General features: G+C 48.5%; 4 protein-coding genes across 6 annotated transcripts; 3 read left to right on the forward strand and 1 right to left on the reverse strand.

Moving 5' to 3' along the window:
• Positions 1–2,745: 2,745 nt before the first annotated feature.
• On the forward strand, positions 2,746–33,640 carry LOC308677959 (large neutral amino acids transporter small subunit 2-like; the record flags this gene model as incomplete). The annotated part of the gene is made up of 11 exons (XM_081344687.1): positions 2,746–2,863; positions 8,454–8,658; positions 9,854–10,005; positions 23,713–23,838; positions 24,872–25,025; positions 25,125–25,248; positions 25,333–25,436; positions 28,422–28,518; positions 29,161–29,310; positions 31,213–31,390; positions 33,023–33,640. The coding sequence occupies 11 exons, from the start codon at positions 2,746–2,748 to the stop codon at positions 33,148–33,150; spliced, it is 1,536 nt and encodes a 511-aa protein (XP_081200813.1). The 3' UTR covers positions 33,151–33,640.
• A 7,676-nt stretch (positions 33,641–41,316) lies between these two features.
• LOC308677952 (CCAAT/enhancer-binding protein epsilon-like) lies at positions 41,317–48,534 on the forward strand (the record flags this gene model as incomplete). The annotated part of the gene is made up of 2 exons (XM_081344676.1): positions 41,317–41,742; positions 48,232–48,534. The coding sequence occupies 2 exons, from the start codon at positions 41,317–41,319 to the stop codon at positions 48,532–48,534; spliced, it is 729 nt and encodes a 242-aa protein (XP_081200802.1).
• A 15,882-nt stretch (positions 48,535–64,416) lies between these two features.
• On the reverse strand, positions 64,417–67,343 carry LOC308678442 (uncharacterized protein C14orf119 homolog). The gene is made up of 2 exons (XM_081345643.1): positions 67,280–67,343; positions 64,417–64,928 (listed from the first exon to the last, which is right to left on the reverse strand). Exon 2 carries the CDS (start codon positions 64,925–64,927, stop codon positions 64,580–64,582), a length of 348 nt encoding a protein of 115 aa, XP_081201769.1. The 5' UTR covers position 64,928; positions 67,280–67,343; the 3' UTR covers positions 64,417–64,579.
• A 465-nt stretch (positions 67,344–67,808) lies between these two features.
• LOC308677931 (apoptotic chromatin condensation inducer in the nucleus-like) lies at positions 67,809–121,662 on the forward strand. 3 transcript variants are annotated; one of them, XM_081344643.1, is made up of 18 exons: positions 67,809–67,969; positions 78,477–78,542; positions 81,719–81,830; positions 83,202–83,287; positions 87,853–89,097; positions 93,406–93,654; positions 93,821–93,921; positions 97,847–97,988; positions 104,884–104,929; positions 109,425–109,570; positions 109,676–109,831; positions 111,722–111,887; positions 112,006–112,151; positions 113,836–113,943; positions 115,527–115,634; positions 116,756–117,074; positions 119,711–119,811; positions 120,982–121,662. In XM_081344643.1, the coding sequence occupies exons 1-18, from the start codon at positions 67,832–67,834 to the stop codon at positions 121,282–121,284; spliced, it is 3,738 nt and encodes a 1,245-aa protein (XP_081200769.1). In that variant the 5' UTR covers positions 67,809–67,831; the 3' UTR covers positions 121,285–121,662. The 3 variants fall into 3 exon arrangements, with proteins under 3 accessions (XP_081200769.1, XP_081200770.1, XP_081200771.1); XM_081344644.1 differs by having other exon boundaries at positions 109,428–109,570; XM_081344645.1 differs by lacking the exon at positions 93,406–93,654.
• Positions 121,663–141,075: the final 19,413 nt, after the last annotated feature.

The following is a 141,075-nucleotide window of genomic DNA, read 5'->3' on the forward strand; positions in this document are numbered from 1 at the left end:
AACCAGGGAGAATATTCCCAGCTCTCGTCCTGGGGAAAGGCGGGGAGGGGAGGGGAGGGGAGGGGAGGGGGAAAAAAAGCGTCGGTTAACCCGGGGAACTCCCCGCCACAAGAGGCAGCGCGGCAATATTAGAAGAAAGAGGGGCAGCTTGGCTCCGATCAGCCCTATTCAGCGATGGGGATAGTTGCAGAAGATTGTGGGGGCTATTTTTTTTTGGGGGGGGTTGTTTCCTCCTTATGCTGGAACCCCCACCCTTTTGCCCTGAGCAGGTTAACCCGAGGAACTCCCCGCCACAAGAGCCAGCGGGGCAGGATTGGGAGCGGAGAAGGGAGCCTTGGGCTCCCATCGGCCCTACGCAGCGTTGCGGATCGTTGCAGGAGGCTGTGGGGGGTGGGGTGGGGGTGACCGTTGTGTGTGTGTGTGTGTGTTTCTCCTTAAGCAAGTTAACCCGAGGAACTCCCCGCCACAAGAGCCAGCGGGGCAGGATTGGAGCAAAGGGGGGGGGGGGTTGCCTTGAGCTCGGATCAGCCCTGAGCAGCGACGCGGATCGTTGCAGGAGGCTGTGGGTGGTGGTGGGTGACCTCTGTGTGTGTGTGTGTGTGTGTGTGTGTGTGTTTCTCCTTAAGCTTAACCTCCTTAAGCAAGTTAACCCGAGGAACTCCCCGCCACAAGAGCCAGCGGGGCAGGATTGGAGCAAAGAGGGGGGGGATTGCCTTGGGCTCTGATCAGCCCTGAGCAGCGACGCGGATCGTTGCAGGAGGCTGTGGGTGGTGTGTGTGTGTGTGTTTTTCTCCTTAAGCTTAACCTCCTTAAGCAAGTTAACCCGAGGAACTCCCCGCCACAAGAGCCAGCGGGGCAGGATTGGAGCAAAGAGGGGGGGGGGGGGGTTGCCTTGAGCTCGGATCAGCCCTGAGCAGCGACGCGGATCGTTGCAGGAGGCTGTGGGTGGTGGTGGGTGACCTCTGTGTGTGTGTGTGTTTCTCCTTAAGCTTAACCTCCTTAAGCAAGTTAACCCGAGGAACTCCCCGCCACAAGAGCCAGCGGGGCAGGATTGGAGCAAAGAGGGGGGGGATTGCCTTGGGCTCTGATCAGCCCTGAGCAGCGACGCGGATCGTTGCAGGAGGCTGTGGGTGGTGTGTGTGTGTGTGTTTTTCTCCTTAAGCTTAACCTCCTTAAGCAAGTTAACCCGAGGAACTCCCCGCCACAAGAGCCAGCGGGGCAGGATTGGAGCAGGATTGGAGCAAAGAGGGGGGGGGTTGCCTTGAGCTCGGATCAGCCCTGAGCAGCGACGCGGATCGTTGCAGGAGGCTGTGGGGGGTGGGGGTGACCGGTGTGTGTGTGTGTGTGTGTGTGTATTTCTCCTTAAGCAAGTTAACCCGAGGAACTCCCCGCCACAAGAGCCAGCGGGGCAGGATTGGAGCAAAGAGGGGGGGGGGTTGCCTTGAGCTCGGATCAGCCCTGAGCAGCGACGCGGATCGTTGCAGGAGGCTGTGGGTGGTGGTGGGTGACCTCTGTGTGTGTGTGTGTTTCTCCTTAAGCTTAACCTCCTTAAGCAAGTTAACCCGAGGAACTCCCCGCCACAAGAGCCAGCGGGGCAGGATTGGAGCAAAGGGGGGGGGGGGTTGCCTTGGGCTCGGATCAGCCCTGAGCAGCGACGCGGATCTTGACAGCAGGTGGGAGGGGGACTCCACGCACACGCACACACACACACACACACGCACGCACACGCACACACGCGCGTGTTTTCCTCCCTCCTCCTCCTCCTCCCCCCTCCCAGCCCGGGTCCAGTCCTGCCAGCCATCCTGCACGGGGAGGAGGGCCAAGAGAAGCTCATCTGAACTGGGGCCGGGGCCGGAGGTAAGCCGAGAGGGAGGAGCGAGGCTCGGACACCGCCCTGGCCGGCGGCAGCCGGTTCTGACAGCGGAGCTCAGCCCGGGGAGAAAAACATCGCAAGGCAGGCGAGCCGAGAAAGCAGAGCGAGTCCGGCGTCAGCAAGAGAGACCCTCCGGCCCAAACCGGCGCAAGGAAGCCTCGCAGCAAACCCTTGGCCGAGCCTGAACGGGGGATTTGAACCCAGAGCCAGCCGGGCACAGCTTCCTTGGAAAAAAAAAACCGCGCGCCCTTTCAAGCTTTCCTCCGGAGATCGCGGCGTAAAAATAAACCCGGGCGGTGGGGAGTCGGGGAAAAAACAACAACGACAACAACAACGACAACAACTTGAGTCGACTAACCCGGAGGGTCGCCCCCGGGACGTCTCGCACGTGGGAACGGGTGCGCTTCGCTTCCCACCCGGTGTCGAAAGAAAGCTTGAGCTCTCGACGCAACCGAACCAGCCTCCAGTGCCGGAGCAGAGATTGATTTGTGTGGTTTTTTTTGTGTGTGTGTGTTTTTGTGTTTTTGGCTTTGAAAGTTGACACGGAGCCCGGACCGGACCCCCCCCCCCCGCTTGGATTCGGGAAGAAAGCAAAAAAAAAACAACCCACAAAAAACCCCCCAAACCCCACCGGCCCAGTTTCGGATGCTGAAATTGCCAGCAGCCTACAAACTTTGTTCCCAACTGGAGTAAGGTGTGTGTGGGGGGGGAGTTCTCTGAGTCTGAGCTTTGAACTGAGTCCTGCCCACAGGATCGATCTGGGAACCCCCCCCCCCCGAATCCTAGGAAGATCCTCCTGCTGAATCCAGAATTCTCGGGGACCCCCCCCTGCTGAGACCCCCCCTCAACTAGCTCACCTGGCTTAAGACAGGATGGAGGATGGAGCCCGTCGCCGAGGGGCCCCCGAGAAGACCCCCCCCAAAACGGAAGGAGGTGGCGTGGCGCTCAAGAAGGAAATTGGTTTGATGAGCGCCTGTGGCATTATTGTGGGTGAGTGAGGGTCTCGGGATGGGGGTGGGGGTGTGCGTTGGGGCACATTATTTCCTGATCTTAGCCTGGCAGGTTCAAATGTGACCATTTTCCTTCTTCTTCTTCTTCTTCTTCTTCTTCACCTTTGGCTTTCGTGGGTTTTGGGGATCGAATATGATCAATTTTTCTTCCCGATGTTCAGCTTTCTTGGGGTTTTTTTGGATTTGGCATCTGGGATCAAATATTTTATTTTTTATTTTATTTTTTTTATTTTAATCCCATTTATATCCCGCCCTTCTCCGAAGACTCAGGGCGGCTTACAATCTTAAGAAGCACAAATCAATGTGCTTAGCAATAGCCTTCATTCTGTGTATAGGCCTGCTTATTAGGGCTTTCACACACACCCCCAAGCGGCATTATTACAAAGTCAGCTTATTGCCCCCAACAATCTGGGTCCCCGTTTTAATTCTTTATGCTCAGCTTTCTTGAGGTTTGTTTGTTTGTTTTTATTTGGAAAAGGCTGGTGAAATCTGCAGCTCTGCTTTTCTTTATCCCTTCTTCCCACTTTTGGCCCAGCATCAATCTGTCCAAAGGCAGCTTTCTTCCTTCCAATGAGTGAGAGAGAGGGAGGGAGAGAGGGAGAGGGAGAGAGAAAGGGAGGGACAGAGAGAGAGGGAGAGAGAGGGGGAGAGAGGGAGGGAGGGAGAGAGAGAGAAAGAGAGAGGGAGGGAGAGAGGGAGAGGGAGGGAGGGAGAGAGAGGGAGGGAGGGAGAGAGAGAGAAGGGAGGGAGGGAGAGGGAGAGGGAGAGAGGGAAAGGGAGGGAGGGAGAGAGAGGGAGGGAGGAAGAGAGAGAGGGAGGGAGGGAGAGGGAGGGAGGGAAGAAGAGAGAGAGAGGGAGGGAGGGAGGAAGAGAGAGGGGGGGAGAGAGAGAGAAGGGAGAGAGGGAAAGGGAGGGAGGGAGAGAGGGAGGGAGGAAGAGAGAGAGGGAGAGAGAGAGAAGGGAGGGAGAGAGAAAGAGAAACAGATGGAGAGAGAGAGGGAGGGAGAGAGGGAGGGAGGGAGGAAGAGAGAGAGAGGAAAAGGAAGGGAGAGAGAGAGAAGGGAGGGAGAGAGAGAGAAAGAGAAACGGAGAGAGAGGGAGAGGGAGGGAGGGAAGGACAGAGGGAGAGGGAGGGAGAGAGAGAGGGAGGGAGGAAGAGAGAGAGAGAGAGAGGGAGAGAGAGAGGGAGGGAGGGAAGAAGGAAGAGAGTGAGAGAGAGAGGGAGAGACCTGGATTTCTGGCCTACAACCCAACCACCTCTCTCTAGGTGCTTTAATTAGGGATCCACTTAATTGGGGCTTAGTGGGAGCCGTATCCTAGAACAGGATTGGCATTTTCGTGGGCCCAGAGAGTCGCTTGGCAAGACCGCAGTCCCAACCCGGAAGAAGCCCGTCGCAAGGACAAACAAGCAAGCAAACAGCTGCGAGCTTGTAGGAAGGATCGCATATCCCAGCTTGACGAAATTTCTCCGAAAATGCAGCCGCCCCATGCTGAATGCCGCTCTTTTCTCCCTGCCGGATAGACCACAACATGATGCAATCCCTCTCCAGCCTCACAAAGTGGTGCGTTTTAACACAACAGGGCAGGAAAATATGCCGCAAGGAAGCTTAGGAAAACAAGTACGGTCCAGCTTACGAAAGTCCATTGAGTGACCCTTCCAAGTGAGCCACGGCGCTGGGGAAAAAAAAGGGGACCGATGGCCCGTTTTTCGCACCGACGACCGTGGCAGCCTCCCCGGGGTCACGGCATCAAAAATCCAGACGCTCGGCCACCGGTTCGCCTTTACGAGGGTGGCGTCGGCGTGCCGGGCCTCCCGCGATCCGTTTTTGCGACCGGCAAAGTCAACGGGGAAGGCAGATTCGCTTAGCCACTGTGTGACGGGCTTAACAACGGCAATGATTCGCTTAGCGACCCCAGCCAGGAAAGTCGTACAAGGGGGCGAGAATCCCCGAACGAATTTCTCGCTTAGCGACCTAGGTTTGGGGGCTCGGTTAAGTGGAGGACCGCCTGTACACAGCTCAGGGATCAGGAGGGGAGGCAGGCCAGCCTCCAAGGGCGGGAATATCGGATCCCCTTCCCGCCCATCTGCCTAGCCTTCTCCGGAGTTTGCTTTCCACCCCGATGCAACTGGAATGCCCGGCCTTTTCTCGTCTGTTTGTTCCAACGTCTCTTTCCAGATGGCCCCGTTTCTACCAGGTGCCAGGAGACCATTAAACAAACACGGCCAGGCAGAAGTGACGGTGGTGGAGAGTGATCATTGAAGCACCTTGGCTGCCCTGATCCACTCCAGCTTCGCCAAGGCTACCCTTGGCCTTCAACCCCACCTCAAAAAAAATAAAAATAAAAAAATAAAAATAAATGCTCTCCGCTTCCCACGGGCCCTTTCCCTCCCCCGCCCCCCCCCAGCGTCCCAAAGATGACAGTGGCTGCCTTCCAGATGTTCTCCTGCCTGATGTTCAGAGTAATACGCTCCCTTGAATGTCTTGCTTCTGGAAAGTTGGATTGACCGGAAATTGGGCAGATCCCAAAACTGTTCTCAGCTTCCCTTGTTCTAAATCTTCCCCCTCCAAGAGGCATTGAAGAGAATAACAGAGTGGGAAGGGACCTTGGAGGTCTTCTAGTCCAACCCCCTCTGCTCAAGCAGGAGACTCTATTCCAGGGGTCTTCAATTTCTGACTTGGGGACTTCAACTCCCAGAAATCCTCAGCCGGGCACTCCTGGCTGAGGAATTCTGGGAGTTGAAGTCCCCAACTCGTAAAAGGGCCATGTTTGAAGACACCCCCCCCCCCCGCTCTATACCATTTCAGACAAATGGCTGTCCAGTCTCTTCTTAAAAACCTCCAGTGTTGGGGCATTCACAGCTTCTGGAGGCAGGTTGTTCCACTGATGAACTGTTCTAACTGCCAGGAAATTTCTCCTTAGTTCTAGGTTGCTTCTCTCCTTGGTTAGTTTCCATCCGTTGCTTCTTGTCCTGCCTTCGGGTGTGTTGGAGAATAGGTTGAAACCCGCCCCCCCCCCCCGTCTTCTTTGTGGCAGCCCCTGAAATATTGGAACTCTGCTATTGTTTGTCTGGAATGGGTTAGGATCTGCTGCCCCGAGCAAGGGGTCAGACTAGATGACCTGCAAGGTCCCTTCCAACTCTATTATTTTATGTTCCTAGCAGAAAAAGGACACCAGGTAGAGTAGTGTGGGAAGACGGAAAGAGAGAGAGAGAGAAGGAGGGAGGGAGGGAGGGAGGGAGGGAGGGAGGAGAGAGAGAGAGAGAGAGAGAGAGAGAGAGAGAAAGAAAGAAAGAAAGAAAGAAAGAAAGAAAGAAAGAAAGAAAGAAAGAAAGAAAGAAAGAAAGAAAGAAAGAAAGAAAGAAAGAACAGCTCAAAATTCCCCCTCGTCAGTGAAAATGCTTTATATTGCTTAAAAGTGTGGCACGTGTCAAGGGCACTTTAATTTTTCCCAGAAGCCCTTGATCAAAAAGCAAAGATAACTGGCAGCTTTCCGTAAACATTTTCCGCTTAGCCTTCAAATCTCCCGGGAACTCTAGAGAGTTTTGCAGGAAAAAAAAAAAAATCCTTGCTCTAAATATTCTTTCAGTTGCCCAGGAGATGCCGTCTCGGAATATCAAAACAGGCATACCCCCTTCTTGAAAACCAAGTCATAAGTCACCTCTGTTGCTAAACCTGCAGCCTTAATCTTCCCAGATGCAAGGATTGATAAGACGCCAAGGGCTTGGTACATATTTGCATTGGGGAATCGCGTAGGGAAAAAAACCCAACAACAGGCAATTGTTCGTTCTTCTTATTTGCTTAGTTCTTCCTTCCCCCCCCCCCCCCTTAAAACTGACCTGATTCGATTTCAAATGCAGCGGGAAGTCTGGAACTCACCAGATTGAGATCTTTGAACAGCCTCAGGGGGTGCGGGGGGGGGGGGAACTGATCTGTTTAAGAAGAGAGTGGATTTTAAATTCGGTCACTTTGGTGAGCCTGGCTTAAAAAATAAATTTAAAAAAATCCCCTTGTTTCCCTGCCAGAGAAACTTCATTCAGCATGTTTACTTAGCAATAAATCCTTACTGTTTTCAAGGTTATTCCTTAGTAAACTTTGAAAAGCCTGACAAGTGTAAAGTAAGTACCCTTTACATCTAAGTCAATGTACTCCTGTAAACTTGTTCTGTGTCTACAATAGTGTAAGCAACCTCTCATTTCTACTCTTTACAATATAACCCATAATTTGTACAACTGTGCGTAGGTTTGTGGACGATTATCATCTTTGGGACACATAAAATAATTTACCAAGTGTGTTTTAAGATTACACAACCAACCGCCTTGGCAAGTATCCCTTCTAAGCAGTGTCGTAATGAAAGCAGGAATATTTCTGGGTTTTAACACCAAGCCAGGCAACACAATTTTATCAGGACAAAAGCTTCTGTGACCTTAAACGTCATCTCTAATGAAGTTTTTGTCTTTACGGGGAATAACTTTCTTTTGAGTCACTTTCTTTGAGTCACCGTCTTCAGAATGAAAGGGTTACAGGTATCCCACCAATAATCTAAAGCTGCGTTTCTCAACTTTGGCAACTTTAAGATGGATGGGGAATTGACGTCCACACCTCTGAAACTAAATAAGGCTGAGAAACGTAATCTAGACCAACCCTTCTCCAGAGCAGGAATAACAGAATAATAGAGTTGGAAGGGACCTTGGAGGTCATCTAGTCCAACCCTCTGCTCAGGCTGGAAGCCCTCTTCCATTCCAGATAAATGGTTGTCCAGTCTCTTCTTAAAAACCTCCCATTGTTGGAGCACCCACAACCTCTGAAGGCAAGGAACTAATTGTTGTTGTTAGTTGTGAAGTCGTGTCTGACCCATTGCGACCCCATGGACAATGTTCCTCCAGGCCTTCCTGTCCTCTACCATCTTCTGGAGTCCATTTAGGCTCACACCTACTGCTTCAGTGACTCCATCCAGCCACCTCGTTCTCTGTCGTCCCCTTCTTCTCTTGCCCTCAATCTTTCCCAGCATGAGGCTCTTCTCCAGTGAGTCCTTCCTTCTCATCAGGTGGCCAAAGTATTTCAGTTTCCATTTCAGGATCTGGCCTTCTAAAGAGCAGTCAGGGTGGATCTCCTCTAGGACTGACCGGTTTGATCGCCTTGCAGTCCAAGGGACTCGCAGGAGTCTTCTCCAGCACCAGAGTTCAAAGGCTTCAATTCTTTGGCGCTCAGCCTTTCTTATGGTCCAACTTTCACAGCCATACATTGCAACTGGGAAGACCATGGCCTTGACTATACGCACTTTTGTTGGCAGGGTGATGTCTCTGCTTTTTAGTGTGCTGTCTAGGTTTGCCATGGCTCTCCTCCCAAGGAGCAAGCGTCTTTTAATTTCTTGGCTGCAGTCCCCGTCTGCGGTGATCTTGGAGCCCAGGAAAATAAAATCTGTTCTGCGGTGATCTTGGAGCCCAGGAAAATAAAATCTGTAGGAACTCTCTTTACTTTCACAAAAACCTTAGCCTTTGAGGACCTGCACCAAAGTTTCTTGTGTGTTGCCATTGTCCTCCGTTGTGATGTCCTGTTGTCCCCCTACAGGTAACATCATCGGATCCGGAATTTTTGTATCGCCAAAAGGAGTGTTGGAGAATGCAGGCTCTGTAGGGCTGGCGTTAATCGTCTGGATCGTCACGGGACTCATCACAGCCGTGGGTGCCCTCTGCTATGCAGAATTGGGGGTCACCATCCCGAAATCCGGAGGAGACTACTCCTATGTCAAGGACATCTTTGGAGGACTGGCTGGGTAAGAGAGAATAAGGAACCGGGGTTTGTCAGATAGCGGTTGGGGGTTAGAGAAGCGAGTCGGATGAGAAGGGAAAAAAGGGCAGGTTTAGCAAGGCGGGCATCTTGCAATGGTGGGCATCCAGAAATGTTAAGGGTGAAGTGCTAATACCACTTTATAATGCCTTGGTAAGGCCACACTTGGAATACGGCATCCAGTTTTGGTCGCCACGATATAAAAAAGATGTTGAGACTCTGGAAAGAGGCCAGAGAAGAGCAACAAAGATAATCAGGGGACTGGAGGATAAAATATAGGAAGAACGGTTGCAGGAATTGGGCATGTCTCATTTAACGAAGAGAAGGAATAGGGGTGATATAAGGGCAGGGCTCCGATATCTCGGGGCCTGCGACAAAGAAGAGGGCGGTCAATCTGTTCTCCAGAGCCCCTGAAGGCAGGTCAAGAAGCAACAGATGGAAACCAATCAAGGAGAGAAGCAACCTAGAAATAAGGAGAAATTTCCTGACAGTGAGAACAATTAATCAGTGGAACAACTTGCCTCCAGAAGCTGTGGATGCTCCAAATGAAAGTTTTTAAGAAGAGATTGGACAGCTGTTTGTCTGAAATGGCATAGGTTTCCTGCCTAAGTAGGGGGTTGGACTAGATGACCTCCAAGGTCCCTTCCAACTTCTATTCTATTCTATTCTATTCTATTCTATTCTATTCTATTCTATTCTATTCTATTCTATTCTATTCTATTCTATTCTATTCTATTCTATTCTATTCTATTCTATTCTATTCTATTCCATCTATTCTATTCTATTCTATTCTATTCTATTCTATTCTATTCTATTCTATTCTATTCCATTCCATTCCATTCCATTCCATTCCATTCCATTCCATTCCATTCCATTCCATATTTTCTATTCCTATCCTATCCTATCCTATCCTATCCTATCCTATCCTATCCTATCCTATCCTATCCTATCCTATCCTATCCTATCCTATTCTTTGGTTTTGTTATTTCCCCATTTACCGGGTGACAGTTAGAAAGAAGATCAAGAAACAGTCACTTCAGTCTACTGGGAGATATATTGGTCCGGAAAGGAACTCTCGTTCAATTGCCAGAATTCTTGCTGTTTTTCTCAATAGATCTTGCTTGCAAAAGGTAAGGATCACGAAACCTTGATGTGCCTCTAAAACCTCCGTTTCTCCCAAGGTTCCTCAGACTGTGGATCGCGGTGCTGGTGATCTACCCTACGAATCAGGCGGTGATCGCTCTGACTTTTGCCAACTATGTCCTTCAACCCATCTTTCCCACCTGTCTGCCTCCAGAAACCGGCTTGCGACTCCTTGCAGGGGTCTGCCTTTGTAAGTAGCGAGCAAATCTGACAGCGATAGTGTGACGCCGATCGCACACTGTGTGTCTTTTAAATGTTGCAAGGCTGCTTTGAGAGAGGCGCGTGTTTGAAAGGGAGAGAACGAGACTGTGGCTTGGAGCAAAGAAAAGTAGAATTCCTTGAAGAACGCTTGTTTGTGGCCTAGCTGATTGTGGGAACCAAACCATTGTCACTTGTGTGTTGGGTGAGTGGCTCAGCCGAGGATAATTTGTTGAACACACCTTAAACAAACCTGGGTTCAACAAAGCACTGATAAGCACCATCTACGAACCAGGTGAAGCTTTACGGTCCAGATCTGAGTCATGAGTCACCCTAAAGGGGTAAAACCCCAACCAGATCTGGGTTGCAAAGCCTGGAGTGACCACCAGGTGGCACCCAAGAGTTAGGATTTTCTGCTGTCCCCCTTTTGGTCGTCAGGAGTTTTGCAGCCCCTATATGCCTAAATTAATGTATTGCGTGGTGGTTCAGACACCAGACTGCGATGCCGTTTTCAGCTAATTGGGCTTTTTTCAAAAATCCCTGGCTTAAAATTCCATGGGAAACGAACTGTAAAGAGGATTTAATCCCCTCGTCTCACGCTCAGTCTGGTGAATAATCGCTCTCCCCCTCCTCCTCCAGGGGTTGACAGGATCAGAGGCAGTGAATTTAGCTCTAGGATGTGCAAATCTTTAAATATGCACCATTTCCCGTTTTCTCTCTAGGGTGAATAAACCTACAGTTAACTTGCAATATGCCTCAATAGTTATAATTAAGATTATTAGAACTGTAGTTTAAGGCATGGGTCTTCCAACTTGGCCCTTTTATGACTTGTGGACTTCAACTCCCAGAATTCCTTAGCCAGCGTGACTGGCTGAGGAATTCTGGGAGTTGAAGTCCACAAGTCATAAAAGGGCCAAGTTGGAAGAGCCCTGGTTTAAGGAATAATTTAAAGCCGATATTCTCAGCAGCGTTAATACCCTTTAAGACACTGGTCTGCAGCTTAAAGGGGTTGCAAAGAAAGGCTCTGGTGCTTTACGAATATAGATAGACCTCAAATTACAATAGTGACCGTTCAAAGTGACAGCGGCACTGAAAAATGTGACTGATGACCGTTTTTCACACTTAAGACCTTTGCAGCGTCCCCAGGGTCACATGGACAAAATTCGGATGCTCGGCAACAGATTCCTGTTTATGACAGTTGCAGTGTCCTGGGGTCACTGATCCCCTTTTGCGACCTTCTGACCAGCCAAGTCAATGGGGAAAGCCGGATTCACTTAACGTCCGCGTTCCTAGCTTAACAACGGCCATGATTCGCTTAGCAAGAGAGGCCCTAAAACGGGGCAAAAACTCGCTGAACGAATCTCTCACTTAGCAACAGAAATGCGGTCGTAAGTTGAGGACTACCTGTAGAGCAGAATTATTCCCACCCACCCCACTGTTTTTTTTGTCTTTCCCTACGAATAAAATCAAAGCTTTGCATTTGAGCTTGTTCCTTTGTAAAGATGAAGTCCGATCAAAGCCGGGCAGATCAAACAGGTCTGGCAGGCGACAATCAGCACTAACCACAACTGCGCTCAGCTATTTTGTCTTTGAAGAGCAAACTTGCTTACACAAAACTTGTGGGAAAGTCACTTTGTCTTCGTGCCGGGGCTGGGGGGGTGGGGGTGGGGCTGCTTTAGGACTTGTGAAAATTGCTGATTGGCATTTTTTTTTTAACTTGGCTCTTCCAACTTGCGGAGTGACCTTGAGTTCAGTGACATTTCCACCTCACCCCCCCCCCCGCCCCAGGGTCTACCTTGTAGGGCTGTCGTGAGAGTCAAAGGGCTAACCGACATCCATCTCAAAGAGATGGGGGGGAAAAAACCCCAGAATAATATGCCTGTGGCTGGCTTGGTTTCAAAGAGAGAAAAGTTAGAGGTGGATGGTTTCTCAGCTGTGCTGGTAGCTCATGCAGAAGTGTAGTCCTTGAGATATGTCCGTTTGTTTAACAACTGTTTGAAGTTACGACGGTGCTGGGGGGAAAAGTGACGTATGACCCTGTCTTGTATGTATGCCCGATTCTCGCATTTATGGCTATTGCGGTGTCCTTAAGCTCATGATCATGAGAGAATAGTATATTTATTTATTTATTTATTTATTTATTTCGATTTATATACCGCCCTTTTCCTGAGGGACTCAGGGCGGTTTACAGGGAAAATTAAAACAATACAATAAATACAAGTTAAAATAAAATAAAATTAAATAGCCCCAAAATAATTAAAAATAGTATAGTATAGTATAGTATAGTATAGTATAGTATAGTATAGTATAGTATAGTATAGTATAGTATAGTATAGTATAGTATAGTATAGTATAGTATAGTATAGTATAGTATAGTGCAGAGCAGAGCAGAGCAGAGCAGAGCAGAACAGAACAGAACAGAACAGAATAGAATAGAATAGAATAGATGGAATGGAATCAAATGGAATGGAACAGAACAGAACAGAATAGAATATATGGAATGGAATTGAATGAAATGGAATGGACTAGAATAGAATAGAATGAATGGAATGAAATAGAATAGAATAGAATAGAATAGAATGGAATGGAATGGAATGGAATGGAATGGAATGGAATGGAATAGAATTAGAATTAGAATTAGAATTAGAATTAGAATTAGAATTAGGATAGGATAGGATAGGACAGGACATGGCGACCATTGTAAATACGTGCCAGTTGCCAAAAGCCCAAATTTTGATCACGTGACCATGGGGATGCTGCGACGGTCGTACGTGTGAAAAAAGGTCATAAGTCCCTTTTTCCAGTTTTTTTTTGTAACTTTGGTCACTAAAGGAATGGTCGTAAGTTGAGGACTGCCAGTATTCCCAACGAACTTTGGGTCTATCCTTAGTTCTCATTGCTGCTTTGAAGGCAGGAACAGAAGGAAGAGAGAGAAAGAGTGGGGAGGATGAGAACTATAATCCCTCACACACAAAGACACAGGCAAAACAGCTTTGCCTCCAGAGGTTGTGGGTGCTCCATCACTGGCGGCTTTTGAGAAGAGACTGGACAGCTATTTGTCTGAAATGGTATAGGGTCTCCTGCTTGAGCAGGGGCTGGACTAGAAGACCTCCCAGGTCCCTTCGAAATTCTATTCTGTTCTGTTCTGTTCTACTCTACTCTACTCTACTCTACTCTACTCTACTCTACTCTACTCTATTCTATTCTATTCTATTCTATTCTATTCTATTCTATTCTATTCTATTCTATTCTATTCTATTCTATTCTATTCTATTCTATATTTAATTATTCTATTCCATATTTTCTATTCTATTCTATTCTATTCTATTCTATTCTATTCTATTCTATTCTATTCTATTCTATTCTATTCTATTCTATTCTATTCTATTCTATTCTATTCTATTCTATTCTATTCTATTCTATTCTATTCTATATTTAATTATTCTATTCCATATTTTCTATTCTATTCTATTCTATTCTATTCTATTCTATTCTATTCTATTCTATTCTATTCTATTCTATTCTATTCTATTCTATTCTATTCTATTCTATTCTATTCTATTCTATTCTATTCCACTCCACTCCAATCCCTATCCCTATCCCTATCCCTATCCCTATCCCTATCCCTATCCCTATCCCTATCCCTATCCCTATCCCTATCCCTATCCCTATCCCACTCTACTCTATACTCTTATTCCTATTCCTATTCCTATTCCCATCCCATCATTCTGTCCTATTCTATCCTATTCCTATCCTTTCCTATAAAAAAACCCTCTTTTGCAGTCAAGGGGGGGGGGAATTCTCAGCCCCTGAACCGACAAAGTATTTAGAAGAGGGGAGATTAAAATATCCTGCCAGAGGCTACGTTAGGACATTGTAGGCTGGGAAGATCGGGCACAAACTGGTTTGGCTCATTATTATTATTATTATTTTTACTATCCAGCTCCACAGCAGGGAAAGAGGGAGGTGCGGGGGGGGGGCAGCGGCCGGATAAGAGCGGGAAGCTGAGATTGGCTTGGGCTGGGATGCTTGCCCCGAATCAGCAAAACTTTATTAATCAGGTCAAAGCCAGTTACTCAGTGCTGAATCAGCAAATGGGTGGAGGGAGGTCAGAGACCAGACAAATGCTTATGAAAACAAGGAGGGGGAGGGGGAGGAGGAGGAGGAGGAGGAGGAAGGGAAGAGGAGGAGGAGGAAGAGAGGAAGAGGAGGAGGAGGAGGAGGAGAAGGCAGAAATCTATATTCCCCTCCCCAAATCTCACTGCAAGAAGGAACTGCTCACAACCGACCAGCCCAGCGGGTTGGGCTGGGCTGGTGCCCAAATCTCCCGATTGCAGAGTTGGAAAGAAAAATAAAATAAACCACAATAAGCGGCTTAAACAGGACAGATAGGAGGCGACCCAGAAGGGGGAGATTAGGAAGAGAGATAAAACTGGGGGGGGGCGGGGGTGTGTGAGAGAGAAATATGAATGGGGAGCAGGAATTTAGGAGAAGTGCAAAGCTTGGGGAAAAAGCTAGAAGCAGTCATTCTCACCCTGGGTCGTTTAAGATGGGTTGGACTTCAACTCCCAGAATTCCTGAGCCAGCCCTGCTGAGGGAAAAGGGAGAGGTTTCCATGCTGAGCCCTGCCAGCTCAGGAATTCTGGGAGTTGAAGTGCACGAGTCATAAAAGAGCCAAGGTTGCCTACCCCTGCTATAAGGTATAAAGGGGGAGGGGTGGGTTGGACCAGAAGACCTCCAAGGTTTTTCCCGATTCTGTCATTCCGCTACAGCAGGGGTCATCAAACTTGGTAACTTTTAAGACTCGTGGACTTCAACTCCCAGAATTCCTCAGCCAGCCTTGTGTATCTCAACCTTGGCAACTTTTAAGACTCGTGGAGTTCAATTCCCAGAATTCCTCAGCCAGCCTTGTGTATCTCAACGTTGGCGACTCTAAGATGAGTGGACTTCAACTCCCAGAATTCCTCAGCCAGCCTCGTGTATCTCAACCCTGATGACTTTAAGATGAGTGGACTTCAACTCCCAGAATTCCTCAGCCAGCCTCGTGTATCTCAACCTTGGCGACTTTAAGATGAGTGGACTTCAACTCCCAGAATTCCCCAGCCAGCCTTGTGTAGCTCAAAGTTGGTTGGAGAATTCTGGGAGTTGAAGTCCACAAAAGTCTTAAAAGTTGCCGAGTTTGAAGACCTCCGTGCTACAGGGCTGTAGTTGGGCTGTTTCTCTCAACGTGGTGCCCTCTCGCGGTCCGATGGCTTTCAAGTCCCATAATCCTTGACGGCCGAGGAGGATGGGAGCAGAGCGCAAGGCAATCAGGAACAGGGTGCCCAGATTGGGCAACTTCAAGCTAGCAGGCTGACATCAGCCGGTTGTCCCCAAAAACCTCCTGGAGCTGTTTTTCATCCCGCTTATCTGGCGTGCCTTGTTGGTTTCTGCTCCGTATCTCCGCACCGCTCACTTCCAAGGCTGTGTTTTCCTGGTACCAGCCCTAGCTTGGTAGCCACAAGCTTCGAGGTGTGCCCTCGGAGTGACATTTTGGGTGGTGACCGGGATGAACTCAAGGCTGGGTCTATTTTGAGGCCAGGAGGTGACACCCCAGCCTGGATCGCTCTCCGGGACAGGCTGTGCTAGAAGATTTTGGTGCCCCACCTTCTCCTCCGACGTCGGATCCAGCGTTTGGTTCCAGCCTTGTGACTTTGCCAAGGTTTACTGAGAAATAAGATCTCCTTTCTAGGAGATCAGCCTGTTCTCTCTTTTTTTTTTTTCTTTTGAGAAGAACCCACTGGAGCCTTGCTGGGATCTGGAGAAGGTTTTTTAATTTATTTATTTATTCTTAGTTCAAAAAAACTGCTAGACTCTAACCAGCTAGCAAACTTATTCCTGGATCTTCCTGGGGTTTCGTTGCAAACCATCTGTCTGCCAATCTATTTCCGGATTCGCCCAGCTCAGTCTTGATCCTAGAGGGGCTTAAATCCACTGGCAAGATCTGTTCATTCAAAAAAAAAAATCCCTCCCTTCCCAGGTTTCCCGATCTCCGAAAGGAGATTGTAATCTACTCCTTGGATCTCCACCCACGTCACGCTGTGTCCGGGATGGCGTAACTCAAAACCTGCTCGAGTCTCACCTGTTCCCCTGCCCCCTCCGTGTTTTTGCCCCTGGAGGAGTTTCTCAATCTTCGCAACTTTTAGACAGGTAGACTTTAACTCCCAGAATTCCTCAGCCGGCCTTGTGTTTCTCAGCGTTGGGGACTTTCTGTTGGGTGGACTTCAACTCTCAGAATTCCCCAGCCTTGTGTATCTCAACCTTGGTGACTTTAAGATGAGTGGACTTCAACTCCCAGAATTCCCCAGCCAGCTTTGTGTTTTTCAATTGGGGGGGCTTTCCAATGGGTGGACTTCAACTCCCAGAATTCCCCAGCCTTGTGTATCTCAACCTTGGCAACTTTAAGATGAGTGGACTTCAACTCCCAGAATTCCTCAGCCAGCCTTGTGTAGCTCAAGGTGGGTTGGAGAATTCTGGGAGATGAAGTCCAGACATTGGAAAGTGGCCGAGGTTGAGAAACGCTACAAACCAGAGCACTCAGTGCCCTCTTAGCATGCTCCATATCTGTTTCCTCTCGGCTGATATACAGGTAGTCCTCGAGTTACGATCGTTCATTTAATGACCGTTCGAAATTGCAAGGACCCCGAAAAAAGCGACTTGGGACCATTTTTCATGCTTACGGCCTGCTTGAGCAGGGGGTTGGACTAGATGACCTCCACGGTCCCTTCCAGCTCCGTTGTGCTACAGTACGTTCTAATCTGATGTATTTTGCTTCCAGCCTGTTTTTTTGGTTTTTTTGTTAAGCTTTGCATTTCCTGTTTTGAACCTTGCTCATTTGGGCAGGATTGCACAAAAAGTTCTGTTTCCTCTTCATCTGCAAACTTGGCAGAAGCCCCCCCCCTTATGCCCGCCCAGTTGGTTCACACACACACACACACACACACACACACACACACACAGACACACAAACACACCCCATGCAAGGAGGGGAAAATGCACGAGGGAGAGAGATTTAAATTTAAATTTGAAATGCAAAGCCTGGAAGCCTCTAAAGAGTCCCCGAGGAGCTTCAGACGATACTTTTCAGACACAGGCTAATAAATCTTGCAAAGATTCGCTTGCAGGTTGAACCCCTTAGACATTTACCAGAAGGCGAAATGAGTGCATAGTCAATCATTGTTTTAATGTGTGAGCAGGGTTAATCCACCGTGTTCAGTCACGACTGGGTTAAACCAGTTTCTGCCGGATATGCTGTGGTGTTAGGCTTCCAAACACACTAGAATAGAATAGAGTAGAGCTGGAAGGGACCTTAGAGGTCTTCTAGTCCAGCCCCCCACTCAAGCAGGAGGACCCATACCATCTCAGACAAGTGACTGTCCAGTCTCTTCTTAAAAACCTCCAGTGATGGAGCGCCCACGATTTCTGGTGGCAAGCTGTTCCACTGGCTGATTGTCCTCACTGTCAGGAAGCTTCTCCTTAATTCCAGGTTGCTTCTCTCTTTGGTCAGTTTCCAACCATTGTTTGTCGTCCTTCCCTCTGTTGCTTTGGAAAATAATTTGACACCCACTTCTTTGTAGCAGCTCCTCAAATACTGGGAAGACCGCTATCATGTCCCCCCAATTTCTTCTTTTCTTTAGGCTAGCCAAACCCAAATCCTTCAGCCATTCTTCATATGTTTTAATCTGCAGGCCTTGGATCATTTTGGTTGCTCTTCTCTGAACCGTAAATGGTGGTTTGTCAGCCGCCCGGATTCCCAGAGATCTTTAATGGGAACTGAGCAAACCCTCATTATTGCTGTCAACAGCTTAGATCCGAAGAGATGCTTGACTTAGTAACAACCATGCTTGGACTTACAACAGCATTGGAAAAAGTTATTTATGGCTGTTTTCCAATGACCATTTCATCTTCTTCTTCTTCTTCTTCTTCTTCTTCTTCTTCTTCTTCTTCTTCTTCTTCTTCTTCTTCTTCTTCTTCTTCTTCTTCTTCTTCTTCTTCCTATTACGATTACGATTACTATTACTATTACTATTACTACGATTACTACTACTACTATTATTATTATTATCATCATCATCCCCATGATCACGTGATCCAAATTCAGATGCTCGGAAACTGTCATGTACTTATGACGGTTGCAGTGATCCCCTTTTGCGACCTTCTCACAAGCAAAGTCGATGGGGGAAGCCAGATTCCACCTAACGACCATGTTACTAATTTAACAACTGCGGAGAGGCAACTAGCGACCGTGCCAAGAAAGGTCGTAAAATGGGGGAAGCCAGATTCATTTAACAACCGTGACACTCACTTTAAAATGCTGCAGGGATTCCCTTAACAACTGTGTCATAAAAGGGGACAAAAAACACACTTAACAACTGAGCTCAATTTTGGTCATAAGCCGGGGACCTGCCTACATCGCTTTCCCAAAGCTTCACGCTTTTAAATATGGACATCAACCTGAGGCAGGAATGAATGGTTTGGTCTTAGACACTTGAAAAAAAAAATAGCAATTTTCTTTTTTTCCGGCGAAACAATATCATATGAGGTGGCTGCGTCAGATGCGGCCTTCTGTTTCCTCCTCAGGAATTGTTTCGTTTTGCAATATTGTGCTAAGAGGACACAGTATTTAGGAGCTCCTGCTTTAAAAAGTAAATATTTTTTTTTATGAGTGCCTTTAGAGAAGATAAATAAACACGAAAGGCACAAGAGAAGGAGATAAAAGGAGACGCAGATACAACTGTTCATTTAGTAACTGCTCAACGTTACAGCGTCACTGAAAAAATTGACTTAAGACCGTTTTTCTTTCTTTTCTTTTTTTTTTAAAAAAAATACGCTTATTGATTTTTAACACAATCACCTTAATATTTGGTAAATGGCATGTTGTCTGGGTTAGTATTTACAAAACAATCGATAACAATTTCTATAATTTTATAGCTTTTGCTTGATTTTTCTCTTCTTCCAATAATGTTCTCTTTTGCCAACCTTAAATTAATGCATTTCTTATAACAACAACAATAACAATAACAATAATAAAGTTGGAAGGGACCTTGGAGGTCATCTAGCTCAACCCCCTGCTCAGGCAGAAAATCCTATACCATTTCAGACAAATGGCTGTGCAGTTTCTTTTTTTAAAAACTTCCAGTGTTGGAGCATTCAGAGCTTCTGGAGGCAGGGTGTTCCACTGGTTAATTGTTCTCACTGCCAGGAAGTTTCTCCTTCATTCTAGGTTGCTTCTCTCCTTGCTTAGTTTCCATCCTTGCTATCATGTCCCCCCTCGTCCATCTCTTCATTAAACTAGACATACCCAATTCCAGCAACTGTTCCTCATATGTTTTGGCCTCCAGACCTCTAATCTTTAAGTCTTTTTTCTCATAAGACCGTTTTTCATACTCACAACCGTTGCGGCCTCTCCAAGATCATGGGATTGAAATTTGGATGCTCGGCAGCTGACTCACACTTATGACGGCTGCAGTGTCTCCCGTGATCAGTGTTTGTGACCTCCTGACCAGCAAAGTTAATGGAAGAGACGGATTCACTTCACAGCTGTGTTACTACTGTGTTTTCCCGAAAATAAGACCCGGTCTTATTTTCAGGGTAGGCCTTACCTCACCTCCAGCAACGACAGCCTCACCTAGCCGGTCCACTTCTTCTGGGGCCGAAGTTGTGCAGCTGCACTCAGGCCTGAGTTTTATAGTCAGGCCTTTCCAGAAGGCCTAAGCAGCCGAGTACCGAGCTATGGATTCAATCCTTAGCTTGGTGCTCAGCTGAAGATCTCTTACAGAACCGAGCCACAGCTTGGTTCTTGGCTGCAGAGGCCTTCTGGAAAGGCCCGTGACTGAGAAATGCAGGCCTGGATGTAAAAGAGGCCTCAGAAGAAGAAGTGGGCCGGTGAGGGGAGGCCTGGCTGTGAGGTAAGTGGGTGCGGGGCACATAGGGCAGATCCACACCCCCACCCCTGCCCTAGCTTGATTTTTGAGTATGCACCTTGCCCCAAAACTAGGGCTCATTTTCGGGGAGGGCTTATATTAGGCCCAACCCCCCCCCCAAAAAAAATCAAGCTAGGGCTTATTTTTGAGGTTACTGTTGGGGAAACAGGATAACTTAATGACTGTAGTGATTCATTTAACAACTGTCGTAAAATGGGGCAAAGCTCATTTAACAACTGTCTTGCTAAGCAATGGAAACTGCGGCCTCAGTCGTGGCCGTAAACCGAGGACTACTTATATTTATGTATAAACAAGTGTCTTAGAGGCTACAGTTTTCAAGTATATCGGAATATCATTGACTGCGAAGATACCACCACGACGGAGCCCAACATTTCTGTTGCTAAGCGAGACGCTTGTTTAGTGAATTTCACCCCAGTTTTACAACCTCCCTCGCAGCCGGCATTAGGTGAATCGCTGCCATTGTTAATTGAGTGACAGGGTTCTTAAAGTGAACCTGGCTTGCCCACTGACTTTGCTTGTCCGAAGGCTGCAAAAGCGGATCCTGTGATGCTGCAAGCGTCATAAATATGAATCGGTTTCCAAGTGTCAGAGTTTCGATCACGTGGTCGAGGGGGATTCTGCGACGGCCATAAGTGTGAAAAACGGTCATAAGTCACTTTTCTCAGTGATGTTGCAACGTCAAACGGTCACAGAATAGAATAGAATAAAAGAATAGGATAGGATAAGATAGAATAGAATAGAATAGAATAGAATAGAATAGAATAGAATAGAATAGAATAGAATAGAAGAATAGGATAGGATAGGATAGAATAAAATAGAATAGAATAGATAGAATAGAATAGAATAGAATAGAATAGAATAGAATAGAATAGAATAGAATAGAAGAATAGGATAGGATAGAATAGAATAGGATAGGATAGGATAGGATAGGATAGGATAGGATAGAATAGAATAGAATAGAATAGAATAGAATAGAATAATAGAATAGAATAGAATAGAATAGAATAGAATAGAATAGAATAGAATAGAATAATAGAATAAAATAGAATAGAATAGAATAGAATAATTAAAATAGAATAGAATAGAAAAGGAAAGAATAGAATAATTAAAGTAGAATTGAATAGAAAAGAATAGAACAGAATAATTATAATAGAATAGAGTAGAATAATAGAACAGAATAGAATAGGAGGGATCTTGGAGGTCTTCTAGTCCAGCCCCCTGCTGCTAGGTGCTTCATATTGATTTAAAAGCCTGAAATTTGCTACTATGAAAAATCGTTAACAAACTACTGCTTAGGAAGCGATGTCACCACTTGATGATGTCATGGCTTCTCCTAACGCTAAGACCGTCCAAAGGTGTGGATTGCAATTCCTATTTTTCTTTAGCCTGTCGTGACCTGGGACAGTTGCAAAATCAAGGAACTGAGAAGCTTATTGATTTATTAGACTTGGAGAACTGCCCATCATATAAACACAATTCTGGGCAGCTTTTTTTTATTTATTTTTTTTAATAAAGCCCAACATCGCAAAAACAAGAGAGGCGGAAGCAAAAAACTTGGCACCACAACTCATCTTCATTGCTTTGTGTCTCCGCCTTTGTCATATCCCAGCACTTGGAAAAAGTCCAGAATATCTCCATGTTTCTCAATCACTTGAAGAGGGGGTGGACTTCAACTCCCAGAATCCCCCAGCCAGCCTAGCTGGCTAGGAGATTCTGGGAGTTGAAGTCCACCCCTCTTCAAGTGCTTAAGATTGCGAAACACTGACCTGTCTGGAAGACAGATTGTCATATTGTGGGAACCCCCAGGTAATCCTCGACGTACGACCACAGAGAAGCCCAAAATTTTATGTCACTAAGCGAGACAGTTGGGAAGCGAGTTTTGCCCCATTGCACGACCTTTTCTTGCCACGGTTGTTAAGCGAAACATTGCATTGTTAAGTTAGCAACCAGGGTGTTCAGCTAATCCGGCTCTTCCCTTTGACGTTGCCTGTCTGAAGGTCGCAAAAGGGGGGCCCGCGTAACCCCGGGGGGGGGGAAACGCTGCGACCGTCATAAAGACGAGTCAGCGTCCGAATTTTGATCACGGGACCACCAGGAGGCTGCGGAAAAACAACCGGGAGCCATTTTCCCCCAGTGCTCCTTGCAACTTCAAACGGTCCCTAGAGGAAAGGAAAGTCAGATTGCCAGGTTGCGTTTGGGCAGCCTAAAACTGGGCTGAGCTTCCCAGCGCCAAACGAGGGTGTGTTGCCCACCCAAAGTGTCGGCACCACATTCAGCTATGCGGAAGCTCATCCTGGATTTGGCCTCGGGCTAATCTCTCCGTTTCCCCTGCATGGTCGGAGGGTGAGAAGAAGGAACAAGCCACGGTTTTCTTCCTTGTTCCCCAGCGGCGCAAGAGGTTTGAGTTTCTGTTGATCCGTCTCAGATGGACTCTGTTTACGCACAAACACCCAGAGGTCAGCCTGTCTGCAGACGGGATGTTTTCCACGCGGGTGGCCTCGGGCCAAATAGGTCACCGCCTTCTCTGCTCCTGGTTTTCGTTCCGTGGACAACGTCCAGCCTTGTGTCTTTCCATTCCCTGTCCCAGGAGGATGAGATTTAACCTTGAGTTACAGCCTTAACGGGAGGTCGCTGAACTCAAGGAGAGAAGCAACCTAGAACGAAGGAGAAATTTCCTAACAGTGAGCACGATTAACCCGTGGAACTACTTGCCACCAGAAGTTGTGGCTGCTCCATCACTGGAGATTTTCAAGAAGAGACTGGGCAGCCGTTCGTCTGAAGTGGTAGGGCTTCCCGTTTGAGCAGAGGGCTGGACTAGAAGGCCTCCAAGGTCCCTTCCACCTCTGCTATTCTGGATTCTGTATCAATTAATCAGTGGAGCAACCTGCCTCCAGAAGTTGTGAATGCTCCACCACTGGAGGCTTTTAAGAAGAGACTGGACAGCCATTTTGTCTGAAATGGTATAGGCCAGGGCTAGGCTCTTTTATGACTCGTGGACTTCAACTCCCAGAATTCCTCAGCTAGCCATGCTGAGGGGAAAGGCAGAGGTTTCCAAGCTGAGCTACGCTGGCTCAGGAATTCTGGGAGTTGAAGTCCACGAGTCATAAAAGAGCCAAGGTTGCCTACCCCTGGTATAGGGTGTTCTTCTTGAGCAGGGGGCTGGACTAGAAGACCTCCAAGGCCCCTTCCAACTCTGTTATTCTGTGTCAATTAATCAGTGGAACAACCTGCCTCGAGAAGTTGTGGGTGCTCCAACACTGGGAGCTTTTAAGAAGAGATTGGACAGACGTGTTTCTGAAATGGCCTAGAGCAGGGGTGTCAAACTCACAACGTCATATCGTGACTTTTTTCCCCCATTGCCGGCAGTGGGGTGGGCGCAATTTCTCCATGACGCCTCCGGCCCGCGGACCAGGAGTTGAACACCCCTGGCCTAGAGTCTCCTGCTTGAGCAGGGGGTTGGACTAGAAGACCTCCAGGGCCCCTTCCAACTCTGTTATTCTGGATTGCAAAATCGGCAGAAAACCTGGCACCGAGCATGTGTGTGTGGGTGTGTGTGTCTGCGAGAGCTGCCATCTCCGTTTTCACCCAGGCCCAATGGTCCTGACCTGGTTTTACTCATGAGTAGGAAAGAGTTTTGGAGGAAAAGCATTGAGCTGGGTTGGGAGAAGGCGAGCTCGGTGGTGCCAGCTTCTATCGTCTTGCTTGCTTCTCCGCAGTGCTGCTGACGTGGGTGAACTGTGCCAGCGTGCGCTGGGCGACGCGAGTCCAGGACATCTTCACTGCCGGGAAGCTGCTGGCTCTGGGCTTGATCATTATCATGGGAATCGTGCAAATTTGCAAAGGTGAGAGGCCCCTTCGGATCCAACCGAGTGCATTATTGTTTCAGAAGGTGTGGGTGCTCCGGCGCCAGAGGTCTTTAAGAAGACGTCAGGCGGCTGTTTCTCTTGTAACGGTGTAGAACAGAGATCTCCAGCCTTGGTGACGTTACTCTTTACGACTTGTGGACTTCAACTCCCAGAATTCCTCAGCCAGGCATGGCCGGCTGAGGAATTCTGGGAGTTGAAGTCCACAAGTCATAAAGTTGGGGGGGGTATCTCCAACTTTGGCCACTTTAGGACTTGTGGACTTCAACTCCCAGAATTCCTCAGCCAGGCATGGCCAGCTGAAGAATTCTGGGAGTTGAAGTCCACAAGTCATAAAGTGGGGGGGGTTTCTAACCTCGGCCACTTTATGACTTGTGGACATCAACTCCCAGAATTCCTCAACTGGCATGGTCAGCTGAGGAATTCTGGGAGTTGAAGTCCACAAGTCATAAAGTAGGGGGGGGGATCTCCAACCTCGGCCACTTTAGGACTTGTGGACTTCAACTCCCAGAATTCCTCAACTGGCATGGCCGGCTGAGGAATTCTGGGAGTTGAAGTCCACAAGTCATAAAGTAGGGGGGGGTCACCAACCTCGGCCACTTTAGGACTTGTGGACTTCAACTCCCAGAATTCCTCTGCTGGACATGCCGGCGGAGGAATTCTGGGAGCTGAAGTCCACAAGTCCTAAAGTGGCCGAGGTTGGAGATCCCTGATAGAGGGTCTCCTGCTTGAGCGTGGGGCGAGGGTGGGGGGTGGGGTTGGACTAGAAGGCCTCCAGGGCCCCTTCCAACTCTGTTATTCTGTATTTCTCCTGCTGCATTGGTAAGGGAGAGGTTGCCAAGGTGTAAGTAGAGGAACACGGACACCCTTTGGAGATGGTTTGATTTACAAGGTGGTTTCCTGCCCAGAGGCAAGGAGGAGAGTGGGAGATTGGTTGGGAAGGGGGATAAAGAGAAGAGACCCCCCCCCCAGGATGGCAGTGGATTACTTCTGTCTTGTGTCCTTGATGTAGGTGAATACTTTTGGCTGGAACCCAAGAATGCCTTCGAGTTCTTTCAAACGCCAAATGTGGGGCTGGTTGCTCTGGCCTTCCTACAAGGCTCGTTTGCCTACGGGGGCTGGAACTTCCTCAACTACGTCACCGAAGAGTTGGTGGACCCTTACAAGTGAGTGAGGGCCTCTCCTGGTGGCGTGGGAGGTGGCAAAGGCCCATCTTGGTCTTCGCTCTACCTTCTACCCACCTCAATTCTTTCCGTCCTGCACAGAAACCTGCCTCGAGCTATTTTTATCTCCATCCCCCTGGTTACCTTTGTCTACGTCTTCGCCAACGTGGCCTACGTCACTGCCATGTCTCCCCAGGAGCTTCTGGCCTCCAACGCCGTTGCGGTGGTGAGTCTCCATAAATGATGTTCAGATTCCTCTTTGGTTGCCAGCGAATTGACCCCTAACATCTTCTCGTTCCTTACTCCAAAGACATTTGGGGAGAAACTCTTAGGAGTGATGGCGTGGATCATGCCCATCTCTGTTGCCCTCTCCACCTTCGGAGGCGTCAACGGCTCTCTTTTTACTTCCTCCAGGTGAGTAGGCCTGACTTCCAACCAACAGGGTGGACTTGCCAACCTTGGTCATGGTCCCATCTTTGGAGATCCCCAAGGATCAAACGATAACGCCCTAAAAAACCAGCGCGAGGGTCACTCATTTGCATGTTCGCTTAACAGCCACAATCAAAAGGATTGTAAAGTTGGGATCTGGTCACGGGATGACCTGCTTAATGACGGCACTGCTTTCTGAGCAAAATTTCAGCCCCAATTGTGGTTACGGATTGGGTGAAACCAGGCCTAATAGCAGCAACCGTGAGAGGGATCTTGGAGTGTTAGTGGACAATCAATGAAATATTTATTTATTTATTTATTTATTTATTAATTTAATTTGTATACCGCCCTTCTCCCTAGGGACTCAGGGCGGTGAACAGGGCAATACATAAAAACTAGATACAAAAATTAAAATTATTAAAACATGATTAAACAATGCCCATAAATTAATACAAATTTAAAATTAAAGTCGTTTATAAAAATCCCACCCCGTCCCATCAGGCCAGGCCAGCTTGTTTAAAGAGATAAGTTTTAAGATCGCGCCGGAAGGAGCGGAGATCGGGCGCCATCCGGAGCTCAACCGGAAGATGGTTCCATAAATCCGGTGCACCCACAGAGAACGCTCTCCCCCTGGGGGCCACCAGTCGGCATTCTTTGACCGGTGGCACCCTGAGGAGGCCCTCTCTGTGGGAGCGTACTGGGCGGAGGGAAGTTGACGCCGGCTGCAGGTGCTCCCCAAGGTATTCTGGACCCATGCCATGAAGGGCTTTGTAGGTCATTACCAACACCTTGAACCTCACCCGGAAGACAACTGGTAACCAATGCAGCTCGCGGAGTAAAGGTGTGACATGGGAGTATCGGGAGACTCCCAGTACAACTCTCGCGGCTGCATTCTGTACCAGTTGGAGCCTCCGAGTGGTCTTCAAGGGTAGCCCCATGTAGAGAGCGTTGCAGTAATCAAGACGAGAGGTCACGAGCGCATGAGTGACCGTACGCAAGGCATCCTGGTCTAGATAGGGCCGCAACTGGCGCATCAGGCGAACCTGGGCGAAGGCCCCCCTAGTCACAGCTACAATATGGTCTTCTAAGGAGAGTTGTGAATCTAGGAGGACTCCCAAGTTGCGAGCCCTATCTACAGGAGATAATGACTCACCCCCCATAATGAGGGGTGGGATATCCTGAATATCCCGAGATGCCGGTTCGCACAGCCACTCAGTCTTGTCAGGGTTGAGTCGAAGCCTGTTCCTCCCCATCCAGACCCGGACCGCCTCCAGGCACCGGGACATCACGTCGAGGGCATCACTGGGGTGGTTTGGGGTCGAAATGAAAAGTTGGGTATCATCAGCATACTGATGATACCCAACTCCAAAACCACGAATGATCTCACCCAGCGGTTTCATGTAGATGTTGAACAGGAGAGGCGAGAGGACCGACCCCTGAGGAACTCCACAAGCGAGAGGCCTCGCGGTCGACCTCTGCCCCCCTGCCAACACCGACTGCGAGCGTCCCAGGAGATAGGAGGAGAACCACTGAAGAACCGTGCCTCCCACTCCCAATCCCCTGAGACGTCGCAGCAGGATACCATGGTCGATGGTATCGAAAGCCGCTGAGAGGTCTAATAGGACTAGAACAGAGGAATATCCCCTGTCCCGGGCCCTCCAGAGATCATTCATTGAGCCAGCAGTGTGTGGTGGCAGCCCAAAAAGTCAATTTAATCCTAAATTGCATTAACAGAGGGATTCAATCAACATCACATAAGCTACTAATAAAAGGTAAAGGTAAAGGTTCCCCTGCACATGCGTGCTAGTCATTTCCAACTCTAGGGGCCGGTGCTCATCTCCGTTTCAAAGCCGAAGAGCCAGCGCTTGTCCGAGGACGTCTCCGTGGTCATGTGGCCGGCATGACTAGACGCCAAAGGCGCACGGGAACGCTGTTACCTTCCCACCGTAGCGGTCCCTATTATTCTACTTGCATTTTTTACTTGCTTTCGAACTGCTAGGTTGGCAGAAGCTGGGACGAGTAACAGGTGCTCACTCTGTTACGTGGCATTTGGGATTCGACCCGCCCAACTGCCGACCTTCTGATCGACAAGCTCAGCGTCCTAACCCACTGAGCCACCGCGTCCCTAAGCTACTAATACCACTCTATAAAGCCTTAGTAAGGCCACACCTAGAATACTGCAACCAATTTTGGTCTCCATACTATAAAAAAGGTGTGGAGACTCTAGAAAGAGTGCAGAGAAGAGCAACAAAGACCATCACGGGGCTGAAGGCTAAAACATATGAAGAACGGTTGCCGGAACTGGGCATGGCTAGTCTAGTGAAGGACCAGGGGAAACATGATAGCAGCCTTCCAACATTTGAGGAGCGATCACAGAGAGGAGGGGGTCAATTTACTTTCCAAAGCACCCAAAGGCCAGACAAGGAACAACAGATGGAAACTGATCCAGGAGAGAGTCAACCTGGAAATAAGGAGAAATTTTCTGACCGTGAGAACAATCAACCAGTGGAACAGAAGTTGCCTTCAGAGGTTGTGGGAGCTTCATCACTGGAGGCTTTCAAGAAGAGACTGCACTGCCGTCTGTCAGAAATGGTGTAGGGTCTCCAGCTTGGGCAGCGGGGTTGGACTTGATGACCTACAGGGTCTCTTCCAACTTTGTTATTCTGTTCTATCCTTTCCCCGGAATGAGATTGATGGCTCTGAGCTGTGTTAGGAAAGAGAACCAGATCTTTGATTTTAGTACCCTGAGGCTATGCTTTAATTGTTAATGCTGGCTGCTTGGTTGATTTTTATCTTTGCAAGCTGCTTAGAGAGAAGGCAGCTGTCTTTAAATTATTACAGCCAAAGAAGGGCATGAATAAGCTGTGTTCAAAACACAAGAGCTTCTCTTGTGCCGATTAAAACATGCCAGCAATCTGTCTCCACCTGCTATTGTTTCCTTGTGCGATATTATTTTTCCTTCTTCCCCAGGCTGTTTTTCGCTGGTGCCCGCGAAGGGCATCTCCCCAGCGTCTTGGCGATGATTCATGTCCGAAGGTGCACTCCGATACCTGCTCTAGTTTTCACTGTGAGTCATCGGTAGAGAAATAAGGGTGGGGAGATCTGGGTAGATCCCACACGGGTGGGATCCAATGAGAAAATGCAGTGTTTGTCTATCTCGGCAGCTTGAAGATGGGTGGACTTCAACTCCCAGAATTCGCCAGCCAGCAAAGCTCCTAAGGTTTTGATAAGCTGGTGGCAAATCAGCACTCCTGTTGACTGACAAGGGGCCTGTTTCCTAGGCTTCAATGATTTCCTTGGCTGTTTTTGTGCTTGCTCTGCCAACAATCTTAACAACTTGTGAAATTGAATGTATGTCCTTGTTCATTGCAATGAACAAGGACATGCATTCAATTTCACAAGCTGCTAAGATTGTTGGCTGAGCAGGTACAAAAATAGCCAGGTTACCAATGAGTTTTGATTTCACGATCTGGCTGCTTTCCTGTGTTCTTGCCATTTGCTGGCTAGCTTCCTCCCTGTCTGTCCTACATCGTCACAGAGGCAATCCCCTGCAACTTATCAAACTGGCTGGGGAATTCTGGGAGTTGAAGTCTACCCATCATCAAGCTGCCAAGGTTGACAAACACCGATGTGGTTGACTGTTGTAGAATTTTTCCAATTTTGTCAATAGTTTAAACCCGTCGGCTCATTCTTATTTTCTCTCTGGCAGTGTCTGTCCACTTTGCTTATGTTGGTCACAAGTGACATATATACGCTGATCAATTATGTCGGTTTCATCAACTACCTCTTCTACGGAGTGACGGTGGCTGGGCAAGTTGTGCTTCGCTGGCGTGAACCCCATCGGTCTTATCCGATCAAGGTAAGGACTCTCCCGAGACATGACTCTGGTTTTGATCTCTCGACCGTTCTTCATTTTCGCACTTAATTTCTTCTCCCTCGGCACCTGCCAAGCAGGCTGAATACGGTCAATTTCAATGCTTCTGGTGGTGTCAATTTCTCCATTTCAAACATGATCAGTGTCCCTGCTGTGATTAATTTCTCTGCTTCGAATGTGGTCCTTTCTCCACTTTGAGCATAGTCAATTCCTTCATTTTGAGTGCAGTCAATTTCTCCATTTCCAGTGTGTCTGTTCTGCAGGATCCAATCTGGATTGGATTGGTTTTTCTTTTTGCCTTTTAAGTCTTTTATTGATTTTCTAATTTTACATTTAAGTATTTGAAAAGCCGCGTGGCGGCTGGGTTAATCGATAACGACATACAAGTATGTTTGTACAGGTCTCCAGCTGCTACATTAAATTTTTCCTCTCTTTTCCCCTTGGTATTTACTGTCTCCTGTTTAAACTAACACAGTTCTTATTATGTCAATGAAATAAAAATGACCTTCTTACATTTGTCAGTAATTTTTGGCTTATCCATATCCTTCTTGTTTTAACATTCAGTCTTCACAGACAATCAATGTCCTAATTAAAAAGGTAAAGGTAAAGGTTCCCCCGCACATGTGTGCTAGTCGTTTCCAGCTATAGGGGCCGGTGCTCATCTCCGTTTCAAAGCCGAAGAGCCAGCGCTTGTCCGAGGACATCTCCGTGGTCATGTGGCCGGCATGACTGGACGCCAAAGGCGCATGGAACGCTGTTACCTTCCCACTGGAGTGGTCCCTATTTTTCTACTTGCATTTTTACGTGCTTTCGAACTGCTAGGTTGGCAGAAGTTGGGACGAGTAACAGGCGCTCACTCTGCTACGCGGCACTCGGGATTCGACCCGCCAAACTGCCGACCTTCCGATCGACAAGCTCAGCGTCCTAACCCACTGAGCCACCGCGTCCCTTTAATGTCCTAATTAGTTTTCCCCAATTTTTAATTTCCCATTCATATTTAACTTAACATTTAAGATTTATAGTTTCCGAGTTTTAAGTAACCAAAGTTCCCATTATCACAATAGGTGACATTCAGAATACACGTCTCATCTATTTGAACAGATTCTGTTTCTCACCATCTTACATCAACTAGTTAATAATACGATGTAACATTCTTGTTTTCTACTCATTTCCAAGCATCTTACATTTAGTAACCAACTTTTCTCTTGCTTGAACATCAAATACTTCCTCTCTTTTTTTCTCTTAATGTCTGTTATCTCATATCTAAGCCAGGGCAGTTTTTATTATATCAGCTAAGTAAAAACATACTTAGGACTGTTTTTCACATAGCTAGCCGTTGCAGCATCCCGATGGTCACGTGATCCAAATTCAAATGCTTGGAAACAGGCATGTACTTATGACAGTTGCAGCGTCCCGGTGTGTGTGTGTATGTGTGTGTGTGTGTGTGTGTGTGTGTGCAGTGCTTTTTTTGTAAAAGAAAAAGGTGCCAGAACTCACACACATCATACAACCCGCCTTGCCTACCCTACAAGGTTCCATCCAAAAAAGGTGCCGGAACTCCGTTTTGAGCGTTCTATGAGAAAAAAAGCCCTGTGTGTGTGTGTTTGTGTGTGTGTGTGTGTGTGTGTGAGACGCAATCTCCTTTTGCGAACTTCTGACAATGGGGGAAAAGCCGGATTCACTTTAACAACCTAACAACTGTCTTGCTTAGCAACAGAGTTTTCTACAGAGAAAGGAAGAATTGGGATACAGATCTCCTCCTTCTCAGCAATCCTGGCCTAGATCTGGTTTTCTTCTGGCTAAGGAAGTAGAGACATTTTTGTTTTCCTGGCATTTCGGTCTAAGTTCATCCCACTTCTCTCTCTCCAACCCCCCCCCCCCCCGCAGGTGAGCCTGTTCTTCCCCTTCATCTACCTGCTTTTCTGGGCTTTCCTGTTGGTCTTCAGCCTGTGGTCGGAACCTTTGGTGTGTGGCGTCGGGCTGGCCATCATGTTGACAGGCGTTCCCGTCTACTTCCTGGGCGTCCATTGGGAGAACAAGCCCCCGGCCTTCCACACCTTGATCAGTGAGTGTTGGACCCCCTTCCCCCCAGGCAAGGAGGGGGTGGGATAGGTTGAAGAAGGGGGGGGGTCTTTTCCCTTTGGAAGGGAATGTTTGTGGCTCAGGGTGGAACTGGGGGGCTGGGCTTGGTGCTCTCTCTTGAGCTGGGTGGTTTTCTGGCAGACGTTTCGTGGCCCAACCAGGTAACATCATCAGGGCTAGGAGAGGAGGGGGGGGGTTGCTCTGTTTATATACTAGTCAGTGGCTTGACCACCAACCCTGACAGGACCAGCCCCCCCTCCACTCCACATCGCTTCCCTCTCTTCTAGCACTGACGATGTTCCCAGGTTTGGTAATGAAAGGTCTGCAAGAAAACCACCAAGCTCAGAGAGCACCAAGGACCCTACAGCCCCCCCCTCCTTCTCCTCCTCTCCCCCCTTTACTCCACAAACCTCCCTCCCTTCTTGCACTGATGATGTTCCCAGGTTTGGTAATGAAAGGTCTGCAAGAAAATCAACTGGCTCAGAGAGTACCAAGGACACAGCACCACTCCTCCTCCTCCTCCTCCTCCTCCTCCTCCTCCTCTCCCTCCTTCATTCCACAAACCTCCCTCCCTTGTATCACTGATCACTGTATCACCAAGAGCCTTGGTGGAGCAGTGGGCTAATGCCTCCTTAAGTAACACCAGCTGCCTGCAATTAGTGCAGGTTCGCATCCCACCAGGCTCAAGGTTGACTCAGCCTTCCATCCTTCCGAGGTAGGTAAAATGAGGACCCAGATTGTTGGGGGCAATTAAGCTGACTTTGTAATAATGCCGCTTGGGGATGTGTGTGTGAAAGCCCTAATAAGCAGGCATATACATAGAATGAAGGCTACTGCTAAGTTTGTAAGCCGCCCTGAGTCTTCGGAGAAGGGCGGGATATAAATGGAATTAAAATAAAATAAAAATAAAATAATAAGCAGGCATATACATAGAATGAAGGCTACTGCTAAGCTTGTAAGCCGCCCTGAGTCTTCGGAGAAGGGCGGGATATAAATGGAATTAAAATAAATAAATAAAATAAATAGTGTTACCTAGTTTGGTAATGAAAGGTCTGCAGGAAAACAACCAATCTCAGAGAGCACCAAGCACCCTACAGCACTCCTCCTCTTCCTCCTCCTCCTCCTCTCCCCCCTTCATTCCACAAACCTCCCTCCCTTGTAGCACTGATAGTGTTACCTAGTTTGGTAATGAAAGGTCTGCAAGAAAACCACCAATCTCAGAGAGCACCAAGGACACAACAGCACTCCTCCTCCTCCTCCTCCTCCTCCTCCTCCTCCTCCTCCTCCTCCTCCTCCTCCTGTCCCCCCTTCACTCCACATCGCTTCCCTCTCTTATAGCACTGATGACGTTCCCTAGTTTGCTAGTGAAACATCTGCAAGAAAACCACCCAGCTCAGAGAGCACCAAGGACACGACATCATTCCTCCTCCTCCTCCTCCTCCTCCTCCTCCTCCTCCTCCTCCTCCTCCTCCTCCTCCTCCCCCTCTTCCTTCCTGCAAATCCCCCTCCCTTCTAGCCTTGATGATGTTCCCTAGTTTGGCAGTGAGTCGTCTGCAAGAAAACCCACCCGGCTCTTATTCTCTTCGCCCGATCCGTTTTTTTCCCTTTCTTCCAGACGGGATCACTCGGGTGGGGCAGAAACTCTGCGTGGTCGTGTACCCCAAGATGGACGCCGGGGAAGTCGAGAACGAGCTCAGCAAAGAGACCAAAGAGCAGCTGGAGCCCATGTGTGAACAGAATTGAGCAAACGGAAGGAACAGCCAAACACGGACTGCGTTGGTTTTTTAGCCACTAGGAACGGTTCGCCGGATCCCGTTGGCCAGAGCTGGACCCGTTTGGGGGGGAATGACACCCCCTCTCCCCAAATGCACACACTCCTTCCCCCAGCTTCTTGCAGGGTCTGGGGTCCACACACACCCCCCAATCCCCGCCTGCAGTGCCTCCCGCTGGGGCAGAGACGGATGGGGCAACCCTTAAGGGCTGGAGCCCCATTCCTGCTGCTCGCCCCACACTTTTGGGAAAGCTTCTTTTGTTACTGCCTTATATTTGGGAGGGGGGCAATATTTTAAGGGGTGGTGGCGGAACCCCAGCTGTCCCGGGAGCGTTCACTCCTGCAGTGGTGCCCTCGTATATTCCAGGTTTCTTCATTTCTCCCCTCCTCCCCCCACCACACACACCCCTGTCTTTTCTTTTCCATTTTGTTTTGGATGTCATAAATTAAACGCCATTCGCCGTTCGGATGACTTCCTGGCTAGGTTTCTTCGTTGATGAAACAGCAACTCATCAAGCAAAGTGCCTTGTCCCCGGAGGGGGGTGGGCGGCACAAGCTCCCATCGGGATGAGTCAGCCAGGATTGAGAAACTGTAGCTTCGCCGGCTCCGTGCCACCTTGGCAACGGTGCGGCAGACAAGCTGCGATGGTGCCATGGAAGCAGAGAGGAAAATAACAGGATCTTGTGCTGCGTTTTTTTTTAAAAAAAATAGATAGGATTGAGGTTTAGGTTAGAACAGTGTTTCTCAACCTTAACCCCTTTAGAATGGGTGGACTTCAGCTCCCAGAATTCCCCAGCCAGCATGGCTGGCTGGGGAATTCTGGGAGTTGAAGTCCACCCAGCAGAAAGTTGCCAAGGTCGAGGAAAGCCAGGGTGGCTGGGGAATTCTGGGAACTGAAGTCCACCCATCAGAAAGTTGCCATGGTTGAGAAACTCAAGGTTGGTGGGGAATTCGGGGAATCGAAGTCCACCCTTCAGAAAGTTACCATAGCTGACAAACACAAGGATGGTTAAGGAATTATGTTTTGTTTTTATTTGTCCACATATGGTTAGACACACAAGGAATTGATCTCCGGTACTGGAGTACTAGAAGGGACACGGTGGCTCAGTGGGTGAGGACGCTGAGATTGTCGATCAGAAGGTCGGCAGTTTGGCGGGTCGAATCCCGAGTGCCGCGTAGCAGAGTGAGCGCCTGTTACTCGTCCCAGCTTCTGCCAACCTAGCAGTTCGAAAGCACATAAAAAAATGCAAGTAGAAAAATAGGGACCACTACGGTGGGAAGGTAACAGCATTCTGTGCGCCTTTGGCGTCTACTCATGCCGGCCACGTGACCATGGAGACGTCCTCGGACAAGCGCTGGCTCTTCGGCTTTCAAACGGAGACGAGCACCGGCCCCTAGAGTCGTAAACGACTAGCACGCATGTGCGGGGGAACCTTTACCTTTACCTTACTGGAGTACTAACAAAACAACAGAAATTACTATTATTATTATTATTATTATTATTATTATTATTATTATTATTATTATTATTATTATTATTATTATCATTATCATTATTATTATTATTATTTTGATGTATAGAGGCAATAAAATGGGGAAGTATAAAGTAATTAAAGACAGTATTAATAATAATATAATAGTAATAATACTGTCTTTTATTACTTTATACTTCCCTATTTTATTACCTGTATACATCACCAATAATAATAATAATAATAATAATAATAATAATAATAATAATAATAATAATAATAATAATGAGATACCTGGTTGATACCTAGGATGCTGGCAGCAACCTGTGTCAACCATTAGTGCCAGTGTTCAGTTGACTGAGTTTCATGTTTTATGAATAAAAGTTTTATATAATAATAATAATAGTAGTAGTAGTAGTAGTAGTAGTAGCAGCAATGTGTACAGGCAATAAAATGGGGAAGTATAAAGTAATAAAATAATAATAATAATAATAATATAATATAATAATAATAATAATAATATAATAATAATAATAATAATAATAATAATAATAATAATAATAATAATAATAATAATAATAATAATAATAATAATAATAATAATAATAATTTTATTTATATACCGCCCTTCTCCCGAAGGACTCAGGGCGGTGAACAGGGCAGATATATAAAAAATACAAAAATACAAAAGTTTAAAAAAAAATTAAACATATGCCCAACTAAAAACAGTAAATACATATATTAAAAATGACAATAAAAACCATTAGTCAACCATTAGTGCCGGTCTTCAGTTGACTGAGTTTCATGTTTTATGAATAAAAGTTTTATATAATAATAATAATAATAATAATAGTAGTAGTAGTAGTAGCAATGTGTACAGGCAATAAAATGGGGAAGTATAAAGTAATAAAATAATAATAATAATAATAATAATAATAATAATAATAATAATAATAATAATAATAATAATAATAATAATAATAATAATACTGCAGCCACACTCTAAGGGTTAATATGAATACACATTAGGCAAAAATAACTTAGTAGTTATTGTATTTTGTCAGCTGGGAAAATTAGATGTTCAGCAGAGTGAAGGCAGCAGGGAAGAAAATGGGAGTGTAAGTTTCATTTAAGTTTCATTTTGAAAGTTGAGGTCCATCTATCTTAAAAGTTGACAAGGTTAAGAAACACTGTTAGAATATCTGAGAGAGAGGGTGGGGGGGGGAGAGAGAATTTGGTGAGAAATAGTAAATCTAACGGATTAGTTTCCCAACTAGTAGCCAGAAAGAATTAATTAAATACTTCATTTCTCAAGTCGGTGACCATCTTGAACGATTGGGCTCCATCTCTGAAAAAACCCCAGAACTCGAGTTTGATTCAATTTTATTCAGCTGGCTGAATTGGAAGCCAAGGGGAGCGTGGTTGGAATTTGAAAAGGAGACCACCAGGAGATGACCAGTTTTGTAGGATGGAGCAGGCAGTTTGACTCAGCACACTGTGAGGGGAGGGTAAGGTGAGAATCAAGGGGGCTTATGGGGGGATGTCTTTGGGAAAGGGCAGCCTCTGTGCAGGACTTACATTTTTTTTTGGGGGGGGTAGCAAACTACGTTCACCTCCCTCCCTGAGGTATCATGAATTCAGCTCTGCCTTTCTCCACAGCAGGGGGCAGCCCTGAGCTGGCTCTGAGGACAGCTAAGCAGGATTAGGGCTGGCTGACAGCAGGAGGGGAGACCTTCAAAAAAAATCCCAGAATTGCAGGCTTGGCAGGGGGGAAAAAACAGTATGGAGAGTCTTCAACTTACAACGATTCATTTAGCGACCGTTCAAAGTTACAACAGCACTGAAAAAAGTGACTTATGATTGTTGTTCAGACTTACAACCATTGCAGCATCAAAATTCAGAAGCTTGGCAGCTGGCTCTATTTATGATGGGGTCATGTGATGCCTTTTGCGACCTTCTGACCATGGAATGGAATAGAATAGAACAGAACAGAGTAGAATAGAAAATATGGAATGGAATGGAACAGAAGAGAAGAGAATAGAGAAAATATAGAATAGAATAGAATAGAATAGAATAGAATAGAATAGAATAGAATAGAGTAGAGTAGAGTAGAGTAGAGTAGAGTAGAGTTGAGTAGAGTAGAGTAGAATAGAATAGAATAGAATAGAATAGAATAGAATAGAATAGAATAGAATAGAAAATATGGAATGGAATGGAATAGAATAGAATATAGTCACTTTAAATGTACACTAATCAGCATACATTAAAATGAAGTTTTGTTGCATTCAGCCCTCCAAGGGTAACCACTTCCAATATACACTACATAAACATTACAAAAGATTATGCATATAAACACACACACACACACTACAGAGAAACAACACAGTCTAGTTCGGATGTATACATATACGTGGTGAGAAAAAAGAATCCTGCGAATTTACAAGACGGATGGTGTAAGGAGCAAAGCTGTTGCAGAATCTAGTAGTCCTGCTATAAATGCTTCGAAACCTCCTCCTAGAGGGGAGCAACAGAAACGGACCGTGAAGTGGGGGTGAGTGGGGTCTCTAACAATCCTCCGAGTTCTAAGCACATATGAGCGCTGGCAGGGCTTTTTTTTGTCATAGAACGCTCAGAACGGAGTTCCGGCACCTTTTTTGGATGGAACCTTGTAGGGTAGGCAAGGCGGGTTGTATGATGTATGTGAGTTCCGGCACCTTTTTCTTTTACAAAAAAAGCACTGAGCGCTGGTAAGCTGTATCCTGAATAAGGGGAAGTGAACTTCCTATAATCTTTTGAGCTGTCCTCACCACTCTGCATGGACCTTCTATCTGAGGCTCTGCTACCCCCAGACCAGACTGTGACGCAGTTTGTTAAGATGGTCTCAATTGTGCCTCTGTAAAAAGTGGCCAGGACAGAAGGAGAAACAGAGGCCAGCAAAGTCAATAGGGAAGTCAGATTCACTTAACCACCATGTTACTAACTTAACAACTGCCGTGGCTCGCTGAACGACTGTGGCAGGGAAGGTCATAAAATGGAGCAAAACTCACTTAACGAACGTCTCGCCCAGCAACAGAAATTTCAGTCATAGCGACTGGCCAAATTTTAATGTTTAAAGAAGGTTAACAGCTTTTTGCCTGGAAAATTGTTGTTGTATGTTCTCGAAGTCCCTCGGCTCCAAACACTTCCTTCAGACTCCTTCATCCTAACGAGACCCAACAAGACTACCTGCTTATCTTCTTCATGGCATCTGAAGATGCTTTTTCTTTTTTCAGGAGGCAACTGAATTTCCTTGTTTTTTTCTTTGAAGAGGTTTTGCTTCACATCCCGGAAGCTTCTTCGGGTTCTGACTGAACGGGTGGGGAAATGGAAGGATTTATACTCCTTTGCAGTCATCTGGTCATTTGCCTTCTTTCAGAGAGTTGCTGAGGCCACCTGGAGGTTTACCTGTGTCCTCAGGGTCACCTGAGTGGTGCAAATGGGTGTGGAGACTTCTTGGCCCAACAAGGAATATAAATCCTTCCATTCCCCACCATTCAGCCAGAACTGAAGAAGCTTCTTGGAGAAGAAGTGAAACCTCTTCAAAGAAAAACAAGAAAGTTCAATTGCCTCCTGAAAAAAGCACCTTTGGGACAATCATGATCTGGATTAAAATGGAGAATCTCCTTCGACATTCTTCACGCCACAAACCACAATTTTTTTTAGGGAGCATTCAGACAAGGTTGTTGCCAGCTCTTGAAGGACCAAAAAGACCTCCAAGACCCCTTAGTCAGAAGGTGAAAGAGTTTGAGCTTGCCCATGTCTGAAATAAAGGTAGTCCTTGAGTTACAACGATCTGCTTAGTGACCGTTCAGAGTTACAGCGGCACTGAAAAAACGCGACTGATGGGCAGTTTTCACACTTAACGACCGTCGCTGCGTTCTCGTGGTCACGTGATCCAAAAATCCGGCTGCTTGGCAACTGACTCGTATTTATGACGATCGCAGCGTCTCGGGGAGGGGGGGAAATCCTGCAATCCCCTTTTGCGACCTTCTGACAAGCAAAGTCGATGTGGGGGGGAAGCCGGATTCCTCTTAGTAAGATTCCTCTTACTAATTTAACGACTGCAGTGGATGCAACTAGCCACTGTGGCAAGAAAGGTTGTAAAATGGGGCAAAACGCACTTAACGACCGTGTCCCTTAGGAAAGGAGACTTTGGGCTCAATTGTGGTCGTAAGTCAAGGACTTACTTTTCTCCCACTGGTTCCTTTTTTTTCCTTATGGGGCAGGAAAAGATGTTGTGCAACTGTTGTTTTTTTGCTTTGTGGCGCCCTCTACGGGGATGGAAAGGTACTTTATTCACCCATCTCCTACACCAGGGGTAGGCAACCTTGGCTCTTTTATGACTGGTGGACTTCAACTCCCAGAATTCCTGAGCCAGCCATGGTGAGGAGAAATGGAGAGGTTTCCAGGCTGAGTCATGCTGGCTCAGGAATTCTGGGAGTTGAAGTCCACGAGTCATAAAAGAGCCAAGGTTGCCTACCCCTGTCTTAAACCACCATTTAATCAGGATTTGTTGAATAAGCCACACACAACAGCCATGATTTACCAGCCACAAGGGTGAGTATGCCCACAACAGGCAATGCCAAAACAAATCACATTACACTTCCATCAAATGCGTGGAGTTAAGCAAGCATTGTTAAATAAATGGTTAAAAACTAAACATAGAAATAGAAATTCAATGGTTAGATTTTTTTTGTTTATCTGCTTTTTCTTGGTGGAGCAGTGGGCTAATGCCTCCTTAAGTAACACCAGCTGCCTGCAATTAGTGCAGGTTCGAGTCCCACCAGGCTCAAGGTTGACTCAGCCTTCCATCCTTCCGAGGTAGGTAAAATGAGGACCCAGATTGTTGGGGGCAATTAAGCTGACTTTGTAATAATGCCGCTTGGGGGTGGGGGCAAAAGCCCTAATAAGCAGGCATATACATAGAATGAAGGCTACTGCTAAGCTTGTAAGCCGCCCTGAGTCTTCGGAGAAGGGCGGGATATAAATGGAATTAAAATAAAATAAAAAATAAATAAATAAAATAAATATAGATGCAAGAGGCTTGCATGCCTTCACGATTTTACAGTCTGCCCATGTGTATTAGAGTTGTTTTTTTCAACCTTGGCAATGTTAAGATGGGTGGACAAGGACATGGGCTGGCGGAGGAATTCTGGGAGTTGAAGTCCACCCATCTTAACATTGTTGAAGCTGAAAAATGCTGGTATGTTTTAATTCTCATGAATGAAGGCCAATATTTTAATTCTGCACCTCCTCCAGTCTTTTGCTAATTTCTGGCATTTGGGTCTAAATACCCACCTTTTCCAGGAAAAGGCTAATTAGAACAGAATAGAATAAGAGAGTTGGAAGGGACCTTGGAGGTCATCTAGTCCAACCCCCTGCTCAGGCAGGAAACCCTAGACCATTTCAGACAAACGGCTGTCCAATCTCTTCTTAAAAACTTCCAGGGTTGGAGCATTCACAACTTCTGGAGGAAGGTTGTTCCATTGGTTAATTGTTCTAACTGTCAGGAAGTTTCTCCTTAGTTCTAGGTTGCTTCTCTCCTTGATTAGTTTCCATCCGTTGCTTCTTGTCCTGCCTTCAGGCGCTTTGGAGAATAGCTTGACTCCCTCTTCTTTGGGGCAGCCCCTGAGATACTGGACCACTGCTATCATGTCCCCCCCCCCCTAGTCCTTTGGGCTCTTAATTTAAGAGAAAACCAAGATAGTGACTGCAGGCCTGATTTTTTTTTAAAACAACAACAACAAGCACCTCTCTCTTTCTGGACAAAAATGAGAATTGGTAAGCCATTTGGATGACAACAAAACAGACAACATTTTGAGGTAGGCCCCGTTCTGCTTCCGCTTCTCAGAAGGCCCTTGTTTAAAAGTCTTGCAAATTGTGCCTTGCGGCTGGATGTGGCGATGGTAACACACACAGCAAGGTAGGATTGAAAAGGGATTGAGAAATATCTCGAGGTCTCCTGACAAAGGGGAACCTGCAAAGTTACCAGTTTGCTGGAGAGGGATTGTTAAGAAGGGGGACAAACGTCTTCGCCTGGATTCTCAAATGGGCCAGTTGGGTGAGCGAAGGAAGCCAGACCGGGCCTCTTAGCCCTTGAAGGAGCAGCAATGACAGAAGAAGATGCTTTGGATGTTCCTCGCAGGATGGGTTGAGGAGAAGACGACCTCCGAGGGTGGACCAGGTGGTGAAGGAGATATAGCCGGGTGAAGCGGTCTCTGTTACGAGCAGAGCTGGGGTGCCGCGTCAAAAGAGGAAGGAAGGGGCAGGCAAACAGAGGAACAGGGTAGAGAAAAAGAAGGAAGCAAGGCAAGATAGGTAGAGCAAAAGAGGACAGGAATTCAGCAGGGAGAAGACCCAAAACCCACTTGGACATCCTGAGAATCGGCGGCCCCCGAGGCGAGAACAAAGACGAGACCATCCCACTCACCAAAGTCCAAAGGCAAACCAGAAGAAGACAATCCAGGAGAGAAAGAGAGAGGAATAACCACGTCTACAAAGGAGGTGGACATCAAGGAGGCTTCAAAGAGAAGAAGACCTTGCGAGACCAGGTGCCCGTAACAGACGTGGGTTGGAGCCTTCGGAAGGTCGGGAAGAAAGAAGGACTGGTGTTGGGTTGTTCTACCATGTCCCAAGGAGGCTACTACGAGGGCGAGAGGCACTACCAAGCTCTGGAGATGGCTCCAGCCAGGTCAACCACCACCGACTTGGCCCCCTTGTGTGAATCGGAGCTGGCATCCTACATTGGGGATGAGCAGTTACTCTCCGAGTTGCTTCAAGGGAACCAGCAGAGGTTGCCCAAGGGGGCTTCGTTCCCAAACTACTTCCCCACCGACCCGTACCCCTTCCTTTCTTTTGGAGGGGAACGCAAGGGCCTGTCCCCCTTTGACCCACGATCGATTGCGGTCAAAGAAGAACCTCGAGGTGGGCAGGCTGGGCGAGGGGTCGCACGCCACCCGTACAGCACCATGCACTTGCCAACAACCCATTGTGCCCAGGTGACCCTCACCCAACCAGGACCACGCGCCGGACAAGCTCTGAGAGTGCTCAAGGTAAGAATGGAGGACACCACCACCCTCCTGTTGCCTTTTTCTAGCCTGGAGCCCCCCAATTCTGACTGGAGAAGGTTGGTTCCTTCAGCTGGTCTCCTAGAATATTATCACTGCAAGAAGGAAAAGTCTTTAAGACTCAGATAGATGTATGTATACACACACACACACACACACACATCTGGTCCTCTCCATCCTGGAGAACAGAACAGAATAACAGAGATGGAAGGGACCTTGGAGGTCTTCTAGTCCAACCCCCTCCTCCCACTCAAGCAGGAAAGTCTAGACCATTTCAGACAGGGTTGGAGCACCCACAACTTCTGGAGGCAAGTCGTTCCAACGATTAAGTGTTCTCGCTGTCAGGAAATTCCTCCTTAGTTCTAGGTTGCTTCTCTCCTTGGTTAGTTTCCATCCGTTGCTTCTTGTCCTGCCTTCTGGAGAACAGGTTGACTCCCTCTTCTTTCTGGCAGCCCCTGAGATATTGGAAGACTGCTATCAGGTCATCCTTAGTCCTTCTTTTCACGACACTAGACAAGCCCATTTCCTGCAACCCTGCTTCATACGATTTAGCCTCCAGTCCCCTAACCATCTTTGTTGCTCTTTCTCTACCCTTTCAAAGTTCTTGGAATGGGACCTGTTTGGCTTCTGTTTTGGCTTATTGACACCTCGTTGCTCAGTGGGAGAGCAAAGGAAAATGGGTGGGATTTCCTGGATTTTCCAGGCAGGTCAGGATGATCCCAGTGGTTTTTCTACAGCGCCACTGGTTTTATGGAGAAGGACTGAAAGAGGACCTTCTCCTACGCTGTTGACGATCCATAGTTGGACACAAGAAGAAGGAAGAATGGAGGCAAGGAAGATTAAAGTGGTGTTTCTCAATGCTGAGAACTTTAAGATGGGTGGACTTCAATTCCCAGAATTCCCCAGCCAGCTCTGCTGGCTGGGGAATTCTGGGAGTTGAAGTCCACCCATCTTAAAGTTGTCAAGATTGAGAAACACTGGATTAAAGAATTAATTTAGACGATATAGCTTTTGCTAGAATGGGTAGCGAAGGCAAAAATTTAATAGAAAAGATACATTTTGAGAAGTCCTGAATCCCGATGTGTTTTTTCCCCCGGAATCCCTGTTTTTAATTCCTGTCCCTAACAATCCCGTTTCTGTGTGTCCCCCATTTTAGGATTCTAGTCCCATTTATCTGGGCTTTGACCCTCCAATTCTCCAAAATTCTGATTTATAATATTGGCCTGGTCCTCCTCTCTCTGTCTAGGGGTGTGTGTGTGTGTCTGTGTGTGTCCCCCAATCTATCTCTCTTCGTCAAAGGAGCCCCAGAAACCACGGAGATAGGACATTTTGCAGACTGAGATAACACCATCATGGCTTTGTCATGGCTTATGAAGATAGGGCAGCCGTGCAAAAATAAGCAGAAAAACGTTAACCCAAACACTTCTAGTTTTTAAGAAAGCTGGAGGCGTGGCATGTGCAGGTTTTTAAGTTCCCAGGCTGAGGCAAACGCCAGGAAGCGCTCGGAGAAACCCAGTTTTGTCAAAGCTCACCCAACGCAGCAAGCCGTAAGATGGCTTGTTTGTGGCTTGGCATGAGGGTGGCATTTGACAGCCCAGCTTGTCTTCCTCAGCCTAGCTAGCTTATAGCCTGGCACCCCTGTGGCGTCTAACGGCCCATAGTTACCTCAATCGTGGCTTGTCGAGAAGAGGCACTAGTCGAAGAGACCCACAATGGCTGTTTTCAAAAGGCTATCCCCAACCTCAGGTCTTAGATGGAAATATCAAAAAAAAAAAAATTAGGCACAGAGCTTGACCCATTCGACAAAGCGATGAAAAAAAACAACGGATTTTCCTATTTCTTTCCGGGGGTCCCCTTGCAGACGAGATGGGACACGGGGTGTATATGATTGCAGAAATAGGGGAAGTAAGGTTAGGGTCCCCAGCACACCCCCAACCTGCAGATCAATCGTCCCTTTCTCTTTTTTTAGCATTAAAATGTAGCTGCTTCTGCAAGGGCTTTGCAGTTTGAAAGGCGGAATCGGTCCTTTAGCACAGAAAAGCTTGTCCATTATGGGATTCCACCACCACCACCAGCACCCTATTATTTCCCCCCCCTCTTTCTCTCTCTCTCTCTCTTTTTTTGGCTGGATTCAATTATTACCACCCCTGTAGTTAGGATTTTGCAGTTTTGGAACCTGGGAACGAGCCAGACGGGAGACGCTCACAAGCCCTCACGGACGGAAGGGTGGCTCAGCCTTGAAGATAAATAAACCGGACTGCCAGAGAATATATTTCGTGGCTTTGTGGTCTAATAAAGCAGTTATCGGATGCCTGCAGATCAAACACAAAGAAGGATGTGTTTCGGATGTGATTTAGACAAGAGGGAAAGGGGCGGGGGCAGGGGGCTTCAAGAAAAACATTCACAAAACCCTTTTTTGCGGAAGATCTAAAGATCTTATGAAAATATTTATGAGAAGCTTTTGCAAGGGCTGCTTTGGCAGCCAAAAAGGGCTGAGCGGGACTGCCGGCGGTCCCAAAAATCCAGGACAATGAAAGGAAACAGTACAATTCCCCGTAGGAAATTAAGAAGTCCCATCCCACGTAAGGGGAAATTGTGGGATTCACACCAGGGGATTTTCTTGGTGCCCGGAGATAAATATAATCTCGGGAACTGTAAGAGGAAGAAAATGCCCGCTCTCGTTGACAGTAATTTAAACCATGTTGGAATATCTGGGAATAATTGGAATAATCACAGAATAGCAAGAGTTGGAAGGGACCTTGGAGGTCTTCTAGTCCAACCCGTTGCTCAAGCAGGAAACCCTGTGCCGTGTCAGATAAAGGGTGGCCCAATCTCTCCTTAAAAAGGAGGAAAAGGAAGAGGATAACAACGTTGGAAGGGACCTTGGAGGTCTTCTAGTCCATCCCCCCGCTCAGGCAGGAAACCCTATACCAGGGGTCTTCAAACTTGGCCCTTTTATGACTTGTGGACTTCAACTCCCAGAATTCCTCAGCCAGGCATGCTGGCTGAGGAATTCTGGGACTTGAAGTCCACACGTCATAAAAGGGCCAAGTTTGAAGACCCCTGCCCTGTACCATTTCAGACAAATGGCTGTCCAGTCTCTTCTTTAAAAACTTCCAGTGTTGGAGCATTCACCGCTTCTGGAGGCAGGTTGTTCCACTGGTTAATTGTTCTCACTGTCAGGAAATTTCTCCTCAGTTTTAAGGTTGCTTCACTCCTTGATTAATTTCCATCCGTTGCTTCTTGTCCTGCCTTCGGGTGCTTTGGAGAATAGCTTGACTCCCTCTTCTTTGGGGCTGCCCCTGAGATGTTGGAAGACTGCTATTGTGTCCCCCCTCATCCTTCTCTTCATTAAACTAGGCGTCTGTAATTCCTGCAACCAAGATTCCCCCCCCACCCCCACCCCCACCCCCCCATCTATGTTGTGTTGCTGTTTAGGAGATGAACTTCCAACAGATTCTTAATTTTTAACTTCTCTACTCTTTCCATTTCTTTCTCTGTCATTTTTCATCTCTGGAGATTTTCAAAAACGGACTGGGCAACCGTTTGACCAGGATGGGGTAAGGTCTCCTGTCTTGAGTATAGGGTTGGACTAGAAGATCTTTGCGGTCCCTTCCAGCCCTCGGATTCTAGTTCTCTGTTCTCAGCCTTTCCACTCTCTTAGCCCTTCTTTTAAACTTGGAGAAATCCAGGATTTTATTTTTTGGAGAAGGTGGGGGGGGGGGGCAGGGAAATACAGAAGCTAATTTCCCCACGGCTTGTTCTTGGCTAACTACGCAACCGCTAGGACGATTGCAGTTTGAAACCTGCACAATTCAAATGCTTTTCAAACAGAATCTTGCCTTGCAGCTTTGGGTCCCGGATCAAATCTGAAATCCGTTCTTTAGAAAGAAAAAAACACTTAACATTTTCCACCTGGGTTTTTTTTTAAAAGGAAGAAAGAAAGAAAGAAAGAAAGAGAGAGAGAGAGAGAGAGAGAGAGAGAGAGAGAGAGAGAGAGAAAGAAAGAAAGAAAGAAAGAAAGAAAGAAAGAAAGAAAGAAAGAAAGAAAGAAAGAAAGAAAGAAAGAAAAGTTTTTGCAGTCCTGAGACTTTGTTTGAACAAGATTATCTGCAGCCAGAAATTCTCATCTCGAAATTTCTGTAGGAAGTGAAGCTTTCCTTATCATGAGCTTTATTTTCTTTAACTTAATTGTGTGTGTGTTTGTGTGTGTGTGTGTGTGTGTGTGTGTGTGTGTGTGTTGGGAGACTGGCAACCACAATTAAATGGGGGGGGAAAGAGGTTTGTACCGGGTAGGTGGGCAAGAAAGATAGAAATCTGACGGCAGAAAAAGAACCAGTGCTCCTGTTAGTTTATTTATTTCAATTATTTATTTTTATTATTATTGCTTTTTGTTTTATTTTTAATTTATTTATTCATTTTTTTTTAAAAAAAATTATTTTTATTTTTATTTAATTTTTTTTAATTTATTTCTTTATTTCTTTTTAATGCCTAAAGGCCAGGTCAGAAACCTGGACAAAATCCCCCTCTTCTGCATTTTTCCTGCGTTTCGGAGGGAGCTTGAATGTCTCTTGCTGTGGCTTTAATTAACCCAAATCTATTTTATTATTTACTTAATCCGGTTTCGAGGCTGCTCCGGTCCTGCAGATTCTTATTTTAGGAACCGCACTACAGTTTTTAGGTGGTTTGAGTTTCAAACCGAGGAGAAACTGGATGTGGGGGCTCTCTGGATGTTTAAAAAAGGGGGCATTTGATGTTTCTGTGTGTGAGAGGAAGAGAGAAGGAGGAGGAGAGAGGGAGGGAAGGAGACAGGGAGGGAGGGAGAGAGGGAGAGAGAGAAAAGGAGGAAGAGAGGAAGAGAGATGGAGGGAAGGAGGGAGAGAGACGGGGAGAGAGAGGGAGGGAAGGAGTGAGAGAGAGAGAGGGAAAGAGGGAGGGAGAGAGGGAGAGAGAGACGGAGAGGGAGAGAGGGAGGGGAGGGAGGGAGGGGGGAGAGAGAAGGGGGAGAGGGAAGGAGGAAGGGAGACAGAAGGAGGGAGAGGGGGAGAGGGAGGGAAGGAGGGAGAGAGGGAAAGGGAGAGAGAGAGAGAGGGAGGGAGGGAGGGGAGGGAGGGAGAGAGGGGGGAGAGAGAAGGGGGAGAGGGAAGGAGGAAGGAAGAGAGACAGAAGGAGGGAGAGGGGGAGAGGGAGGGAAGGAGGGAGAGAGGGAAAGGGAGAGAGAGAGAGAGGGAGGGAGGGGAGGGAGGGAGAGAGGGGGGAGAGAGAAGGGGGAGAGGGAAGGAGGAAGGAAGAGAGACAGAAGGAGGGAGAGAGGGGGAGAGGGAGGGAAGGAGGGAGAGAGACAGAGGGAAAGAGGGAGGGAGAGAGAGGGAGAGAGAGGGAGGGGAGGGAGGGAGAGAGGGGGAGAGAGAAGGGGAAGGAGGAAGGAAGAGAGACAGAAGGAGGGAGAGAGGGGGAGAGGGAGGGAAGGAGGGAGAGAGACAGAGGGAAAGAGGGAGGGAGAGAGGGAGAGAGAGAGAGGGAGGGGAGGGAGGGAGAGAGGGGGAAGAGAGAAGGGAGAGGGAAGGAGGAAGGAAGAGAGACAGAAGGAGGGAGAGAGGGGGAGAGGGAGGGAAGGAGGGAGAGAGACAGAGGGAAAGAGGGAGGGAGAGAGAGGGAGAGAGAGGGAGGGGAGGGAGGGAGAGAGGGGGAGAGAGAAGGGGAAGGAGGAAGGAAGAGAGACAGAAGGAGGGAGAGAGGGGGAGAGGGAGGGAAGGAGGGAGAGAGACAGAGGGAAAGAGGGAGGGAGAGAGGGAGAGAGAGAGAGGGAGGGGAGGGAGGGAGAGAGGGGGAAGAGAGAAGGGAGAGGGAAGGAGGAAGGAAGAGAGACAAAAGGAAGAAGAGAAGAAATGAGGAAAACATTAAGGGGGGGGCCTTTGAGAAACCTTCTGAGCATGAGAAACTTAAAAAAATCTTGTCTTGAATTTGATTCATGACAGCCCTTCGGGGTAGGCTAGCTCAACAAACAGACATGGTAAGGATTTCAAGAAAGCACTTTAGTCTAGGAAGGCAGAGAAACAAGAAGTTGAAAGCCTCTCCCATTTTTATTCTGTGCCACCGTATACTAAATAAAATCAAGGTAGGGCTGTCTTGAGTTTCCTGCTCAGCTCTTCCTCTTTCTCGGGGAGAGGAACCTTTTCCCCCACGTCTCTTCTTAAAAGCTTTCTCGTTCCTTTCCTATCTCAGCGGTTGGATCAACTGTACGTTCCTTCACAGGGACCCCCACTTCCCCTACCTGAATAATTGCATTGGAAGGGGCCTTGGAGGTCTTCTAGTCCAACCCCCTACTCAGGCAAGAAACCTTACGCCATTTCAGACAAACAGTTCTCCCATCTCCTTCTAAAAAACTCCAGTGATGGAGCACCCACCATTTCTGGTGGCAAGGAGTTCCACCGATTAATTCAAATCATAACCTGTTGTTCCCCTCGCCCGCAGGGTCCAGCCTGCAGCCCGTCCCCTCCTTGCGGCACCCCCAAGGGAAAGAAATCCGTGAACAAAGACAGCCTGGAATACCGCCTGCGCCGCGAACGCAACAACATTGCGGTCCGCAAAAGCCGCGACAAAGCCAAGCGCCGGGTGATGGAGACGCAACAGCGGATGGTGGAACTGCTGGGGGAGAACGAACGGCTGCGCAGCCGGGTGGAGCAACTCATGCAGGAAACGGAGACCCTGCGGGATATTTTCCGGCAAGTGCCCGAAGCCGCCGGGCTAATGAAAGGTCTCGGGGGCTGCAGCTGAAGCCGGCCGGGCTCGGGGTGCAAGAGGCATAGAGGGGTGGCTGGAATCTAGAGGAACAAAGCTGTCGCATGTGTAAATAAAAAGGATCTTTGCTTGGCTTTAACCATCTTTGGTGGCTAATTTTAACGGGTCTTCCAGGCTGCCCTCTAGAAGCTTGCAAGCAAGGATTGAAATCCGAGCTTGTGGAAGATCTGGGGTCCCCTTGCAGCTGGGGGCGGCTAGGTGGTGATAGCCAAATCTGGCCCTAGGTCCTGCCTCAGTTTACCTTCCCAATAAGCAACTGAGTCGGAAGTTCGTTTAAAAGCAATGTGTTAGGGTAAAGTATAAAGTAAGATCTCTCTCTATGAAAAAGGACCCATCTTAAATTCCTTGCTACGAGGGCAATTCAGAGCACTGTTGTCCCCTCCTCTCTCTCTCTCTCTCTCTCTCTCTCTCTCTCTCTCTCTCTCTCTCTCTCTCTCTCTCTCTCTCTCTCTCTCTCTCACACACACACACACACACACACACACACACACACACACACACACACACAATTTCTGCACGGCCACTGTTAGCTTCCACTTCCTTTGCCTGCCATCAAGTGATCCGGAGTGGAGCAATGCGACCGAGGCTTAAAAACAGGTGAGGGTTTTGCCCCCCACGTGCATTTTGTAAATTGCTAACTAACATAATTACTTTCTATTTTAATTGGATTCATTTTTTTTTCTCCCTTTTAAAATGATGTTCAGGTTTCTTAGCTTGTAACATTCCTAAACTGATAAAACAGGCCGGAGAGACGAGCCCCAGATAAGAAGAAGAAAAAAAAAAGTTTGCTAGTACAAATTGGGGGTCTGGTTTAACCTCTTTTGTGAATTCCTAGCCACCTTGTTCCTGACAAGGGACGCCCCCTTCTGACGTCAGGCTTCATTTCGATGAACGTGGGTGATATTATGGGATGCACTCCCCAGAGGTGGTTTGAACGTTCCCCCTTAGCCGAGATAACGCCTGCAAGTTTGGGACTCAGCTAATTACCGTAACGAGCTGGTGGACGGTTTAGGCCTGCCTTTCTCAAGCTTGGTCGCTCGGAGAATTGTGGACTTCAAGTCCCAGAATTCCCCAGACAGCTGGGAGTTGAAGTCCAACAATTCCCCAGGAATTCTGGGAGTTGAAGTCCACAATTCTCCGAGCGACCAAGCTTGAGAAACACAGGTTTAGATTCCACCTAGGACAAAATAAAAAAAATAAAATAAAAATAAAATAAAATAAAAAAGGGACGCGGTGGCTCAGTGGGTTAGGACGCTGAGCTTGTCGATCAGATGGTCGGCAGTTTGGCGGGTCGAATCCCGAGTGCCGCGTAACCGAGTGAGCGCCTGTTACTCGTCCCAGCTTCTGCCAACCTAGCAGTTCGAAAGCACGTAAAAATGCAAGTAGAAAAATAGGGACCACTGTGGTGGGAAGGTAACAGCGTTCCGTGCGCCTTTGGCGTCTAGTCATGCCGGCCACATGACCACGGAGACGTCCTCGGACAAGCGCTGGCTCTTCGGTTTTGAAACGGAGATGAGCACCGGCCCCTAGAGTCGGAAATGACTAGCACGCATGTGCGGGGGAACCTTTACCTTTTTTTTTAGGACAAAATAACTACGTTTCTGAATCATCTTCCAACATCTGAAGCAGGTTTGGTGAAGGCCGAAAGCCTGTTTTCAAAATGGAAGGGGGTGGGTGGGCGGGGCGGGTTGACGCCACCTATCATAAGAGAATGGGATAGCTAAATCTAAATATCTTTCCATCTCATTCACGTGTCTCACATCCGGTGGCATTTAGCAGAACACGGTCTCACCCTTTTCATCAGTTGAAAACTCCTTGAAGTGAGTTCACCTGCGTGTCAATCTCCTCTCGAGGGAATCTCTTAAATAAATGGATTTTAAGGACAGGCAGTCCTCAACGTACGACCATCTGTTTAAGGATCGTTCGAAGTTACAACGGCACTGGAAAAAAAAGCGACTTGGGAGTGTTTTTTTCACACTGAATGACTGTTGCGGCATCCCCCCTGGTCACGCTGAGCAAAATTACGATGGCCGCAGCGTGCCCGGGGGTCACGTGATCCCCTTTTGCGACCTTCTGACGAGCAAAGTCAATGGGGGGGGGGGAAGCCAGATTCACTTAAGGGCCGTGTGACTCACCTAGCAATGTTAGCGATTCACTTAACAACTGCGGCCGGGGAGGTCGTAAAAGGGGACAAAACCCACGTAACAAATGTCTCGCTTCGCCACAGAAACGTTGTGTTCGTCAGTCGAGGACTGCCTGTACTTAACTTTAAGGAAATTGAGCCTTAGGGGGTTGAAAGAAAGTTGACGCTTTTTGAGTTACTGTTCTTTAGAAAAAAGAAAGGGGAAAAAGAAAAAAAAGAAACGTAATCAGGGGAGAAGTGTTTTTATTGTCCTTGGAGAACCAAGACATGGGTTGATCCAAAACAAATGGCCAGAGTCCATTTCAGGAGCAGAAACATGCTTCACACAACAGATGTCAAACTGGATTAAAAACCACAGGGTGAGATGGGATTTGTTGTGGTTAGGATGATTCCAGGTTTTCAGATGCAAATTGTTCCTAGCCCTATTCAGAAACTAGGGCTTCTTCCAAGTCAAGCAAAAGTCCTCTTTTTTATTTTTGGGGAGAAAGAACACCCCAATGTGCAGAAAAGAAGAAATCGATTAATAGCTGTTATGGAATTTATTGTGCAGAGGTCTCCTTGTGCTACCAAAGAGTTGCACAGACAAGGAAGGGCACTGAGAGCAGTAAAAATCACACACAGAAATACACTGAGTTCTAAAAGCAAAAAGTATTTTACTTTGAGGTGGTGTAAAAACAAAAATGCACAGTCAAAAATAAACAGTCCAAGTCATACACAATAGCAACAGTCCAAGGAGTAATCCAAACTACAAAGTCTTCTTACCGGTCCAGAGGTCAATACACAGTTCAGGTTTACAACAGTAGTAAACCAACAGCAGAGCAAAAACAGTAACAGTAGAAAGCAGTGAATTCAGAGAGAGAGAGAAGCTACGTTCCTAGCTTCCTCTTATGGCCATGAGAACACTTACACACCCATTGGCCAATTAACTTCTTAAAGACATAGCATTATGGTTAATATATTTTCAACCCAACATTGTAGGCTAACACCATATGCCTAACATTCTCCCCTTTGGGTAGAATAATATATAACTCTTACAATCTTATGCACATTCTTTCACAATTAGCATTGTGTTTCACAGCACTTTGTACCTTCGTAAAATGGTCTGCAATATTTACATCAGATGGACAATACTCTAACTGTATTAATTTATCCTTGACACATTGTCTGACATTTAAATAACGAAGATCAGTATGTTTAGATCTTGTTCTTACTGCAGCATTATTAGCCATCTTTATCGCAGCTTGATTGTCCTCATACACAATAAATGGATCATTTACATTTAAACCCATATCTAACAATAATTGTTTGTACACTAGCAGTTCTGTACATAACACTGATAAACATGAAAATTCAGCCTCCATTGTAGATAAGCTTATGTGTTTTTGTCTAATGGACTTCCATCCAATCAAAGAATCACCCAACATTACAGCCAACCCTGAGGTAGATTTACGACTGTTTGAATCAGAGGCAAAACTCGCATCTGCATATGCAGTAAGGATTAACTCACGATTTGGCTCTAAATATAACGAGTAGTGAATAGTCTGCTTCAAATACCTTAATACTCGTTTAGCTGATTGCCAGTGTCTAACAGTTGGATTATTGTTGTACCTAGCTAATTGATTTACACAGTAAGAAATATCAGGTCTAGTCCAATTACTCAGATACATAAGACTTCCTATCAAAGATTGGTACATAGTCTTATCAAATACAGGACTCTCAACATTAGTGTCCTTAAAATCCATAGCCATCGGAGTTTTTGCTGGTTTACACATTTCCATATTGTATCTCTTTAATAACTGAGATATCTTACTGGCTTGCGACACCTTAAAACCCCTATTTGTTTTCACAATATCTAACCCCAAATAGTGGCTAATTTCTCCAAGATTTCTAATTGTGAATTTATTTTGCAATCTTGAAATGATAGTTTGTGCTTCTAACTCAGTTTTTGTTATTATTGCAATATCATCTGTGAATAATAAAATAAAAGATAATGCTCCGTTGTGTTCTCTTCTAAACAAACAAGGATCAGCATTACTGGCTACAAAACCTAATGCACTCAACTCATTAACTATACATTTATTCCACTCATAGCCCGATTGTTTCAATCCATAGAGGCTTTTCTTTAATTCCCAACAATCATGGTCTCTATCACTGGTCAATCCTGGTGGAATTCTTAAATAAATAGTATGTTGCAATGGAGCATGTAAATATGCAGTTTCAACATCTACATGGTTAACCATATATTGGTTTTTAGCCGCCCATACTAAAGCTGCTCTTAAAGTAGTTGCCCTCAGACTGGGTGCAAACACCTCGTCATAATCCTCAGTAGTTTGGGCAAAACCTTGTGCAACCAAACGTGCCTTATGGGTTATAGTTCCATCTACACCCTTCTTTATTTTATATATCCATTTACAACCTATAGCTTGCTCACCAGGTGGCAGTTTTGCTTTCACATAAACCTTAAGATCCTGCAAAGAATTCAACTCCCTGTTCATTGCAGCTTTCCATGATGCTTGTTCCTTTTCAGGATACATCCTGATCTCATCATAGTTAGATGGCTCTACACTAACTTGACATACTATACTAGCTTCATAGCGATCAGGTGGATGTCTGATACGCATTGAACGCCAAGGAATTACAGGGCTTTGAATTTCTGTCTCCTTTCCTTCCTCTGATTCATCTATTATCTCCCCTATCTCCTCTTCATCTTTTATATTTACAGGAGATGTATTATCATTACTAGTTACGTTATCAGAGGAGTCCTCAAACACTAGAGGATCAGTATTAACAGTTTCTTGCTCTAACCTATCCCAACCAACGTGCTCAAGGAATTTTGCACTCGCACTGTTATATACATTAGTTGTGCCTCGTTCCCAGAAACGATAGGATCTGTGGTTAGCTTCATAACCTACAAAGTATAATTGCCTAGCCCTATGTTGGCCTTTACTCCTGAGTTGTGCAGGAATGTGGACCCAAGCTGGGGTGCCAAATGTGTGCAGGTACTCAAGGTTTGGTCTTCTACCATGCCATATTGTATATGGTATTTTACCAGTAGAAGTATTAACAACTAAATTCAGAACATGGTTTGCACATTTTGCTGCTTCCCCCCACAGTCTATCTGTTAAGCCTGAATCTCTTAACATGGTTCTCATCATGGCTTGTAATGTTTGTCCACGTCTCTCAACAAATGCATTATGTTGAGGCCTATAAGGGGCTGAACGTTTATGCTCAATGCCAGCTGATTGTAGCATATCAACAAAACGCTTATTTGTAAATTCAGTGCCATTATCAGTAATTATGCACTGAACCTTTCTCTTTGTTTTTCTCTCCACGAACTTCAGCCAGTTTGCAAATTGTTCGAAAGTGTCTGCCTTTGACTTAAGCAGATAACAAAATCCATAACGAGAGTAGTGGTCCAATATACTTAAAATATAACAGGATCCTCCTAAACTTGGTTTCATGGGTCCAATTAAATCAGCAAACACAACTTCCAAAGGAACAGTTGTTTTGAAGCCGTTTAACCTGTTTGCAGGAGTTACCTTGCTCTTTTCCTGATTACAGGCATTGCAATTCAAATACTTACTACATGGCTTCAGTTTAACTCCCTCTACTAATTCCACTGTTTTACGTAGTGAGTTAAAGTTTACATGCCCTAACCGCCTATGCAATAAATGTATACATTCATCATGTGGCTTCTTGTTCTCACATATTGAGTTAGCTTTAACTGTACTAACCTGGTTACTTGTGAGAACGAATAAACCATTTTTCAAATTAGCAGTTACACAGGTTCCATTCCTCTCAATAGTGCATTGCTCCCCTCTGAATGTTACCACAAACCCAACCTTAACCAATTCCCTTACAGATAACAAGTTGAATCTTAGTTTAGGTATATATAACATAGGTAACTGTTCATCAATACATGGACAATAGGAATTACCTTCACCAGAGGCCTTCATCCTCCAACCGTTTGCTAGTGAAACATATTGGTTGCTGTTTTTCATATTAACAAACCTCTTTTTCTCTTTAGTAATGCATTGTGAAGCCCCACTATCAACAACCCACAATTCATTATTTCTGGATGTTGGTTCACCAGAAATAGCCAAACCAATGCCCTTCTTAGCCTTCCCACTGCTATTCACATTCTGTTTTTTACCCTTTCTACAGAATTTGGCTATATGCCCTGTAGCCCCACAAGAATAACATTTCTTGACATTGTAAGCAGTGGTAAATGGCTGCTCCTCTCGTGGCTGTGTCTCTCTCAGCTGGTCTCTGTCACGCCTTCTTCTGGACTCTTCCAGCAGTCTCCCAGTAATGTTAGTCAATGTCAGTTCCTCTCTGGTCAGGACTTCCAAAGAAGAAACATATCCATCATAACTCTCATCCAAAGATGACAGAATAATGTAGACCTGATGCAACTCTGAAAAAATCAGCTCCTTTTCATGAAGCTCTTGAAAAGTTGCCTTCATGTAATTTAAATGGGTCAGCATATCTCCATTCTTCTGCAGACGAGCCCTAAACAGCTTACGCGTAAGGTGTATATGTGCACCCACACTGTCACGAACATAAAGCCTTCGCAAAACATCCCAACACCTTGCAGCAGACTCCTCACCACGAATATGGACAAGCTGCTGGTCATTCAGTGTTAGTCCAATAATGCAAAGAGCTTTCTCGTTGCTTCGTTTAAAGTTGTCTAACTTCTTTACATCCTCTTCGTCATCTGGATCCCAAGCAGTAGTATCTGGTGGGTTATTTACAACAGTCCATAGTCCTTCCTTGCGCAAAAGCAAGCAGCATTTTGTGGACCAGGAAACATAGTTTGTCCCATCCAACCGGGTTATCCAGGAGATGCCTGACAACTGTTCTTGTGCCATTTTACACCAAATACAAACTCAGCTAGGAATACTGTGTGTACTAACTCTCAGTACAGGCCTGGGCCCATAACCAGTGTTATGGAATTTATTGTGCAGAGGTCTCCTTGTGCTACCAAAGAGTTGCACAGACAAGGAAGGGCACTGAGAGCAGTAAAAATCACACACAGAAATACACTGAGTTCTAAAAGCAAAAAGTATTTTACTTTGAGGTGGTGTAAAAACAAAAATGCACAGTCAAAAATAAACAGTCCAAGTCATACACAATAGCAACAGTCCAAGGAGTAATCCAAACTACAAAGTCTTCTTACCGGTCCAGAGGTCAATACACAGTTCAGGTTTACAACAGTAGTAAACCAACAGCAGAGCAAAAACAGTAACAGTAGAAAGCAGTGAATTCAGAGAGAGAGAGAAGCTACGTTCCTAGCTTCCTCTTATGGCCATGAGAACACTTACACACCCATTGGCCAATTAACTTCTTAAAGACATAGCATTATGGTTAATATATTTTCAACCCAACATTGTAGGCTAACACCATATGCCTAACAATAGCTCTCAACCATAATGAGAAGAGAAGAGAAGAGAAGAGAAGAGAAGAGAAGAGAAGAGAAGAGAAGAGAAGAGAAGAGAACAGAACAGAACAGAACAGAACAGAATAATAAAATACAGAATGGAATGGAGAAAATACGGAAATAGAATAGAACAGAACAGAACAGAATAGAATAGAAAATACGGAATTAGGATAGAGTAGAATAGAATAGAATAGAATAGAATAGAATAGAATAGAATAGAATAGAATAGAATAGAATAGAATAGAATAGAATAGAATAGAATAGATGCAATGGAGAATAATAGAATAGAATTAGAATAGAATAGAATAGAATAGAATAGAATAGAATAGAATAGAATAGAATAGAATAGACAGAATTAGAATAGAATAGAGTAGAATAGAATAGAGTACAATAGAATAGAATAGAATAGAATAGAATAGAATAGAATAGAATAGAATAGAATAGAATAGAAAATATGGAATTAGGATAGAATAGAGTAGAATAGAATAAAATAGAATAGAATGCAGTAGAATAATGGATAGAATAGAATAGAATAGAATAGAATAGAATAGAATAGAATAGAATAGAATAGAATAGAATAGAATAGAATAGAATAGAATAGAATAGAATAATGAAATAAGGAATGGAATGGAATGGAATGGAATGGAATAGAATAGAAAATACGGAATTAGAATAGAATAGAATAGAATAGAGCTGGAAGGGACCTTGGAGGTCTTCTAGTCCAGCCCCCTTCTCAAGCAGGAGAACCTATACCATCTCAGACAGGTGGATGTCCAGTCTCTTCTTAAAAACCTCCAGTGATGGAGCACCCACAATTTCTGGAGGCAAGTTGTTTCACTGATTGATTGTTCTGTCAGGAAATTTCTCCTTAGTTCTAGGCTGCTTCTCTCCATCCAATAATCTATACTTTCCATCCGTTGCTTCTTGTCCTGCCTTCGGGGGCTTTGGAGAATAGCTTGACTCCCTCTTCTTTGGGTCAGCCCCTGAGATATTGGAACATGGCTATCACGTCCCCCCTTGTGCTTCTCTTCATTAAACTAGACATCCCCAATTCCAGCAACCGTTCCTTATATGTTTTAGCCTCCAGTCCCCTAATCCTCTTTGTTGCTCTTCTCTGTCCTTTTTCTAGAGTCTCAACATCTTTTTGACATCGTGGTGACCAAAACTGGACGCCATATTCCAAGTGTGGCCTTACCCAGGCCTTGTAAAGTGGCATTAACACTTCACCCGATCTTGATTCTATCCCTCTGTTAATGCAGCCTAGGACTGCGTTGGCCTTTTTGGTAGCTGCAACAACCAAGTGACCGTCCACTAGGACTCCGAGATCCTTCGCACACTTGCTACTATTGAGCCAGGTGCCACCCATTCTGTACCTGTGCATAGAATCGGCGCCGTCCTGCCATTGAGCTAGGCGCCACCTATTCTGTACCTATGTATAGAATCGGTGCCATCCAACATCATGATAGGGTTCTTCCAGATGGTCCTCCAGCAAAGTCCACTTCCATCTTTGGGGTCTGTGCAGGACCCCCTTGTTTGAGAAAAGCTGACCGTTTCACCTTTCCAAAAGATAGTTGGGCGTGGGCCACCCTAAGGCCTGTCCAGCCCAACCATCCAGCAGAAGGTCAAGTAGCGGCAATCCTAACTTGAAGGATTCCTAGCCGCTTTCTCCATGACCCTCCACCACACACAGACACACATATAAACACACACACAAAAGAGTTGTGCAAGGCTGCGGTTGATGTTACAACCTCCGGAGATCTACATAAGGATGGAGGTGTTTTGATGAGGCGAGAAAGCCAACCTTTGTCACGTTGCTGAGATCTTGCCACCACATCAGACACAACCAGGAGGCCTTGAAAACAATGTTCCACTCTAGGCCGGCTCCTCAATTTCAGGCCTCGGCCCCTCCCTTGTCTGGATGTTCTCCCATCTCCTTTAAAGACGGAGGTACGAAACCAGCTCGCTTCAAGGTAAGCCACTACCCCTATTGCGCGGCGCTTGCGAAACGGACTGTTACACCATCAGGAAGGAGAAAGAGGCCTACCACAAACCACAGCCACCCTCCTCGTCTCCCCTTGCCCTCTGCAAACTTCGCAAAACCCCAGCCCTGAACCCCACTTTTGAAACTGGGCATCGAGTTCGAAGTACGGGCCGGAGTCCAAGCCCAGACTCTTGTCCACCTCAGCCAGCCCAGATCCCGGAGGAGAGGCATTCGTCGGCGGGCCAAACTCACTCCCCGCCACCTTTTTTTTTCTCGTCATCGTTGCGGTACTTCTCTGTTTTTTCGACCGCGAAGGTACATCTTTTCCCGTTCCTCACACAACTCTCTTGGGTGCCCTGCAACGGGCAACGTTTGCGCAACCTGTGCTGATCTGGAAAGCTTCCAGGAGCTGGCAGAACCAAGGGCGGATCCTGTCCACCGTGGTGCCTGAAGACCCACCCGAGATCAGAGGAGGCCCGTTGGCGATGGAGGTCAGGACCCCGTTGCCCCCCGAGGAACTGGAGACCCTAAAGAAACTTTCCGACCTTCCTGGCATGCTCAGCTGAGATGCGGCGTTTCCTGAGAAGAGAACTCAAGAGTAGGAAGTCTCCTGACCAAAATTCTGTGTCAGAGCAATTTTGCAGAAGCTATGATACTCCATAACCCCAAGACAGGAGATGACACCTGTTTTCTTTGCATTTGTGCAAAGGGCAAGGTTCAACGCAGGAAAACAACAACAACAACAACAACAACAAAAACCCACCATCCTCCCAAAATCTAGTTGGCTTTCATCCAGACCGTTTTCTCCCCTTACCAGAAAGCTTGGTCCTTTTTCTTGCCAATGTTTCGTTACCCAAACTAGGCAATTTTATCAGAATAACAGCGTCAGAAGGGCCCTTGGAGGTCTTCTAGTCCAACCCTCTGCTCAAGCAGGAGATCCTGTACTGTTCCAGAGAAAAGTCTACTTAAAGAGGAGGAGGAGGAGGAATAACAAGAGTTGGAAGGGACCTTGGAGGTCTTGTAGTCCAACCCCCTTCTCAAGCAGGAGACTCTATACGAGGGGGTCTTCAAACTTGGCCCTTTTATGACTTGTGGACTTCAACTCCCAGAATTCCTCAGCCAGGCACGCTGGCTGAGGAATTCTGGGAATTGAAGTCCACAAGTTATAAAAGGGCCAAGTTTGAAGACCCTTGCTCTATACCACAGGTAGGCAACCTCGGCTCTTTTATGACTTGTGGACTTCAACTCCCAGAATTCCTCAGCCAGGCACGCCGGCTGAGGAATTCTGGGAATTGAAGTCCACAAGTTATAAAAGGGCCAAGTTTGAAGACCCTTGCTCTATACCACAGGTAGGCAACCTCGGCTCTTTTATGACTCATGGACTTCAACTCCCAGAATTCCTGAGTCAGCTATGCTGACTCAGGAATTCTGGGAGTTGAAGTCCATGAGTCATAAAAGAGCCGAGGTTGCCTACCCCTGCTCTATACCATTTCAGACAAATGGTTCTCCAATCTCTTCTTAAAAAGGAGGAGGAGGAGGAATAACAGAGTTGAAAGGGTCCTTGGAGGTCTTCTAGTCCAACCCACTGCTCAAGCAGAACATCCTGCACCATCCTATACGGAGAAATGGCTGTCCATTTTTTTTTCTTAAAAACGTCCAGCGATACAGAAACCCCACAACTTCTGGAGGAAGAAGTTGATGTTACCTAGTTTGGATCATGAAACGTCTGCAAGAAGATGACCAAATTCAGACAGCCCTCATTTCAACCCTAAGCTACAACTATTCTCTTTTATCGGAATGTTAATTTTTCCTTCTCTAGTCACGAAGTTTTCGAAACAACGACGGTGCTGCTACTCGGTGGGAAGGCAGCATTAAGCCGATGGGAGAACACGGGTGGTTTTTCAAACAGGATTGGAAAAAAAATAAATAAAAATAAAACCTCCGAAGGTTTATAAAAATTAGAGAATACACGCTGGCTGAATTCACTCAACGTAGCTAGTCCTCAGTTTACGACGAGCCCCAAATTTCCCCTGGCTTCCCCCTTGACACTGCCTGTCATGAGGTCGCAAAAGGGGGTCACGGGACCTTGGGACGCTGCAACCGTCACAAATATGAGTCAAGTTTGCGAAGTGTCTGAATTTTGATCATGTGACCATGTCTGCAACGGTCATAAGTATGGAAAACGCCCCTAAGTCCCTTTTTCCAGCGCACTGTAAAGTTTGAACGGTCACTAAATGAATTGAACTTGTTAAGTCAAGGACTTTCTTGTATACAGTTTGTCCAAAATGGTGTCTGGGAGATCATTTCCAGGGGCGGAGAAACCTGGACAGGTTTTAAGGAACGGTGTCGTTACAAACACGTTTTTGCTCCATTCCTTTTCTTTATTCTGACTGACGACTTTAATTTCTTCGCTTCAGTACTTCTTTTTTCTTTCTTTCTTGGGTTTATAAGGGGAAGTGGCATCAGGTAACTCGTGATGCTACCAGGCAAATGACTCTCCATGGCATAAATTACACAGTCTACATAATTCATTATCTTATGACATGGGTGATATCACAGCCGCTGGGCGTAGGCCTCGATCTGGATTCTGAATAAAGGTGTTTATACTGAAAGGGAACAGCAAGACGGGTATCGGGGTGTGCGTGTGTGGAAAAATACACCTACACACAGACAATAAGAATTTTGTTTGACTGCAGCCACCTCCCTCATGCCTTTAAAACAGAGGGAGGGCTCCAAACTTGTCAATTTTAAGACTTGTGGACTTCGATTCCCAGAATTCCTCAGCTGGCTGAGGAATTCTGGGAATCGAAGTCCACAAGTCTTAAAATTGCCAAGTTCGGAGACCTCAGCTTTTAAGACTTTTCCCGCCAAAGTAGAGTTTGCAGAGAGAATGTCAAACAAGGACCAGGCTTGGACTGCATTTGTGGTGGCCATTTTGACTTTTTTGACCTCTGTGCCCATACGAAAGCTGTCCAGGATTTCACAGAGTTAGCCCTGCTGATCAATGGTTTCTTTTCATCAAACAACTACAAAAACAGATCATAATAGGAGTCAGTGGTTGGGTTGAGTCGTTTTGTTTAACCATCATGTATCAAATAAACCTCAATTGGTTGGATCTGCACTAAATCATGATTCATCCAACGTACTCCAAAAGGCCAATGAATTCTGGGTTGGCTTGATTCGTCTCATTAATCAGATTCTCTTCCTAATAGAGCCAGCTATTAAGACAGCCTCACTCACCTGATGCTTATCCTTGGGCTAAAATTCCCATAATCCACAGCCAAGGGAGCTGTAATCCAAAAGAGATACACTAAGTTTGGGAGGGCTGATCTACGGAACTGTGCTCCATGTTGGCTGGTGAGATTTGCACTAAAGCAGTGTTTTTCAAGGTTGGCTACATTAAGAAGTGTGGACCTCACTTCCCACAATTCCCCAGCTGACAAAGCTCGCTGGGGAATGCTGGGAGTTGAAGTCCACACAGCTTACAGCCACCCACTTTTTTTAAAAAAACAACACAGGGCTGCAAGGAAGTCTTGGTTCGTCCTCTAGTGGCCAGGAATGGAATTACCCATGAGAGCTGAGGAATTCTGGGAGTTGAAGTCCACAAGTCATCAAAGGGCCAAGTTTTGAAGACCCGATTTAAACCATATCCTATGCACACATCCTTACCTGTTGAACCTTTGAATAACAGAGTTGGAAGGGACCTTGGAGGTCATCTAATCTAACCCCCAGTCTTTGTTCATAGACAAACCATAGAAACCTCTATTTGTTTAGTAATGCATTTTGGAATTCACCCCGGTTCCTTTGATCTACCCAAAATGCTAAGTCAAAGATAATTGTTTAATAATTAAACTAATCAAGGAGAGAAGCAACTTGGAATGAAGGAGACATTTCCTAACAGTGAGAACCATTAACCAGTGGAACCACCTGCCACCAGAAATTGTGGATGCTCCATCACTGGAGGTTTTTAAGACAGCCAATTGTCTGAAATGGTATTCTTGAGCAGGGGGTTGGACTAGAAGACCTCCTTTCAGCTCTATTATGATTGACTGATTGAATTCCCCAGCCAGCATGCTTATCCACCCATCTTAAAGTTTTCAAACCCTGCCCAACCTCACAACCCAGGATTAGGAATATGCGACGCAAAGCTGAAATCCCTTTCTCTGTCAGCGATGAAACTCTCTTGTGCTCAAGAGGCATTCCAATTTGCCGATTATCAGCTTATGGATTTCCATCACTCTCCAAAGATTTAAGACAAGGAAGATAAAGAGATAGTTAAAGCTAAACTTTGGGCTTTGGGCTCGTTCAGGACATTTTGCAAAGAGCAAAATGATGAACAGGGGCTTCCTCCACCATCGTTTCACCCTTTACGTCGGTCCTCGCCTAGCTAAACCCTAAAATTTGTTTCCTCTATTGCAAAGCTTGGTGGATGTTCTAGGCCAGGGGTCTTCAAACATGACCCTTTTATGAGTTGTGGACTCCAACTCCCAGAATTCCTCAGCCAGCGTGCCCGGCTGAGGAATTCTGGGAGTTGAAGACCACAAGCAGGGGCCTTCAAACTTGGCCCTTTTAGGACTTGTGGACTTCAACTCCCAGAACTCCTCAGCCGGCATGCCTGGCTGAGGAATTCTGGGAGTTGAAGTCCACAAGCAGGGGTCTTCAAACTTGGCCCTTTTAGGCCTTGTGGACTCCAACTCCCAGAATTCCTCAGCCAGTGTGCCCGGCTGAGGAATCCTGGGAGTTGAAGTCCACAAGTCATCAAGGGGTCAAGTTTGAAGACCGCTGCTCTACAGCTTGCCCCAAAAGAGGGGCTAAAAGAGGTGCCCCTCCCCCACTACTGTGATTTTTTAATTTTTGACTTAGCAGATTGGGCGGACCTAGGAAATCCAGGTCAATTCTAAAAATGCATTACAGATAGTCCTCGACTTGCAAAAGTTCGTTTAGCAACCAAATTGACGACTTCACTAAAAAAAAGTTGACTTATGACCATTGCAGCAACCCCATGCTCACGCGATTTACATCCGGATGCTTGACAACTGGTTCATTTTTGTGACTGTTGTTGTGTCTCCATGTCACATGATCCCCTTTTGCGACTTTCTGACCAGCGAAGTCAATGGGGGAAGTCGGATTCACTTAACAACCGAGTCACTAATTTAACAACTGTGGCAAGTAAGGTGTATAATGGGGCAAAACCTACTTAACTCTCTTGCTTAAAAACCTAATTTGGGGGCTCAGCGGTGGTTGTTAAGTAGAGGAGAAGGTTCTAGAAGGGCAATGAATGGTTTGCTCTAGGAACAATGTGGGTTTTTGTTTTCTGTTTAATTTCATAGGATGTAGAAACCAGAATAGAGTCTCAGTAATAAAGATTAATTTTTCTGTGCTGATAATCTCACTGTGATTTATTCTTGGCTGATCGGGATCTGGGTGTTCATGCTTATCTTAGTGCTTAATAGCAATTTCCCAGGCTCTAAAATAATATATCCAACTATTCATAATTGACTAATGACACACTGGAAAAATACAATTTCCATGGCAAATCCCTTGCTAATTTGTTCTCTACTGCATGCTTTTTTATGTACTGATGCATCTTGTTTACAAAATCATAAGAAGAAAAAAAGAGAACGGAGGAAAGGAGGGGTAGAAGGGGGTGAAGGAGGGAAGGAAGAAAGAGTGAAGGAAGGAGGAAGGAAACAGGGAGGGGTGAAGGAAGAAAAAGTGAGGGAAGGAAAGGAGGGAGAGAAGGAAGCAGGGAAAGAGGAACAGGAAAGAAACAAGGAGGAAGGGAGAAGGAAAGAGGAGGGAGGGAAGGAAGGAATAGAAAGCTAAGGAAGGATGGATGGAGAAAAGAAGGAAATGGAGTAGGGAGGAAAGGAAAGAGGGAGAGAGGAAAGGAATGAAATGGAGTGAGGAAAGAAAGAAGGAAAGAAACAGGGAAGAAGAGGGAGGGAGAGGAGGAGGGAAGGAAAGAAACAGGATGGGAAGAAAAGAGGGGCAGAGGGAGGGAGAAAAGGAGGGAAGGAAGGAATAGATGAAGGTAGAGAAAGGGAGGGAGGGAAGCGAGGAGAGAAACAGGGAGGGAAGAAGGAATGAAGAAAGAGGGAAGGAACAGATGAAGGAAGAAAGGGAGGGAAGAAAGAAAAGGTTAGGAAGGAAGGAGAGAGGGAGGAAGAAAGGAAGGAGGGAAGAAACAGGGAGGTAGGAAAGAAAGAAGGAAAGAAACAGGGAGGAAGGAATAGATGGAAGGAGGGAAGGAAGGATAACATCAGCGGGGCCATCCATTTTCAGCACAACCCAGCCTTTAATCCCTTGCATTGGCTACACAGTGTTTTTTATTCATATTATTCAGGGTGGCCCACAGAAGGCAGTTGGCTCCGTTTAACGGCAGCGCACCGAAGACATCTAGAGAAGTTGGTACAAAAACAGAAAAGGGACGGAAGGGAGAGCCGCGGCCTGCGCCTCAGAGTTGTCCGGCGGTGGCAGCCACCTCCCGGTAAAAGCGTCCGGCCAGGTCCGGCATCTCCTCTTCCAGCTGCCGGACAAACTCGTTGCGTTCGGCCTCCGACCAGCCCCGGAACCACTGATCCCAGAGGCGCATCTGGCACTCGTAGATGGACGGCGGCTTTCCGGGCCCGACGTTGAGCCCGGCCAGGCCCTCCAGCAGGGGAAGCAGCTTCCAAGGGACGGCCTTGTCCACCAGGTCTTGGAGGAAGCGCTCCCGTTGGGTGGAAGTCCAGCCGGACAGCCAGTGCAGGAGGCAGCGCATCTCTTGGGCCGTCACGTAGGACAAGGGCAGCGGCTCCGACATCCTGCAGGGGGCGGGCAGAGAGAAAACAGGGCAGAGTTACAGGGAGCCCTTGACTTAAAACACCGCCACAAATTTTGTGAGGTAAATTTGTTTGGGGAATTTTGTGAGGTGAATTTGCTTTGGGGATTTTGTGAGGTGAGTTTGAAAATTTTCTGACATGAACTTGGGAATTTTGCAAGGTGAATTTGTTTGGGGATTTTGTGAGGTGAATTTAGGAATTATGTGAGGTGCATTTGAGAATTTTCTGACATGAATTTGGGAATTTTATGACATCAATTTGGGAATTTTGTGAGGCAAATTTGTTTGGGAATTTTGTGACATGAATTTGGAAATCATGTGAGGTGAATTTGTTTGGGAATTTGTGTTTTGTGAGTTTTGCCCCGTTTTACCACCTTGCTTGCCTTGGTTGTTAAAAGGGAATCCCTGCCTTTGACACGTTAGTCACCTGGTCGTTAAGTGGATCTGGCTCCCCCCCACCATTGACCTTTGCTCATCAGGAGGTAACAAAAAGGGGATCGTGTGATCTCAGGTCACAGCGACAGTCACAGATATGAACCGGCTATCGTTAACTGTGAAAAAACGGTCTTAAGCGACATTTTTTGGCGCCACTGTAACTTTGAATGGTCTGCAAACGAACTGTTGTAAGTCGAGGACGGCCTTGTGTAGTGTGGTGGGTCTTTTGAACCGCAGGATTGAAGGAGGAGGATATGAACCCAGGGCCGGGCTCAAAATGGACTTTGTTGCGGCTCAAAGCTAAGCAAAGTCCAATCCATTTTGCTTCTAGAGAGGAGAGTCCTGGTAATTCCTCAGCTGGAAACTGGATTAGGAAGCCAAAAATCTTTGTCGCCGTCGTTAAGTGTAAACCCAAGATGTTTGCCGCAGTTGGTCCTCAACTTATGTTCGAATGGTTGCTAAGTAACCGGTCGTAAGTCAAGAACTACCTGTATGATGCTCACGGCTTCTCTGTCTTGAATTTGTTCAGACTCGGAATACAGTTTTAATGACATTCCAAAACAAGGGACAAACTTTTTCTCCCCCTTCCTTCTCTCCTTCCTTCCCACTCCTCCCTTCTCTCTTTCCTTCCTTCCACTTTCCCCTCCCCTCTTCCTTCCTTCTCTCCCTCCCCTCCCCCTTCCTTCCTCCCTTCTCTCCTTTCCTCTCTCCTCCCCTTCCTCTCGCCTTCCTTCCTCTCCTTTCCCTTTTCTTGCTTCTTCTCCCCTCCCCTTCTTTCCCTCTTCCCTTTCTCCTTCCTTCCCTTCCTCTCTTCCTTTTCCCCTTCTCCTTCCTCCCTTCCTCTTTCCCTTTCCTTGCTTCCTCTCCCCTTCCCTTCCTCTCTCCTTCCTCCTTTCCTATCTTCCTTTCCCTTTCTTCTCTCTCCTCCCCTTCCTTCCTCTCTTCCTTTCCTTTTCCTTGCTTTCTCTCCCCTCCCCCTTCTCTCCTCTCCCTTCCCTCTTTCCCTTTCCTTTGTTCCTCTACTCCTTCCTTCCACTTCCCCCTCCCTTCTCTTCCTCTCCTCTTCCTTCCTCTTCCTTTCCCTTTCCTTGCTTCTTCTCCCCTCCCCCTTCCCTTCCTCTCCCCTTCTCCTTCCTCTTCTCTCCTTTCCTCTCTCCTCCCCTCCCCTCCTTTCCCTTGCTTCCTCTCCCCCTTCCCCTCTTCCTTTCCTCTCTTCTCCTTCCTCTTCTCTCCTTTCCTCCCCTTCCTCTCCTTTCCCTTTCCTTGCTTCCTCTCCTCTCCCCTTCCTCTCTTCCTCTTCCTTTCCTCTCTTCCTTTCCCTTTCCTCTCCCCTCCCCCTTCCTCCCTTCTCTCCTCCCCTTCCTCTCCTTTCCCTTTCCTTGCTTTCTCGCCCCTCCCCCTTCTTTCCTCTCTTCCTCCCCCCTCCCTTCCCTCTTTCCCTTTCCTTCCTTCCTCTTCCCTCCCTTGGCTTCAATGCTGCGAACTGAAGCCCACCCCTCTTAAAGCTGCCAAGCTCGGAAAGCCGTCTGGAAGCGCCGGGGGAGGCTTCCCTTAAACGTGGCAGATACGTGACTATCAGATCCACAAAGACCCCCAACAAGCCAGCTTGAACAGAACTGAGGTCGTGCAAATCCTGCACAATCCCGCTTTGCTTCCGGGTGCGCGCAAAGAAGAACCCCAGACAAGAAGGACAGCCACTCTCCGCCCCCCCCACCCGCCCTGGGTCTCGCCCGCCGTCGGAATGCAGCCTCCGAGACACGTGTCCAGGGTTCACTCGGCACGATGGGAGTTGTAGTCCACAAACCCAGCAGGGCGAGCGCGGCTTCTGCAATTGCACCAATCCCTTCCCCCGAACGGCCCATCCCTGGAGGCGAAGACAAGCCTGCATTCCATTCTCACCTGCTTTGGCTCAGATCCCGGTTTGTCCCATCGCAGCGAAATGAACTCTTTGCGTTTCCGTCCGCTCCGCCTTCGGCAGGAGGAAGAGCCCCGGGCGGGGCGACGGAAATCGGCGAACTTATCCGGAAATACCCGAAGCCGAACTCGGTCGCCAGGCTGTGGAACGAAGGCGGTTTCTTCGCCTTCGGCGGAAGTTGCCGAAAGTTTCCGTGAGGGCTCGAAGATCTCCGGAAGTTCCCGAGTCCTTCTCAGAACTTACTTCCAAGTTGGGACGGCTCCTCGAAAGACCCGGAAATGCCCGAAGTAGCCCGGAAAGAGTCGCCGACCTAAGCGGCGCCTTTCGCCCCTCCCTCCTCCCCTTTCCCCTAATAGGGCTTCCGAACGCCGAACGGAAGTCTCCGAAAACAAACGACTCGCGGCGAAGAGCGGTCGGACGTTCACGAGGCGGCCCGAGCGCGGGGTCGGAGGTCACCTCCCAGCGCCGAGGCCTTTTCCGGAAGTTCCCGAACGCCTCCGAAGCTCCGGGGAGGGCAGGCAGCAGCGCCACACAAGATGGCGGACGGGGAGGAGGTTACTCTGGACGGGAGGCCGCTTCAGGCGTTGAGGGTCGCCGACCTGAAGGAGGCTTTGGAGCAGCGGGGACTGTCTAAGAGCGGGGCGAAGAACACGTTGGTTAAGCGCCTCCGTGGGGTGAGGAAAAAGGGCCCGGCGGGAACGGGGCCCGGGGGCCCGGGTTGCTTCGCGCATGCGTAAACCAAGACAGGCAGGGGTGGTGTGTTTTTTTTTTTTTGGCTTCTAAGCAACGCGGACCCCTGGCCCTGGGGTGCCGCCGCTGCTACGCATGCGCGGGGCAATATCCCACTACTGCCACCAAGCGGAGGGGTGGGGAAAGAAGGGGGGTCTCCGCCGGCTATAGGGAGAAGTGGAGGGGGGGTGGGTGGAAATTGGCGGGAGAAGCCTTGACATCACTTTGGGGTTTCCCCCGTGGGAACAGGGGAGGGGGGAATCCCCTTTGAAGTGAGTTGGGGGAACCCTTGCAGAAGTTAACAGCCTGTTGCTGATCTAGGGTGCAAATAGGGACTTCCTGGCCCCACCAGTGGTGGAGGGTTATCGGGGCACCCCGTGGTGGCCTGATCCTCTCCCCCACTCCCTGCCAGTTTTGCAACTGGCCTTTCATCTCAGACTCAGTTTTGGGGGGGGTGTCCACCATTCCTCCCCCCAAGAGTCCCCTAAATTTCCTAGCAGATGTTCCTGCAATGAGATGAGCAGGAGACAAGCCGGGCAGCTGTGTCAGCAGGGCTCTGCTCTGACCCTGCTTTTAATTCGGATTAAAAGTTTCATTTGGTGTAGTAGGGTTTTTAGAATGCGGGCGACGGGGGGGGGGCAGGGGGAGAAATGGATGGATTCAGCTTTAGGACAAAGATCCCGCCTGGAAGGATTTAGGGTTTTTGAAACTGTCGAGGGCTGCGGAACGGCTTGACTTCAGGTGTTGTGGATGGAGGTTTTTAAGAAGAGGCTGGGCAGCCGTTTGTCTGAAATGGTATAGGCTAGGGTCGCCTGCTTGAGCAGGGGGTTGGACTAGAAGACCTCCAGAGGTCCCTTCCAGCTCTACTCTCTGATTTATTTTATTTATTTTATTAATTTAATTTGTATACCGCCCTTCTCCCGAAGGACTCAGGGCGGTGAACAGGGCAATACATAATAAAAACAAGATACAAAAATTAAAAATTATTAAAAGTAATTAAACAACGATGCCCGTAATAAATTAGTACAGATTAAAAGTTAAGTTAATTTATAAAATTTGATTGATTAAGAAACATCGGTGTAGAATTGAAAAGTCAAATCAATCAAGTAATGGGCGCTCCAACACTGGAGGTTTTTAAAGGAGAGATTGGAGAGCCATTTGTCTGAAATGGTGTTCTGCTTGAGCAGGGGGTTGGACTAGAAGACCTCCAAGGTCCCTTCCATTTCTATTCTGATGGATTGAGAAATATTGGTGTAGAAGAAAAAGTCAAATCAGTCACGTTGTGGGTGCTCCCATCAACCTAGAACTAAGGAGAAATATTCCGGACAGTGAGAACAATTAACCAGTGTAACCAACTTACCTCCAGAAGCTCCATCACCGGAGTTTTTAAAGAAGTGATTGGACTGTCCAAAATGGCATATAGGCTCTCCTGCTTTGAGCAGGGGGTTGGACTAGAAGACCTCCAGAGGTGCCTTCCAACTCTGTTCTGATTGATTGAGATGGCAGGCCTGTGCAAAAGTTGCACCGTACCCCACGCCGTGCAACAGTGTGCGTGCCAGGAAGGGCCAGAAGTGGAGTGCAGGTAAAGTCCTTGGCTTACAACCGTTCAGGTCGTGACCGTTCGAAGTTACAGCAGCTCGGAGACAAGAGGCTTAACGACCGTTTTTCACACTTAAGACCGTTGCAGCCTCCCTGCCTCGGTCACGCGATCAAAATGCAAGACGCTTGGCAAACTGACCTGTATTTATGACAAGTTGCAGGAAGCCGGATTCGTTTAACCAACCGGGTTACTAATTTAGCAACAGCTGCGATTCCCTTAACGAGTGTGGCGAGAAAGGTCATCAAATGGGGCGAAATTCACGGAACGGCCGTGGAAATTTGGAGCTAAAAATTCAGGTCATCGGCGATCTGCAGATGGTGTGGTCCACGCGTTGGCTTTTGAGAGGTTTTTGATGGGTGGAGTTAGGAAGGTGGGAATGTGGGTCCCAGAAAGTTTTATCTATTGATGTGTTTGTTTGTGTGTCACTTATTACTTTTACGAAAACTCAAGGTGGCAAACTTTATTTATTTTATTTATTTATTAATGGGACTTATATCCCGCCCTATCTCCCGAAGGACTCAGGGCGGCTAACAACAATAGCATATAACAGAAATTAAGATAAAATTAAAATTAAAGTCATCTGTGCAATAAATTAAAATTAAAAATTAAAAATAAATTAAAAATTGTAAACATAATTAAAATGCCTGGCATTTTAAAACTTGCCCGGCACACCTTCCTTCAACAACAACCCTGTGAGGTGGGTTGGGCTGAGAGACTGGCTTTCATGGCTAAGGCGGGACTAGAACTCCCCGTCTCCTGGTGATTGGCCCAGAGTCACCCCATGGTTTTTCATTCCTAAAGTGGGCCTAGAACACACCTTCTCCTCCGATTGGCCCAAAGTCAGCCAATTGTCTTTCAACCAGGAGACCAGCCTCCAAGCAGGAGACCATGTTCTCTAGGGATGTTGGGTTGGGGGGGGGGCTGCCCAAACCTCCCTCCAGCTCAGAATGCGCAAACTTATTTATTTGTATTCTGCCATTATTATTTTTATAAACAACTCGAGGGGGGGAACATATTGCTTTCTCCTGTTTTCCCCATAACAACAACCTTGTGAGGTGGATTGGGCCGAGAGAGAGGGACTGGCCCAAAATCACCCAGCTGGCTTTCTTGCCTAAGGCGGGACTAGAACTCGGGACTAGAACTCACCATCTCCTGGTGATTGCCCCAAAGTCACCCAGCCGGCTTTCATGGCTAAGGCGGGACTGGAACTCACTGCTTCCTGGTGATTGGCTCCAAATCACCCAATTATCTTTCATGCCTAAGGTGAGACTAGAACTCACCGTCTCCTGGTGATTGGCCTAGAACCACCCAGCCAGCTCTCATGTCTAAGGGCAGGACTTGAACTCGCCATCTCTTGCTTTCTAGCCCGGTGCCTTAACCGCTAGACCAAAATTGGCTCAAACCTGAAGTTGTTACCTTCCTGTTTGGAAACCAGGGTTTTTGGCACCGATGTCCCGCCTTGCCTGAGGTTGCCATCTCCTTCCTCAGCAACGTACGGCTGGGGTGATCAGCATTAAATACGATGATAATTAAAGTGCGCTACAGAATTGAAACAGTCAGTGTAGCATCCTGGTCGTCGTGATTTCGCACCAGCGGTGGGAAAACTGAACTTTGTACCTAGACAAGTTTCTCTCCAGACGACGCTTTGTTATACAGGTAGTCCTCGACTTACGACCGCGGTGGGGCCCAAAAATTTCTGCCGTTAAGCGAGACATTTGCGAAGTGAGTTTTGCTCCCTTTTAATGACCATTCTTGCCACACTGGTTAAGGGAATGGCTGCGGCCGTTAAGCTAATCACGCGGTTGTTCAGTGGATCTGCCTTCCCTCATTAACTTGGCTCATCAGTAAGTCACCAAACGTGATCCCGTGACCATCATAAATAGGAGTCAGTTTGCCGAGCGTCGGAATTTTGATCAGGACGACCACGGGGATGTTGCAATGGCCGTAAGTGTGAAAAACCGTCGCAAGTCACTTTTTAAAGTGCCGTTGTAACTTCGAGGGCCGCTAAATGGACGATTCTAAGTTGAGGGCTACCCGTCTTAGGGTGGGATTTTGAACACAGAACCTTTAATATTTGATGCCTGGTTTGTGCATTTTTGGCTGCTTAGATGACATAGTTCCGCACCCTGGTGTGCTAGAAACTGTGAGGGTTGAGTTCCAGAGGCAATGCGCTCCCGTTTTAATGGGTTGTCACTCTTTTGTAAGTAAACTGATTTGGACTCTTAAGGCAGCATTGCACAGTGGCTAGAGTCTGCCCTGAGGCAGGTAACTCCGATTCTGTTCAGTACTCCGCCTGGGGCCAAATAACTCTTGCTTTTCCTCAGCATTTCCTGCCCCACGAAATTGGGAAGTAAAATGACAGGAAGGGCTCTTTGGAGAAGTCATAGAAATGTTAATTATTAAATATATATGCTTGCTTGGAGGAATCCGTGTGGGTCAGGGAAGGCGGAGCTGACTCTCGTAATTGTTAGTAGAGCTGCAGTCCTCAACTTACGACCGCAGTTGAGCCCCAAATTTATGCCGCTTGGTGAGAAATGTGTTAGTGTGGTCCTACGTTACGACTGTCCTTGCCACCTTCGTTCAGGGAATCACTGCCGTTCTTACATTAGGAACCCGGTTGTTAAGTGAATCCAACTTCCCCCATTGACTTTGCTGGTCAGGAGGTCAGTAAAAAGGGGGTCACATGACACACACAGAGAGACCTGGGACGCTGCAACCGCCATAAATGTGAGTCAGTCGTCAAGCGTCTGAATGTAAATCGTGCGACCACGGGGATGCCGCAAAGGTCATTAGTGGGGAAAAAGGGCCATACGTCACTTCTTCCAGTGCCGTCGTAAGTTTGAGCCATCACTAAATGAACTGTTGTAAGTCGAGGAGTATCTGTGCTTTGCCTAAGACTGGAGACAACCCGGGCATGATTTGAATGATGTTATCAGGTATTAGGCTTTGAGGTACGTGGCAGATCTTGGTGTAAAAAAGGTGTGGTGTGTTAGAGACAATACTCAGCTCCACATCTCTCGGCGATAGAGATTAGATTTGGCATACAGGTAATCCTCAACTGACAGCCATTCGCTTAGTGACCATTCGAAATTACGACGGCACTGAAGAAAGTGACCTAGGGTCATTTTTCACCCTTAGGACCGTTGCAGCATCCGAGGATCACATGATCAAAATTCAAACGCTTGGCAACTGGCAAGTACTTAAGACGGTTGCAGTGTCCGAGGGTCACGCGATTCCCCCTTTTACACCCAGCTTTTCAAGCTAAGCCAATGGGGAATCCAGATTCACTTCACAATCATGTGGGCATTTTGTTTAATCTTTTTTTAATTTTTGTATTTTAGTCTTTTAACATATACTGCCCTGTTCACCGCCCTGAGTCCTTCGGGAGAAGGGCGGTATACAAATAAAATAAATAAATAAATAAATAAATAAATAAATCATGTTACTTAAAAAAATGCAGTGATTCACTGAACAGTTGTGGCAAGAAAGATCGTAAAATGGGATAAAGCTCAATAACTCTGCGTGTGTTTGCGTATAGATAGGAAGGTAAGTAGATAGATGAAAGACAAGTTATATATGATAGATAATATATGATAGATAAAAGTTATAGATGATAATATATGATAGAAGTTATAGATGATAATATAATATATATATATATATATAGAGAGAGAGAGAGAGATAAAAGTTATAGATAGAGATGGATACATAAAGGTAGGTAGATAGATAAAAGTGATAGAGAGATAAAAGTTATAGATAGAGATAGATAAAGTTATAGATGATGGATGGATATGTATATATGTATGCATGTGTATAGCATGTGTACATGTTATGTAGGTGCATGGGTAGATATATACTTTAATTTAATTTAATAATTTGATTTCTATACCGCCCTTCTCCCGAAGGACTCAGGGCGGTGAACAGGGCAATACACAATAAAAATCGAATACAAAAATTAAAAAGCCATTAAACATCATGCCCATAAAATCAATACATATTAAAGTTAAAACTAGTTTTAAAACCCAACCCCATCCCGTCAGACCAGGCCAGCTTGGTTCAAAAAAGAATGTTTATTTGGAGAGCAGGGAACAGAAATTCATTTTTAACATGAGCCAGTAAAAAACCCGACAAGGCTTATCTTATTTTGCTTAGCCACATAAATTTGGGGGCTAAGCTGTGATTCTAAGTCTAGGACTACCTGTATGTAGTAGTTCCACTGATAAATGCAATTTTTGACAAGGCGAGCTGTCTTCACAGCCGATAACTGTGTAAATCCAATTCCAGGCGCGCAGGTGGGAAACTTGCCTTCTCCCGTGGTTCTGCGGCATTTCCCCCTTACTCTGTGCTTCTGATCTCCGGAGGGGCAGTCAAATATTTTGAAGGCGATCACAACGTACAGAGATCAACCCCAGCCTTTCAAAAATGTCCCCGAAGGAGGAGATTTTATTGCATTTTTCTGCAGCTTTGCTCCACAAGGCTCTGATGTTTTATCCTCACAAAAATGCTGTGGGTCAGGTACGCTAAGGATATAAAAGTATGCATGCTTTGGGATTATTTAATGAGCTTAGAGGCTGAAAGAAAAAAAATATGGGGCGCTCTGATTCTGCTTATTTGATATTGGCCTGTGTCTTGTATCGTTCTGGTATCAATAACCAGTGGGGTAAGCAAGCGTACGAACCTTTTAAATGTGCCTCTACTTATACGTGGAGAAGCACAGGTAGTCCGTGACTTACGACCACGGTTGAGCTCAAAATTTCTGTCGCTAAGCAGGACGCCGGTGAATTTTGCCCCCATTCACGACTTTGCTTGCCAAGCTCGTGAAGAGCAATCACTGCGATCGTGTATCACACCGTTGTTCAGTGAATCTGGCTCCCCCGTTCTGAATTTGCTGGTCAGAAGGTTGCGAAAGGGGAAATCACATGACCCCGGGACACTGCGACCGTCATAAATATGAACCGGCGGGAAAGCGCCCGAATTTTGATCAGGTGACCGTCGGGATGCTGCAGCGGTCGTTGGAAAGATTGTCCTAAGTCACAAAAATGGTCCTAAGTCGCTATTTTTTCAGTGACCCCCCCCCGAGGACTCTACGACGGTCATCAATATAAAGCAGTTGCCCAGCGTCCAAATTTTGATCACATGACCAAGGGAATGCTACAACGGTCGTAAGTTCGAAAAACGGTCTTAAGTCACTTTTTTCAGTGTAACTTTGAACGGTCCCAAATGAAGGGTTGTAAGCGAAGGGTTACATGATAGTAGCAATATGGTGTAATATAATTATAATGCTATAATAGTTGGAGGCTGCTATATATGCCTCCAAGTGAGGTTTTGTTGTTGTTGTTGTTGTTGCTAAGTGAGAAATTTGTTAAGTGAGTTTTGCTCCTCCAACCTCTTCTTAAAGATTTCCAATGTTGGAGCACTCACAACTTCTGGTGGCAGGTTGTTCCACTGGTGAACTGTTTTTACTGTTAGGAAATTTCTCCTTAATTCCAGGTTGCTTCTCTCCTTGATTAGTTTCCGTCTGTTGCTTCTTGTCCTGCCTTCAGGTGCTTTGGGGAACAGGTTGACCCCCCTCTTCTTTGGGGTAGCCCCCCAAATACTGGAAGACTGTTGTCATGTCTCCCCTAGTTCTTCTTCTTGTTAGACCAATAGAATAACAGAGTTGGAAGGGACCTTGGAGGTCTTCTAGTCCAACCCCCTGCTTATACAGGAAACCCTATACCATTTCAGACATGTGGTTGTCCAGTCTCTTCTTAAAAACTTCCAGTGTCGGATCACTCACAACTTTTGGTGGCAGGTCGTTCCACTGGTTAATTGTTCTTACTGTTAGGAAATTTCTCCTCCATTCCAGGTTGCTTCTCTCCTCGATTAGTTGAATTATTAAACAATTTTCTTGGACTTAGCAGATTGGCTGGATCAAGGGAATCGTGGTGGGTTCCAAAATGCATTGATAAATAAATTAATAAATTAAGATCCTTCTAGAAGGAGCAAACGATGGCTTGCTCTATGAACAGAGTCTGGATTCTTTTTCTTTTAATAGAATAAAAGAATTACACTTTGGGGATAAATACGGGTTGTCCTCAACCTGCGACCATAATGGAGCCCAACATTTATGTTGCTAAGTGAGACAGTTGTTAAGTGAGTTTCGCCCCACTTTACGACTTTTCTTGCCACGGGTGTTTAAGTCAGGGACACGGTTGTTAAGTGAATCCCGCTTCCCCACGGACTTTGCTTGTCAGAAGGTCGCAAAAGGGGATCAGATGACCCCCGGGATGCTGCAACCCTCATAAATGCGAGTCAGTTGTCAAGCATCCAAATATAAATCACATGACCACGAGGATGCTGCAATGGTCATAAGTGTGAAAAACAGTCATAAGTCCCTTTTTTCGATGCCGTTGTATCTTCTAACAGTCAATAAATTAGAATAGAATAGAATAGAATAGAAATAAGAATAGAATAGAATAGAATAGAATAGAATAGAATAGAATAGAATAATAGAAAATATTAGAATAGAATATTAGAATAGAACAGAATAAAGAGTAAGGGTTAGTTAGAGTTTAGAAATAGAAAAAGTAGGGATGTTATGACCGTTTTTAGAACAATCATTGAGCAGATCACCACAGTCATTAAGAGAATCACATGGTCATTAAGCGAAGCTGGCTTTCTGACTGACTTTGGACCAGAAGCCTGTTAGAAAGGTCGCAAACCATGACCCACAGCACCACCACCCATTGAAACCTCTCATACATGTGAGCTACCAGTATTTCCCCGAAAATAAGACCCGGTCTTTTTTATTTTGTGTGTGTGTGTGTGTGTGTGTGTGTGTACGTATATGTATATATACGTATACATATATGTGTATGTATATATGTATATGTATACATATATATGTCTCTCTGTGTATATAGATTGTGTGTGTGTATATATATGCACATGCATATATATACATATATACGTATATGTTTTCTGAGGTTTTCGCGGGTGTTTGTATGTGGATCTTTGGTCATTCGGGTTTTTTCCCCGCGTAGAATTGAAGGTGTAGGAGCAACATTTCGACGGAATCCCATCCGTCATCCTCAGGCTGAGGATGACGGATGGGATTCCGTCGAAACGTTGCTCCTACACCTTCAATTCTACGCGGGAAAAAAACCCGAATGACCAAAGATCCACATATACGTATATATGTGTGTGTGTGTGTGTGTGTGTGTGTGTGTGTGTGTATACACACACACACACACACACACACACACACACAACCCGCCTTGCCTACCCTACAAGGTTCCATCCAAAAAAGGTGCCGGAACTCCGTTCTGAGCGTTCTATGAGGAAAAAAGCCCTGCGTATATACACGTATATACGCGTATAGATGTATATACACACATATATGTGTGTGTATACGTGTGTGTATGTATGTATATGTGTGTGTATATATATATATATATATATATATATATATATATATATATATATATATATATATATATATATATATATATATATATATATACACATTATATATGTATGTGTATGTGTATATATATATATATATATATATATATATATATATATATATATATATATATATATATATATATATATATATATATATATATATATGTTTGTGTGTGTGTATGTATATGTGTGTGTATGTGTGTATACATATACTTATACATCTATACATCTATCTATCTATCTATCCATCCTCCAAAAGAGGCACTGGGTCTTATTTTGGGGGCGTGTCTTACCTTAGCACAGGACTAGACAACCTTGGCCCTTTTATGACTCGTGGACTTCAAGTCCCAGAATTCCTGAGCCAGCATAGAAACCTCTCCATTTCTCCTCAGCATGGTTGGCTCAGGAATTCTGGGAGTTGAAGTCCACGAGTCATAAAAGGGCCAAGGTTGCCTAGCCCTGCCTTTAGGACCACCACAGCCAAGCCTCCTGTACCCCGACACCTGTCGCACCGCTACCTGACTTCTTCGGCGGCCACTTCCTTCGGGTGCAGGGCGCATGGGGCACCTCCAACCCCTCTCCTCGCCCCCAAACTAGGCCTTACTTTCAGGGGAGGGCTTATATTAGGTCCACCCCCCAAAAAATCAAGCTCGGGTTCACTTTCTTGGGGGGGGTTACTTTCGGGGAAACACAGCGGCTTGGAGGATGGGTCCTAAATTGCTTTTCCTGAGGCCGTCATAAGTGAAACTGCTGTGAAACAAATGGTCGTAAGTTGACGACTTCATGTATTAGTTGGAGTCTCTTGGTTTGAAAAGGTGACTGTTGTAATTTACGGTGTAAAAAAAAAAGTTGTTGAGACTCTGGAAAGAGTGTAGGAAAGAGCAGCAAAGATGATTTGGGGGCTGGAGGCTAAAACATATGAAGAACGGTTGCAGGAATTGGGCACGGCTAGTCTAGTGAAAAGGAAGGACTAGGGGGGACATGAGAGCAGCCTTCCAATATTTGGGGGGCTGCCACAAAGAAGAGGGGGGGTGTCAACTTATTTTCCTAACCACCTGAAGGCAGGACAAGAAGCAGCGGACGGAAACCAATCAAGGAGAGAACCGTCCTAGAATTAAGGAGAAACCTCCTGACAGTGAGAACAATTAACCCGTGGAACAGCTTGCCACCAGAGGTTGTGGGTGCTCCAACACCGGAGGTTTTTAAGACGAGGTTGGACCACCCTTTATTTCTCTTGAAATGCTGTAGGGTCTCCTGCTTGAGCAGGGGGCTGGACTAGAAGACCTCCAAGGTCCCGTCCCGATTTTATGGCCTTAAGAAATTCTGTAAGTGGAAAGTGAGTTCAGAAGTTGCCGAGGGCATCTAGAGACGGTCTCTCATTTCATCTCCTCTTTCGTTTTCAGGCCCTGATGCTTGAAAACCTCCAGAAGCATTCGACGCCCCACACCACTTTCCAGCCCAATTCCCAGGTAAGACGTGCCAGCCTACCCTTGGTCTGTGGTTGAGCCGCAGTGAAGCTGCTCTGGAACTACCGTTTTCCCCCCAAAACATAAGACCCAACTGGAAAATAAGCCTATCGCGATTTTTTTTCAGGCGCTCGTAATATACGTCCTACCACAAAAAATAAGCCCCAGTTAAGATCGCCAGCCAGACGGATGCATTTAGAACCTTATTTCCCCGAATATAAGGCCTAACTGGAAAATAAACCCCAAGGCAAAAATTAATACAAGACCCGGTCTTATTTTCGGAGAAACACGGCACACATTTCCATTTGGTGTCCCTCTCTGTTCTTTCTTTGTAGACTTGGAAAGTAATCTGTTCGTCGTAAACGTCAGTCCCCTTCTGATCCTTAAAAAAAAAAGAGGATTTCATTACCAATTTTATCTCTCGTTTCCTTTCTTTTTGTGGCTTACCGTGCCTGAGTGAGGGGACGCGGTGGCTCAGTGGGTTAGGACGCTGAGCTTGTCGATCAGAAGGTTGGCAGTTTGGCGGGTCGAATCCCGAGTGCCGCGTAACAGAGTGAGCGCCTGTTACTCGTCCCAGCTTCTGCCAACCTAGCAGTTCGAAAGCACGTAAAAATGCAAGTAGAAAAATAGGGACCACTCCGGTGGGAAGGTAACAGCGTTCCGTGCGCCTTTTGCTTCTAGTCATGGCAGCCACGTGACCACGGAGACGTCCTCGGACAAGCACTGGCTCTTCGGCTTTGAAACGGAGATGAGTCGGAAACGACTAGCACTCATGTGCGGGGGAACCTTTACCTTTACCTATGCCTGAGTGGTGTCCCAGACCTCACACTGGATCAGGGCATAAATTACACAATCCACATCATTCGTTATCTTATGACTTATGATGTCACAGCACCTGGGCGTAGACCCTCTATCTGGATTGGGAATAAAGATGCTTGTTCCGAAAGGGAACAGCAAGAGGGGTATTGGTGTGCACATGTGGAAAAAAAAATGCACATAACACACACAAGCATTTTGTTTCAATGCAGCCACCTCCCCCATGCCTTTAAGACAGGGGTCTCCCAACTTAGCAGGGTTAAGATCTGTGGACTTCAACTCCCAGAAATCCCCAGTATGGCTGGCTAAGGAATTCTGGGCGCTTAAAGCCTCCAACTTTGGAGATCCCTGCTCTAGATCAGTTGTTTCCCAACCTTAAAATACTTTGAGATGTGTGGGGTCCTTGGTGCTCTCTGACCTTGGTTGTTTTCCTGCAGACGTTTCATGATCCAACTAGGTAATATCATCAGTGCTAGAAGGGAGCTGGGGTTTTGCTCTCTGTTTATATAGAAGCGTGTTCTTGGCCATTCCAGTTTCAACCGGAAAATATTGAGCATCTTAGACCCTGAGCCTAGTCCAGAAACCGCTAGAGAATTCCTGGAAGCCTGACACTCTTGACAGGTTGGCCATCAACAGGCACATAGAGATCATCAACATCTGCACACCGTTCAAAACAGGCAATCGAAAAGCCAAAAAAGGGGGGGGGGAGACCAAAACATCTCCACAGATGGGCAGAGATGAACGCCAGGATTGGCACTAGATCAACAATCAAGAAGTAAACAATCAAGCAACTACAAACTTGGACAAACAAGCTATCGGTAGGCAGTCCAACCAAGCAACCATCCACGAACGCTCCCAGCAACTCCGACAGGGCAAGCCACTTGTGTATAAAAAGAGAACAAATCCCACTGCCTCTAGCACTGAGGATGTTATCTAGTTGGGTCCTGAAATGTCTGTAAGAAAAGAGCCAAGCTCAGAGAGCACCAAGGACCCCACGGTTCTCCTCTTCCTCTTCCTCCTCCTCCTCCTCCTCCTCTCCTCCCACACTCCCTTCCAGCACTGATGATGTTCCCTAGTTGGGTCATGAAATGTCTGCAAGAAAACAAGCTTAGAGACCACCAAGGACCCCACAGTCCTCCTCCTCCTCCTCCTCCTCCTCCTCCTCTTCCCTTCCATGAAACCTCTGCAAGAAAACCACCCAGCTCAGAGAGCACCAAGGACCCCACAGTTCCTCTCCTCCTCTTCCTCTTCCTCCTCCTCCTCCCACACTCCCTTCTAGCACTGATGATGTTCCCTAGTTGGGTCATGAAACCTCTGCAAGAAAACCACCCAGCTCAGAGAGCACCAAGGATCCTCCTCCTCCTCCTCCTCCTCCTCCTCCCAGTCCCTTTAGCACTGATGATGTTCCCTAGTTGGGTCATGAAATGTCTGCAAGAAAACAAGCTCAGAGACCACCAAGGACCCCACAGTCGTCGTCGTCGTCCTCCTCCTCCTCCTCCTCCTCCTCCTCCTCCTCCTCCTCCTCCTCCTCCTCCTCCTCCTCCTCCTCCTAAACGCCACTCCTTTCTAGCACTGATGATGCTACCTAGTTGGGTCATGAAATGTCTGCAAGAAAACGAACAAGCTCATAGAGCACCAAGGACCCCACAGTCCTCCTCCTCCTCTTCCCCGCAAGCCCCACTCCCTTCTAGCACTGATGATGTTCCCTAGTTGGGTCATGAAATGTCTGCAAGAAAACAAGCTCAGAGACCACCAAGGACCCCACAGTCGTCGTCATCGTCGTCGTCATCGTCCTCCTCCTCCTCCTCCCTCCTCCTCCTCCCTTCCAGCACTGATGCTGTTCCCTAGTTGGGTCACGAAACCTCTGCAAGAAAACCACCCAGCTCAGAGAGCACCAAGGACCCCACAGTTCCTCGCCTCCTCTTCCTCCTCCTCCTCCTCCTCCTCCTCCTCCTCTTCCTCTTCCTCTTCCTCCTCCTCCTCCTCCTCCCACACTCCCTTCTAGCACTGATGACGTTCCCTAGATGGGTCATGAAACGTCTGCAAGAAAACAAACAAGCTCAGAGAGCGCCAAGGACCCCACAGTCCTCCTCCTCCTCCTCCTCCCACACTCCCTTTAGCACTGATGACGTCACCTAGTTTGGTCGCAAAACGTCTGCAAGGAAAACGCATCAGGCCCAAAGAGCAGCGAGGGCTTCTGGGGCTACAAATTCAGGCCAATGCCCGCTCAGTTCAAATATTTTCTCTCGTTGGGCCCCTTTTAAGACGTGCGGACTTCCAACTTCCGACGGGTTGGGTGTGGAGGCAAAGAGTGTTTTGCTCCTGTGAAGCCTGTTTTTTGCCCCCCTCCCGCCTCCAACCAGATCGGGGAAGAGATGAGCCAGAACAGCATCATCAAGCAATACCTGGAAAAACAGCAGGAGCTGCTGAGGCAGCGTCTGGAACGGGAAGCCCGGGAGGCAGCCGACCTGGAAAGTAAGTGGACTTTGTCCGACGTCCTCCCTCCTCCTCTTACCCATAATTCACGGGGGAAAGCAGCTAGTTTTTGAACCAAATTGCGTTGTACGGTGATGAATATTCACACGTATTTATAGGCTAAGGGCATAGGTATAGGTTGCATCTAGCACAGGGGTCTTCAAACTCGGCCCTTTTATGACTCATGGACTTCAACTCCCAGAATTCCTCAGCCAGTGTGCCTGGCTAAGGAATTCTGGGAGTTGAAGTCCATGAGTCATAAATGGGCCGAGTTTGAAGACCCCTGATCTAGCACGTAATCTGTGTGTGTTGTGCGTGTGCACACTTTTGAGAGCAGGCAACAGAATTTCATGTTTAATCTGGGCCGGTGTGTCCACAGCAAAAATAAATAAATGACAATAAAGGTTATCTTGTCTTGCCTTGTTATCGTACTTCTCCTGTTTCAAACTTCCTTCTAAGCTCTATCTCAAACTTGGCCCTTTGGTGACTTGTGGATTTCAACTGCCAGAATTCCTCAGCCAGTGTGCCTGGCTGAGGAATTCTGGGAGTTGACGTCGACGAGCAGGGGTCTTCAAACTTAGCCGTTTTAGGACTTGTGGACTTCAACTCCCAGAATTCCTCAGCCAGTGTGCCTGGCTGAGGAATTCTGGGCGTTGACGTCGACAAACAGGGGTCTTCAAACTTGGCCCTTTTAGGACTTGTGGACGTCAACTCCCAGAATTCCACAGCCAGGCACGCTGGCTGAGAAATTCTGGGAGTTGACGTCCACAAGTCACCAAAGGGCCAAGTTTGAAGACCCCTGCTCTATCTGATAAAGTTGCCTCGCAACAAACTGACATTATATTCTATTGATTGATTAATTAATTGATTTGAATCCCACCTTTATTATTTTTCCCCCAAATAATTCAAGGTGGCAAACATATCCAACACACTTTGGTTCCCCCTTTCTCCCCACAACAACCGTGTGTGTGTGTGTGTGTGTGTGTGTGTGTGTGTGTGTGTGTGTGTGTGAGAGAGAGAGAGAGAGAGAGAGAGAGAGTTACAACGGCACTGACAAAAAAAGGGCATAGACGTATATGCATATACGTATTTTATGAGTTTAAGCCACCCCACAGTTACTCTAGGAAAGGGGTAGGCAACCGTGGCTCTTTTATGACTCACGGACTTCAACTCCCAGAATTCCTGAGCCAGCACGGTTCAGCTTGGAAACTTTTCCCTTTCCCCTCAGCGTGGCTGGCTCAGGAATTCTGGGAGTTGAAGTCCGCGAGTCACAAAAGAGCCACGGTTGCCTACCCCTGCTCTAGGATAAGATGGCTGGCCAATGAATTTCATAAACAAATCTTAAACTTAACATTCCTGTTCCTTTGCCAGGCAAAACGTGCGTCATCTCACGCAAGAGGGAAGAAGAGGAAGAAGAATCCCGCAAACCGGAAGAGCATCTCTCTCGGGTCAGGCAGGTAAATGGCAGGAGAACAGGTGGGTGGGGAGGGGCCAGCCACGTGACTCTGAAGAGGAGGTGGAAGGGGATGATGGGGGAGGTGATCAGCAGGAACAGGCAACCTCTGTCCGCACCTGCTGCATTTTGGAATAAATGTTTTCTGGAAGCAGTTGAGCGGTTCATGATGATGATGATGATGATTATAAAACTTTTATTCATAAAACATGAAACTCAGTCAACTGAACACTCAAATTGACTGGCACTAATGGTTGACACGGGTTGCTGCCAGCATCCTAGGTATCAACCAGGTATCTCCTTAAAATGTAAGATGTTCCGAGTAGCCCAGTGTTTTGTAGCTTTAATGCAATTTTTTGATGTATTTTGAAAATCATCATCATCATCATCATCATCATCATCATCATCATCATTGCACAGTCAGCCCAATGTTCAGACTGGATTTGGCATTTTTGTCTACCTATCGAGTCCTTACCAAGGACCTGGGATAGGCAGATGTGGATGTTGGATGGTATTACAGATCTCGTCGCAGGACGGAAGCAGTTCCTAGTAAGGCCGCCTTTTGAAATTGACCGATGGCGAATTTGTCAATGCCGATTGATTGATTGATTGATTGATTGATTGAATTTGTCAATGCTGATGATGGTGTTCAAGTGGTGCTCCAGTTGTTTTGGGATTGCACCCAAGGCGCCTCTTAGTAAAACAACTGGAGCGCCACTTGAACACCATTGGCATTGACAAACTCTCCATTAGTCAATTGCAAATTATCATCATCATCATCATCAATCTTTTGTGTTTTTACAGCCAAAAGGGGGGCTTAAAGCAGTGTTTGTCTTTAATTCCTCTTTGAAAATAGCTGATAATAGGTAATTTGGGAGGAGGGGGGGTGTTGGTTGCTGGATGTTTGTGCTTCAGGCTGGGGGGGGGGCGGAATCATTGGCTGCTAAAAGAAGCGTCATGAAGGGTCCCTTTGACGGATCCTGATCTGTCATTCTGCAGGGGAAGTATTGAGTCTGTCATATTAATACTTCGCGTGATTTTGATTCTGAACAGAGGCATACAAGGAAAAATCACTTGTAATATTAGCGACGATTTATAAAGCCTTTAGTAAAGGCCACCCCTGGAATCCTGCATCCAGTTTTGGTCCCATTACAAAAAAAGATGTTGAGACTTGGAAAATAGCGCAGAGAAGAGCAACTAAGATGATTAAAGGCCTGGAGACTAAAACATACGAAGGACGCTTGCAGGATTTGGGTATGGCCGGTGTAGGGGTGACATGATAGCAGTGTCCCAGTATTTGAGGGGCTGCCCCGAAGAAGAGGGGGTCAAGCTATTCTCCAAAGCACCCAGAGGGCAGGACAAGAAGCAACGTCTGGAAACTGACCAAAGAGAGAAGCAACCTGGAACTAAGGAGAAACTTCCTAACAGTGAAGACAATTAACCAGTGGAACCGCTTGCCACCGGACGTTGTGGTAGAGCTTCATCGCTGGAGGTTTTTAAGAAGAGACTGGACAGTCACTTCTCTGAAATGGTATAGGGCAGGGGGCAGGGAACTTTGGCTCATTTATGACTCGTGGACTTCAACTCCCAGAATTCCTGAGCCAGCATGGCTCAGCTTGGAAACCTCTCCCTTTTCCCTCTGCATGGCTGGCTCAGGAATTCTGGGAGTTGATGTCCACGAGTTATAAAAGAGCCATGGTTGCCTACCTCTGGTATAGTGTCTGCCACTTAAGCAGGGGGCTGGACTAGAGGACCTTCAAGGTGCCTTCCAGCTCTATTCTGATTTATTTATACCTCTATGAGTGTCTGATATAGCACAGCAACCAAACAGGGCAGGTACAGGCTCCAATGGATAGTTAAAAGGTAAAGGTTCCCCTGCACATGCATGCTAGTCGTTTCCGACTCTAGGGGCCGGTGCTCATCTCCGTTTCAAAGCCAAAGATCCAGCACTTGTCCGAGGACGTCTCCGTGGTCACGTGGCCGGCATGACTAGACACCAAAGGCGCACGGAACGCTGTTACCTTCCCACTGTAGTGGTCCCTATTTTTCTACTTGCATTTTTACGTGCTTTAGAACTGCTAGGTTGGCAGAAGCTGGGACGAATAACAGGCGCTCACTCTGTTACGCGGCACTCGGGATTCGACCTGCCAAACTGCCGACCTTCAGATCAACAAGCTCAGCGTCCTAACCCACTGAGCCGCCGCGTCCCTTAATGGATAGCTAGGAGTGCAGAAAAACCAGTTGCAGCCACCAGCCTGCCTTCCATTGAGGACCTGTATATTGCATAGGTCAGAAAGAGGGCTGAGAAATTATCTACAGAGGCCTCTCCTCTAGTTGTTTTGGCCCACTGCTACAGGACGTTGTGTGCCAAAACAACTAGAACACAGGGATATTTTTCCCCCCCTTGTGTCCTCACTTTGCTGAACCCCTAATTCCCATAGCATATGGGAATATACTGTGGAATATATTTACCCATCTTGTATGGCTGTAGTATTATTACTATTCTCCTCCTCATCTTCTCTTACTAACCCTACTTATTGGTACCATTATTATGGTTATTGTTTCTTTGCTGTTTTGGGTGTACACGGAGAGCTTTGGCACCCGAGACAAATTCCTTGTGTGTCTAAGCACACTTGGCCAATAAAGCAGAGTTTCCCAACTTTTCCAGCTTTGCGGACCGGCAGGGGAAGGAGAGGGCACTAGTTCCGCTCGAGCGGCAGGCATGCGGGCGCAAGCAGATACATTTTTGTGCCCGCCGCTCACACAGATGGAGCGCACTCACCTGCCTCACCCACTGCTCACACAGGTGGCGATGCACCCGCCCCTTCTGCGGCCCAGTTGCAAACCGTTCCCGGGTCAGTACTCTGGTTGGGGACCCCCTGCAATAAAGCGTCTATGGAGATTCTCCGTCTTCCAGGTCACGGCTGTCTCCAAAGGTGCTTTTTTTTTCAGGAGGCAACTGGACTTTCTTGTTTTCCCTTTGAAGACCTTTCGCTTCTCACCCCAGAAGCTTCCTCAGCTCTGGCTGAATGACCTGGAATGGTAGGATTTATACTCCTTGCAGACGGCTGGTCATTTGCCTTCTTGAGCCGTTGAGGCCACTGGGAGGTCTGTCTTGTGTCTCTTGGAACCGCTGGAAGGACTGTGTTGTAGACTAGAGGTAGATGGTGTCGTATCGCTGTACCTCTACCGAGAGAGGGCTGTTCAGTTTTGACAGAGATGATATTGTCTCTCTTTGAAAGAGGGGGGTCAAAGAGGCCATCTAGGTCAAAATTGAACAGCCCTCTCTCAACCAGAGGGGGAGGGAGACGGCACCAACTATCTCCAGTCTACCACACGGTCCTTTCAGCAGTTCCAAGGAGGCTCCACACCCATTTGCAGCACTGAGGTGACCCTGAGGACACAGATGAAACCTCCAAGTGGCCTCAACGACTCTCTAAAACAGGGGTAGGCAACCTCGGCTCTTTTATGACTCGTGGACTTCAACTCCCAGAATTCCTGAGCCGGCATGAGGGAAACTTTGGCCCCTTCATGACTCATGGACTTCAACTCCCAGAATTCCTGAGCCAGCATGGCTCAGCTTGGGAACTCTCCTTTTCCCTCAGCATGGCTGGCTCAGGAATTCTGGGAGTTGAAGTCCACGAGTCATAAAGCGGCCTAGGCCTAGGCCAGGGGTAGGTGAACCTTGGCCCCTTCATGACTCATGGACTTCAACTCCCAGAATTCCTGAGCCAGCATGGCTCAGCTTGGAAACTCTCCCTTTTCCCTCAGCATGGCTGGCTCAGGAATTCTGGGAGTTGAAGTCCACGAGTCATAAAGCGGCCTAGGCCTAGGCCAGGGGTAGGTGAACCTTGGCCCCTTCATGACTCATGGACTTCAACTCCCAGAATTCCTGAGCCAGCATGGCTCAGCTTGGAAACTCCCTTTTCCCTCAGCATGGCTGGCTCAGGAATTCTGGGAGTTGAAGTCCACGAGTCATAAAGCGGCCTAGGCCTAGGCCAGGGGTAGGTGAACCTTGGCCCCTTCATGACTCATGGACTTCAACTCCCAGAATTCCTGAGCCAGCATGGCTCAGCTTGTAAACTCTCCCTTTCCCCTCAGCATGGCTGGCTCAGGAATTCTGAGAGTTGAAGTCCACGAGTCATAAAGTGGCCTAGGCCAGGGGTAGGCAACCTTGGCTCTTTTATGACTTGTGGACTTCCAGAATTCCTGAGCCAGCCGTGCTGAGGGGAAAATGAGTTTCCAAGCTGAGACATGCTGGCTCAGGAATTCTGGGAGTTGAAGTCCACGAGTCATGAAGGGGGCCATAGTTCCCCCATGCTGGCTGAGGAATTCTGGGAGTCGAAGTCCACGAGTCCTAAAAGAGCCAAGGTTGCCTACCCCTGCTCTAAAATGACCAGCTGTCTGCAAGGAGTATAAATCCTTCCACTCCCCACTATCCAGTCGGACCCGAAGAAGCTTCTTGGATGAGAAGCAAAACGTCTTCAAAGAAAAAGAAAGAAAAAAAAGTCCAGTTGCCTTTTGAAGACGACCCGCAGTCAGGCATTTTATTCTCCCCTTCTCCTTTAGGCCAGAGCGGTGAAGACTGCAGGAGGCAGTCATGCGCTGGTGAGCGAAGAGCGGGAGACTTCCCTTCGGAGTCGGAGAGCTGCCCAGCGGCTGCCCGTCAAAGAGGAGGAGGAAGAGGAGGAGGAGGAAGAAGAGGAGGAGGAGGAGGAGGAAGAAGAAGAGGAGGAGGAGGAGGAAGATGCCCCTCCTTTGCTGGTCGGCCAGACGCCCATGAGGCCAGAGGAGCCGGGCATGCCGGCTCCCCAAGAGACGGGCATGTTCCAAGCTTCCCTGCCCATCGTCCTGCAAGCCCAGCAAACGGAGGCTCGTTCTCGGGTGCCAGACAGCCCGAGCTGTGAAGCTGCCATGCCAGTCCTCGCCCACTTGCCGAGGTCAGAAGACGAGGTGGAGGCTCAGCCCCGGGCGACGCTCCCGGGGGACAAGCAGCAGGCGGCTCTAAGCCCAGGGGAAGCCCCCGAGGCCCAAGAAAAGGAGCCCCTCCCGGCCACCCCGAGGGAAGAAGCTGCACCCCAATTACCGGAAGCCTTAAAAATGGAGAGCGAGGAAGAGCCGGGCCTTCCGAAGGAGCCGAGGTCGACTGGCCTTTCCCAGGTCCCCCAGGAGAAGGAGAAGGAGGAGGAGGTGATGGAGCAGGGTGAGACCCCAGATGTCGGGTTGCAGAAGGAGGGTGAACCCCAGCGCGAGGAGACCCCCGAGGGGGCCGCCAGCCAGGCGTTGCGCAGCCTGGAGGAAGAGGCGTCTGCTGCCGCCGCGGCGCTAGTGCAGGCTTCTCCGTCTCCCCCCCAGCTGATTGACGCCCAACAGGCCCAACAGGATCCTCGGGGAGACGAGCCGCCCCCTCCACTCTTGACCAAGGAAGCCCCCGCGGGACTCGCACCAGCCGAAGACGAAGCCCCTCCCCAGCTCTCGCAGCCGTCTCCCCCCGCTCAGGAAGCTCCGGCTGGAGCCAGCCTAGGAGCCTCGCCCTCCCCTTTAGCGCTCCCGCCGCAACAACCCATACGGCCCGGCAGCTCCCGTTCCTCGTCCTCCTCGTCCTCCAGCTCTTCCCGTTCTCGTTCCCGCTCCCCGGGCAGCTTGCCACCTCGCTCCCGGGCCAGGAGGCCCCGCTCCGCTTCCTCCGAATCACCTGCTCGGAAGCGGCCGGTTTTGGGATCTCCATCCCGCTCCGGTTCGGAGCGACGCAGCAGTTCGCGCTCCCGGTCCAGATCTCGCTCCAGCAGCGGGGGCAGCAGCAGCAGCAGCCAGGTAAGTGGATTCTCGGTTTCCTCGCGCCTTCGGCGACAGTTGCATCCTCAGCACGCAAGCCGGGCAATTTTACAGGTGGTCCTCGACTTACATACATCACATTGGAAGTCGTATTAAGGGGAAAAGGGAAAAGGCTTAATAATGGGTAGCCCTCAGCTTACCACAGCTCATTTAGTGACTGTTCAAAGTGACAACGGCGCTGGGGGAAAAAAGGGGGGGCTTGTGACCCTTTTTCACACTTAACAACCCTCGTGGGATCCCTATGCTCACGGGTTCCAAATTCAGATGCTTGGAAACTGGCATGTACTTACGACGGTTGCAGCATCCCGGGCTCCTGCGATCCCCTTTTGCGACCTTCTGACAAGCAAAGTCAACGGGAGAAAACGGAGTCACTTCACAACCAGGTTACTAACTTAACAACTGCAGGGACTGCCTTCACCACTGTGGCCAGAAAGGTCGTAAAATCTGCTTAGCAGCAGAAATTTGGGGGCTCAATTTTGGTTGTACGTCGAGGACTGACCGTGTAAGCAAATCGGCGTAGCTCTTTGCTAGCGATGCCCTGTTTTGAACCCAGTGCCTAGGCCGGGGGTCTTCAAACTCGGCCCTTTGATGACTTGTGGGCTTCAACTCCCAGAATTCCTCAGGCATGCGTGCCTGGCTGAGGAATTCTGGGAATTGAAGTCCACAAGTCATAAAAGGGTCATAGTTCCCTCACTCTGGCTGAGGAATTCTGGGAATTGAAGTCCACAAGTCATAAAAAGGGCCAGGTTTCAAGACCCCTGCTTGTGGACTTCAACTCCCAGAATTCCTCGGGCATGCGTGCCTGGCTGAAGAATTCTGGGAATTGAAGTCCACAAGTCATAAAAGGGTCATAGTTCCCTCACTCTGGCTGAGGAATTCTGGGAATTGAAGTCCACAAGTCATAAAAGGGCCAGGTTTCAAGACCCCTGCTTGTGGACTTCAACTCCCAGAATTCCTCGGGCATGCGTGCCTGGCTGAGGAATTCTGGGAATTGAAGTCCACAAGTCATAAAAGGGCCAGGTTTCAAGACCCCTGCTTGTGGACTTCAACTCCCAGAATTCCTCGGGCATGCGTGCCTGGCTGAAGAATTCTGGGAATTGAAGTCCACAAGTCATAAAAGGGTCATAGTTCCCTCACTCTGGCTGAGGAATTCTGGGAATTGAAGTCCGCAAGTCATAAAAGGGCCAGGTTTCAAGACCCCTGCTTGTGGACTTCAACTCCCAGAATTCCTCGGGCATGCGTGCCTGGCTGAGGAATTCTGGGAATTGAAGTCCACAAGTCATAAAAGGGCCAGGTTTCAAGACCCCTGCTTGTGGACTTCAACTCCCAGAATTCCTTGGGCATGCGTGCCTGGCTGAGGAATTCTGGGAATTGAAGTCCACAAGTCATCAAAGGGCCAAGTTTGAAGACCCCCTGGCCTAGACCTCGGGACGCTTGCTTTTAAATCGCAGCTGCAAGAGCCCTGTGAGACGTTGCCAAAGATTTTCTGAAAACAGGTATTTTCAACTCAGAACAAATGGATTTTTTGTGTGTGTGGGGTGGCATAATGGGAACATTTTGATTTAAAGCAATCATCGGACTTTAGATGCCTTCCTGCTCGCTTGCGGTCATTATTTTCAAGCTTTCTTTCTTTAAAAAAAAAGATGCATTTTAAAGCTCGGCCAAAAAGGAAAAAACGGGGCAAGGAGCTTGGTTTGAAGCACTTCAGGGTGCTTTAAGGAAACCCACTTCAAAGTGTCGGTATACAGTTTGAGAGATGCCGTCCCCTCAGATGCTGATCAGTCCTTTGCCATTTGTCCACCAGCGTCCTCACGAAGCCAGTGGATTTCTTTAAAAAAAAAAAAAGCCTGTCAATATCTCTAGAATTTATTTCGAGTCATCGAAGATCAAAAGTCCAGCCGCTTTTGTTTTTTTTTTAAGGCATCTTCAGTTAATTGCTTGGCGCTGCTTGACCTTTAAAAAAAAAAAAGCATACAAAACCGCAGAGGCATTATTATATCTTTCTGGGTAAAAATGTTTGGTAAGGCAGCGGAAACTGCTTTCTATAAATCAGATGAAGCATTTTAAAAACGTGTATCTTTTTTCCTCCCGGAAAAAGAATTCTTCTTTCTCGGACCGGCACTTATAAAGAGTTTCAGCTGATCCAGGGGGAAATCCATAGAATTAATCCCGTATCCTGTGAGGTCTTTGGTGGTCTCTTAACTAGCTTGGTGGTTTCCTTTCAGACGTTTCCTGACCAAACTAGGTAACATGATCAGTTGCTGCTGGTGTTAGTGCTGGCGCTGATGATGTTACCTAGTTTGGCTGTGAAACGTCTGCAAGAAAACCACGATGCTCCAAGAGTACACCCCTGAGCTACACAAAACACGTAGTCCTCAATTTCTGGCCACAATTGAATCCAAAATGTCCGTTGCTTAGTGAGTCATTTGTTAAGGGAATTGTAGCCCGTTTTACGACTGTTCTTGCCACAGTTGCTAAGTGTGAATCAACTGCAGTTCTTAAGTTTGTAACCCGGGTGGTTAAGTAAACCCGGCTTCCGCATTGACTTTGCTCGTGGGAAGGTCGCAAAAGGGGATCACGTCTCTCTCTCTCTCTCTCTCTCCCTCTCTCTCTCTCTCTCCCTCTCCCTCTCCCTCTCTCTCCCTCTCTCTCTCCCTCTTTCCCTCTCTCTCCCTCTTTCCCTCTCTCTCCCTCTCTCTCTCCCTCTCTCTCTCCCTCTCTCCCTCTCCCTCTCTCTCTCTCTCTCTCTCTCTCTCCCTCTCTCTCTCCCTCTCTCTCTCTCCCTCTCTCCCTCTCTCTCTCCCTCTCTCTCTCTCTCCCTCTCCCTCTCTCCCTCTCTCTCTCCCTCTCTCTCTCTCTCCCTCTCTCTCTCCCTCTCTCCGTCTCTCTCTCTCTCTCTCACACACACACACATACACACACCCCGGGATGCCGTCATAAATATGAGTCAGTTGCCAAGCGTCCGAAATTTTTTCGCGTGATCGTGGGGATGCTGGAATGCTCATGCGAAAAATGGTCATAAAGACTGAAAAACGGTTGCAAGTCACTTTTTTCAATCACCCCCACCCCACCCCGGACACTCCAACGGTCGTAAGTATGAAGCAGTTGCCAGGCAGTCTTGAATTTTGAGCCCGTGACCGTGGGGGACACTGCAGCAGTGGTTAAGCGTGAAAAGCATCCCTGAATCCCCCCCCCTTTTTTTTTAGGCCGTCGCAACTTTGAACAGTCACTAAATGAACGCTTCTAAAGTGAAGGGTTGCACGATAGTAGTAATACCGTATAATATACGGTAATTATAACTGTTGGAGGCTGTTTATATTTGGCTGCGGTTGAATTAGGGCACAAGTAGGCTAAGCAATTGTAACATCACAAAACTTTTCAAAGCAAGCTGAGCGTCCGGGAATATTGGACCCCGAGCAGTCATTAAATGAACAGGGATCTCGGAGTCCTAGTAGACAATCACTTCAATATGAGCCAGCCGTGTGCTGCAGCTGCCAAAAAAGCCAACACAGTACTAGGCTGCATTAACGGAGGGATAGAATCAAGATCAGGTGAGGTGTTACTACCACTTTACACGGCCTTGGTAAGGCCACGCTTGGAACATTTTGGTCACCACGATGTAAATAAGATGTTGAGACTCTGGAAAGAGTGCAGAGAAGAGCAACAAAGAGGATTGGGGGACTGGAGGCTAAAACATACAAGGAACGGTTGCTGGAATTGGGTATGTCCGGTTTAATGACGTGAAGGACGAGGGGTGACATGACAGCCGTGTTCCAGTATCTCAGGGGCTGCCCCAAAGAAGAGGGAGTCAAGCTATTCTCGAAAGCGTCCAAAGGCAGGACAAGAAGCAACAGATGGAAACTCATCAAGGAGAGAAGCAACCTAGAACTGAGGAGAAATTTCCTGACAGAACAATTAGCCGGTGGAACCACCTGCCTCCAGAAGCGGTGAATGCTCCAACACTGGAAGTTTTTAAGAAGAGACTGGACAGCCATTTGTCCGAAATGATATAGGGTTTCTTGCCTGAGCAGGGGGTTGGACTAGATGACCTCCAAGGTCCCTTCCAACTTTATTATTATAGTTGTAAGCCGAGGACTGCCTGTATTCTCTTCTATAGAAATTGGATGGAAGGATGAGTGAGTGAGTGAGCGAGTGAATGAATGAATCAAATCCTACCTTCCATCTTAACCCACCCAGCCGTTTTGGAGAAACAGCCGGCGAACCGAGAAGTGCCAAAAATTGTTTTCTTCTCTTTATTTTTCAACACCACCACCCCACCCACCCCAGTCCCGCAGCCGCGAAGCTTCAAGGGACAGCGCCAGCTTCCCTCCCACCAAAGGGTTCTCCCCACCCGGGCCGTGGTCGCCACCCGACTCCCGCAAGGCCCAGTATCGAGAGACCCCATCGAGCCCCCGGGAAGAAAGCAGACGCGCCCCCTCCCCTCCTTCGGACCCTCAGAGGCAACCCAGCCCCAGCCCGCCACAGCAGCAACCAGCAGCGCACAGCGTGGAGACCGAGAGCACGATTCCAGAACGAGTATGGAGCGGCCGAGGGAGGAAAGGGGGGGGGCGTTTCCAGCGGGCTCCTCTTCGGGGGTCCCAGCTCTACTTTGGCTCAGAATTTTTTGGGGGGGAGGCGGCGTTGGCGGCCAGGAGACCCGGCCCTGTGGCCCCTTCCTGCTAAATTAACCCTTTCCCCGCAGGGCAGCCCGGAGCCCCCCTTTCCAGCGGAGGGGTCTGGCCTAGAGAGTGGGGGTCCTGCCTCAGAGCCACAGCACCCGGCCGAGCCGCTGCGTAGCGAAACGTGAGTATCGGGAGGCTGCGCCGTGCTGGGATCGTTCCACGTGCCACTCGCAGTGGGCCTGACTCGGGAAGGTAGATCAACTGCCTTGGGGTGGGGAGAGTGGGGGGGGGGCGCTCCAAAAAGTGCAGGACACGCAACCCCTTTAAAGTCTCTTCTCTGTGGCTCTCATAACGCAAGTCTCATAAAGCCCCAGCAGAATGGCTGCAGGAAAAGAGCTGGGGGTCCGAGATCCGGTATTGCTGAGAAACTGACCGGATCCGTGGCCTGTTCCATTGGGACGCAGTCAGCCTCGGTCGTCGTCAGGCGCCTGGCCAGGAGGCTCTTGCATAGGGTGACCCTCGTGTCCTTTCTCACAAACCAGGGTTGTGATTCAAGAAGGGAGAGATTCTTTTAATATAGCCCACTACGATTATTTGCAATTTTTCAAAGAAATTTAGCATCCAGTCGCCGCCGCCCCCCCCGCCTCTACGCCGAATTAAGCGATTAGACCGGGGGGGAGGGGGGGGGTCTTCATACTTGGCCACTTTTAAGACTGGTGGGTTTCAACTCCCAGAATTCTCCAACCAAGCTTGAGCTACACAAGGCCGGCTGAGGAATTCTGGGAGTTGAAGTCCACCAGTCTTAAAAGTGGCCAAGTTTGAAGACACCCCCCCCTCCCCCTAGATTAGACGGTCGTAAAAAAGGGTGATCCGATCCATGCTTGGCTTGGAATCGGTCCGACGGGCCCTGTGTGGAGGGTTGATCCTGTTTGGGGGGGGCATTTTTGGGGCCACCTTGCCTAAGAGCATACGGGCACCCTCCTCCTCCGAAAGGTGGGCCCCCCCTTGTGCCAAGCTCAGTGCTCAACCTTGCACAGTAGACTGAGCGCCGCCGCCCCCCCCCCCCCCGGTTTAAATGCTCCCACCTCTGCCAGGGGGGGCAACAGGAGGGTGGGGAGTTTCAGGTGGGGTGAGCAGACGGCCTCTTACTTCCTGGACCCCCCCCCACCCCTCTTTCCGGTAGGTAGCGCATTGGCTGCTCTCAGTGCCATATGCCTGGGGTGACCCAGGCTGGGTTCCTGCGAGCTTGACCAGTTGGATTGGGGGGGTGTGGGGGGGGTGCTAACCTCTAAGGGATGGATCCTGCAGCTTCTAAGGCAAGCTTTCTGTGCGCTTGACCAGTTGGGTAGGGTTTGGCCCCTGGGATGCATCCTGCCAGCTGCACTGGTTGGGTGTCTGTCTGTGTGTGTGTGGGGGGGGGCTGACATTGAAGGGATGTATACCGCAGTCTGGAAGGGAAGGGTCCTGCGTGCTTGACCGGTTGGATGGGGGGGCTGACATGGAATGGACAGATCCCACATCTTCTAAAGCAGGGGTCTTCAAACTTGGCCCTTTTATGACTTGTGGACTTCAACTCTCAGAATTCCTCAGCCAGCTTTGCTGGCTGAGGAATTCTGGGAGTTAAAGTCCACAAGTCATAAAAGGGCCAAGTTTGAAGACCCCTGTTCTAAAGAAAGTTTTCTGTGCGCTTGACCAGTTGGATCTGGCAGCCTCTTAAGGGAAGGTTCCTGGGCGCTTGACCGGTTGGATGGGGGGGAGGAGGGCTGGCCTCTAACAGGGATGGATCTTGCAGCCTCTTAAGGGAATGGTCCAGCATGCTTGACCGGTTGGATGGGGGGCTGGCCTCTGAGGGATGGCTCCTGCAGCCTCTAAGCTTAGAGTCTAAGGGAAGGGTCCTGGGCACTTGACCGGTTGGATGGGGGCGCTGGCCTCTTAACAGGGATGGATCTTCTTAAGGGAAGATTCCTGCAGGCTTGACCGGTTGGATGGGGGGCTGGCCTCTGAGGGATGGCTCCCGCAGCCTCTTAAGGGAAGATTCCTGCAGGCTTGACCAGTTGGATGGGGGGCTGGCCTCTGAGGGATGGCTCCCGCAGCCTCTAGTAGTCTAAAGGAAGGGTCCTGGGCGCTTGACCGGTTGGATGGGGGGCTGGCCTCTGAGGGATGGCTCCCGCAGCCTCTTAAGGGAAGATTCCTGCAGGCTCGACCGGTTGGATGGGGGGCTGGCCTCAGATGGCTCCCGCGGCCTCTAGTCTAAAGGAAGGGTCCTGGGCGCTTGACCGGTTGGATGGGGGGCTGGCCTCTGAGGGATTCGTCTCCCGCAGCCTCTTAAGGGAAGATTCCTGCAGGCTTCACCGGTTGGACGGGGGGCTGGCCTCTCGGAGGGATTCGTCTCCCGCAGCGCCCAGATGGCAGCCTGGGGAGGGGGCCTCCCCCTCCTTGCCGCTCGGCCCCGCCCCTCGGGGTCCCTTTGCCCCTCCCTCCCTCCCTCCCTCCCAGCCTCCGCATCCTGGGCGGCCCCCTCCCCCTTTATTCCCCCCCCCCTCTCTCGCGCGCGCGCCTCTCCCGGGGGCTGCCGGGAAAGCAGCAGCGGCAGCAGCGGCGGCGCCGGCAAGATGGCCCCGCCGCCCGTCCGCGGCTCCTCTGTTGCGCCTCTGGTGCCGCCGTTCGTGGCGCTCCGGGTGCCGCCGCCGCCCGCCCGCTCCGAGCCGCCGCGGCGCCTGCGGGACTGCTAAAGAGGCGGAGCCCAGGAAGCCCCCGAGCCGGCCATGCTGCTCTCCGAGAGCAAGGGAGGGTGAGACCGGGGCCCGGCCGGCCTGGCCACCTCCGCAGCCCCCTCCCCGATGGCGGCTCTTCCCTCCCTCCCTCTCGCCCCCCTCCCTCCGCTCCTCTCCTGCGCCATTCTCGCCTCTTCCTCCTCCTCCCGCCGCCGCCGCCTCCTCCTCCTCCTCCATTCATTCCCCGATTCATTCACTCCCTCCCCGCGGCCCCTCCCCTCTCCTCTTTTCTCTGCCTCGCGCCTCCTGGACTTCCCCCCCCCCGCCTTTCTCCTCTTCCTCTCCTCCTGCCCTCCATTTTCTCTCTTTCCTCCAGCCGGCCCCCTCCCCAGCTCGTCGGCCCTTCCCTTTGACAGGGCGCCCCCCCCCCCACGCTTTCCCTTTCTTCCCCAGGAGCTCCCACTTTCACTGCGTTTTTTCCCCCTGCTTGGCTGGCTGTTCCCCCTCCCCTCCTTCTCTCTGACCCCCACCCCCACCCCAAAGACTCAGGGTCCTCTCCCTGTTTTCCAGCTGCTTCCTCTGCTGGATTCTCCTTCTCCCCACCCCCCACCCCAAATCACCCATCCTCCTCCCCCCCCCTTTTCCACCGCCTGGCCTTTTTTTCTGCAGAGATTTTTTTTCCCCTCCTCCCTCCCTCCATCCTGCACGTGTCTGCCTTTCCCTGCTCTTCTTCTTCTTCTTCTTCCCTCTTTCTGCCTCTCTGGCTGCTGTTTTTCTGCTCCTGGTCCTCCACGTTCGGGCTCCCCCCCCCAAGCCACAGTGGGGTCCTAGGACGAGGTGGCCCAGGGACCGGGGGAGGGGGAGGGTGTCTCTGAGATGGGAAGTCAGTGGTGTAATTGACCCGGGGATGGAATATGCGACATGAAAGGAGGTGTTCAGGTGGGTGGTTTGGGGAAGGGAACTGACCATTTGGGGGGGTTCCCTTCTGGGGCCTTCCCTTTCTTTGGGTTGGGGTTCCATTCCCCCTTCGGCCGGTGAAAGAAAGAAGCCCCTTCTCTCGTGCTTGGGAGGGGGGGGGCTCTCTGGAGTTGGTGAAATCTCTTGGGGGAAACCTACTCCAAGGATGCTCGGGGATGGAGAAGTCACCTTTAGATGGGCCGCAATGGAGGAGGAGGAGGCAAGGCCGCAGCGCGTCTCCGAGAAGGAAGGGGAAATGAATGGAAGAGGGCGCTGCTGTGGGGCAGAGGTCTCCCGGGACCCCTTTTTGTACAGGCTGCTGGCCCTCCTGGCTTGGTCTCCGATAAAAGCCAGGTGTCCCTTGTCCCCTGGTGACCCCCCAGCCACCACCCTCCACCCAACCAGTGATCGCCTCTCCCCTCTTTCTCCACGCAGCGAGGAGAAGCAGACGGTGCCGATGGAGCTGTCGGAGCCCCACCCGGAGAACGAGGCCTTGGAGCCCGGTGGCCCCGAGGACCAGCCCTCCGCAGACCCCGCGGGCCCCGAAGCGGGCCCTGAAGACGAGGAGAAGAAAGAGGTAGTGTGTTGGAGGGCGCCCCTCGGCATAGAGGCAGGGGGCCCTAGGGGACCTCCATACGAGCGGCTTATTTGGGGCAGGTGAAAGGCCATTCAGCACCACCCTGGGGGGGGATTGCGATGGGGGGGATGAGAGGAAAGGCCCGGAGGGGGGGGGCAGAATGCTTGGTGAGATCTATGCGCCCCAGCAAAATCTTTGCACTGGGGACTTTTGTCCCCTGGTGCGACACCCCATCTGAGTTCTCCTCTTCCCCTTGCAAGGAGACCTTGAGGGAGGGGAGTGTGGGTGCGCCACACTTTACCTTTTGTTCAGAGTGTGCGGTTCTGCTTCCCGAGAGTTTCCACTTGGGTGTGCTTGGGGAAAATCTATTTCCCCCCCCCCCTTAATTTTTACATAATAAACCGCTATAATTTTCTGTGCATGAAAATCTGTGGGGCCTGTCAGGCTGAGGAGGAGAAGAAATGAGAAATAAGCCTTCAGTGCTGTGTTTTTTTTTAACCTTAGTCACTTTTAAGACGTGTGGACTTTTAACTCCCAGAATTCCCCAGCCAGCAAGTTGGAATCCATCCATCTTAAAGCAGGCTTGGCTGGAGAATTCTGGGAGCTGAAGTCCACACATCTCAAAAGTGGCCAAAGTTGACAAACGCTGCACCCAGTGGCTAGCAGAGAGAAAAGATTGCTTCTTGCCTTGTAAATTTTTTCTTGACTGGTAAATACCTGCGTTAATATTCTCATTTAGTGCCAAATTGTACCGAAAAAAAGAGAAAATTCAGAAGCCTGTCTTAATGGACATGGGATCCAGAATCCCAGCGGGTTTGGTATTTTGAATTTTGTCCAGTCTGGAGGCAGAACCTGCATTCTGAGCCTGGTGCTTCTCACATTCGCCGCTGCCTTAAGCCAAGGCTGGTCGAGTTTTTCAAAGCAGTGAATACCCTCCCCGAGCCCAGCCCAGCACCTTAACCAGGATTCCTGCTCATCTCATTTTGTTATGCTTAATTTTTTTATTATTATTATTTGTGGTGATGGTTGTTTACTAAACTAGATCCATTGCAAAGATTTGGTTCACCCTTCGGCCATTTCTGAGATTTTATCTTATTTTTCCCCACCTGTGAGCCAGTGTAAACAATTGGCCTCTTCCCCCCCCCCCCCGTGTTGTATAAAGAGGGGGTGGGTGGGTTGTGATAGGAGGGTCCTGGGATGTCTGGTGGGGGGGGGAAATACATTTGTGCGCCTGCACGTACATAATTACACTCACAACTCAGATCCTGGCTTTTCTGTGCTGCTGAGGAAGAGGGGTGGGTGGGGACAGGCCTTGCTTCTCCCCTCACCCCTAAAGATAGCCTCCCCGCACAACCAACCCCTCCCCCCGTTGACATTCTCCTCTGGACTCGTTTGTTCTGATCCCCGTTTTAAAGAGGCATCCAATCTTCTGGGAGTGCGAAAGAGAGAGTGAGAGAGAGAGAGAGAACCGGAGAGAGAGAGCGTGAACACGTATGAGCAGGCCGCACCCAGGTGTCCATGGAGGTGTACGAGAAAAAAAACAAAAAGAGAGATTTTGGAGATGGTCTTCGGGGCCACCCAGAGTAGGCCCCCCTCCTGGAACTGTCTTCTCCGTTCGGTGGAAAGTCCTCTACTTCCGTAGCCGCCCAGCTCGCCGCAGAGAGACACCGTACCCTTTGGAGCCCCGCCTGCTCTGGGAGGTGGCGTCTTCCTCCGTGGGCCCGAAAGCTTGACGGCCCACCTCAACTTGTGCTCCGCTGGTTCCTAGTTAATCACCACCACCCTTGCAAGCCGCAACTGCCGTTGTTGGAAAGTTACCTGGTCAAAACTCTGCTGGCCTTCCGGGTGAGGCGTCAAAAAAAGGACGTCTCAGCACGTCGACCTGTCCTGCGACCTCCCTGGGAGTTGGACGCTCCGCCTCCTTTGAGGTCTCCGTTGGCGCGAGACGTTCGAGGTGGAATTCCGGTGACCTTTTCTGCCCATGAAGAGCGGAGACTCTCCCTGTTCTCGTCCCCGTTCCCGTCGCCGCTACGATCCTGTTGGCTTCCCTGATTTGGGGACGTATTTGGCGCCGGAGTGACTTTTACCATCCGCCAAAGGAAAAGGGGGGGAGGGAGTCCTCGGTTTGCTGATCTCCAAATTCCAGGAACCAGATCGACTCCAGGCCAACGTCATCCGCCGACGCGGAGGAGCCCGGAACGCTGGAATTTGGGAGGGGAGAGCTCCTCCGAGGACACGCCGAGGTCTTCCGCCTGCCTCTCGAAAAATCTCCGCAATGTCTCTCGCGCAAGTCCTGCTTTGCTCCGCCAGCACCCGAAGGACCTTTTTTGTGGCCTTTCCGCTTGGCGCCGAGGGTCGCCTGAAAAGGACATGATGCAGGTAGCGTTCCACGGACCCAGGAGGCTCTTCCCCCATCGGCGGCACCCGTGCGGTGTGGTGTCTCTTCGGGGAAAAAAAAAGGACTTCTGTTGCAATTTAACCTGTTTTCATCCGTTGTCGGGGAGTCCGCCCCGTTGTGATTGTTGGCTGTCCACCGCAAGAGTCCCTGCCAACAACGGGACAGTGCCGCACACCGCTGTCCCGGCCGACGGTCCGTCTCTTGCCTGCCGAGAACTGATGCCTTGACCCTCGTGCCCCCCCTCCTATTTCCGTCCTTGAGGGGGGGGCGACTTCTGTCTCGCCCTCTCTCTTCCGGGACACTTGACTCCGACCACCAACCAATCAAGCGCTAGGTTCCTACCTACCAGCCAGCCAACCAATCAGCACCTCTCTTGTTCACCCAGTCCAACCAAGCCACGCACCTTTCAGGCCAGGGAGGGCTCGTTCCGATTGGACCAGCCGTTGCCTAGATACAGCGCACACACTGAGGTGTGATTGGCTGAACAGAAGACCCTGCCCCAGGTGTGAGAGGGTACCTGGAGCGCTTGTCCTAATTTGTTATTTTTTTAAAAAAAAAATAATATTTTTTTTGCTTGTTTTCTTTTTTTTTAATGTTCTTAATTTAAATGGAAAAAAAGAGAGAGAGAGAGAAAGAGAGAATTGGAAGTGCTGGGGGCGGCGGGGTGGGCGGATCCCGTTTCGGTTTAAAATGGAGGGGTCCCCCTCAGCTTTTCTTAAATGGGGGGGGGTCTTTGGGAATTAGTTTAAGAGGTGTGACAGCCTGGTTTGGTTCCCCCTCCCCAAATCCTTGCTCAAACTGACCCCTGTGTTGACAGTGGGATGGCACCTGGTTTCCACCAACTGGCCCTTGTCGTTTCCAGGGGCACCTGCTCTTCGGCCATAAAGTGGAGAATCATGGAAGGGACCTTGGAGTTCATCTAGTCCAACCCGCCCCCTGCTGGGGGGAGAGTGAGGCCGTCCTAAATATGGGGGGGGTCAAAAAAGGGGGGGGGAGATCCACAAAGCAAGGAACAAACAAAATACATTTTACAGAAATGCAGGCGCGTAGACCTCAATGGATGCTGTCTAGAGATGGGAAGGCCTGGGGGGGGAATCAGGAAAAATGGGGGGGTCGAAACGTAGGTTTTTTCCCCCCTCGTTTTTTTTTCCTTCTCAAAACTGTTTTGGGGAAAAAAACTTATTTTTTCCCAATTTTTCCAGTCCGCCCTGCCCCCCCCCCGGGTCTTCCCATCTCTAGCTGGGACCCCATGTTGGTGCGCACGACCGCGGGATCACAGGAGACACAGCCGTGAAAATCTTCTCGGACAACGATCTTGTCATGAACGTTGCCAGAGGTTTGCTTCCTTGCAGACGTTTCAGGACAAACTAGGTAACGTGACCAGTGCAAGCAGTCCTCGTCTTAACAACAGTTCGTTTAATGACCCTTGAAAGTTACGACGGCGCTGAAAAAAAGGGGACTTGGGAGCGTTTTTCACGCTTGAGACCCCATGATCACGTGGTCCCGTTTTTGTGACCTCCCGACAGGCAAAGTCGACGGGGCAAGCCAGATTTCACTTAGCAACCCGGTTACTCAGTTAACCGCTGCAGCGATTCCCTTAACAACGGTGGCAAGGGAGGTCGTAAAACGGGGCAAAACCTCGCTTAGCAAATGTCTCGCTTAACAACAGAAACGTGAGGCTTAGTTGCGGTCGTAAGTCAAGGACTACCTGTACCGCCAAGAAATCAGCCAAGCTCGGAGAGCACCAAGGACCCCGCAGGTCAAACCTGAGCTACAAAGATTCTCCCTTATTAGAATTTGGCCCGTTTTGCAAAATGCTTCCGTTGATACCAAAAGAAAAAAAAGGAAAGAAAAAAAAACAATCCCAGAATGCCAGTTGGGTTTTCCCCTCAGCATTGCTGGGTGAGGAATTCTGGGAGTTGAAGTCCACAAGTCATCAAAGGGCCAAGTTTGAAGACCCCTGCTTGTGGACTTCAACTCCCAGAATTCTTCAGCCAGGCATGCTGGGTGAGGAATTCTGGGAGTTGAAGTCCACAAGTCATCAAAGGGCCAAGTTTGAAGACCCCTGCTTGTGGACTTCAACTCCCAGAATTCCTCAGCCAGGCATGCTGGGTGAGGAATTCTGGGAGTTGAAGTCCACAAGTCATCAAAGGGCCAAGTTTGAAGACCCCTGCTTGTGGACTTCAACTCCCAGAATTCCTCAGCCAGGCATGCTGGCTGAGGAATTCTGGGAGTTGAAGTCCACAAGTCATCAAAGGGCCAAGTTTGAAGACCCCTGCTTGTGGACTTCAACTCCCAGAATTCCTCAGCCAGGCATGCTGGCTGAGGAATTCTGGGAGTTGAAGTCCACAAGTCATCAAAGGGCCAAGTTTGAAGACCCCTGCTTGTGGACTTCAACTCCCAGAATTCCTCAGCCAGGCATGCTGGCTGAGGAATTCTGGGAGTTGAAGTCCACAAGTCATCAAAGGGCCAAGTTTGAAGACCCCTGCTTGTGGACTTCAACTCCCAGAATTCCTCAGCCAGGCATGCTGGCTGAGGAATTCTGGGAGTTGAAGTCCACAAGTCATCAAAGGGCCAAGTTTGAAGACCCCTGCTTGTGGACTTCAACTCCCAGAATTCCTCAGCCAGGCACGCTGGCTGAGGAATTCTGGGAGTTGAAGTCCACAAGTTATAAAAGGGCCAAGTTTAAAGACCCCTGACCTAAATAAATGTTGCAACTGGGTGGGAATCTTTTAAAAGTCCTGATGGGATTGAAACTTTTTTTTAAAAAGTGTGCCCGTTGTCTTGAACTAACCCCCAAGGGTTAAAGTGGCTAAAATCCACAACCACTTCTGTAATTGTTCTCCGATCTTGTATTTTTATTTTTTATTTGATTTTTTTCCCCTCTGACAATGAGCTGACGGCCGGCTCTTAATGAACTTGGCAAGCCCGTCCAATCAAAACGGCTTGCTATATGCCTGCTTTTTTGTCTGCGTCGACTTTTAATAAGTCCCATCGGCTGGACACTGGGGACATTAAAATAATCGGAAGTCATCGTTCGATTGGTCGGTTCAAAGCAGATAAGCCTAATCAAAGAGGTTTAATGTTTGGTTTTGCTTTTTTTTTTAAAAAAAAAAATCCAGCCGGCGGGCAAAAAATATTTCGATTTTTTTAAAAAGAAACGATAGACGTCGCTTAAAGAATTGCTAGCGGTGGGTTCCCCCTACGTTTGTGTTTGGCTTTCCGTTCCCCTCATTCCCAGTCAGCCTGGGAAAGGGCAGGCTGGCTGGGGCTAATGGGACTTGTAGTCCGATGCAGCCGAGAGCCAAGGGTTTGAACCTCCGTCGATTTCAGCCTTTTTTGCTATTCCTGCGGCTTCCTTATTTTTCATTAAAATCTTGTTTCCATAGTACAGAAATAAAGAAACACTGAGGAGAAGCTGTTAAAAGCAGAACAGTGAGGAAAAGCAGGGAAAAATTAAATCGTGGAATCCCTTTCCACCACCCCCACCCCCCAACCTTTCTAGAGCAAATGTATGAAACCAATAGTTTGCCTGTTCAAATATTGTTAAAATCATGAAAGTCAGCTGCCCGTTTCTGAATTTAAAAAAAGGGATCCAAGCGGGACTGGTAATTGTATTTGGCGCCACAGCTAAGAAAATCGTGGGTGGTTTTTCTCATTGGTCTGCTCACCTAGCCGAGATGTGGACTTCATTAGATAAATGAAAAAGGGTCATATTTCCTCAATAACGCTTCCGATCCCTGGAATAGTTTTAGCTCCGGAAACATTTGTCCCCGTAAAAGAAAGTATTTGTAAGCTCAAGAGTTGAACTGGGAGGTCCCAAACCTCATTCCTTTCGAGCACTGATGCTGTTGCCTAGGTTGATAACGAAACGTCTGCCAGGAAAATAACCCAACTCAGAGGACAAACCACCCCCCCCCCAGTCCTCTTTTCAATTTCTCACACTCTTGAGGACTAGAAACCCTTTGAGAACATTTCTCTGTTTCCCCCCCCCCCCCCCCAGTCCTCTTTTCGATTTCTCGTCCTCTCGAGGACTAGAAACCCTTTGAGAACATTTCTCGATTTGGCCTCCCGAGCGGCCGAGTGGAGAGTGTTCTCAAAGGGTTTCTAGTCCTCATGAGGGCCGCTTCCGGTGATTCCACTCCAGGTGTGGGCAAAGAAACCTAATAGCCAAATTTTTGCGCAAAGTTAGGGAGGCAGGATTCTACCCTCTCCACTTCATTGCCGAGGCAGCGGGGGACCCCTTTGCCCGTCCCCACCCCCTTCATCTGGGCCCCTCCATTATTTACGCCCTCTCTTCCCCCACCCACCCCCTTGATGTCCCCTAGATGCGACGGCCACTTTCCAAATCCCCGATACTGACTTGACTCCCCCCTCTATGCGGGGTTTCTTTCTTTGTCTGTCTTTCTACCCCTCTCTCTCTCTCTTTCTCTCTCTCTCTTTCTCTTTCTCTCTCTCTCTGCCCTTCCTTCCTTCCTTCCTTCCTTTTCTCCACAGGGTTCGGCTCAGCCCAAGGCCTTCAAGAGGAAAATCTCCGTCGTCTGTAAGTAAAGGGGAGGGGGGCAGGTTCTCCACCCATTGAGCTCAACTGTCTCCTGACCACTTGAATGGGACACCTGAGGAGGCTGGAGGTCCCACCACCTGGGCCTTTTTAAGGCAGGGGTCTCCAATCTCGGCCCCTTTAAGACTTGTGGACTTCAGCTCCCAGAGTTCCTCAGCCAGCAGTGCTGGCTGAGGAATTCTGGGAGCTGAAGTCCACAAAAGTCGCCAAGGTTGGAGACCCCTGCTGGAAGGGCTGGCTGAGGAATTGTGGGGATTGAAGTCCATACGTCTTAAAAGTCGCCAAGATTGGAGACGGGCTGAGGAATTGTGGGACTTGAAGCCCACAAGTCTTAAACTGGCCAAGGTTGGAGACGGGCTGAGGAATTGTGGGAGTTGAAGTTCTACAAGTCTTAAACCGGCCCAAGGTTGGAGACGGGCTGAGGAATTGTGGGAGTTGAAGCCCACAAGTCTTAAACTGGTAATGGTTGGAGACGGGCTGAGGAATTCTGGGAGCTGAAGTTCTACAAGTCTTAAAGTGGCCATGGTTGGAGACCCCTGCTTTAAGGGCTGGGAGAGCGAAGGTCCTGTGCTTGGATGGAGGGGGAGGGACGTTCCCTTGCCTCCCCCAAAGAGACAAGGTCCCTCTGGAGCAGCATGCAAAGGAGTGTAAGCCTTGAAAATTGTGTTTTAATTTTTACTCCCACTCTCAAGGCTGGCTAATCTGAAAAGCCAGAGATTGCAGGTCTGGGCGAAGGGGACCTGTTTTGCTTCCATCTGGGGCAGGGGGGGGGGGGGCTGCCCCATCTGGGCCTTGGCTTTGCGGAGGGAGGCTCACGTCACCACGTCCCTGGAGGCCAACGTGGTTAAAAGAGACCCTTACATACAGTTACAGTTAAATACACTGCAGGCAGTCCTTGACGTACGGCCACAATTGAGCCAAACACGTCGGTTGTTACGCGAGGACCTTTGGTAAGTGAATTTGGGCCCATTTTACGACATTTTCTTGCCAAAGAGAATCGCCCCAGTGGTTAAGTTAGTAACCCAGTTATTAAATGAATCCGGCTTTCCCCTCTCTCCCCCCCCCCCCTTTTGACTTTGCGTGTCAGAAGGTGGCAAAAGGGGATCACATCACCCTGGGGTACTGCGGCCGTCGTAAATCTGAACCAGTTGCCGAGGATCTGAATTTTGATCAGGTGACCCGTCGGGATGCTGCAAAAGTGGCAGTTGAAAAAAATGGATCATGAGTTTCCCCCCCCCCTTTTTTTTTTTAGTGCTGTGGTAACTTTGAACCATCACTGAATGAACTGCTGTAAGCATACATTAAATACACTTTATAAACTAAATACATTTAATACCCTGACATGCAGGTAGTCCTCACTTAACGACCAGTCGTTTAGTGACACGGTGAAGTTACAGCTGACCCTCTCAGAAGGTAGACACCCTTGTTAAGATTTTTACCCCACCTTTATTCCTTTATAAGTAACTCGAGATGGCAAACCTACCTAATGCTCTTTCCTCTTACTGTTTTCTCACAACAACAGCCCTGTGAGGTGGGTCGAGCTGGGAAAGAGCGACTGGGGCAAAATCACCTCTTGGCTTTCATGCCTAAGGCAGAACTAGAACTCACCGTCTCCTGGTGATTGGCCCAAAGTCACCTAGTCAGCTTTTGTGTCTTAAGGTGGGACTAGAACTCCCAGTCTCCTGGTGATTGGCCCAAAGTCACCCAGCCAGCTTTTGTGTCTAAGGTGGGACTAGATCTCCCAGTCTCCTGGTGATTGGCCCAAAGTCACCCAGCCAGCTTTTGTGCCTAAGGCGGGACTAAAGCTCACTGTCTCCTGGTGATTGGTCCAGTCACCCAGCCAGCTTTTGTGCCTAAGGTGGGACTAGAACTCGTCGTCTCCTGGTGATTGGCCTAGCCGGCTTTCATACCTAAGTGGGACTAGAACTCGCTGTTTCCCAGTTTCAGAGTCAGCACCTTAACCACTAGTACAAACTAGCTCTTGTGAGAACTGCAAACACCTTCCTGGACAATCCCATGGTTGTATTTTGGGTTCTTAGCGACCAGTTCACATTTATGCCTGTTTGTAGCGTCCAACAGTCCCATGACCTGCTTTGGGCTGGTTTCCGCCGCCGCCGCCCCCCCCCCCCCCAAAAAAAATCCCCATGGCGTATAATGGATTCGTCTTAACAACCACTGCAGGAAAAAAAATGGTGGTACCATCGGACACAATCACATAGGGACTTCCTTAACCACAACTTAACGATTGTGATTCTGGGCTCCATTGCGGCTGTAATTCGAGGACTGCATTTGGTGGGATTGGGTGGGTGTTTTTTAAAAAAAAAAAAGATTTTATGCTCCTGTGGCTTGGTTAAAACACAGTTTTTATTTCTCAGTGGCAACAAGCTTGACACCCAAGTGGTTCGGCCAGCTTACTATATGCAGCATTGGAGTAACAGAAACTTAGTTCGTTTAATCCTTGTAACGAAGGCAGCTGTGATTTTACCAAGAGAGGAAATGATTAGGGGTAGGCAACCTTGGCTCTTTTAGGGCTTGTGGACTTCAACTCCCAGAATTCCTGAGCCAGCACACCTCTAGGAGTTGAAGTCCACGAGTCATAAAAGAGCCAAGGTTGCCTACCCCTGGAGTAAGATCAATGTTTCTCAGCCTCGGCCCCTTTAAGACAGGTGGACTTCAACTCCCAGAATTCCCCAGCCAACATGGCTGGCTGGGGAATTCTGGGAGTTGAAGTCCACTCCTCTTAAAAGGGGCTGAGGTTGAGAATTACCTGGCTTAGATTCTTTTCTAGCCCAGTCCTCAACTTACAACCATTTGTTCAGTGACTGCCTGAAGTTGCAACTGCATTGAAAACAAGCGACCTAGGACCATTTTCCTGACTTAAGACCCTTTTTCACGCAGCCGTTGCAACAATCCTGTGGTCACCTGATCAACGTTTGGACACTTGGCAACCGACTCAGATTTATGACGGCGTTGCCATGTCCCCTTGGGTCACGCAACACCCTCCCCTTTTGCGACCTTTCCAACAAGCAAAGTCATTGGGGAATGCCAGATTCGCTTAACAGCTGTGGCAAAAAAGATCGTAAAATGGGGCAAAAGCTCACTTAATAGCCGTCTCGCTGAGCAACAGTAATTTGGGCCTTTCTTGTGGTCGTGAGTCGAGGACTGCCTGCGTTGGCATACCGTGCAAGAGACGGACTGGAGCTTAAGGAAAGAGGGTGGAAGTAAGACTGACTCGCTCAGACGAGCCACCTCAAGACGGCAAAGCCGACTCAACTGAGTCCCGGGGAAACTCTTTAGCTTTAAACTCCCGCAGAATGTTTTTTTTTCAAGGGCAACTGGACTTTTTCTTCTTTTTCTTGGAAGACCTTTTGCTTCTCATCCAGGAAGCTTCTTCAGGTTCGGACTGGACGGTGGGGAACGGAAGGATTTATACTCCTTTGCAGTCATCTGGTCATTTGCATTCTTTTAGAGGATTGTGGAGGCCACTTGCGAGGTTTTATCTGTCTCCTCAGGGTCACCTGAGTGCTGCAAACGGGCGTGGAGCCTCCTTGAAACTGCTGAAAGGACCGTGTGGTAGACTGGAGATAGTTGGTGTCGTGTCCCTCCCCCTCGGTTGAGAGAGGGCTGTTCCAATTTTGATATTCTACCTTGGGGAAACAAAACAACCACTTCGCAAACGCCTGGCACAACGTAGGAGAACGAACCCATCAGGACAAAACTCAGCCGTCCACCTGCCTTTAAAAGACCAAGGCCGCCATTTCGAAGACAGCAAAGTCCCCAATTTGGACAGAGGCCATCTAGGTCTTGGTGGAGCAGTGGGCTAATGCCTCCTTAAGTAACACCCGCTGCCTGCAATTAGTGCAGGTTCGAGTCCCACCAGGCTCAAGGTTGACTCAGCCTTCCATCCTTCCGAGGTAGGTAAAATGAGGACCCAGATTGTTGGGGGCAATAAGCTGACTTTGTAAAAATGCCGCTTGGGGTGTGTGTGAAAGCCCTAACAAGCAGGCATGTACATAGAATGAAGGCTATTGCTAAGCACATTGATTTGTGCTTTAAATTGTAAGCCGCCCTGAGTCTTCGGAGAAGGGCGGGATATAAATGGGATTTAAAAAAAATCTAGGTCAAAACTGAACAGCTCTTTTTCAACGGGGGGTGGTGGTGGAATACGACAACACCGTCTATCTCCAGTTTACAACACACAGTCCTTTCAGCAGTTCCAAGAAGGCTCCACACCCATTTGCGCTGCTCAGCGGACCCTGAGAGGACAGATGAACTTCCCAGGTGGCCTCAGCAATCCTCTAAAAGAATACTAACGACCAGACGACTGCAAAGGAGTACAAATCCTCCCATCCTCCACCATCCAGTCAAGAGCTGAAGAAGCTTCCGTGGAGAGAGGGGTGGCTCAGTTTTTGACACAGGTGGCCTCTTGGCGACCCCTCTCTTCAGGTTTTAACGCCTTCCCTCCCTCCCTCCCTAGCAGCCTCCTCCGTGGCCAAGGGGGCCGTCGCCACAAACAGCGACACTGAAGGAAGCCAGCCGGCGGGCCGCAAGCGGCGCTGGGGAGCCAGCACCGCCACGACCCAGAAGAAACCTTCCATCAGCATCACCACCGAATCCCTGAAGGTAACCAGGAGAGAGAGAAAGGTTGGTTCCGGGACAGCCAAGATCAGATCCTGATGTGCTGTTTTGTTTTTTTTCCTCTTCGTCTTCGTCTTCCTCTCCCTCCAGAGCCTGATCCCGGAGATTAAGCCGCCGCCAGGAGGCCAGGAAGCCGTGGTGGAGCTTCACGCCGACGACGCCCGCATCTCCGAAGACGAAGCCGAGCGCCACTTGGAAGAGCCGGCCCACGAGAAAGCTCTCAAGATATGCCGCACGGTCACCCAGGTGGGTGTTGGCGATGGGGCTCCCGATTGTTTCCTCCTGGAATGAAGGGGGCGGGGGTTTTCCATAAAAGGAAGCAGCACTCCGGCAAGCCACGAGGTTGCGCGCTCGGCGGCCAATCTCTTCGATGTTTCAAATCTCCCATAGATTTCCAGGGCGGTGGACAGCCAATCTCCCATAAACCGAAACTGTTTAGTAGCGTGACACTTAACTTTCCAAAAAAAAAAAGGGACAAGGTGTTAATTGCAGGCCGAGGCAACGCTCGGATTTAAACTAAAAATAAGCCTCAACCTGGCCAAGAATCTAACGTAGCTGTCGGGTTCTGATCCGCAGAGAGGCCCTCCTTTTAACACAGCCATCCACCGGTCCAGATTATTCTCGCAAACCACGTTTGCCGACCGGCTTCAACCAAAGTTGTCTGGCCAGAGTCAGAAGGGAGAGGGCAACTAACGTCGCCCCTCTTCTGCGTGGGTAGAGCGAATTCAGCTTGCCAGGAACCCTGGCTGCGTTACCTAGGCCAGGGGTAGGCAACCTCGGCTCTTTTATGACTCATGGACTTCAACTCCCAGAATTCCTGAGCCAGCATGAGGGAAACTTTGGCCCCTTCGTGACTCGTGGACTTCCTGAGCCAGCATGAGGGAAACTTTGGCCCCTTCATGACTCGTGGACTTCAACTCCCAGAATTCCTGAGCCAGCATGAGGGAAACTTTGGCCCCTTCATGACTCGTGAACTTCAACTCCCAGAATTCCTGAGGCGGCCACGCTGAGGGGAAAGGGAGAGGTTTCCAAGCTGAGCCACGCTGGCTTAGGAATTCTGGGAGTTGAAGTCCATGAGTCATAAAAGAGCCGAGGTTGCCTACCCCTGGGCCTAGGCTGTGGTAACGAAATGTCTGCAAAGCAAGCTCAAGAGAGCACCAAGAACTCCACAGAATATAGGATTAATTCTATGGGTTTGCCATTAAATGAACTGAAAATCTATATAAAGAAGAAAGGGGTCAGTCTGTTCTCCAAAGCGCCCGAAGGCAGGACAAGAAGCAACGGATGGAAACTAACCAAAGAGAGAAGCAACCTGGAATTAAAGAGAAATTTCCTGAAAGTGAGAACAATTCATCAGTGGAACAAACCTGCCTCCAGAAGCGGTGAACGCTCCCATCACTGGGAGTTTTTAAGAAGAGACTGGACAGCCATTTGTCTGAAACGGTGTAGGGTTTCCTGCCTGAGCAGGGGGTTGGACTAGATGACCTCCGAGGTCCCTTCCAACTCTGCTATTCTGTTAAATACCCATTGGAGAAAATGTAATCGTTCTCAAAGTGGAAAGTATATAACAGGGAGAGGAAGCTATTATTGTTGGAATCGATTCATCAGTCTTCATTGTAGGGGATATAATATAAGTTTCGGTCTTTTTATCTTTTTAATTCACTTTTTTTTTTAATGTTCTTGTCCGGTTTTCTTTTGACTCTTAATTCCCCCCCCCCCTCTTTTCTATTTTAATCTGAATTAACCAAAAAAATTTGAGATTTAAAAGAAAAAAGAAAAAACAACCGAGCTTAGAGGCCTCGAAGGGACCCCCCCCCACACACACAGAAACATTTCTATTCCACGTGCTCACGAGGACTAGAAACCCGTTGGAACATGCTCTGTGCAAACATTCGATCGTTCTCTGCTATCCCTGAACCGAAGAGAAGAACGGGAGACGCTTCTTCGTCTCGTCCGCAACACGAAGATCTCGGGATGGAGAAAAGCTCACGGGGGGGGGGTCCCCCCCAAAAAAAAATCGGGTTTAGACCAGCATTGATCATGTTTTTTAAAAAAAGGTCTTTTTCTCAAGCTCACCTTGGTCCCCGGCTGCTTAGAAACCTCTGTCCCACCCTGCCCCCCCCTTTCCCATCACAGGTGGTCCCTGTCGAAGGGCAAGAGAATGGCCAAGGGGAGGAAGAGGAGGAGGAGGAGGAGGAGGAAGAGGAGAAGGTCCACGAGGAAGAACAGCCGGAGGTGGCGCCTGTTGCCGCGGTAGAGACGGTGGTCCTGCCTCTGCCGGTAGAGCACGAAGTCAAAAAAGGTACCTGGGGTGGGGTGGGCAGGGGGGGGTGTAGATGACTGGCAGAAGAGGCGAAGCAATTGGCCGTACAGGTAAAGAGCGTCACCTGTTGACTGGTCTGCCTTCCTTCGTCCCGCAGTCACGCTGAGCGACACGCTCACCCGGCGGTCCATCAGCCAGCAGCGCTCCGGGGTCTCCATCACCATCGACGACCCCGTCCGCACGGCCCAGGTCCCCTCCCCACCCCGCGGCAAGGTCAGCTGCATCGTTCACATCTGCAACCTGGTGAGTCGTTTGGCCAACCCCAAAGGGCCTGATGGAAATTCTTTTTTTTTTTTAAATTTCTGCAACGTAGAGAGAGAGAGAGTTAACCGTGGTTTTCAATTGGGGGGGGGGGAAATGCAACGGTAATTCTAGACCGGGCCCGATCCAAACCTGCCAGAGCATTTCTAGAAGCCTAGCAACCGTTTGACAAATCAAGCCATCGGTCGAGGCCTCGATATTAATAAACCTCTGCAGATTGTGATGCGAAGGGCGCCAATCAGCCAGCCCCGGGGTAGGCCACCTTGGGGCTCTTTTATGACTCGTGGACTTCAACTCCCAGAATTCCTGAGCCAGCCTGGCTCAGCTTGGAAACCTCTCCCTTTCTCCTCAGCGTGGCCGGCTCAGGAATTCTGGGAGTTGAAGTCCACGAGGTCCTCCTCTGTGGGCGCCCCGGATTTATGGAATCGGTTGCCGGTTGAGCTCCGGATGGCGCCCGGCCTTCCGACGCGATCTGAAGACTTATTTGTTCGAACAAGCCGTCCTGGCCTGATGGGGGATGGGTTGGGATTTTATTGTTGTTTTTAATATATTTATTCACTGTTTTAGCTTGGGCATTGTGTTTAATTCTTTTTTAACTTTTGTATCTTTGTATTTTTATATGTTTGCCCTGTTCACCGCCCTGAGTCCTTCGGGAGAAGGGCGGTATACAAATAAAATTATTATTATTATTATTATTATAAAGTGGCCTAGGCCAGGGGTAGGCCACCTTGGCTCTTTTAGGACTCGTGGACTTCAACTCCCAGAATTCTTGAGCCAGCCTGGCTCAGCTTGGAAACCTCACCCTTTCTCCTCAGCGTGGCTGGCTCAGGAATTCTGGGAGTTGAAGTCCCCGCGTCCTAAAAGAGCCAAGGTGGCCTACTCCTGAGCCGACCCCCAAAGAGAAAAGGCCTCCAGCATAGATTTAACTCCAAGGTAAGTTTCAGACCCAAACATCAAGCTAGCAACACCCCGGTCGAGAAACTGCGAAAGAGCCATTAGTAAACAGCCCGATTGAAGAATCCCTAACACCTCCACCCACCCACCCACCCAGATAGGCAATATCAACCGGAATATAAACCGACAGCAAACAGCACTTCTTACTTGTTGTTGTTGTTAGTTGCGAAGTCGCGTCCGACCCATCGCGACCCCACGGACCACGTTCCTCCAAGGCCTTCCTGTCCTCTACCATCTTCTGGAGTCCCTTTAGGCTCACGTCTCCCGCTTCAGTGCCTCCATCCAGCCACCTCGTTCTCTGTCGTCCCCTTCTATTGCCCTCAATCTACAGCACTCTTTTACCAGCACTGATGACGTTCCCTAGTTAGGTCACGAAACGTTTGCAAAAAAAAAACAAAACACGCAAACTCGAGAGAGCGCCAAGGACCCCACAGTCCCCTCTTCCCTTCTACCACTGATGACGTTCCCTAGTTGGGTCATGAAAGGTCTGCAAGAAATCATGCAAGCTCAGAGAGCACCAGGGACCCCACAGTTCCTCTCTTCTCCCTTCTAACACTGATGACGTTCCCTAGTTGGGTCATGAAACGTCTGCAAGAAAACAAGCCAAGCTCAGAGAACACCAGGGACCCCCTTATTTGGGAGGAGTGGTTTTTTTTTGGGGGGGGCCTTCGGGGGCCTTTCTTAATCCCTGGGTGTTTGTCCACACGGGCAGGTGAGGCCCTTCACCCTGGGTCAACTGAAGGAGCTTCTGGGCCGGACGGGCACGCTGGTCGAGGAGGCTTTTTGGATTGACAAGATCAAATCGCACTGCTACGTCACCGTGAGTCTTTGCGGGTGTTCTCGTCTCCCTCCTTCCTTCCTTCCTTCCTTCCTTCCTTCCTTCCTTCCTCCAGAAATTCTCCTTTCCAGAAAAAGTCTGCGCCTCTATGGAAAGCTCTGTTCAGAGCCAGGCAGGTGCCTTTTAAGGTTCAAGCTAAGAGGGAGAGGATTGGCCCCAAATTGTCCGGGCACGTTCGTCAACGCTGCTCGGTGGAAAATACCTGTCCCGGTTTAAAGGGAACTTAGGCAGGATTTTTAAAGCAAGCTTTCCTTTCGGGGGGGCAGGGGAGGGGGGGCGGAATGTCTACAGGGATTCCCAATTTCCCCCCCCCCCCCAGAGTCACGGTTGTCCCAAAGGTGCTTTGTCAAAAAGCAACTGGGCTTTTTTGGAGGGTGGGGTGGGGTGGGGTTTGTCCTCTTGAAAACGTTTCGCTTCTCCTCCGAGTAGCTTTTTTCAGGATTTGGGGAGCAGGAGGGAGAAATGGTTGGAAACATACATCTCTCCCTCTCTGTCTCTCCCTCTCTCTCTCCATGTCTCTCCCTCCTTCTCTCTCCCTCCCTCTCTCTCTCACTCCCCCCTCTCTCCCTCCCCCTCTCTCTCTCTGACCTTCCCTCTCTCCCTCCCCCTCTCTGTCTCCCTCCCTCCCTCTCCCTCCCCCTCTCTCCCTCTGTCTCCCTGTCTCTCCCTCCCCCTCTGTCTCTGACCTTCCCTCCCTCCCCGTCTCTGTCTCTCCCTCTCTCTCCCTCCCTCTCTCCCTCCCTCTGTCTCCCTCTCTCCCTCCCCGTCTCTCTGACCTTCCCTCTCTCTCCCTCCCCTTCTCTGTCTCTCCCCCTCTCCCTCTCTCTCCCTGTCTCTCCCTCCCCCTCTGTCTCTCTGACCTTCCCTCTCTCTTCCTCCCCGTCTCCGTCCCTCCCCGTCTACCTCCCTCCCTCTCCCTCCCCCTCCCTGTCTCCCTCTGTCTCTCTCTGTCTCTCCCCCTCTGTCTCTCCCTCCCTTTCTCTCTCCCCGTGTCTCTGTCTTTCTCCCTCCCCCTCCCTCTCCCTCTCCCTGTCTCTCTGACCTTCCCTCCCTCCCTCCCTCTGTCTCCCTCTCTCCCTCCCCGTCTCTCTGACCTTCCCTCTCTCTCCCTCCCCTTCTCTGTCTCTCCCCCTCTCCCTATCTCTCCCTCCCCCTCTGTCTCTCTGACCTTCCCTCTCTCTCCCTCCCCGTCTCCGTCCCTCCCCGTCTACCTCCCTCCCTCTCCCTCCCCCTCCCTGTCTCCCTCTGTCTCTCTCTGTCTCTCCCCCTCTGTCTCTCCCTCCCTTTCTCTCTCCCCGTGTCTCTGTCTTTCTCCCTCTCCCTGTCTCTCTGACCTTCCCTCTCCCTGTCTCTCCCTCCCCCTCTCTGTCTTTCCCTCCCCCTCTGTCTCTGACCTTCCCTCTCCCTGTCTCTCTCTCTCTCCCCCTCCCCCTCTCTGCCTCTCTACCTCTCGCTCTCCCTTCCCTGTCTCCCTCTCTGTCTCTCTTTTCCCCCTCTCCCTCCCTCCCTCTCCCTTTTCCCCTCCCTCTCTCCTTTTTCTCTCTTCCCCCAATATTGCCTTTCAGTATTCAACAGTGGAAGAAGCCGTCGCGACGCGAAACGCCCTCCACGGGGTCAAGTGGCCGCAGTCTAACCCCAAGTTTTTATCGGCAGATTTTGTGGAGCAGGATGAGGTACGGAAGCCCACGGGGAGGAAGGACGTGGGGCATGTGGGGAGGGATCCAACATTAGGAGGGGGTGGTGGTCCCCCGTGCCCTGGAGCTCGGTGCAAGAAAACGAAACAGGTAGAACATGCTCCGAAAATGGTGGGTTTGCAGAAGACACGTCTCTCTGGCTGTTAGCGATACAGGTAGCCCTCGACTTACGACAGCTCACTTAGTGACTGTTCCAAGTTAACGGCGCCAAAGAAAAGTGATTTGTGATCATTTTTCACAATTTATGGCCGTTGCTGCATCCCCACGGTCACGCGATTTTACCTTCGGATGCTTGACAACTGACTCGCTTTTTATGACCGGTTGCAGCGTCCCGGGGGTGTGTGTCTCATGGGATCCCCTTTTGCACCCTTCCGACAAGCAAAGCCCACAGGGGAAGCCAGATTCACTTAACAACCGTGTGACTAGCTTAACAACCGCAGTGGTTCACTTAACCCCTCTGGCAAGAAAAGTCGTAAAATGCGGCAAAACATAATGTCTCCCTTCCCGACATCAATGTTGGGCTCCACTGTGGTCGTAAGCCGAGGACTGAACCGGTAACGGCCAAAAGAGAACTGGAGCCATTCCTCTGCTCCACTCCGTCAGCTTCCGCAGGTTGCCACTGTCCCTCCGTCGGAGGAGGAAGAAAGTACAGGTAGTCCTCAGTTTACGACCATTCCCTTAGCCACCACTCAGACTTACTGTTGAAAACGGGGACTCGCCACCCGTCTCCACAGTCGCAACTCTGGCGGCAGCGTCGCGTGATTGAAAAAAAATCCAAACTGGGTGCCGGCGTAAATTTTACAAGCGTTGCGGTCATTTGCGTCCTCCTTGGGCTTCCGGCAAACGGGGAGGCTGGATTCGCTGAACAGCCGCCTGCTTTGCTTAAGAACCTCAAGAAAAGAGGTCATAAAATAGGACATGACTCACATAATTAATCCCCATAGGCAAGGGAAACCCTAGACCCAGTTATGGTCATAAGCTGAGGACTGCCTGTCAAATTAATTGCCCCGAGACAATGCCTCTTAGCTTTCCCGCGAGTATCTTTTGAGTTTGTACCTCGGAGAGCTTACCTTCGCCTGCCCTTCCCATCTCTTCCTCAGCTGGACTTCCATCGGGGTCTCCTGACCGACCGTCCCGTCGAGGCCAAGGCAGATGAAGCGCCCACCTTCCCCGGGGTGGGCCCGACCCCCAGGGGGGAACGGGAGCTGTCCCGGCGCTCGGAGGCCCGGGAGCGGGAGGCGGCCGTGCGGGAGCAGTGGGCCGAACGGGAGAGAGAGATGGAACGTCGGGAGAGGACCCTGGCGGAACGGGAGTGGGACCGGGACAAGGTGCGCGAGGGCCCCCGCTCTCGCTCCCGGTCCCGAGAGAGACGCCGCAAGGAGCGGCCCAAATCGAAGGAGAAGAAAGCCGAGAAGAAAGGTAACAGGCGAGAGAGTTTGGCCTGGTGCACAAGGGAGACATAGAAACCGGGAGACAGAGAGTTCTAGTCCCACCCTGGGCATGAAAGCCAGCTGGGTGACTTTGGGCCAATCATCAGGAGACAGAGAGTTCTAGTCCTGCCTTAGGCGTGAAAGCCAGCTGGGTGACTTTGGGCCAATCACCAGGAGGCGGTGAGTTCTAGTCCCACCCTGGGCATGAAAGCCAGCTGGGTGACTTTGGGCCAATCACCAGGAGACGGTGAGTTCTACTCCCGCCTTAGGCATGAAAGCCAGCTGGGTGGCTTTGGGCCAATCACCAGGAGACAGTGAGTTCTAGTCCCGCCTTAGGCACGAAAGCCAGCTGGGTGACTTTGGGCCAATCACCAGGAGACGGTGAGTTCTAGTCCCGTCTTAGGCATGGAAGCCAGCTGGGTGGCTTTGGGCCAATCACCAGGAGACGGAGAGTTCTAGTCCCGCCTTAGGCATGGAAGCCGGCTGGGTGACTTTGGGCCAGTCCCTCTCTCTCGGCCCAACCCACCTCACAAGGTTGTTGTTATGGGGAAAACAGGAGGAGAAAGCAATACGTTCGCCCCCCTCGAGTTGTTTATAAAAATAAGAATGGCAGAATACAGATAAATAAGTTTGTGCCTTCCGAGTCGGAGGGAGGTTTGGGCAGCCCCCCCACAAGCCAACATCCCTAGAGAACGTGGTCTCCTGCTTGGAGGCTCAGATTTTTAAGTTTTAAGCCTGGTTCTAGTTCAAAGTGGACTTTCCTGCTAGATCCTTTTCCAAAAAAAACAACAGGACTTCCTTGGTGTGTGTGTGTGTGTGTGTGTGTTTTCCACTTGGAAAGCCTTTCGGTTCCAGATAAGGTAAAGCAACTTTGATTGTCAATTTTTTTTTAGCGCGAGCGCACCGACCCACATTAAAAGAAACGAAATTTCTGTCGCCTGTTCTCCAGACAAAGTATCTCTCTACCCATTCCCATTACACAACACGCACGCACGCTATATACCCGCTTACATACTGTACACACACCCACACACACACAATAAATTTTAATCGCCATTTTTGAAAACCTTTTTCAAAGAAGCTTTTCTAAAGAACCGAAGAAGCTTCTTGGGAGGGGAAGCGAAATGTTTTCCAGGAAGACAACCCTCCCCCAAGTATAAGATGAGGGTGTGGGGGGGGAAGTATGGTTGTCTGAGCTTCTGGGTTGGATTCCGAACATTTCCTTAACCAGGTTACGTTCAGGAACCAGCCCACCAGCTCCGAGGACGAACTTTCGCCCTCATCCTACACCCCAGCGACATATATACGCCACTATTGCAAACCCAAGAAAGCCCAGTTGGTTTTTTTTGGGGGGGGAAAAGCACTTTTGGGGGACTACGGACGTAGGTATAACGGTGGTATGTGTGTGTGTGTGTGTGTGTGTGTTGTGTTGTGGGTTTAACCAGGCGTTGCCTTTTTCGATGGCCGAGCTATGGCAAGCCGCCTTCTCCAGCCCCTTGGCAAAAACTCAGCAGAGAAAAAAACGTCAGTGGAGATTCTCAAATCATCCACGTCAGAGTCGTCCCAAAGGCGCTTTTGTTTTTTTTTTTGTTTTTTGTTTTTTCCCAGGAGGCAACTGGACTTGTTTTTCTTGGAAGACGTTTCGCTTCTGGTCCAAGAAGCTTCTCCAGCTCTCGACTGGACGGTGGGGAATGGAAGGATTTATGCTGCTTGCAGACAAGCTGGTCGTTTGCATCCTTTCAGAGGCCACTGGGAGGTTTAGCTACGTCTTCGGGGTGCAAGTGTGTGTGTGTGTGTGTGTGTGTGTTTGGAGGGTGCGAAAACAATCCTGCAGCCAAAGAAGGCTCCACACACACCCATTTGCACCCTTCAGGTGACCCTGAAGACACAGACAAACCTCCCAGTGGCCTCAACGGCTCTCCGAAAGAATGCAAATGACCAATGGCTTGCAAGGAACATTGTTGGTGTTAGCTGCGAAGTCGTGTCTGACCCATCGCGACCCCTGTGGACAATGTTCCTCCAGGCCTTCCTGTCCTCTACCATCTTCTGGAGTCCCTTTAGGCTCATGCCTACTGCTTCAGTGACTCCATCCAGCCACCTCCTTCTCTGTCGTCCCCTTCTTCTCTTGCCCTCAACCTTTCCCAGCATTAGGCTCTTCTCCAGTGAGTCCTTCCTTCTCATTAGGTGGTCAAAGGATTTGAGTTTCAGCTTCAGGATCTGGCCTTCTAAAGAGCAGTCAGGGTGGATCTCCTCTAGGACTGACCGGTTGGATCGCCTTGCAGTCCGAGGGACTCGCAGGAGTCTTCTCCAGCACCAGAGTTCAAAGGCCTCCATTCTTTGGCGCTCAGCCTTTCTTATGGTCCAACTTTCACTGCCATACATTGCAACTGGGAAGACCGTAGCCTTGACTATACGCACTTTGCAAGGAACATAAATCCTTCCATTTCCCCACCATCCAATCAGAGCTGAAGAAGCTTCTTGGACCAGAAGCGAAACGGTCTTCGAAGAAAAAGGAAGAAAGTCCGGGTGCCTCCTGGGGGGGGGGGGGGGGGAAGAAGCACCTTTGGGATTCAGCAGGAAAAGGGCCGAGCTTCAACCTAACTCTCTTCCTTTTTTCCCCGACAGAGAAAACGCAGGAGGAACCGCCGGCGAAGCTGCTGGACGATCTGTTCCGTAAAACCAAGGCGGCCCCCTGCATTTACTGGCTGCCCCTCACCGACATCCAGGTGAGAAGGGACGGACCCCAGCCGGGGTGACCGTAAGGGCTCAAAATGTGGTTTCTTGGTTCCTTCCACACTTGGGGGCTGAGAAACTCCGCAAGATGCAGTCGGGACAAATGGGTGGATGCAGTGAACAGGCAGTCCTCGGCTTACGACCACAGTTGAACTCCTCCCCCCCCCCAAACTCTTACCAGTTGTCTTCCGGGTGAGATTCAAGGTACTAGTAATGATGTTTAAAGCCCTTCATGGCAGGGGTCCGGAGTACCTTAGGGAACACCTGCTGCCGGCATCAACCTCCCTCCGCCCTGTGCGTTCCCACAGAGAGGGCCTCCTCAGGGTGCCACCGATCAGAGAATGTCGATTGGTGGCCCCCAGGGGGAGATCCTTCTCTGTGGGCGCTCCGGAGCTATGGAATCGGTTGCCGGTTGAGCTCCGGATGGCGCCCGATCTTCGCTCCTTTCGCCGCGATCTCAAAACATACTTGTTCGAACAAGCCGGCCTGGCCTGATGGGGGATTGGTGGGGTCATTTTATTGGGGTTTTAATATGTATTGATTGTTTTTTAGTGGGCATGTATTTAATCATTTTTTAACTTTTGTAATTCTGTATTTTTATTCTTGCCCTGTTCACCGCCCTGAGTCCTTCGGGAGAAGGGCGGTATAGAAATATTATTAAATTAAATTAAAAATTAAATTGTTGGCTAAGCGAGGCGGCTGTCAACTGAATTGGGCCCCCGTTTCCTGACCTTTCATGCCACGCTTGCTAAGTGCATCCCTGCGCTTGTTAAAGAGAGCAACGCCGTGCCCTCATTGACCGTTGCCTTGCGAGGAGGTAGCAAGAAATGGACCGCCCGACCCCAGGACGCGGCAGCTTGTCGTAACTGTGAGTCGGTTGCCAAGCATCTGAATTTTGATCATGTGACTCGGGGGTGTGTGCTGCAACGGTCGTCAAGTGTGGGAAACGGCCACCCAAGTCCCTTTTCCCAGTCCCGTGTAACTTCATTAAGTGAACTGTTGTAAGTTGAGGACTTGCAACTGTTCTAACTTTTTAACAACTGCAACGGATTCACTTAACAACTGTCTCGCTTAAGCCACAGAAATTTGGGACTCGGTGGCCGTAGGTCGAGGACTACCCGTGCGGGGGCAGTCCTTTCACCATTGCTCTTCCCTCCTTGCAGTGTGTCCAGAAACAAGCCGAGCGAGCGGCTCGCGCCCGAGAACGGGAACGCCGGCGCAAAGAGCTGGAAGCCGAGGAGGCCCGTCAGCGAGAACGCAACCGCCAAGCCGAGCGTGACAAGCGGCGGGAACACAGCAGAGAGCGGGAACGCGAGCGCCCCAATGCCACCAGCGGCGGTGGGGCCAGCCGAGGGGGCGAACGCGGCGGCCGAGGAGGAGACCGCGAACGGCGCGAGGCCAAAAGCCGCCACAGCCGGAGTCGGAGTCGGAGCACGCCTGTACAGGACAGAGGGGGGCGCCGCTGAGCTATTTCCCCAGCCTTTCTTTTGACCTTCAGCGGGGAAGAGGGGGGAGTTGGTGGTTGGGGGCACTTCCCCTCCCCCCCCTCCAAAAAATGGAGCTCCTAGTAAGGAAGAACAAGGGGAGCGTGAGTTTCTTTGTCCACCACTGGAAAGGCCGAGAGGGGCCCGGCATGGCGGGCGGCCAAAGTGGTGGGGCTCTGCCCCCTCCTTCCCCCTAACGTGGGGATAAGTTTGATTCCTGAACCCCCCCCCTCCTGCTCCCCTCTTCTGGAGCCAGTGTCCTTCCCGTTGATTTGTATTTTATTTTGGGAAAATGTTTTTTTTATTCTTCTGATGATACAGGAAAAGAGAGCATAATAAAGAGATGGCGTTAGTTTTAAAGCGGCTGTCCTGCTTTCTTTTGGGGGGGGCGCGCGGAGAAAGGAGAGACCGCCGCCGTTGTGGGAAAAATTCGTTTCCTATTCCTCTTGCAAAAAGGACACTTAAATCCTACCCTGGTGCGTAGTAGGGCTCTCGTTGGGTTTTCCCAAAAGGGAAGGGAGACACACACACACACACACACACACACACCCCTCTAGCAATGCGGTGGAATTTGTTCCCAAGCCAGCAGTTCGGTTTGTACCTAGAGAGTATTTGTCGCTGGCGGTTGAACTGTGGGGGTCCTTGGTGCTCTCTCCGCCTGGTTGGTTCCCTGCAGACGTTTCATTACCAAACTAGGTAACGTCGTCAGCGCTAGAAGAGACTGGGGCATGTGGAGTGGAGGAAGGGGAGAGGAGGAATGTGGGCTTCTCGCTACTCTAAACTGGGCCGTTTTCTCGAGAGATTTCGCGATTCAGCTGGGTAACATCGGTGCTACAAGGGAGTGAGGTTTGCGGAGTGGAGGAGGAAGATTGATGCTAGAAGAGACGGGTATGTGGAGTTGGGGAGAAGGAGGAGGAATGTGGGGTCTTTGTTGCTGTCTGAGCTGGGTGGTTTTCTTGCAGACGTTTCATGACCCACCTAGGTAACGTCATCGGGGAGTGGCGTTTGGTAAACAAAATCCAAACGAAGGCTCTACCAACTCAAGACAGTCAAACAGTAAACAACAGCCACTAAGAACACCCACCAACACTTAACAGGGCAAGCCACTAGCGTGTAAACAAAGAGTAAGCCCCACTCCCTTCTAGCACTGCTGATGTTGCCTAGTTGGGTCGTGAAACATCTGCAGGAACCCAACCAAGCTCAGAGAACACGTGAGGAACCCCCCCCCCCACGAATGGCTCGTATTAATGCAGAAAAGGTAAAGATTCCCCCACGCATGCGTGCTAGTCGTTTCCGACTCTAGGGGCCGGTGCTCTTCTCCGTTTCAAAGCCGAAGAGCCGGCGCTTGTCCGAGGACGTCTCCGTGGTCATGTGGCTGGCATGACTAGACGCCAAAGGCGCACGGAACGCTGTTACCTTCCCACCGTAGTGATCCCTATTTTTCTACTCGCATTTTTACATGCTTTCAAACTGCTAGGTTGGCAGAAGCTGGGACGAGTAACAGGCGCTCACTCTGCTACACGGCACTCGGGATTCGACCCGCCAAACTGCCGACCTTCTGATTGACAAGCTCAGCGTCCTAACCCACTGAGCCACCGCGTCCCTTTAATGCAGAAAAGGGTCCTTTAAAAAAAGAACCTTGGTTGACCGGAACGCTTGAGTATTTTATTATATTTTACATATTTATTTGAAACATTTCTAAAGCCATCCCTCTTCTAGCCAACCCTGGGCAGTTAAAACCTATAAAATCATATTAAAACTGTAAAACAAAACGGATTAAAAACATTTTTGTTTGTTTGTTTTCTTATTGTGGTCTGTGCCGTTCAGACTGTTTTTCAAGAGGCAGGCAACCAACCCAGCAAAATGAGAGCATCTCCCTTCAGTCGGGCCATTTAACCGTCAAAATAGCTCGGCCAGCCGATTTTGATTTCATGAATTCCAGAGTTTAGCTCGGTCACCCGAAAATTGAGCACGGAGTACACAATTCGGCAGACAAACAACCTTACCTGCCCAAGCAAAACCAACATTAAGCAAAACAGGAAATAGACTTTTGAGATCCAATCTGGATCGGTCACCAGGACCAGAGATGTAATCTTACGAGTTTTCAGACTTTCTCCAGCAGAGAGTGTGCTTTAAGGCTTCTGTTTTGCAGCTACTACGATTGTTGGCCAAGCAGGGACAAAAACAGCCATGGAAGTGATTGAAGCCTGGGAAACGGGCCCCACAATTGTGACCTCTGCAGCTTCCCAGGATGACTCGATCAAATCCAAATGCGTGGCAACTGGTTTATATTTATGACCGTTGCTGTGTCGCAAGGTGATGTGATCCCCTTTTGCGACCGTTCTGACCAGCAACGTTGATGGGGAAGCCGGATTCGCTGAACCACCCAGGTTACTAACTTACGAATGACACTGATTCACTTAACAACTGCAGCAAGAAAGGTCGTAGAATGGGACAAAACTCACTTAACAAATGTGTCATAGTGTGCAGAGTCTTATTCCGCGAGATAATCTAGGAGTAAACACAGTAAACTGGTCTATATTAAATGGTGGTTTAACTTATACTGTCTACAATATCATACAGCAGGAATAATTATACATACACGTGCTAATACAGCAGGATCCAACACGCCACAGTTAAGCAGGAAACTGAAGAGAGAACACATCCACGGAACCTTCCCATTTATACAAAGGCTCTTAAAGAGACTCAGACCCTGCTGAGTCATTCCCATCATTACATCTTACATTTTACATTACACGAGCCGGTTAGCTGTTAAATCATTATCTTGATAAAATGTATCAAGAACAGAAATTTTGGGCTCAATTGTGGTCATAAGTCGAGGACTACCTGTACCACACACAGAATAGCCCACACACTGTTAGAGGTTTCCTTAGGATGGCCTCCAGCATGAGTCCCAAAGTTTGCAAGACAAGACCTGGTCCTGGTGACCAACCCAGATTAGATCCTGCCATGTTATCCTTGGGCATGTGTATTTGCCTTCATTAGTGAGACTTTTGGGAGTTCACATGTAAAGGAAATTAAAGGAAGGCAGAAAAAAATACTTCAAGAAAAAGGGATATTTTGAACGCAGGGGTTGCAGAATTAGGCCACAGTGTTAATAAACACCTCATAGTGATGATGAAAAATAAGCTTCAAAAACCTTAGCTGGAAAACTGGCTTGATGCCTTAATACTGTTTAGAAACTTACATAAACACGATTAGCTTTAATGTTCCAATAAGATCCAAATATAGCTTGAATGTCTTAACACGAGGGCTCAACTAAAAAGATTTGCGCTGGGCTTGGAATTAGTCTGCAAACTCTTCTTTTTCCCTCCCCTCTCTCCAAGTGGAATAAAGAAACATTTTTTCCCCTTTTTTGGCACTTATATTTCCTCCTTTCTTAAAAGAGTTTTCGGGAGGGGTGTGTGTGTGTGTGTGTGTGTGTGCATCCATGTCTTTTTTTTCCTTTCCAGTTTTCCCGTTCTGGTCTACAAAGAAGGCCGGATTGAGAGGCGTGATCGATGCACACGAGAGAGATTTCCGGCTAGGATTTGCACACGGACAATCCAGGCGAGCACCACAACGACAGATGATGATTTACAGAATGGAATTTTTTTTTAAAAAAAAAAACCCACAAAAAACTGGCAAAGATTTCTCACAGGTGCTGTTTCCTTCTTGGCCGATAGATGGCGCCGGTCTTCCACACAACCAGGTCAAAGGAAGGAGGCAGTTCACACATTCCTAGATAGAAAAACACACAAAAGGCAGGCCAAGGGGGCAAACTGGACAAAGGAGAGGGGCCGAGGGAGAAGGGACAACATTTCTGGCCCCAGAACTTGGTCTCTTTCATCATCTAACCCGCCCCCACCTCCATCCCCAGTAAGATCTTGGTTTGTGCTCCAGAACCACAAGATGCTCAACTCGGCCCCCCAGAGGAACATCTGCAGCTGCGGCCGTGTTGTTTTCCTGCTTCCAGCCATCTGTCTTGCTTTTCGCCCCCTTGCCCTCTTTTTTTTTTTTCATCCTACACATAACCCAAAGCGCCCCCTCCCCACCTCCCCGGCCTGTTCTATTTTCCTTCCTTCCTGGGGCAAGGCTCCGTGGAAGAGGATGGGAGTTGTCGTCCAATTTTTCCACCCGCATTCTAGATCTTCGATCCCTGCTTCTCGGATGCTGATGTTTGGCGTTGGGGCTGACGGCAATCAAACAAGGCACGTTTGGCAAGGCTTTTGAGGGCCTCCGTCTTTCCCCCCCCCCACAGCCAGGGGCCTAAAAAGACCCCCCCACACACCCTCCCAAGTGGTCCAGAGTGCAGCTGCATAAGGGTGTAGACTATATATATGTTCCTCCATCGATGGTTTTCCTCTGCAGATTCCAAAATTTGCTTCTTTTGATCCCTTCCTGTGAGAGACCTCCATGACTTGAGTGTGGGGGGGGGGGGCAAGGACAAATTGGGTGCAGGGGCCTGCCTGAAACTAAAGGCCAGCTGTTTTGGCAGCAAGCCCCAAAGTATTAAAAACTCATTTTTGGGGTGAGATTGGACAACTATTTGTCTGAAGCGATACAGGGTTTCCTGCCTGAGCAGGGGGCTGGACTAGAAGACCTCCAAGATCCCTTCCAACTCTGTTATTCTATTCTATTCTATTCTATTCTATTCTGTTCTGTTCTGTTCTGTTCTGTTCTGTTCTGTTCTATATTTTCTATTCCGTTCCGTTCCGTTCCGTTCCATTCCATTCCATTCCATTCCATTCTATTCTATTCTATTCTATTCTATTCTATTCTATTCTATTCTATTCTATTCTATTCTATTCTATTCTATTCTATTCTATTCTATTCCATGGGAGAAGCTGCGAGGGTACTAAAGTGTAAAAAGCAGTCATCAGCCCCTTTTTTCAGTGCCGCCATAACTTTGAAACAGTCACTAAATGAACTGTCGTAAGTCGAGGACCAGCCTCAAACCACCAAACGGCTGAATGGAAACATCAGCAACAAACAAAATGTGCTTAAACTCACCGTTTGGGCAAGGATTTTGGCCTGGAAATGGCCCTTCTTGGCCTCTGGCTCTCCCCTTTTCGGCCGTCGCCGTCTCTTGCACCCCACAAAACAGGGGCCTGACACCCCCCCAACACCCTTCCCATCCATAGCTGCCCCCCATTGCAGAGGTGAAGATCGGGGTTGCCAAAAGGCACATGGGGTATTCCAGCTGCTTTGCCAGGGATCAGGGGCCCAATCTTTGCTATGGGGCAGCAGGCAGGAGGAAGAGGAAGAGGGCTGAGTAAATGGCCTGCCCTTCTGCTGGGGGGAGGGGTTTTGCAGGGTGGGGACAAATCTCCTTTTTCCCATGCCCAAGCTGACTTTTTTTCTCCCCGCCAGGTATGGTCTATTTTTATCCCTTCCTTCGTTCCCCTTCACCTCTTCCCGGTGAAAAGGATCGCTCAGGAAATCTGCTGAGCGGGCAGCCCGGGAAGAGGGTCACTTCTGAAAAGGGACCCAGCCCGGGCCTGACCTTTGACCTCTTCTCCCACCTTCAAAATTCCCTTCTATTTCTCCTTTTCTTTTCTCCAGCTCTGCCCACTTCGATTACTCCTGCTGGAATATAATAGAATGGAATAGAATAGAATAGAATAGAATAGAATAGAATAGAATAGAATAGAATAGAATAGAATAGAATAGAATAGAATAGAATAGAATAGAATAGAATAGAATAGAATAGAATAGAATAATAAAATACGGAATGGAACGGAACGGAACAGAACAGAATAGAACAGAATAATAAAATACGGAATAGAATAGAATAGAATAGAATAGAATAGAATAGAATCGAATAGAATAGAATAGAATAGAATAGAATAGAATAGAATAGACAATATGGAATGAAATAATAGAATAGAATAGAATAGAATAGAATAGAATAGAATAGAATAGAATAGAATAGAATAGAATAGAATAGAATAGAATAGAATAGAATAGAATAATAAAATACGGAATGGAACGGACCGGAACAGAACAGAATAGAACAGAATAATAAAATACGGAATAGAATAGAATAGAATAGAATAGAATAGAATAGAATAGAATAAGGAATGGAATGGAACGGAACGGAACAGAACAGAACAGAACAGAATAGAATAATAAAATACGGAATGGAATAGAATAGGGAATGGAATGGAATAGAATAGAATAGAATAGAATAGAATAGAATAGAATAGAATAGAATAGAATAGAATAGAATAGAATAATAAAATAAGGAACGGGACGGAACAGAACAGGACAGAACAGAATAGAACAGAATAATACAATACGGAATAGAATAGAATAGAATGGAATGGAATAGAATAGAATAGAATAGAATAGAATAGAATAGAATAGAATAGAATAGAATAGAATAGAATAGAATAGAATGAGGAATGGAATGGAACGGAACGGAACAGAACAGAACAGAACAGAATAGAATAATAAAATACGGAATGGAATAGAATAGGGAATGGAATGGAATGGAATGGAATAGAATAGAATAGAATAGAATAGAATAGAATAGAATAGAATAGAATAGAATAGAATAGAATAGAATAGAATAGAATAGAATAGAATAATAAAATAAGGAACGGAACGGAACGGAACAGAACAGAACAGAACAGAAGTGGTTGATAATGTTCTCCAAAGCTCCTGAAGGCAAGACAAGAAACAATGGATGGATTAACACGTATTCACCTTATGGTAAAATGTGGACCCAGTTTTTGGGGAGAATAGGCTGACTCTGTAAATGACTTGAAAGGTCAGTAAAGCACGGTGAAGCGCTATATAAGTCTAAATGCTGTCGCAATTGCGATATCAGTTAATCTTTTTTAAAGACATTTTTTTAAAAATGACCTGTTTGTTGTGTTTTTTTTCTTTTTCTCCCCCCCCCATGTTTTGGTGTTTTGTATTTTAACTTTTCTTGAATAAATTAAATATTATCAAGGGTGGGGGGGAAAGAAGCGACGGGTGGTAACTAATCCAGGAGAGAAGCAGCCTTGAATTAAGGAGAAATTTGCTAACGGTGAGAACAATTGATCAGTGGAACTGCTTGCCACCAGAAATTGTGGGTGCTCCATCACTGGAGGCTTTTAAGAAGAGTCTGGACCGCCATTTGTCTGAAATGGTATAGGGTCTCCTGCCTGAGCAGGGGGTTGGACTAGAAGACCTCCAAGGCCTCTTCTAACTATGTTATTCTGTAATTCTATTATTCTGCTTTCTCGAGGATCTCAACCATCTTCAAGAATTTCTTTTTTTTTGGGGGGGACGAGATTTTCTTCTTCCTTTTAGCTTCTCCCCCAGGTTTCCCAATTTGCTCAGTGGCCCTTCTCAGACTCCCCCCTCCCCAAAATGAAACCCCCAAACCCATTAAAAATGGGAATCCCTCCCTCCCACACACACACTCAGGGGAAAGAGTTAATGTCTCCCCCACCCCTTTTGAGACCCCCCCCACCAACCTTTCTCCTCCTTCCTGATTTGTCCTGCCTCTCTTTTTTCTTCCAGAGCCGTTTTACCCCCCTCCCCGGCCTGGCAGGTTAATTACACTATTTAAATTTCCTCAAATAATTGCCGCCAGTTAATTAAACCTCAATCCATCGTTAAAAGCGGACCAATAATGAACATCCCAGAAGCCTCACTGTGGGGGGGGGCGACAAGGAGGGTGACTCATAGGCTCTCCCCATCCCCACGGCTGTTATCCTGCTCAGCCCCCCCACACATCAAGGTTTGGGGGGGACCCTGATTTAGGGGGGGGGGCTACCCTTCTGGCTCATTTCGAGTCCTTCCTTCTCCAGCTTCTTCACTTTCCTAATACCGAGCCCAAATTTCCCGTCACACAGTGAGACAGTTGCAAAGTGAGGTTGGCCCCCATTTGACCGTCCTTAAGTGAATCCTTGCAGTTGTTGAGTTAGTAAGATGGTCATTCCGCGAATCGGGCTTCCCCCCCCCGTTGACTTCACTTGCCAGCTGGTCGCAAAAGAGGGAATCACATCACACACACACACACACACACACACACACACACGGGGACGCCGCGACCGTCGTAAACACGAGTCTGTTGCCAAGCATCCAAAATTGGATCGGTCGTTAAGTGTGAAAAACGGTCCTAAGTGCCCTTTCTCAGTGCCTTTGTTACTTCTAATGGCTTTATTTGACTCTGTGTGTGTGTGTTGTGCATGTGTGTGTTGTGTGTGTGTGTGTGAGGGGGGGTTATTTTTTTTTTTTAATCTTTTCTTTCTGTATTGTGTTGTTTTCGGGTTTTTGCTGCCTCGATTCGTTGTGAGCCAGTAGACAGCTAGATACATTTCCTAAATAAATACATTTTGAACAGTCACTAGGTGAACGGTTGTAACTCGAGAACTACCTGTGCTCTTATTTTTGGGGTGCAGAGGGCCCCTCCCTTATCTGGGGCCAGAGTGTTGACCCCCCCCCCCTTATCTGGGGCCAGACCCCTTCTCTGCCCCCCCCCACTCGCCCAAACAATAAAAAAAAACAAACCCACGCTCCTATTTTATTCTGCCTGGCCTAAAACTCCACTATCAATTTTTTAATGCGAACTCTTGTTAGAAATTCAGAAAGTCTTCCCTGGAGAATAATCCAGGGAACAAAACAAACCTAGACACATTAAGACGGAGGGAGAAAAAAAGGGGGGGTGTTTTCCTCTGGGGATCCCCCCCTCTTCTAAATTCAAAGTGGGGGGGGGGGCGGGGGAAGAGAGATTGGCCATGGATCCATTGTCCTTCCTTTTCTCTTAGCAACCCCCCCCCCCCCATTTGGCAGACAGGCCAAATTCCTGCCTCCTTCACCCATTTCTGGTCTCTTAAATTTTTATTTTTTTTATTTTTTATTTTTAAAAAGCTCATTAAAATTAAACAATTTCGGGAGGGGGGGCTGTTTACTCACATGGAGTGTGTGTGTGCATGGCGGGGGGGGGGGGAAGCCAGGAAGAGTTGAGAAAATTGGAAAGCCCTTCAATTGAAAAATAATTTTTTTATATATATATATATATATATATATATATATATATATATATATATATATATATATATATATATATATATAAATGGTCATATATATATTCTTAATAATTTTAAAAATATGGATCCCAGGCATATTTACTTAAAGTATAAAGTCTTCGAACACCGGGATGGATAAAAAACAGTCGTTTATTGCTTATTATGATCTTTTAGCAATAAACGAGTGTTTTTTATCCATCCCAGTGTTTGAAGATTTTATACTTTATATATATATATATATATATATATATATATATATGTATATGTATATGTATATGTATATGTATATGTATATGTATATGTATATGTATATGTATATGTATATGTATATGTATATGTATATATGTATATACACAGTCATATACATATACATATATACATACATACGGCCCAAATACGGCACGCGCACACACACACACACACACACACACACACAAACATATATATATATAAATGGTCATTTTTCTCTCCATTCAGGGTTTATTAAATTCGGTCTTTGCCTGCAAGAAAACCCACTTCGTTCACCTTCTGGGGATATAAGGACAGAAAAGATTGCTGGGCAGTTTGTACATGCTCAGAGGCGCCCTCGCTCTTCCAGTTTTTAATAGGGGGGGGTTGCTCCCTAAAATCCACCGAGAAGTCAGAGAAACCTTACAGAAAGGCGTGATCGAGGAGAGGCGGGCGTGGGTGGGGGGTGGGGGGTGGGAAAGGACTTTTGAGGGAGGGGGCTAGCTAGGGGCTAGCTAGACCCCGGAGGGGAAAAGTCCGAGATTAATAAAGGGGTCCTTTGATTGAGAGGATATTTTTTTTCAGGTGGGGGGGCGGGAGATGGCCCCACAACGCCTCCAGAGGGAGAGAAAGAAAGGGGAACGGGGTGTAAGGTATATCTATTCCTAGAAAAGAGAGAGAGAGAGAGAGAGAGAGAGAGAGAGAGAGAGAGAGAGAGAGAGAGAGAGAGAGAGAGAGAGAGAGGGAGGAAAAAAGGGGGGTTCAGTGGGTCAGAAATAGGGGTTCACCATCCAGGCAACCAAAGTGTGGGGTGGGTGGGGGCGGGATAGAGGTCAGGGCTGAAGATAGGACCACAAACCCTCCGACCCCCCTCCCCAGATGGTCAACCTAGAAGGGCTGAAGTTTTGGGGTGCGAGGTGGAGATGCCGACACAAGTGGTGGTGGGGAGGCTGAGGAAGGGGAAAAGGGGGAGGGGGGGGCTAGCAGACTCCTGGAAGGAGATTCCTGGGGTGGGGTGGGGGAGAAGCCGAGGAGAGAGAGAGTCCCAAGGAAGGTGAGGAGGGGGCTGCCCGGGGTCGGGAAAAGTGTTGTCGCAGTGCCAGACGTTGGGGAGGGGGGGGGAAACGTCGGTTGCTCTTTCTCCCCCATCCCCAAGCCTGAATTTTGACTCGGGCACCTCTATGCACTCTCCACTCGCCCCCCCCCCAACGGCAGAAGGGAGAAAGGGGGAGAAAGCGGAGGGGAGGGGAGGGAGGGGAAGGCGTAGTAGCCGAAGAAGACGAGCGAGGGAGGCGGGAGACTCAGACGGGCAGCGCCGCAGAAGACGAGCCAGCCCCGCATCCCTCCGTCGCCGCTCCTGCCGCGCTCCCTTCTTCCTCCTGCCCTTGGCCGCCCCGCCGCCACCCCCCCCCACTTCTTCGCCCTCCCCCTCCCTCTTCTTCCTCCTCTTCCTCCTCCTCCTTCTCCTCCATCGCCGGTCCCTTGCCCGGACTCCCACCGACCCAGGTAGGTCCCGTCACTTCTGGGCTGGAGAGGGTGGGGGGGGAGGGAAGAGGAGGGGGAGACCCCCCCCAAAGGGGGGTGCAGAGGGGTTTATTTTGGGGGGAGGGCGCAGAGACAAACCCCCCCCCGTCCTGGGTCGTTGGGTGGGTCGGGAGGGGGACGTGATCTAGGCAATCTTGAGTTGGGGAGGGGGCGGCGGGGGGAAAGAAGACTGGGGAGGGACAAAGTAGGCGAATTTGGGGACGGGGTGGTGGGGGTGGTGGGGGGGTGGGGGTCGCCTAGTTCCTGCCTTTCTCCGTTCTTCCCACTTTCTCCTTCGCCCCCCCCACCCCTTTTCCCGCTGCAGGTGGGCGCCCCTCCTCGCCGCTTCTGTCTGGGGGGCTGGCGAGGGGGCTGGAAGTTGGGTTTAGGGGGCAGGAGGGGAGGGGGAGCCCGGCAGAGAAGGGGTGGGGGGGTCCACGACCCACCTGCCCTCCCCCAACCCCTCTCCCTCCCCCTTTCCCTCCTTCCAAGTCCGGAGAGAATTCCCAGGGACTGGGGAGCGGGATTCCCATCCGGGCTGGGGAAGGATTTTGGGGAGGGGGGCGTCTTTCTCTACCACCACCACCCCCCACCCCAGCCACCGGGTCTCCCCCCTCGGCGCCCCCCTCCCCTACTCCAGGCTCAGCTGCCCTCACCCTTCCCAATTAAGGATTTCAGGCACGCAGCTCCGGGTTGTAAATCTACCCCGGGAGTCTTAAAAGACTGCAGCGCGGGGAGGCGGGGGGGGGGGGAGGAAAGGAGGGAGGCGGGGGCTCGGGGAGACCCCCGGCGGCGGGACGGCGGGGTGGGGGGGGCTCAGCGAGGGCTCCCCTCGCCTCCCCATCCCAGCATCCCCGTAGGGGAAGAAGGCGAGACGGAGGCGAGGGAGGGAGCGCGCCTGGGTCACGTTGCGGTCGGTCTCTCCAGCGCGCTGGCAGCCCCCTTCCTCCGGAGACCCCCCCTCTGCCCCCCCACAACCCAGATCCGTAGCTCCCCCCTTCTCTCCTCTCAACACCTTCTCTACACCCCACCCCCCAACAACAACACCCACCCACCCCTTTCTGGGCTGCATCCTGACCTCCCCGGCGCCCCCTCCCCACCAATCCACCTCTGGCTACATCCTTCTCCCTCCCTCTGCCCACCCCCCCAGGCTCAGCCAGCTGTTGCCCCCCACACTGGTGGGGATTCCGGTCTCTTTCTTTGGGGAGGGGCCGCTGGCTCTTGGGGGGGACCCCCGGGGACTGGCCTGTCGCACCCCGCCTGCAAACCACCAGCTCCCCCCCTTCCCTCCCCTTCCCTATGCCAGCAGGCCCCCTCCCCCCAATTTGGACATCACTTCCCCCTGTGATGGGGGTAGAAGAGCGAAGGGGGGACCAGGAAGGTCCAATTCCAACCCAAACCCCCCCCCAAAAAAAATATACCCCTTTCCTCCTTGAGGAGCCCAGACCACCACACAACTCCATCAACCAGCCAGCTTTTGCCCCCCCCCCACTCACTCACACACTGGTGGGGATTCCGGTCTCTTTCTTTGGGGAGGGGCGGCTGGCTCTTGGGGGGACCCCCGGGGACTGGCCTGTCGCACCCCGCCTGCAAACCACCAGCTCCCCCCCCTTCCCTCCCCTTCCCTATGCCAGCCGTGGCTGCCAGCGGCCCCCCCCCCAATTTGGACATCACTTCCCCCTGTGATGGGGGTAAAAGAGCGAAGGGGGGACCAGGAAGGTCCAATTCCACCCCACCCCCACCCACCCCCCCAAAAAATATACCCCTTTCCTCCTCGAGGAGCCCAGACCACCACACAACTCCATCAAACAGCCCCCTCCCCATCTATTCCCCTTGCCTGCTGCCAGCCCCCACCCCCGCCCATTGGAACATCCCTGTGATGGGGGCGGGGGGGGTAGAAGAGCGAAGGGGAACCAGGAGGGTCCAATTTCCCCCCCCCCGAAAAAAATAGACCTTTTTCAGCCTCAGCAGCCAGCAGCCCAACTCCATCAAACAGCCCCCTCCCCATTTATCGCTCTGGGATTGCCCTTTCCCCCCCCCCCAATTCCTTCCTCCTCCATGGAAAACTGCACACTTTGCTTTCCCCCCCCTCCCCGCTTCTTCTGGAGTCAATTTTCTGACCAGGCGGAATAAGATGTATTAGGGTTTTTGTTCTCCAGGTTATTATTATTATTATTATTATTATTATTATTATTATTATTATTATTATTATTATTATTATTATTATTATTATCATTATTATTATTATCATTATTATTATTATTATTATTTATTATTATTATTATCATTATTATTATTATTATTATTATTATTATTACTATTGTTGTTGTTGTTGTTGTTGTTATTATTATTATTATTATTATTATTATTATTATTATTATTATTATTATTAAAATTTCTCACCCACCCATCCACCCACCCCTTCCCGGGATCTGCATTTGGGAATAACTAAATCCTAAACAATAATCCTTTTAGGTTTGGGCAAAAGCGAGGGAGAACGGGGGGGGGGGGCTGGGGGGGAAAGAAGGGAAAAGAAAAAAAAACAAACCCTGCCAGGCAGAAAGAAGAAAAGAAAATTGAGAAGGAGGAGTTAATTAAAACAAACAAGACTTAACTCGCGGCGGGTTTAATGGGATACTTGGAAAGGGGGGGGGGCTGCGTGCCCCGAGGAGACCCGTGTGCCCCCCCCTCCCCTGTGCCAAAATATCTGTTTATAGGGAGGAAAATGAAATCGACAGCTCACAAACAAACATCCGAAATGCTCCTTTTTGGGGAGGGGGAGAGAGGGGGGTAGGGGGTAAAATGAAGGATGGAGGGAGGAATTAGAAGAATTTGGGCCTCCGGTGGGTTTCCCCGAGGCGGTTTGTGGTTCCTGCTGAAAGGAAAGGAGGAAATCTCTCTCTCTTTTTTTTCTTTTCCTCTCCATCTCCTCACTTCCAGGCCAAAGAAAGCTTTACTTAGCAAAGGTTTGGGGCTACTACTACAAGGGTGAGAGGGAGGGGGCTGGTTAAATGGGGAGGGGAGGGGGAGGATATTGAGAGAGGCCATCTCCAATGCTGCTTAATTGAGATTATTGAGTTAAATAGGGACAAAAATCGCTCCGGTTCCAGGAAAGAAAGAAAAAGGGAGTTTCAACACTCACACAAACACAATCCCCTTCACCAGACAAACATCTCCTGAACGTTGCCTAGGTCTGGAATAAAGAGGGAGGGAGGGAGGGAGGGAGGGAGGAAGGAGGGAAGGGAAGGGAAGGGAAGAAGGAAGGAAGGAAGGAAGGAAGGAAGGAAGGAAGGAAGGAAGGAAGGAAGGAAGGAAGGAAGGAGAAAAAGGATGGAAGAAGGGAAGGGAGAGAAGGAACAGAAGGGAAGAGAAAGGGAGAAAAGAAGGAAGGGAGGGAAGGAGAAGGAAGAAAGGGAGGGAGGGAGGGAAAGAGGGAGAGATGAAGGAAGGAAGAAGAGAAAGGGCGAGAAGAAAGGGAAGGGAAGGAAGGAAAAAGAAAGGGAAGGGAGAAAAGCAGGAAGGAAAGGAAGGGAGGGAGGGAGAGAGGGAGGAAGGAGGAAGAGAAAGGGTAAGAAGAAAGGAAAGGAAGGAAGGAAGAGGAAAGGGAAGGGAGAAAAGCAGGAAGGAAAGGAAGGAAAGGAGGGAGGGAGGGAGGGAGGGAGAGATGAAGGAAGGAGGAAGAGAAAGGGTGAGAAGGAAGGAAGAGGAAAGGGAAGGGAGAAAAGCAGGAAGGAAAGGGAGGGAGGGAGAGAAGGAGGAAGGAGGAAGAGAGGGTGAGAAGGAAGGAAAGGAAGGAAGGAAGAGGAAAGAGAAGGGAGAAAAGCAGGAAGGAAAGGAGGGAGAGAGGGAGGGAGAGATGAAGGAAGGAGGAAGAGAAAGGGTGAGAAGGAAGGAAGAGGAAAGGGAAGGGAGAAAAGCAGGAAGGAAAGGGAGGGAGGGAGGGAGGGAGAGATGTAGGAAGGAAGGGGAAGAGGAAAGGGAAGGGAGGGAAGCAGGAAGGAAAGGAAAGAAGGAAGGGAGGGAGAGATGTAGGAAGGAAGGGGAAGAGGAAAGGGAAGGAAGAGAAGCAAGAAGGAAGGGAGGGAGGAAGGAAGGAAGGAAGTTTTACCTCAGGTTCACTGTTCCCTCCAATCCGGTCTCAAAGCCCCTGTTATTATCCACTATGGGGGGAAAAAAAACCCTTTTCATCAAAAGCAGCACTTATTTCTTAAATGGGTTTGCGATACTCAGACTACTTCGAGCATCGGCGCGTAAGCCTTCCGCCTAAGCAGACTATCTTTCCTTAAAAGCTCGATAAAATAATTGGCTACTCCTAGGCTATGAAGTCCAAAACACAAGTTTTTTTAAAGCTCTGGCAGATTATTGCCCTCCGATTTGTAGCTGAGAGCAAAAGAGGGGGAAAAACAACAACAAAAAAAAAAACGGAGCTCCCTGACAGATACTATCCCCTCTGGGTTTCCCCCTTTCAGATGAAATAAAATAAAATAAAAAATAGAGAATGGGTCCAAACGCCCTTTTCTCGGTTGCCAAAAGTGCTAGAAAAGCAAATAACGAGGGGGGGGGGGAGGGTTGAAATCACATGTGAATTTTTTTTATTATTAAAAAGCTAGCGCTTCTGCCCTCTAAAACTCCCGGAGAGATTTATTCTCAAATTAATTTTCTCCATTATTCAGCAGTCAGACATTACAGAGTAGAGAAAACAAATCATTAGATTTAAAAAAAAAATCCCTCACGTGCGAATTAAAAAGGTGGCGTTTCTGCCCTCAAGAACTCCCGGAGAGATTTACTCTCAAATTAATTTTCTACTTTATAACCGTCATGGTCCAAGGCGCGTGTCTGGCAAAAGGAAAATTCTTCTTCCTTCGGGCAAGAAAGCTTGAGCCCCTCTACCCGATTATTTTTATTTCATTTTACTATTTTTGAGGGGAGGTCATCTGAACGGGCAAGTTTTGCCGCCCTTTGGGTGGGTTTTGTCTGAAATGGTGTAGTAGGTTTCCTACCTGAGCAGGGGGTTGGACTAGATGACCTCCAAGATCCCTTCCAACTTTATTATTGTTATCATCGTCATCATCACCATTGTTATCATCATCATCATCATCATCATCAACATCATTATTATTATTATTATTATTATATTATTATTATTATTATTATTTTGTCCTTCCTTCCTCAACTTTATTGCAAAACCCAAATATTCGGAGGCTTTTGAGGTAGAGCTAGGCCTCAATTTATAGCCACAACGGAGCCCAAAATTTCTGTTGCTAAGCGAGACCTTTGTCAAGTGAACTTTGCCCTATTTTGACGCCTTCTCTTGCCACAGTCGTTAAGTGAATCATGGCATTTGTTAGTTAGCATCCCGGGGGCCACGCAATCCCTTTTTGCAACTATCTGACAAGCAAAGTCCACGGGGAAAGTCGGATTCACTGAACGGTTGTGTGACTAACTGAACAACTGCAGCGATTCACTTAACAGCTGTGGCGAGAAAGGTCGTAAAAGGGAGCAAAACTCACTTAAAAAATGTCTCGCTTAGCAACAGAAATTTGTGGGCTCAATTGGGGCCGTAAGTCAAGGACGGCCTGTACTGAAGATAATTATTATTTCCTCAGATTATAGTTTTTGTCCCTTCTCTTTTCGGTTTCTTCCTAAGATAAAATGAACATTTTGTTCCAGGAGCCAGTTGAGCAGATCTTCTTTTAACAGATGGCTGCTAGTCCTCATTGAGGTCCGAGAGAAGAAACTCCCGCCAAGGGTTGAGTTGGGCCTTTGGGATGTAGAAGTGGCTTTTCTAGAGGGCAAATTTGGGATATTTTCCACCACCAGTAAATTGGCCTCTTTCATGGAAGCATCTACAGGCAGGCCTCAAATTACGACCACAATTAAGCCCAACATTTCTGCTGCTAAGTGAAACATTTGTTAAGTGAACTTTGCCCTATTTTACGACCTTCCTTGCCACAGTCGTTAAGTGAATCGTTACAGTTGTTAGTATTTTATTTTATTTTATTTTATTTTTTTATTTTATTTTATTTTATTTTATTTTATTATTTTTTTATTTTATTTTATTTTATTTTATTTTATTATTTTATTTTATTTTATTTTATTATTTTATTTTATTTTATTTTATTTTATTTTATTATTTTATTTTATTTTATTTTATTTTATTTTATTTTATTTTATTTTATTTTATTATTTTATTTTATTTTATTTAGAGGAGGAGTCCTTAAAGAGCGAGTTTTGCAGCCCAACGTCCCATGCTCCACAGCCAGGGGGTTGTGGGTTGGTGTGGGGGGAGGTAGACCCTTTGGGTGGCTCTCGACTTTCTTCAACTTTATTGCAAAACCCAAATATTTGAGGCTGATTCCGGACTTCGGAGGCCTTTGAGGTGCAGGCAGCCCTTGACTTACGGCCACAAGGGAGCCCAAAATTTCTGTTACTAAGTGAGACATTTGTCAAGTGAGTTTCAACCCATTTGGCAATCTTTCTTGCCACCATTGTTAAGTGAAATGATGCAGTTGTTTAAGTTGGTAACACGGTTGTTAAGTGAATCCGGCTTCCCCATTGACTTTGCTTGTCATAAGGTCATAAAAGGGGGTCAGATGACCCCGGGGAGACATTGCGACCGTCGTAAGTATGAATCAGTTGCCAAGCGTCTGAATTTTGATCAGGTGAAACTTTGATCCTAAGTGTGAAAAACGATCATGTTCCTTTTTTCCAGTGCCGTTGTAACTTTGAATGATCAGTAAATGAAGTTGTACATCATTCTGAGTCCCAGAACGTACACACAAACTTGCAAGCACACAAACACATACCCCTTTGAGGTCCATGAATGAAAATCTTGGCCCTCATGGCATCCCTCTTGAGTCTCAGAGCTTACGCAAAAACACACCCATACGCACACCTTTGAGGTCCATGATAATTTCGATCCCGTGATATCGTTCTGAGTCATACAGCTTTCACACATGCCCATAGACACACAGACATAGACACACACGCACACAGACAGACACAAATTTCCTGGCTTTCCCACTTGCAATGTGGACTGCTTTCAGATATTTTTGAAATGCAAATTTAGAATATCATCCTTTTTATTTAACCGCCTCTTCCCTCACATCACATGCTACACAAAGATGGGTTAGAAAACAGGTGGGGAACTATGGCCCCTTTTATGACTTGTGGACTTCAATTCCCAGAATTCCTGTGGCAGCCATGCTGGCCCAGGTATTCTGGGAGTTGGTCCACCAGTCATAATGGGATCCATAGTTCCCCACCCCTGTTCTAATCCATTTTGCTGGCTGAGGAATTCTGGGAGTTGAAGTCCACCAGTCATAAGGGGGGTCATAGTTCCCCACCCCTGTTCTAATCCATCTTTCTGGCTGAGGAACTCTGGGAGTTGAAGTCCACCAGTCATAAGGGGGGTCATAGTTCCCCACCCCTGTTCTAATCCATCTTTCTGGCTGAGGAACTCTGGGAGTTGAAGTCCACCAGTCATAAGGGGGGGTCATAGTTCCCCACCCCTGTTCTAATCCATCTTTCTGGCTGAGGAACTCTGGGAGTTGAAGTCCACCAGTCATAAGGGGGGTCATAGTTCCCCACCCCTGTTCTAATCCATCTTTCTGGCTGAGGAACTCTGGGAGTTGAAGTCCACCAGTCATAAGGGGGGTCATAGTTCCCCACCCCTGTTCTAATCCATCTTTCTGGCTGAGGAACTCTGGGAGTTGAAGTCCACCAGTCATAAGGGGGGGCCCTTGTTCCCCACCTTTGGGTTAAAAGTTATGGCTTTCCCTCCATCTTCTGTTTCCCATGGCTGATTCTAACCTGGATTAGTGGCCTGCCAGGGTTCATTAAGGCCAGGTTAATTCGGATTATAGGTCGTAAAATGGGGCAAAGTTCACTTAACAGCTCTTGCTTAAGGAGAAATTTGGGGGTCCACTGGGGTCGTAAGTCGAGGACCACCTGTTTTGGGCAGCAAACGACAGTCAGAAATGGACTCTGTTTTGCACCACACGCTTAACCAGCTCAGGTGCCCCTGGCCTGTTGCCCAAACCCAGTTATTCCTTGACCTACGACCATTTGTGTAGTAATCGTTCCAAGTTACAACGGCACTGGAAAAAGTGACAGGGCCAGTCCTCACACTTACAACCAACCATGTCCCCATGGTCCGCTTAGCAACGGATATACATTTATCACCCTTGTAGCATCCCAGGATCGTGTGTCCTCCATTTTACGACCTTCCCAGCCAGCTTCCGACAATTGGGGGGGGAGGGGGGGAAAACTGGATTTCACTTAATGACCGTGTGATTCACTTAATAACCGTGTGGGTGGGGAAAGAGATTGCAAAATCGGGTTGGTCCCAGACTCGCCTGTTTTGTGAATGTTAGGACTGTAATGGGCAGGCTGCGTTGCGGTTGTAGGTCGAGGACTTCATGGTCTGGTGCCCAAATCCAGCACAGGAGGAAGGGAGGGAGGAAAAAAGGAGGAAAGAAAGAAAAGTTAAGGGAAGGAGGGAGGAAGGAAAGGAAAAGAAAAGGAAGGGAGGGTAGAAGGAAGGAGAAAGAGAGAAAGAAGGAAAGGAAGGAAGGAGAAGGAAGGAAGGAAGGAAGGAAGGAAGGAAGGAAGGAAGGAAGGAAGGAAGGGATGAAGGAAGGAAGGAAGGAAGGAAGGAAGGAAGGAAGGAAGGAAGGAAAGAGATGAGGATGAGAGGAAGGAAGGGAATAACAGTGGGAAGGAGAGAAGGGGAAGGAAGGAAAAGGAGGAAGGGAGGGAGGAAAAGAGAAAAGGAAAGAAAGAAAAGTTAAGGGAGGGAGGGAGGGAGGAAAGGAAAAGAAAAGGAAGGGAGGGTAGAAGGAAGGAGAAAGAGAGAAAGAAGGAAAGGAAGGAAGGAAGGAAGGAAGGAAGGAAGGAAGGAAGGAAGGAAGGAAGGAAGGAAGGAAGGGTTAGGGTTAGGAAGGAGATTGTGAATTCTAGCCCCATCTTCCACATGAGAAACCTCCTGGCT

The sequence above is a fragment of the Vipera berus genome (genome assembly GCF_964194415.1).
Source record: "Vipera berus genome assembly, chromosome: Z".
Taxonomy (NCBI): Eukaryota; Metazoa; Chordata; class Lepidosauria; order Squamata; family Viperidae; genus Vipera; species Vipera berus.

Coding starts and splice junctions, on each gene's coding strand:
- LOC308677931 (XM_081344643.1), top strand. CDS start 67,832: ATGGCGGACGGGGAGGAGGTTACTCTGGACGGGAGGCCGCTTCAGGCG. Junction 81,831..83,201: donor GGAGGCAGCCGACCTGGAAA/GTAAGTGGACTT, acceptor TTCCTTTGCCAG/GCAAAACGTGCGTCATCTCA. Junction 109,571..109,675: donor TCACCACCGAATCCCTGAAG/GTAACCAGGAGA, acceptor CTCTCCCTCCAG/AGCCTGATCCCGGAGATTAA.
- LOC308678442 (XM_081345643.1), bottom strand. CDS start 64,927: ATGTCGGAGCCGCTGCCCTTGTCCTACGTGACGGCCCAAGAGATGCGC.